Below are 144,179 nucleotides of genomic sequence, written 5' to 3'. Positions count from 1 at the left end.
AATTATCTGGTAAACTAATTTCTTTCCATTTTCCTCTCCAGTCTCTCCTTCCCTCCGGGCCTGGACAATTATTCCACCTTATCATGGCCATGAGAAGACTCACCAACTTTTCTCCTTTTCGGGCCTCCTCTCCTTCGTGATGCTAATACTGTAGATAAATACTCCATTGCCAACATCATAACTTTTTTACATCTTTTGAATTCATCTGTTAAACGTTTTCCACACTCTGAAGGCTCCATCTCTCTTGTTCAATCCTCACCCGATGCAGGCAACAATGGATGATGCATGGAACATAATCTCCTCTTGTTCCATGAATACCAATACAATGGAATCTGCCTTCTCAGACACTGGTACATTGTCTCTATGTGTATAGCACATATTGTTCCTAACTATCCAGCCAACTGTTCTAGGGAATCTGTCTATAACAGTGACATGCTACATGTGTGGTGGACCTGTCCACGTGGTTTACTCTTTTTGTCCTGCATATATATATCAGGGCCCATACTATATTCAATACCACTACCAATAAGCCTTGCTGCATCATAAATCCTCTAACATTCCTTGAACTTAATACAAGCTGCTCACTTTTAATTTTCCAACAGCCAAAGAAACAATTCCTCATGCCTAGAAGAAACCATCTATTTCATTCTCAGAACTGCTTACTCGATTAGATGACTATCCTCTCTGATACACATCCAAAGTTTTTCAAGATTTGGGGCCCATGGATATCCTATGGTCATCCGTGTTGTCAGCCTTTCGCTGGGTTAACTAAATAAGGCAGTAGCACATCTACCTCCCCCCTGTCCTGCCTCCTTTTTACCTCTACTGCTTTCTTTTCATTTCCTCTATGTCTTTTACTTTCTTACATTATTATTATTGATTCTAGTTTGTACTACCTATTCTAGCAATACATTTAGATACGTACCTGATACCTTTATGAGATAACGAGATTGTCTAATTAAGGTGGCCATACACATTAGATAGAAGTTGGTTGATAGTTTAACACCAGTTGAACAAACAAACATTGGTTGAACATTCACTTAATGATATGGCCATACACACTTTAGTCCATATTGGACTTGATGGATTAAAGATCTTTTTGGGAATGTTCTTTCAAGGAAAGATCTTTCGTTCATGAACGTTCTTTAATTAAACGAAAGATGTTTTATTTGCCGGCCAAACAGACAAACATTTGTTTTAGTTGAACGAATCATCATCCATTTTTAAATTGACTTTAGACTAATGCATATGGCCACCTTTATACTTGGGGTGCTGATATTGTTTGAGCTTTAATTTTGTCTATTTGATAAAACTCAATAAAATTTATGAAAGCAAATACAGAGTTAAGAAGGAAGGGACGCTAACTGGTTCACTTGTTCATCAGTGTTTTGATGCCGTGGAAAGTACTGGACATTACACCACTGGGACATCAGGATCTAAGCGTTGAACTATTGGGTCACAAAACACTGGACATTTCATTAAGGGCTCACATAGTACTGGACATTTCACTACTGATAAGTGTAGTGTCAAAAGAGTTCCATTTGTTTAACATGATTGACACATATACCCAGTCCCTAGTGACTGGGCTCTGAACCAATAGATGCACCTTTTGGTCACATTTAAGAAAACTCGGATCCAACTGGATGACCAGTAGAATCATAGAGGGACCGGCATACGCAGGACAGTTCTGGCACTGCATATCTTGGGCAAAATAATGGGTTTGAATGTATGGGTCTCCAGAAATTCAGGTGTTCTCTTTAATATGACTTCAGTGTTACATGACCCCAAGTGAGTTAAGAAAATACCATGATACCAGGGTTTGTTTATCAAATTCCATCTCGTAAGTTATAACATTCGTACAATTTCTTTTATTCAATGAATGCAGTAAAGTAGGTTCCTTCAATTATTCCAAGAATGTGACCCATTGAAACGTCATTGAAAACTCTGTGCATACGTTTGTACACCACCAATTCTGCCAAGACAATCTGCAGTTGTCAAAATGTACACAGTCAAGTCACATTATTTTGACCACCAGCTAATATCCAGAGTGCAACCCCTATGCGCAGCACAAACAGCAGCTAGATGAACTTGGCGTGAACCAATAAGGTCCTGGTAGGGTGTCACAGGTTTCTGGAGCCATGCTGACTGCAGTGCACCCCACAGACAGTGGTGAACCTACAGGGGGGGTCCAGCAGGTCTGGACTTCCCCTAGAACAACCAGCCAATATTTTTTTTTATCCCTCAGGCACGGCCCTGGATGTAATTGCAGCAGCAGTGAGGGGGCAGTAGGAGATGAGCGCTTCCATTGTGGAAGCGCTCATCTCCATATTCATCTGTATCGCCGTCCTCAGGACAGCGATACAGATGGCTGTGCTGCAGCAGGGCAGGGGAGGGAGCGGCGTCTCCCTTCCCTGTTCTTCTGATAGGCCGCAGCCTATCAGAGGCCGGCTTAAGAGGCGCAATTACATCATTATCATCGCGCCGCCTGAGCCGGGCAGCACACAGCAGGGACACAGGCTGGAAGAGTTTTTTGGAGGGGGGGGGGGGGAGCTGGCACTTATGGGGCTGGCATTCTGGGGGTATTTCTTACTGGCACATTATGGGGGGGCACCATGGGGGAGAGGAGCACTATGGGGCATTATTTGGGGGCACTATGGGGAAGTGGGGGTTCTAAAGGGGCCTTTTTATAGGCATATTATGGGGGGCATTATGGCATCTGGTGGCACAAAGGGGGCATTTTTTACTGGCACATTATGGGAAGCACTATAGGGGAGAGCGGCACTATGGGGCAGTGGAGCACTATTGGGGCATATGGTGGCACTTAGAAGGGGCATTTTTTACTGGCACATTATGGGGGGCACCATGGGGGAGAGGAGCACTATGGGGGCATCTGGGGGCTCAAAAGGGGCTTTTTTTTATTGACACATTATGGGGGCACTATAGGGGAGAACGGCACTATGGGGCATCTGGTGGCACTATAGGGGCATTATTTGGGGGCACTATGGGGAAGTGGGGGCTCTAAAGGGGCCTTTTTTTCTTATTGGCACATTATGGGGGGCATTATGGCATCTGGTGGCACTAAGGGGGCATTTTTTACTGGTACATTATGGGAGGCACTATGGGGGAGTGGAGCACTATTGGGGCATATGGTGGCACTTAGAAGGGGCATTTTTTACTGGCACATTATGCGTGAGAGGAGCTCTTTAGGGACATCTGCTGGGGGCACTAAGAAGAGCATTTTTTACTGGCATATTATGGGGGACACTATGGGGAAGGGGGAAAGGAGCACTATGAGGGCATTTACTGGGGCACTATATAGGGGTATTTTATACTGGCATACATTATGGAGACATTATCTCAACTGCGGCCACTAAGCGGGGGTATTTCATGAACTGTCATATTATAGGGAGAATTATTACTACTAGGAGGTATTATGTGGAGCTTTACTACTACTGGGGGGCTATGAGGAACATGATCACTAGTATGTGCACTATAGGGGCATTATTACTACTAAGTGTGCTCTGGCAGAGAATTATTTCTATTGGTGGGATTTTGGGGAGCACTGGTACTTTGGGGGGCACCCTGCCACAGTATCAGCTTAGCACAATTATTTTTGGGGGATATTATCTTTATACTATTAGTGTCTGGGCGCAGTTATTTTTTAGAGCACTGTGTGCCATTAATTGTTGAAGGGGGCACTATCTGTGTGGTAGCAGTATGTCCAGGCGGACTGTTTCTGCAGTATAGTATTGGGGGTGGCAGGAAAAGGTGTTCAGAAGATGTGAAGATGATAGAAATGTGGGAAACTAATGTCTGTTTGTTAATCTCTGCAGAGACGGGAGATGGCTGAAAAATCATCATGATGGTCTGGTCTGAATGGAGAAGATGGTCTGAATGGAGAAGATGAGGAAAGAGAACATCACTGGATGTAAGAGGTATGTGGCTCTATGTAGGAGAGGAGATGCTCCGGCTCCTCTCCCTGCCATCTGTAGAAGGAGGATTCAGAGCTGGGTGAGGACGGCCAAAGGGGGCAGCAGGCCACGGGGCGGGTGGCAGATGGTGGGGGGAACCACAAGCCCTGAGTAGGATCTGGGGAGGGAGGAGAGCGGAGGAGCTTCCTGGCTGTAGCCTGCTGTTTATTGTATGATGTGAAGCAGGCAGTGCAGCCAGGACAGACCTCCCCTCTCTGTATGATGTGTAGAGACAGGCCTCAACAATAGAATTTCAGCTATACAGTGTTTGTTGGGAGTGGCCTATTATATGTAGGAGGGGCTTTTAGTAATGGGCGGGGCACCACATTTTTCTATTCCTAGGGAGCTTTTAGAAATGGCCAAGTAAAAGAATCAGCGCAACACACTATGCTTTGAAAAATGGGCAGGCAAAATAATTGACACAGCGCACTCCACGTGACACATTTTTTTGCCTTTCAGACCCCCCCCTAGATAAAATTCCTGGGTGCTCCCCTGCCCACAGATACTGAAGGGTGTGTGGGGGAAGATCCATATAGCGAACATGACGATCAAGGTGGCCCCATAAATGCTCAATTGAGTTCAAGTCTGGGGAATTACAGGGCCAGGGTAGTACTTGGAAGTGTGGGTCATGCTCTTCCAAACAATGTTGGACATTTCTAGCCATGTGACATATTACAATGTCTTGCTGGGAGATCCCACCTGCCCCAGGAAACATAATCAGCATGTATGGGTGTACGTGATCTGGAAGGATGGATTCATACCCTAAATTGCCTTCCACATGGATGAGTGTGCCCTGAGAATGCCATGAAAACATTCCCCAGACCATAACACTGCTCCCATGCTTAGGTCCACTATAAGTATAATACACCATTAATTTTTTGTCAGTTCCACATTGCAGGTAATGGTCTTTCCACTCTTGGTCCTCGCCAATCTTGCTGGAAGAAGAACTGCTGGCTGACCCTTCCTCCTTGCTGGCATTTGAAACAAACAGCCACTGCAGGAGAATGGTATTGGGAGAGCCAAACCTAACAGATATGGAGGGGGAAAAGACAGAACCCTCACTGGCAGGATGTTATGTTGGGCCGTGATTTCCCCTTGTTCTGGGAGTTGTGGGGAAATGGAGACACTTCTGCAGTAAGTGACGAAACTCCTGCAGAACCTGTACCTGTCCCTTTAAATGATGGTGTAAGGGAAATGACCATTGAAAACAATGGTGCAGATAAGGTGCAGAATGAATATAGGAAGTTAACTGAAATGCATAATGAAAATGTGGAGTTATGTGAAATATATGATAATGATGACAAAGATGTAAGAGTCAGCCCCTAGAATAACTGTTCTTTGCACAGAGATCTACAATATGGTGCTACATAGACTGTAATGACTTATTTCAGCCACTAGAGGCCACTGTGGATCTGACAAAGAGGAAGCTGAACTTACACAAGAGGTAGGAGGAGGCAGAAGTTCCCGGGGTTGGAGTCCTGGCTAGAGGCGGGAGTGACCTGACAGCTGTGAGAGGATGGCTGCCATGTTAGGAGCCAAGTAAAGGCTAGTGATGGGACATGGAGCCTGACTGATGGAGTCCGAAGAAGCTTGCTGTGCTGGAGACAGGCCAAGATAGACTCTGAACTGCTGAAGTTGTAACCCAGAGAAAGAGACTGCACTGTGTGTTACAGAGGAGTGGGACCCTGTGTCAGAGACCAGTACAAGCCGGATCTTTCCTGCCAGAGCTGAAGAAGATCTGCATCTGCTGTAACCAGAGAGAGAAATACAGACAATCAAGCGACTGGACCTGGAGCCAGACTGCATCTTATGGGATCAAGGAGAATCTGCAGAACTGTGAGTGGCACCGGTGCTTATCTGTGATAGGTTATAGAGTCAGGGACTTAGTCAACTTAGTCAGTGCGCTGTAGAAGCGTCTCCTGGGTAGCAGGGCTAGATAGGAGTATATTAGCGGAGTGTAGCCTGGACTCTGATGTGTATACTGTGGAATGCATTTATTCTAACTCATGTTCATGTAATCTGTGTAAACCTGTTTATACTGTTAATCCGATTTTCCGGCAGTTACATCTGGTTCTTTAATAAAGCCGGTTTTTGCTTCAGTCTCCTTGTCCGCTGTACTGTACTTGAATCCTGCTTTGTGGTCTCTCCCTCCTCTGACCGCTACAATGACACCCTCTTTCCTTTGCAGGCTGTGATCGGGGAAGAAGCTCCCCCTGCTGGTAAAGATGTATGTGATTTAGAAATGCTGCTTGATGTTGAGAGCACACAGCTGAGGGAATACACTGTGGGAAATGAGCAGCAAAGTGTAGCCGTGCTAAAGGGTGTACCACACGTACCAGGTGTGGATAAGCAGTCTCCACAGTGTTCAATGGTTAGTGATCTCGGGTGCAGGGTTAATAAAGGTGTTGTGACATACAACGTGAACCTAATTAAGTGGGGAGAAGTCAGCATAGTGTCCGAGAACTATACCCAGGCAGTGGAAGATTACCTGGCATGCCTGACCATCCATAAGGAGCATGTAGAAGAGCATGACCGACTGCTGGCAGAGACTCACTACCAGCTGGGCCTGGCATATCAGTACAGCTGCAAACATGAGAATGCTTTCTCTCTCTCCACACACACCCTAGATACACTAGAGAAGGGACTAGCTTTCCTCTCAGAGCAACTGGAGAAGGTGTCAGAGGAGTCAAAGGAGGTGACCCAGAAAGAGATGAATGATTTAAAGGGTATACTGGCTGATATCAAGGAGAATATTAAAGGCTCCAAAGAAGCACAGAAAACTGCAGTAGACACCGAAAAAGTGCTTAAAGAGACCCTGGGTGGAACTCCCTCAGGATTTCCAAAAGAGAACAATGGTATTTCTACATTTGCTGCTGCAGCAGAGAAGAGCAGGGACTGCATTGTACGGGGAACCAACTGTGTATCAGACATCTCTCATCTAGTACGGAAGAAGGTAAATGGGAAAAAGGAAAAGTTTCTGCTGAACAAGTTGATGGGGCTAATATGGATGCAGAAGCCAAGAGACTCATGGCAGTGAGTAGCCAGGACCTGGTCATGAAAGACATCCGCTCCGTCGTCGACATTTTCCAGGAAGCCAGCAGCCTTCGGAGGAAGAAATACGGGGAGACCGACGACCATTATGCAAATGCTGTCTACTACTATGGGATGGCTCTCCTGGAGCTTGCACGAATGGAGAACAACGTCCTGGTTGACCCTCTTGAAGGAATGCCAGAAGAGGAAGAGTCTGATAAGGACCCCAATATCCCCATTGCCTTCAACCTCGATGAGAAAGAAAAGGAGGAATTTATAGTGTAGGTATATGATGCCATGTCCAAGAAGGATGAGAAGGCTATCAAAGAGAAAGGAGACTCCAAAGAGACAAAGGCTGAAGAAGCTAAGGCCGATGTGTTGGAGTGGGAGAAATCCTCAGACGCTGCAGAATTCAAAAAAGGGACTGAAGGAGAGTCTGCTGAAGTGGGAAAAGCCACTGAAGAAGCAAAGGACTCTGAAACTGCCTGTGGCAGGCGCAGCACTATGAAGTGCCTTTTGCGCTGTGGCATTAGAAGAGTTTTGATATCTCTGACTTTGAGTCTAGCCAGACTGTCTATTACTCTGTAATTCCTCTAGCTCCGGAAACAGTAGGTTTAAAGAGCACACCAAATGCTTTAAATAACTTATTTAATAACTTCAACTTTTCTTCATATATAACACTGCCGCCCCCAGTAGCAGATAGTCCATGTACAAAACACGTGTTGAAAAGATATCACAAAATGGCGGTATGCATAAGATGGTGGTTCAGCTGTTCAATCTTCTCATTTAACATAAAATGGTGGATATATTTCTCTCTTGAGTATCTGTACTATCACTTTAAATTATTTAAGCACTTTATGATCTCTCTGAGAGGTATATCTGAGGTCTAACTAATAGTTCTGCTTGCTAAACTTGGTTTGCAGTTTGCAGTATGCAATTGCTTATGATCTGGTATGAGCAGTTCACAGTTTGTATGCAATTTGTATGGAATCTGGTTTGTATGCTTGCAATTTGTAGCTTGCAATTTGTATTTGCTGGAACTGTAAGTAAACACACATATAACTGGTTTAGTATACAGTTCTAATCACTATGCTAACAGTAGGAACGTTTTATAACTGTTTTAAATACCTATTTTGGCCTCCCGGCTTTCATAAAAACACATCTGTCAGTGGAGTGAATGTCTCTTCAGCTCCTGTCTCTGGGGAATAATGATTCTAGCAGCTCCTGCTAGGGTAATTCCCAGACAGGCTGTGTGTTCGGCTGGCTGTGATTGGTGAAAACTCTTGCTGTGTGAGAAGCTGGCTGTGATTGGTCTAGACTTCTGCCCAGCAACAACAGATTAACACTATGCTTTCTGTTGTTTCTGCTGTGTCACTGAGCTTACCTTACATAAAAAGAATTCATCTTAAAGGCATATTATCTTTTCTGCTTCTGTGAACACAATATATAACAGCTATATGATACCCAAAACATGAAGTCACAGTAAATAACTCTGCCTTTGTCTTTAACACATAAACATAGGGACTGTATTAAGGATATTGGCAGGTCTAGCTGTATACACATATAAGCTTTACTAGCAACCTAGGACAGGCCTTTGCTGGCCAGCTACACTGCCGCCAAACCTGAGGAAACCCCTGCTGAAAGAACGGTCAAAAAAGAAAGTGGAAACTAAATTGAGGTCCCTGCAACGGAAACTGCAAGACGCTAAGAAAGAAATGAACCAGATGCGTTTAACCACCTCCCGACCGCATAACGCACGGATGCGTCCGGGAGGTGGTTGATTTACTCCTCCTGGACGCATCCGTGCGTCATCTCGCGAGACGCGAGATTTCAGTCACAGCCGGCCCGCGCATGCGCATCGCGGGCCGGCAAAAGTTCAAGGAGCATTTCGTCAGCAACCTGCCAGCCAATGATCGCGGCTGGCAGGTTGCTGATTTTTAAAAAAACCAATGACAAGCCAGATAGCAGATCATATTTGTAAATATGATCTGTTATATGGCTGCCCTGCTCCTCTGCTGGTCCTTTTGAACCCCAATTAACCCTTTGATCACCCCTTTGATCGCCCCTGTCAATCACTAGTGAAAGGAAAAAAGTGATCAGTGCAAACTGTCACTTTTTTTTTCCACTGGTATTGACCGTTAGGTTTTAGGTATAGTTTAGGCCCCTTGGTTAGGTAGTTTAGGGATCAGTTAGCGCCCAGCCCACCGCACCGCAGTCCGTTATTCGCTGATTAGCGTATCGCTAATCAGCATTTGTACTTTTATAGTATCTGGAAGTGATCAAAACTGATCACGGTCAGATCTATAATTGTAGTAGTGTCACTTTAGTTCGCCCTCCACCCAAAACGCAGTGTTTGCCCGATCAGGCCTGGTCGGTCGCCCACACGTGCGTTCACCCACGCCCGCCCCATCGCAGTGACAATTATTATTTTTTTTTTATCACTGCACATTCACTTTACACGCGCTGCGGCGATAAAAAAAATCAGTTTTGATATTTTTTATCAACCGCAGCGGCCTCCGGTACTTCGCTAGCCTCCCATTTGTAAGACAGGCTTGCTTTTTTTTCTAGGGTAGTCTCAGGGAATACCCCTAAATTTAGTTGCCCAAATGTCAAACAGGGGGTATTCTTCTGAAGAGGCCTACAGGCTTCTGACCCAGTCGGATGAGGAATGGGAACCCTCATCTGATGAATCTATCGGGTCAGAATACGAACCTGTAGAAAGCAGTGGCTCTCTGACACAAAGTTCGGACGAGGAGGCTGAGGTCCCTGATAGCACCAGGCGTACCCGGCCCCGTGTCGCTAGACCACAGGTTGCGCAGGATCCGCTTCAAGAGCAGCAGAGTGGGGCTGGTGCTGTCAGATTACGTGGTGAGGCATACACCAGCAGCGCAGCCCTTCCTGGACCTAGTACCAGCACTGCCATAGAACATGGTGAAGTAGCGAGCACCAGAAGGGCAGTTGAAGCTGGTACGGTGGCACGTGCAGTAGTGACCCCGTCGCAGCCACCGCAAAGACGTGCCCGTAGAGCCCCTAGAATCCCTGAGGTGCTGGCAAACCCTGATTGGCAGTCCCCAACTTCAGCCGCACCTGTAGTTCCCCCTTTCACCGCCCAGTCTGGAGTTCGGGTTGAGACAGCTCAGATCGGTTCGGCCCTGGGATTTTTTGAGCTGTTCTTGACTGCGGAGCTCTTAGACTTAGTTGTGGCAGAAACAAATCGGTATGCCACACAATTTATAACCGCTAACCCGGGAAGCTTTTATGCCCAGCCTTTCCGGTGGAAACCAGTCCAAGTTTCCGAAATTACATTTTTTTTGGGCCTTCTCCTCAACATGGGTCTAACTAAAAAGCATGAATTGCGGTCATATTGGTCCACGAACCCAATTCATCACATGCCCATGTTCTCTGCTGCTATGTCCAGGACACGATTTGAGACCATCCTGCGTTTCCTGCACTTTAGCGACAACACCGCCTCCCGTCCCAGAGGCCACCCTGCTTTTGACCGGCTCCACAAAATTCGGCCCCTCATAGACCATTTCAACCTGAAATTTGCAGATGTGTATACCCCAGAGCAAAACATCTGCGTAGACGAGTCCCTGATACATGTTACCGGGCGCCTTGGCTTCAAACAATACATCCCAAGCAAGCACGCCCGGTATGGGGTCAAATTGTATAAGCTCTGTGAAAGGGCCACAGGCTATACCCACAAATTTCATGTCTATGAGGGAAAAGATCAGACCCTGGAGCCGGTCGGTTGCCCTGACTACCTGGGGAGCAGTGGGAAGATAGTCTGGGACTTGGTGTCACCCTTATTCGGCAAGGGGTGCCATCTTTATGTGGACAATTTCTACACAAGTGTGGCCCTCTTTAGGCATTTGTTTCTAGAACGGATTGGCGCCTGTGGTACCGCGCAAACTAGTCGCGCTGGCTTCCCCCAATGGCTCGTTACCACCCGTCTTGCAAGGGGGCAGAGGGCCGCACTGTGTAACGAAGAACTGCTCGCGGTGAAATGGAGAGACAAGCGTGACGTTTACATGCTCTCCTCCATTTATACAGACACGACAATACAAATTGAGCGAGCAACCCGTGTCATTGAAAAGCCCCTCTCAGTCCACGACTATAACCTTCACATGGGAGGGGTGGACTTCAATGACCAGATGTTGTCTCCGTATTTAGTTTCCCGCAGAACCAGACGCTGGTATAAGAAGGTGTCTGTATATTTAATTCAATTGGCTCTGTATAATAGTTTTGTTCTCTACAGTAAGGGTGGGAGAACACGATCCTTCCTCAAATTTCAGGAAGAGATCATCGAGAACCTCCTGTACCCAGGAGGTTCCGTGGCCCCATCCACCAGTGTAGTTAGCCGTCTACACGAGCGGCATTTCCCCAATGTCGTTGCTGGTACCTAAACCCAACCGTCACCTCGAAAAAGATGTTGTGTCTGTAGCAGGAGTGGAATAAGGCGTGACATCCGCTATTTCTGTCCTGACTGTCCTGACCACCCTGCCCTATGCTTAGGGGAGTGTTTCCGGAAGTACCACACACAGGTACACCTAGCATAGGGATCATCTCACCAGGACAGGCACACAGGGCTATTAGGGCCCATTCACTCACAGCTGCTGCAAACATCTCCTTTCACCTGGGACAAAGTGCATAACGCACTTCGCCACATCTTTGGGCGATTTGCGCTTTGCACATTGACCCATGGGGAAGGAGAGGTTTGTTCTATAAGGGTAAAAAAAAAAAAAAAAAAAAAAGTTAAAGTTTATATGTTCTGTTCCAAAGATAATAAAATTATTGCGTTGCGGCCTGGTTTTTTCTTTCTTTTTTTTACCTTCCAGGTGGACCAACCGATCGACTAGCTGCAGCACTGATGTGCATTCTGACAGAAGCATTGCGCTGCTGTCAGATTACACGCATGTCGGTGTATGCGGCGCTGCAAGACGAGATTTCTACTCTGCAGTAACAGATACGTTTGCCAAGGCATATGAGCTGAGGAGGAGGGCGGCGTTCCTATGCTTTGGCAAACACTTTGTATATAAAAAAAAAAAAATTCCCGGCAATGATTTATTCATCCACATCGATTGATGTGAATGGAGAAATCTGGTTTGCCAGGGCATACGAGCTAAGTGGGTATGGATGTTGGGCGGAGCTCCTATGTCCTGGCAGACGCCTTTCCCCTCATTTTTTTTTTTGGCAGAGATTTTTTCATCCACATTGATCGATGCGAATGAAGAAATCTGTGCCGTTCATTTTTTTTCTTTCAGCCCAGAGGCTGAACGGAAAAAAAAATCTCATTACCTGTATGCTCAATATAAGGAGAATAGCAGAAACTCCTAATGCTGGCCATACATGTAATGATTGCGGAGACCCTCAAATGCCAGGGCAGTACAAACACCACACAACTGACCCCATTTTAGAAAGAGGACACCCCAAGGTATTTGCTGAGGGGCATATTGAGTCCATGAAAGATTTAAATTTTTGTCCCAAGTTAGCGGAAAGTGAGACTTTGTGAGAAAAAAAATATCAATTTCCGCTAACTTATGCCAAAAAAAAATAAAATTCTATGAACTCGCCAGGCCCCTCATTGAATACCTTGGGGTGTCTTCTTTCCAAAGTGGGGTCACATGTGGGGTATTTATACTGCCCTGGCTTTTTAGGGGCCCTAATGTGTGAGAAGAAGTCTGGGATCCAAATGTCTAAAAATGCCCTCCTAAAAGGAATTTGGGCACCTTTGCGCATCTAGGCTGCAAAAAAGTGTCACACATCTGGTATCGCCGTACTCAGGAGAAGCTGGGGAATGTGTTTTGGGGTGTCATTTTACATATACCCATGCTGGGTGAGATAAATATCTTGGTCAAATGCCAACTTTGTATAAAAAAAAATTGGAAAAGTTGTCTTTTGCCAAGATATTTCTCTCACCCAGCATGGTTATATGTAAAATGACACCCCAAAACACATTCCCCAACTTCTCCTGAGTACCGCGATACCAGATGTGTGACACTTTTTTGCAGCCTAGCTGGGCAAAGGGACCCACATTCCAAAGTGCACCTTTCGGATTTCACCGGTCATTTTTTACAGATTTTGATTGCAAAGTACTTCTCACACATTTGGGCCCCTAAATTGCCAGGGCAGTATAACTACGCCACAAGTGACCCCATTTTGGAAAGAAGACACCACAAGGTATTCCGTGAGGGGCATGGTGAGTTCCTAGAATTTTTTCTTTTTTCTCGCAAGTTAGTGGAATATGAGACTTTGTAAGGAAAAAAGAAAAAAAGAATCATAATTTTCCGCTAACTTGTGACAAAAAATAAAAAATTCTAGGAACTCGCCGTGCCCCTCACGGAATACCTTGGGGTGTCTTCTTTCCAAAATGGGGTCACTTGTGGCGTAGTTATACTGCCCTGGCAATTTAGGGGCCCAAATGTGTGAGAAGTACTTTGCAATCAAAATATGTAAAAAATGACCGGTGAAATCCGAAAGGTGCACTTTGGAATATGTGCCCCTTTGCCCACCTAGGCTGCAAAAAAGTGTCACACATCTGGTATCGCCGTACTCAGGAGAAGTTGGGGAATGTGTTTTGGGGTGTCATTTTACATATAACCATGCTGGGTGAGAGAAATATCTTGGCAAAAGACAACTTTTCAATTTTTTTTATACAAAGTTGGCATTTGACCAAGATATTTATCTCACCCAGCATGGGTATATGTAAAATGACACCCCAAAACACATTCCCCAACTTCTCCTGAGTACGGCGATACCAGATGTGTGACACTTTTTTGCAGCCAAGGTGGGCAAAGGGGCACATATTCCAAAGTGCACCTTTCGGATTTTGCAGGCCATTTTTTACACATTTTGATTGCAAAGTACTTCTTACACATTTGGGCCCCTAAATTGCCAGGGCAGTATAACTACACCACAAGTGACCCCATTTTGGAAAGAAGACACCCCAAGGTATTCCGTGAGAGGCACGGCGAGTTCCTAGAATATTTTATTTTTTGTCGCAACTTAGTGGAATATGAGACTTTGTAAGAAAAAAATAATAATAATAAATCATCATTTTCCGCTAACTTGTGACAAAAAATAAAAAGTTCTATGAACTCACTATGCCCATCAGCGAATACCTTAGGGTGTCTACTTTCCGAAATGGCGTCATTTGTGGGGGTTTTCTACTGTCTGGGCATTGTAGAACCTCAGGAAACATGACAGGTGCTCAGAAAGTCAGAGCTGCTTCAAAAAGCGGAAATTCATATTTTTGTACCATAGTGTGTAAACGCTATAACTTTTACCCAAACCATTTTTTTTTTTTTGCTCAAACATTTTTTTTTAATCAAAGACATGTAGAACAATAAATTTAGCGAAAAATTTATATATGGATGTCGTTTTTTTGGCAAAATTTTACAGCTGAAAGTGAAAAATGTCATTTTTTTGCAGAAAAATCGTTACATTTTGATTAATAACAAAAAAGTAAAAATGTCAGCAGCAATGAAATACCACCAAATGAAAGCTCTATTAGTGAGAAGAAAAGGAGGTAAAATTCATTTGGGTGGTAAGTTGCATGACCGAGCGATAAACGGTGAAAGTAGTGTAGTGCAGAAGTGTAATAAGTGGCCTGGTCATTAAGGGGGTTTTAGCTAGCGGGGTTGAAGTGGTTAAAAGGAGTGAATGGCGACAAGCATACTCTGCAGAAGGAGCTCTACAAAGCAAAGGAGGAAGTGTCTGGACATGATCATGACTGGGAACAACTATGTGAACCGTTCAGTCAAGAGGTGCAGCAGGCCAAGAAAGGGCATGAGCATGTGCGTGAGCCAGAGAATCCAAAGAGAGAGCCTATTGGTAGTATACAAACATCTTCTGAAAGGAGTTCCAGAAGCCAAGATCAAAACTCTAAGAGTAAAGAAAAAAGAGAGACGCTATCTGTTGATAAAATAAAGAAACAAAGCGAGCATGAACACCAGAGGCAAAGAGAGAGACAAAGAGAGCACGATAAAAGAGTGCGAGAGCGCATCATCGACTCTCGTGAAAGAGTAGAACAAGAGTGTCTGGCCGTTAGATGGGCACTGGAGTCCTTTAGATATTATCTACTGGGTAGAAAATCTGTGTTGGTGACAAACCAAGCTTTGCTGGCCTGGGTGTGGCAGAATAAAGGGAAAAGAGTGACACCGGCCACATCTTCCAGAGGACATGGTGCAATGTGGAAAAATGCTCAGACCTCAGGTCTGAAGAAGGGGGGGGGGGGGGGGGGCCCCCCATATGTGGTAATGTGTACAGTGCTGGAAGGTGTGTATATTCCACCCAGATACCACAGCTGGGTGAGATAACTAAAATCCAGAAAGCTGCAGTGGTTTCAGCAAACATTTTGTTCTGGGCTGGATTTTATTTGGACTGGTAGATAGGTTTGGCAGTGGCATCTGCCAGTCCATACCTTTCCAGTACATGTATTGCCTTTAGCTGAGGAGATCGCAGGTGAGGCCTGCTGTTGTAATCATGGAGGGATAAATCAACCCTCAGTGTATGAGTCTGGGGAGAGGAAGTGAACCCTACAGAGAGGGAAGCCTGGGAGGCTTCTGTGGTCACAGCCAGGTGGGCTGCTAGACTGTGCGGCTTAGAGAAGCCGGATCTCTCACCTGGACTTATGTTTGGCAAGCTGACCTGTTGGAGCCTGAGACTCTGTGTGTAAGCTGTGCTTAGAGGTTAGTCAGGGAGAATAACTTTGTTTTAGGTAAAGCCCAGACGGGCAGGTGTTTATTTTCTTTTGTCTATGTTTTGGCGGTGCTGGAACCTCACCTCACCCAGTGAGTTATAACTGGGAAGGAATAATCTGTATTTGCTGTGGTGCCAAGAAAAATAAAGCGCAGTTTGGACATTAAATCTGTTGTCTGAGAACGGATCTGTCATCACCGCCCTGCTTGAGAGAGCGATCCCTTACACCAGGCATCCTCAAACTGCGGCCCTCCAGCTGTTGCAAAACTACAGCTCCCAACATGCTCAAACAGCCTACAGGTATCAGCCTACAGCAAGGCATTGTGGGAGTTGTAGTTTTACAACAGCTGGGGTGCCGCATTTTGAGGATGCCTGCCTTACACTATCCATCGACCCCAATAGTGCCTCAAATTTCGATATACAATTGCGTTTGAGATATAAGCCTAATAATCGTGTTCATTCTAGATATAAAATCAAGTACAGTAGAAGATACTGGTTGTGTCCAATGAGCAGCAATTGTCTTCCTCGCTTGATACAGCACTTTCCTACAGTGGTATTTGCATCTAAATGCTCTAGATATCATATTTTCCCAATACGACTGTAGAGATGAGCAGCTCCACATCATATGCTAAAGACCTACGTTGTCCTCCCCACATTTAGGACACTTAGAGTCTCCCCTAACATCTATTTTACATAGGAACACTGGGGTTCTGTACACCCGGTGAACCAAATACAGTTGTGATATCCTAGCCACAGGGGTGCACCACCAATGAGGCCAGGTGCTCAGGCAGCACCAGGTAAGGGCAAGAGAGGGGCAGCAGAAGGGCCATAGGCAATGAGTGCTTTCATTGTGTCAAAGGGGTTAGGTTACAAATTTGGTATTGGGGAGGCCCGTGTCAGTTTTCGCCTCAGGCAGCAGAAAGGCTAGGTGCACCTAGCCACTTCACTGAGCAATAACCCCATCCCAGTCCGCATCAGTGAGAGTACCTACATCTGCCTCGCATTTATTACGAACATGCAATATATAGCCCTTCAGGAATTCCATAGTCTCGAAATGAGACCCCTCATTACCCCTAGATCTGAGACTGACATGCATTCGGAGTTGGCTCTTTGTGTGGTCAATGCATGTCTTAATTGCAGGTATTTATAGAAATGATGCATTGGGATAGATGCATTGGGAGGCCAAATTCCTCTTGCAGTTGCTGAAACGATTTGAGAATCGCACCCAAACATAAGGCTACTTTCACACGAAGGGCAGCCTTCTCCGGCAGGCTGTTCACCTGCCGGATCCATGCTGCCACTAGTGCACATGTGCCGCCGGAGGCCTGCTCCGGGTCTATTGACTATAATGGGGGCGGACCGGAGTTCCGGGGGCAGCACGGCAAACATGCTGAGAGGAGGCCGGAATAAAACTATGACATGTAAATATTTCTAATATCACTAAATATTTCCGGTAGAGCTGGCTTTCTCCACAACGGGGCATACTTAGTAAGTTCTTGACATTTTACTATCTACTTGGCCTAATAATACTTTAACCATAAGATGTAGCAGTTGCACCGTATTACTCCCCCGCCCCCACTTCCATCGCTGCTATAGGAGGTCTCATAACCATGGCCCATTGTGCCAGTTTTCTGATTGTCCCCCAGCCATCCACCTCTCCCCATTGTTTAAGATGTTGCAGTTTAAGATGTTGCAGTTGAGCCACCATGAAGTACAAAAAGGGGTTTGGTATAACCAGACCCCCAGATACTTTATCCCTTGGCAGGGTTTTTAGTCTAATTCTATTAGTCCTCTTTTTCCATAGTAAGGATCTAAACAGTCTATTGACCTTAAAAAAAGAGTCTACCTGGGATCCACACTGGTGAGTTATACAAGATGTATAATAATTAAGGCATTAAAACAATTTTAATTACATTACCGCGTCCAATTATTGACAGAGGGAGCTTATACCAGGAATCTACCTTACAGGCAAACTTATATAGCAAAGGAGTAGGGGCGGATTGGCCATAGACCTTACAGGGAAATATACCGGTGGGCCGATGCCCAGGGGGCCACCCAAGCCCTCCCCTCTGCCACTGGCAGACCGCACATGCCCTCCTGAATTCATCTGCTGTAGTCTGCATCTCACCTCCTAAGACCCCTGCTCCATATCTAAATCAGAGACAACTGGAGAGGGACGATACAACAAATGTCAGATATTGATGGCCACCAGAAAGGGACAGCTTTTGGGGCAATTTATTGTGCTGCACTGTAGTATATGGTTCTGACTGGACAGTATTTTGTCCCTCCTTCTGTCAACTTGGAACACGCTTGTGACGGCTGAGGATGGGAAAACCCTCAGCCGTGCGATGCCATGAGATGTTAGTCGCTGCTTGGCCAGGACAACAGAATAAGGGAGCAGGTCACCTCCTAACGCATCCCTAATCCGACCCTGACTCCTAGCTGCATGAGCCGACCTTGAAGGTAGGAGGGCTCATGCTCAGGAACCTCGGATCCCTACTCACCCTCCGCCGATCCCTTAACTAGGAGCTGGGTAGACCACCTGTTCCTCCTGGATGCGGAGAAGCAGGAGTCTAAACTGGCCGAGCTGCAATGGGATATAAACATAAAACAGACTATGGATATGGCAGGAGAGTGAAAGACTTCCACCTCTACCTGCCACAGACACACTGACTGGATCCCTGGTCACAAGTGCTGAATTCCACACACAGACATAAAAGGACACAGCAGACATAGACACATAGGAACCCAGAACCATAGCTGCAAAAATAACAGACACCACATAGACATAAACTTAACATCACATAACAACATTTATGACCACAAGGGTGGCCCTCACTGGCAGATAGTATTAGAGACCAGGAGGGTGCCTCCAGCTTTCTACAAGGCTGGAGTACCCCTCAGCTTCTGAATCACAACAGAAGCTATGTAGGCCCAAGTAGCCACACCCACACAGACACACCCAGTGTTCACACACACACACACAGAAGGGATTTAACCCTTCCTACACCAGGCATGGGAAAATAGCAACTTAAATGGGAATACACACACAATAAACCCCATGCACACCAGAACGGAAAGTGCACACATATAAACACACGTTGCAGGTGCAACCGCATGCACTTGACAGCAAGCTGCCTAACCACAGCTCAGGCTGCTATACTGCCAATACATAATGTTGCCAGCGGCAACCACAGGTGAGGCAACATACTTCGGCCCTCACCTGTGATTGACAACAAGAACAAGACCGCAGGCAACTGCCTGCGGTTGAAGGAGTCACGACCATAACCATGGTCGTGACAACGCTACTGCATGGGACCACTTTTAGTTTTTTTTTTCCAGGGCCACTTTAAGTTCCCAGTCCGCCCCTGCAAAGGAGTAAGGTTAGCTGAGCAGTAATCTGTGATTCACCAAGACACTTCTATACCCAAAAATTTAAATGAGTCTACCATCGGCAAATTAGTATGACTTAAATCCACCCCATGTGCTAGGCGGTCCAATCGGAGTATACTTAGGATCCTTTATTGTAGCATACTTGTAAAATCCAGGTATGACATCAAATAGTACACAAATAATGCACCATCTGATATGTTTCGGGTGAAAACACACCCTTAGTCATAGTAAGCTATTATAATACTTCCCCCTATGTACAAGAAATAAACTAGTATAATGCTGCCCCTATGTACAAGAATATAACTACTATAATACCCCCCAATGTACAGGAGTATAACTACTATAATACTGCCTCCTATGTACAAGAATATAACTACTATAATACCCCCCAATGTACAGGAATATAACTACTATAATACTGCCTCCTATGTACAAGAATATAACTACTATAATACTGCCTCTATGTACACGAATATAACTACTATAATACTGCCTCCTGTCTATAAGACTAACTACAACAATACTTCCCCCTACGTAGAAGAATACAACTACTAGAATACTGCTCCTAGGTATAACAATATATCTACTACAATTCTGCCCCTATGTACAAGAATATAACTACTATAATACTGCTTCCTATGTACAAGAATATAACTACTATAATACTGCTTCCTATGTACTGCCAATATTTACAGTGGGGATTTAGTGGGGGCTGGGGTTAGCGAGGAAAATAGGGAGAAGACTAGGCATAACTATACATTTATGAAAAATAGAACTGCTGGTAACAAGAACTTGTTACATACAAAAATTAACCAAGGTAACCAAAACATCCTGGATAATCACTTTACAGGTAATAGTAATTTAAAATGTATTTTCACAAATGCCAGAAGTCTAGCTAGCAAAATGGAGGAGCTGGAGGCTATGGTACTAGATTAGACTAGGTACTGAGACATGGTTGGAACATATATACAGTATATATATATATATATATATTATCGGGTCAATAGAAAAGGTGATGGACTTAGAGTTGAGCGGACACCTGGATGTTCGGGTTCGAGAAGTTCGGCCGAACTTCCCGAAAATGTTCGGGTTCGGGATCCGAACCCGATCCGAACTTCGTCCCGAACCCGAACCCCATTGAAGTCAATGGGGACCCGAACTTTTCAGCACTAAAAAGGCTGTAAAACAGCCCAGGAAAGGGCTAGAAGGCTGCAAAAGGCAGCAACATGTAGGTAAATCCCCTGCAAACAAATTTGGATAGGGAAATGAATTAAAATAAAAATTAAATAAATAAAAATTAACCAAAATCAATTGGACAGAGGTCCCATAGCAGAGAATCTGGCTTCACGTCACCCACCACTGGAATAGTCCATTCTCAGATATTTAGGCCCAGCACCCAGGCAGAGGAGAGAGGTCCCGTAACAGACAATCTGGCTTCATGTCAGCAGAGAATTAGTCTGCATGTCATAGCAGAGAATCAGGCTTCACGTCAGCCACCACTGCAACAGTCCATTGTCATAAATTTAGGCCCAGCACCCAGGCAGAGGAGAGAGGTCCCGTAACAGACAATCTGGCTTCATGTCAGCAGAGAATCAGTCTTCATGTCATAGCAGAGAATCAGTCTTCATGTCATAGCAGAGAATCAGGCTTCACGTCACCCACCACTGTAAGAGTCCATTTTCATAAATTTAGGCCCAGCACCCAGGCAGAGGAGAGAGGTCCCGTAACAGACAATCTGGCTTCATGTCAGCAGAGAATTAGTCTGCATGTCATAGCAGAGAATCAGGCTTCACGTCAGCCACCACTGCAACAGTCCATTGGCATATATTTAGGCCCAGCACACAAGCAGAGGAGAGAGGTCCCGTAACAGAGGATCTGGCTTCATGTCAGCAGAGAATCAGTCTGCATGTCATAGCAGAAAATCAGGCTTCACGTCAGCCACCACTGCAACAGTCCATTGTCAGATATTTAGGCCCAGCACCCAGGCAGAGAAGAGAGGTCCCGTAACAGAGGATCTGGCTTCATGTCAGCAGAGAATCAGTCTGCATGTCATAGCAGAAAATCAGGCTTCACGTCACCCAGCACTGTAAGAGTCCATTTTCATAAATTTAGGCCCAGCACCCAGGCAGAGGAGAGAGGTCCCGTAACAGACAATCTGGCTTCATGTCAGCAGAGAATCAGTCTGCATGTCATAGCAGAAAATCAGGCTTCACGTCAGCCACCACTGCAACAGTCCATTGGCATATATTTAGGCCCAGCACACAGGCAGAGGAGAGAGGTCCCGTAACAGAGGATCTGGCTTCATGTCAGCAGAGAATCAGTCTTCATATCATAGCAGAGAATCAGGCTTCACGTCACCCATCACTGTAACAGTCCATTTTCATAAATTTAGGCCCAGCACCCAGGCAGAGGAGAGAGGTCCCGTAACAGACAATCTGGCTTCATGTCAGCAGAGAATTAGTCTGCATGTCATAGCAGAGAATGAGGCTTCACGTCAGCCACCACTGCAACAGTCCATTGGCATATATTTAGGCCCAGCACCCAGGCAGAGGAGAGAGGTCCCGTAACAGAGGATCTGGCTTCATGTCAGCAGAGAATTAGTCTGCATGTCATAGCAGAGAATCAGGCTTCACGTCAGCCACCACTGCAACAGTCCATTGTCATAAATTTAGGCCCAGCACCCAGGCAGAGGAGAGAGGTCCCGTAACAGACAATCTGGCTTCATGTCAGCAGAGAATCAGTCTTCATATCATAGCAGAGAATCAGGCTTCACGTCACCCACCACTGTAAGAGTCCATTGTCATAAATTTAGGCCCAGCACCCAGGCAGAGGAGAGAGGTCCCGTAACAGACAATCTGGCTTCATGTCAGCAGAGAATTAGTCTGCATGTCATAGCAGAGAATGAGGCTTCACGTCAGCCACCACTGCAACAGTCCATTGGCATATATTTAGGCCCAGCACACAGGCAGAGGAGAAAGGTCCCGTAACAGACAATCTGGCTTCATGTCAGCAGAGAATCAGTCTGCATGTCATAGCAGAAAATCAGGCTTCACGTCACCCAGCACTGTAAGAGTCCATTTTCATAAATTTAGGCCCAGCACCCAGGCAGAGGAGAGAGGTCCCGTAACAGACAATCTGGCTTCATGTCAGCAGAGAATCAGTCTGCATGTCATAGCAGAAAATCAGGCTTCACGTGGGCCACCACTGCAACAGTCCATTGGCATAAATTTAGTCCCAGCACACAGGCAGAGGAGAGAGGTCCCGTAACAGAGGATCTGGCTTCATGTCAGCAGAGAATCAGTCTGCATGTCATAGCAGAAAATCAGGCTTCACGTCAGCCACCACTGCAACAGTCCATTGTCATAAATTTAGGCCCAGCACCCAGGCAGAGGAGAGAGGTCCCGTAACAGACAATCTGGCTTCATGTCAGCAGAGAATTAGTCTGCATGTCATAGCAGAGAATCAGGCTTCACGTCAGCCACCACTGCAACAGTCCATTTTCATAAATTTAGGCCCAGCACCCAGGCAGAGGAGAGAGGTCCCGTAACAGACAATCTGGCTTCATGTCAGCAGAGAATCAGTCTTCATATCATAGCAGAGAATCAGGCTTCACGTCACCCACCACTGTAACAGTCCATTTTCTTGCAATTTTCGGTTTTTAATTTTAAGCAGATTTTTGGTGTTGTACAATATTCCAGGGCGTGTAAGGCTGTGGTCAAGCAATGCACAAAGTCACGTAATTCGTCTACAAGAGGATGGAGGATAAGGAGGTTTGTTTGTGGGAAGGTACGATAGATATTTGCTCACTACAACATAATCACATATTGAACCAGTGTGTAAGGAGGGCGGATGTGAGGTCACAGTTCTTTGGACAGGCTTTTGGTATGGTTATCATAGCTTATTGTATCCTTACTGCATGTGAGAGAAGCCATATACAACAGCCCAACTGTTCATAAAATAAATATATATAACTGGCCTGATTGGTTATTATAGTCAAGATCTGCACTTTCCCAGTACCGCGGCACAGTCACAAGACAACAAAATGTAGGAAAAATGGACATGATGATGCTGCTGCTGTGCCCCAGTCTGAATAACCATAAGAGGTCTTCAAGAAGGGGAAAAAGCTATACTCCCCCACTGCTGCCATTCAAACACTGCTGTGGGCACCAGCTAAGCCAATCACTGGCCATAGTAGTTACCCACCTCGGTCAGTGATTTGCTATATGGTCCTTTCCTGGCATTTCTAGCACATCAAACCAAGACGTTGAGGGCAGCAGGGAATGGCAGCAATCAGGATAAGTAACGGCAAGTTCTTTTTAACCCTAAGTGGGTTATAAATAACGTCATGGAAAAACGCTTTAAGCCCATTGTTGCAGTGGTCGTATGGTAAGCCCTGGGATAACAGAAAACCCTGAAGGGGTCGCCGAGCCATACTCTGAGATGTAACAAGGTCCAGACACTATCATGCACGGGTCCCAATTAATGGGATCCGTGCATGATCCTTGTGCCTCACTACATCAGAGAGAATGCCTGGACAACCCCCTCAAAGTAAAGCTCAATTTTACTGATACGAATTCACATAGTGGCAGTTATGATTTCCTGCTGAGTTTTACTACATCTCCCAGCATGCACTTCACCGAGTGCTGCAGTTAGCTGCCAAACCTTTAGAAGGAGATGCCAATGAGAAGTTCTACCCAAGTGCTTTTTTTGTTTGAACGCAAGACTCAAGTGTATGATTTTTCTCACCTTTCCGTAGGATCAGAGAGGATATTGTGTTGCATGTATGTAACCTATTTCTCCCTGCATTATTTTGTTCAATTTAAAGCCATGAAAAGACAAAAAAATAAAAACACAAACACAATTCTAATGACACCGGTTACTGCAGTTCTGGGCCTCAGATTACTGGATCTTGGTGACAGCTTCATAGATAGACTGGGCCACGTAGTCCAGGTTCTTCGTTGTCAGCCCACACATGTTGATGCGTCCACTTGCCATCAGATAAATATGCTTTTCTTTTATGAGGTATTCAACTTGCTTTGGATTGAGGCCAGTAAAGCTGAACATTCCTATCTGCTCCACAATATGTTTCCAAGTTCCAGGTGTATTAAGAGCCTCCAATCTGGATTTTAGTTCTGCTCGCATTAAGAGGACCCGATCGGCCATAGTCTTCACATTGTCTCTCCATTCATCAAAAAGTTCAGGGGTGGTCAGAGTGGTGGCAACAATGCGAGCGCCTTGTGACGGAGGATTTGACCAGGTTGTACGCGCAATCTTTTCCATCTGAGAGAGGACACGGGCAACATTATCACTGTCTTTACCTACAACGGTCAAGTTACCAACTCTCTCATTGTATAAACCAAAGTTCTTAGAGAAAGACTGAGCGCAGAACAGCTCAAAGCCCTGAGCCACAAAGTATCGCACAGCCCAGGCGTCCTTGTCCAGGTTTCCAGAGGCAAATCCTTGATAGGCCGAGTCGAAGAATGGGAAGAGGAAGCGTCTCTTCATGACATCAGCAATCTGCTTCCACTCATCTTGTTTGGGGTCTGTTCCAGTGGGATTGTGTGCGCAGGCGTGCAGAACAAAGATGGAGTGCTCCGGAGCATTCTCTAAGTCTTCCAGGAGTCCCTTGAGGTCAAGCCCTCGGTTAGCAGCATCCCAGTAACGGTAACTTCGGATATCTTTAAAGCCGGCATCAAGAAATACAGCGTTGTGGTTCTCCCAGGAAGGAGCTGAAATGTAGATGGGGGTTGCGGTATTATTGTTTCCATTGTACCAGCGCCTTAAAAACTCTGCTCCGATGCGTAGTGCGCCGGTACCACCCAGAGACTGGACACCACCTACCCGATCCTCCTTAAAAGCTGGACTGTCATCACCCAGGGCAATCCTTGAGGAGCTGGCGCGGAACTCTGGCAGCCCGAGGATCGGCAGGAACTCGTGATTTAAGGTGTTGTCGCTGGCTATCTTCTGTTCCACCTTCTTGACCACTGGCAGGACCCAGGGCTGGGAGTCATCGGTCCGATAGGCTCCCACTCCCAGGTTGACCTTGCGAGGGTCACAGTCAGCGCGAAAGTCCGCTGTAAGCTTAAACACGAGCACCGGGGGAGCCTGAGGGACGGACGCGAAGATGGAAGAAGAGGAAGCAGCCATAGCAACCACGGTATCCAGTCACCTGGGCAGCACACACTGGAGCGCTCACCTTCACCTTCACCGGCTTATCGTAACAGTCCATTTTCATAAATTTAGGCCCAGCACCCAGGCAGAGGAGAGAGGTCCCGTAACAGACAATCTGGCTTCATGTCAGCAGAGAAGCAGTCTTCATGTCATAGCAGAGAATCAGTCTTCATATCATAGCAGAGAATCAGGCTTCACGTCACCCACCACTGTAAGAGTCCATTTTCATAAATTTAGGCCCAGCACCCAGGCAGAGGAGAGAGGTCCCGTAACAGACAATCTGGCTTCATGTCAGCAGAGAATCAGTCTTCATGTCATAGCAGAGAATCAGTCTTCATGTCATAGCAGAGAATCAGGCTTCACGTCACCCACCACTGTAAGAGTCCATTTTCATAAATTTAGGCCCAGCACCCAGGCAGAGGAGAGAGGTCCCGTAACAGACAATTTGGCTTCATGTCAGCAGAGAATCAGTCTTCATATCATAGCAGAGAATCAGGCTTCACGTCACCCACCACTGTAAGAGTCCATTTTCATAAATTTAGGCCCAGCACCCAGGCAGAGGAGAGAGGTCCCGTAACAGACAATCTGGCTTCATGTCAGCAGAGAATTAGTCTGCATGTCATAGCAGAGAATCAGGCTTCACGTCAGCCACCACTGCAACAGTCCATTGGCATATATTTAGGCCCAGCACACAGGCAGAGGAGAGAGGTCCCGTAACAGAGGATCTGGCTTCATGTCAGCAGAGAATCAGTCTGCATGTCATAGCAGAAAATCAGGCTTCACGTCAGCCACCACTGCAACAGTCCATTGTCAGATATTTAGGCCCAGCACCCAGGCAGAGGAGAGAGGTCCCGTAACAGAGGATCTGGCTTCATGTCAGCAGAGAATTAGTCTGCATGTCATAGCAGAGAATCAGGCTTCACGTCACCCAACATTGGAACAGTCCATTGGCATATATTTAGGCCCCGGCACCCAGACAGAGGAGAGGTTCATTCAACTTTGGGTAGCCTCGCAATATAATGGTAAAATGAAAATAAAAATAGGATTGAATGAGGAAGTGCCCTGGAGTCCAATAATATATGGTTAAGGGGGGGTAGTTAATGTCTAATCTGGACAAGGGACGGACAGGTCCTGTGGGATCCATGCCTGGTTCATTTTTATGAACGTCAGCTTGTCCACATTGGCTGTAGACAGACGGCTGCGTTTGTCTGTAATGACGCCCCCTGCCGTGCTGAATACACGTTCAGACAAAACGCTGGCCGCCGGGCAGGCCAGCACCTCCAAGGCATAAAAGGCTAGCTCTGGCCACGTGGACAATTTAGAGACCCAGAAGTTGAATGGGGCCGAACCATCAGTCAGTACGTGGAGGGGTGTGCACACGTACTGTTCCACCATGTTAGTGAAATGTTGCCTCCTGCTAACACGTTGCGTATCAGGTGGTGGTGCAGTTAGCTGTGGCGTGTTGACAAAAGTTTTCCACATCTCTGCCATGCTAACCCTGCCCTCAGAGGAGCTGGCCGTGACACAGCTGCCTTGGCGACCTCTTGCTCCTCCTCTGCCTTGGCCTTGGGCTTCCACTTGTTCCCCTGTGACATTTGGGAATGCTCTCAGTAGTGCGCCTACCAACGTGCGCTTGTACTCGCGCATCTTCCTATCACGCTCCAGTGCAGGAAGTAAGGTGGGCACATTGTCTTTGTAGCGTGGATCCAGCAGGGTGGCAACCCAGTAGTCCGCACAGGTTAAAATGTGGGCAACTCTGCTGTCGTTGCGTAGGCACTGCAGCATGTAGTCGCTCATGTGTGCCAGGCTGCCCAGGGGTAAGGACAAGCTGTCCTCTGTGGGAGGCGTATCGTCATCGTCCTGCCTTTCCCCCCAGCCACGCACCAGTGATGGACCCGAGCTGCGTTGGGTGCCACCCCGCTGTGACCATGCTTCATCCTCATCCTCCTCCACCTCCTCCTCATCCTCGTCCTCCAGTAGTGGGCCCTGGCTGGCCACATTTGTACCTGGCCTCTGCTGTTGCCAAAAACCTCCCTCTGAGTCACTTCGAAGAGACTGGCCTGAAAGTGCTAAAAATGACCCCTCTTCCTCCTCCTCCTCCTCCTGGGCCACCTCCTCTTCCATCATCGCCCTAAGTGTTTTCTCAAGGAGACATAGAAGTGGTATTGTAACGCTGATAACGGCGTCATCGCCACTGGCCATGTTGGTGGAGTACTTGAAACAGCGCAACAGGGCACACAGGTCTCGCATGGAGGCCCAGTCATTGGTGGTGAAGTGGTGCTGTTCTGTAGTGCGACTGACCCGTGCGTGCTGCAGCTGAAACTCCACTATGGCCTGCTGCTGCTCGCACCGTCTGTCCAGCATGTGCAAGGTGGAGTTCCACCTGGTGGGCACGTCGCATATGAGGCGGTGAGCGGGAAGGCCGAAGTTACGCTGTAGCGCAGACAGGCGAGCAGCAGCAGGATGTGAACGCCGGAAGCGCGAACAGACGGCCCGCACTTTATGCAGCAGCTCTGACATGTCGGGGTAGTTGTGAATGAACTTCTGCACCACCAAATTCAGCACATGCGCCAAGCAAGGGATGTGCGTCAAATTGGCTAGTCCCAGAGCTGCAACGAGATTTCGCCCATTATCACACACCACCAGGCCGGGCTTGAGGCTCACCGGCAGCAACCACTCGTCGGTCTGTTGTTCTATACCCCGCCACAACTCCTGTGCGGTGTGGGGCCTGTCCCCCAAACATATGAGTTTTAGAATGGCCTGCTGACGTTTACCCCGGGCTGTGCTGAAGTTGGTGGTGAAGGTGTGTGGCTGACTGGATGAGCAGGTGGAAGAAGAGGAGGAGGAAGCCGAGAAGGAGGAGGTGGCAACAGGAGGCAAAGAATGTTGCCCTGCGATCCTTGGCGGCGGAAGGACGTGCGCTAAACAGCTCTCCGCCTGGGGCCCAGCTGCCACTACATTTACCCAGTGTGCAGTTAGGGAGATATAGCGTCCCTGGTCGTGCTTACTGGTCCACGTATCTGTGGTTAGGTGGACCTTACTACAGATGGCGTTGTGCAGTGCACAGTTGATTTTATCGGATACTTGGTTGTGCAGGGAAGGCACGGCTCTCTTGGAGAAGTAGTGGCGGCTGGGAACAACATACTGTGGGACAGCAAGCGACATGAGCTGTTTGAAGCTGTCTGTGTCCACCAGCCTAAATGACAGCATTTCATAGGCCAGTAGTTTAGAAATGCTGGCATTCAGGGCCAGGGATCGAGGGTGGCTAGGTGGGAATTTACGCTTTCTCTCAAATGTTTGTGAGATGGAGAGCTGAACGCTGCCGTGTGACATGGTTGAGACGCTTGGTGACGGAGGTGGTGGTGGTGTTGGTGGTACATCCCCTGTTTGCTGGGCGGCAGGTGCCAACGTTCCTCCAGAGGCGGAGGAAGAGGCCGAGGCGGCAGCAGCAGAAGAGGCCGAGGCGGCAGCAGCAGAAGAGGTAGCAGGGGGAGCCTGAGTGACTTCCTTGGTTTTAAGGTGTTTACTCCACTGCAGTTCATGCTTTGCATGCAGGTGCCTGGTCATGCAGGTTGTGCTCAGGTTCAGAACGTTAATGCCTCGCTTCAGGCTCTGATGGCACAGCGTGCAAACCACTCGGGTCTTGTCGTCAGCACATTGTTTGAAGAAGTGCCATGCCAGGGAACTCCTTGAAGCTGCCTTTGGGGTGCTCGGTCCCAGATGGCGGCGGTCAGTAGCAGGCGGAGTCTCTTGGCGGCGGGTGTTCTGCTTTTGCCCACTGCTCCCTCTTTTGCTACGCTGTTGGCTCGGTCTCACCACTGCCTCTTCCTCCGAACTCTGAAAGTCAGTGGCACGACCTTCATTCCATGTGGGGTCTAGGACCTCATCGTCCCCTGCATCGTCTTCCACCCAGTCTTGATCCCTGACCTCCTGTTCAGTCTTCACACTGCAGAAAGACGCAGCAGTTGGCACCTGTGTTTCGTCATCATCACAGACATGCTGAGGTGGTATTCCCATGTCCTCATCATCAGGAAACATAAGTGGTTGTGCGTCAGTGCAGTCTATGTCTTCCACCGCTGGGGAAGGGCTAGGTGGATGCCCTTGGGAAACCCTGCCAGCAGAGTCTTCAAACAGCATAAGAGACTGCTGCATAACTTGAGGCTCAGACAGTTTCCCTGATATGCATGGGGGTGATGTGACAGACTGATGGGGTTGGTTTTCAGGCGCCATCTGTGCGCTTTCTGCAGAAGACTGGGTGGGAGATAATGTGAACGTGCTGGATCCACTGTCGGCCACCCAATTGACTAATGCCTGTACCTGCTCAGGCCTTACCATCCTTAGAACGGCATTGGGCCCCACCATATATCGCTGTAAATTCTGGCGGCTACTGGGACCTGAGGTAGTTGGTACACTAGGACGTGTGGATGTGGCAGAACGGCCACGTCCTCTCCCAGCACCAGAGGGTCCACTAACACCACCACGACCATGTCCACGTCCGCGTCCCTTACTAGATGTTTTCCTCATTGTTATGGTTCACCACAACAACAAAAATATTATTTGGCCCAATGTATTGTATTCAAATTCAGCTGAATATAAATTTGAGGCCTAGTATTTAGGTGCTGGGTGACCGGTATGGATTTACTGACAGAATTAGACTTGGAAATGCACAGTAGCGTGTGTGTGAAGTTATTCTGAATGACCCTATGTGCACCTTGAATATTATATACCCTTTTAGGGATAGATTTCAAATAGCTCTGATATAGCAGAAACCACTAAATTATGAAATTGCTAAATTTGGAATTGTATTTCAACCCAGAACAAAAAATGTGCTTTGACGGACACTAAATAACTTTCCCAGCCACAACAGTACAGCGGTAACGACAGATTTAGCGGGATATAAATTTGAGGCCTAGTATTTAGGCGCTGGGTGACCGGTATGGATTTACTAACAGAATTAGACTTGGAAATGCACAGTAGCGTGTGTGTGAAGTTATTCTGAATGACCCTATGTGCACCTTGAATATTATATACTCTTTTAGGGATAGATTTCAAATAGCTCTGATATAGCAGAAACCACTAAATTATGAAATTGCTAAATTGGGAATTGTATTTCAACCCAGAACAAAAAATGTGCTTTGACGGACACTAAATAACTTGCCCAGCCACAACAGTACAGCGGTAACGACAGATTTAGCGGGATATAAATTTGAGGCCTAGTATTTAGGCGCTGGGTGACCGGTATGGATTTACTGACAGAATTAGACTTGGAAATGCACAGTAGCGTGTGTGTGAAGTTATTCTGAATGACCCTATGTGCACCTTGAATATTATATACCCTTTTAGGGATAGATTTCAAATAGCTCTGATATAGCAGAAACCACTAAATTATGAAATTGCTAAATTGGGAATTGTATTTCAACCCTGAACAAAAAATGTGCTTTGACGGACACTAAATAACTTGCCCAGCCACAACAGTACAGCGGTAACGACAGATTTAGCGGGATATAAATTTGAGGCCTAGTATTTAGGCGCTGGGTGACCGGTATGGATTTACTGACAGAATTAGACTTGGAAATGCACAGTAGCGTGTGTGTGAAGTTATTCTGAATGACCCTATGTGCACCTTGAATATTATATACCCTTTTAGGGATAGATTTCAAATAGCTCTGATATAGCAGAAACCACTAAATTATGATATTGCTAAATTGGGAATTGTATTTCAACCCAGAACAAAAAATGTGCTTTGACGGACACTAAATAACTTGCCCAGCCACAACAGTACAGCGGTAACGACAGATTTAGCGGGATATAAATTTGAGGCCTAGTATTTAGGCGCTGGGTGACCGGTATGGATTTACTAACAGAATTAGACTTGGAAATGCACAGTAGCGTGTGTGTGAAGTTATTCTGAATGACCCTATGTGCACCTTGAATATTATATACCCTTTTAGGGATAGATTTCAAATAGCTCTGATATAGCAGAAACCACTAAATTATGAAATTGCTAAATTTGGAATTGTATTTCAACCCAGAACAAAAAATGTGCTTTGACGGACACTAAATAACTTGCCCAGCCACAACAGTACAGCGGTAACGACAGATTTAGCGGGATATAAATTTGAGGCCTAGTATTTAGGCGCTGGGTGACCGGTATGGATTTACTGACAGAATTAGACTTGGAAATGCACAGTAGCGTGTGTGTGAAGTTATTCTGAATGACCCTATGTGCACCTTGAATATTATATACCCTTTTAGGGATAGATTTCAAATAGCTCTGATATAGCAGAAACCACTAAATTATGAAATTGCTAAATTGGGAATTGTATTTCAACCCTGAACAAAAAATGTGCTTTGACGGACACTAAATAACTTGCCCAGCCACAACAGTACAGCGGTAACGACAGATTTAGCGGGATATAAATTTGAGGCCTAGTATTTAGGCGCTGGGTGACCGGTATGGATTTACTGACAGAATTAGACTTGGAAATGCACAGTAGCGTGTGTGTGAAGTTATTCTGAATGACCCTATGTGCACCTTGAATATTATATACCCTTTTAGGGATAGATTTCAAATAGCTCTGATATAGCAGAAACCACTAAATTATGATATTGCTAAATTGGGAATTGTATTTCAACCCAGAACAAAAAATGTGCTTTGACGGACACTAAATAACTTGCCCAGCCACAACAGTACAGCGGTAACGACAGATTTAGCGGGATATAAATTTGAGGCCTAGTATTTAGGCGCTGGGTGACCGGTATGGATTTACTAACAGAATTAGACTTGGAAATGCACAGTAGCGTGTGTGTGAAGTTATTCTGAATGACCCTATGTGCACCTTGAATATTATATACCCTTTTAGGGATAGATTTCAAATAGCTCTGATATAGCAGAAACCACTAAATTATGAAATTGCTAAATTGGGAATTGTATTTCAACCCAGAACAAAAAATGTGCTTTGACGGACACTAAATAACTTGCCCAGCCACAACAGTACAGCGGTAACGACAGATTTAGCGGGATATAAATTTGAGGCCTAGTATTTAGGCGCTGGGTGACCGGTATGGATTTATTAACAGAATTAGACTTGGAAATGCACAGTAGCGTGTGTGTGAAGTTATTCTGAATGACCCTATGTGCACCTTGAATATTATATACCCTTTTAGGGATAGATTTCAAATAGCTCTGATATAGCAGAAACCACTAAATTATGAAATTGCTAAATTGGGAATTGTATTTCAACCCTGAACAAAAAATGTGCTTTGACGGACACTAAATAACTTGCCCAGCCACAACAGTACAGCGGTAACGACAGATTTAGCGGGATATAAATTTGAGGCCTAGTATTTAGGCGCTGGGTGACCGGTATGGATTTACTGACAGAATTAGACTTGGAAATGCACAGTAGCGTGTGTGTGAAGTTATTCTGAATGACCCTATGTGCACCTTGAATATTATATACCCTTTTAGGGATAGATTTCAAATAGCTCTGATATAGCAGAAACCACTAAATTATGATATTGCTAAATTGGGAATTGTATTTCAACCCAGAACAAAAAATGTGCTTTGACGGACACTAAATAACTTGCCCAGCCACAACAGTACAGCGGTAACGACAGATTTAGCGGGATATAAATTTGAGGCCTAGTATTTAGGCGCTGGGTGACCGGTATGGATTTACTAACAGAATTAGACTTGGAAATGCACAGTAGCGTGTGTGTGAAGTTATTCTGAATGACCCTATGTGCACCTTGAATATTATATACCCTTTTAGGGATAGATTTCAAATAGCTCTGATATAGCAGAAACCACTAAATTATGAAATTGCTAAATTGGGAATTGTATTTCAACCCAGAACAAAAAATGTGCTTTGACGGACACTAAATAACTTGCCCAGCCACAACAGTACAGCGGTAACGACAGATTTAGCGGGATATAAATTTGAGGCCTAGTATTTAGGCGCTGGGTGACCGGTATGGATTTATTAACAGAATTAGACTTGGAAATGCACAGTAGCGTGTGTGTGAAGTTATTCTGAATGACCCTATGTGCACCTTGAATATTATATACCCTTTTAGGGATAGATTTCAAATAGCTCTGATATAGCAGAAACCACTAAATTATGAAATTGCTAAATTTGGAATTGTATTTCAACCCAGAACAAAAAATGTGCTTTGACGGACACTAAATAACTTGCCCAGCCACAACAGTACAGCGGTAACAACAGATTTAGCGGGATATAAATTTGAGGCCTAGTATTTAGGCGCTGGGTGACCGGTATGGATTTAGTGACAGAATTAGACTTGGAAATGCACAGTAGCGTGTGTGTGAAGTTATTCTGAATGACCCTATGTGCACCTTGAATATTATATACCCTTTTAGGGATAGATTTCAAATAGCTCTGATATAGCAGAAACCAGTATTAAGGCTGGTTACAGCCTGTATTTGTGGGCGGGGCTGCTGGCTATATCTTTCCACACGACCTCCCCCTGAGGACGGTTGCTTCATGCTGCTCTTTCTTGGTCCGGTCCGTCACTTCCCGTTCACGGCCACGTCACTTCCGGATAAGTCTCGGCGCTCTAGGCTTCCTCAGCTGGGGGCAGCGTTCGTCCGCCGCCCGGCCAGTCTTCCTCTCCCCCCCAGCTCCGGGGGAGCCTCCTCACTACAGGTGTGTTTTCTTGTCCGCAGTGGGGGTTCGGCGGGACCGGCACCCACGGCGCTTCAGGTGGGGCGGACCGGTCCGCTGGGCTCAGCCTGCGCCTCAGTTCCCTAGCAACCGGCTTGTTTGGGTTAGCAGAGCCCCAGATTCTGCCAGTATACAGCCACCATATAATGAAGATCATAGATACGCCTATAAATTCCCTGCTCTGCACCTGAGCAGCGTCTTTATGCTCCACAACGTGTGGCCCATTTACTTAGTAGACATGGTCCTGTAATTGTTGTGGCGAAATAAGTGACATACTACAGGCGACATCTTTTTAATAATTGAAAAAAAAAAAAAAGATAAAAACGATGTTATCTCATGTTGGTGCAGGAAGGCCTTGTCGCCCTACGCTCAGCTGAGGTGCAGTCTGGCCCACACACGGAGCTGCAGTATCTTGCAATAATACCAGTCTGCTTGAATGAATGGATGTATTTGTTTAGGGAACGTTTTCTGTGGATCATTAAGCGCTCTGATTGCCTTCTGTCTACCACGTTCTCTTTTTCTTCTTCTTCTTCCAATTTTAAATGCGTGATTAAATCCTATTTAAAAGACCGTATAACAGCGTCTGATTAACCAAGGTTCATATCTCTCTTGTTGAAAATTGCCTTTGATACACAATGTGGGTGGAGGCTGCAGTCCTATCGCGTCAACCGGAGGTACTGATGCCGCTTCTGCCAGCGTTCCCTTAACAACCCGTCTCGCTTAGAACAATTCAGCAGTGATGGCTTCAGGTATGGTTTTATGGTACACTACATGTGGGCAGCCACAGACATGGAGCTGTATGGCGAGATTTATCAGTGTGTGTATGCCAGTTGTACATTGTAGAGTATGATGTTCAGAATGATGTTCACTCCGGTGGGTGCTGCGGCCTCCTCAAAACTTAGAAGCTCCGCCCGCTTCATTATTGCAGCTCAGCTCCATTCATTTGAGTGAGACTGAGCTGCACTGTGGCCACGTGACCAATGATTGTAATGTCAGAGGTAGAGGCCTAAGTACCCACCGGGGTGACAGAGCCTCTTTAACAGCTGTTTGGTGTGGGTACAGGCTATGCACATGCCTGTGACACCTGTCGTGCCGCCCTCCTGTTCACGCATACATCTCACCGCAGGTCATTCCACCCTCCTGAGCACTTGGTTATAGCGCAGTGGTGTGATGCCGCGTTCCTGTGCACACGTGTGCGGCACCCCTATCTTGTGCCACCCTTCTGGGCACATTACACGGCTTAGCGGTGTTGTGCCACCCTCCATGCTCGGGTACCTGGCACAGCTGTCTCGTGCCGCCCTCCTGTGCACATACGTGTGGCACTGCCATGTTTTTCCGCCCTGCCGCGTGTATGGGGGAGGGCGCGACAACCCTTAAACGGGCCCTTTCTTTTCTCAGGTGCAGCGGCGGTTTTCCGGTTGTCTTATGTGCCATTTCGGGCTCAGGGCTGTCTTCATGAGCTTGTTGTCTTTATCTAGGTGCTGATAAATTTTTCCAAAATGAACAGGGCTGCAGTACCGTCTGATATCCAGTCTTCCGGTTCGGCCAAGTTGCTGCTCAGCCTCCCGAATTTCTTCAGGTATCACGCACACGTCATTTTGTCAGTTTTCCATGCTTCTTGTCTCACTCTCACACTTCACCTGTAGTCTCCCTGGATCACCCAGGCTCGTTCCGTCTCTGTCATCCTGGATCTCCCAGGTACACGCTGTCTCTGGTACACGTTGTCTCTGTCATCCTGGATCGCCCAGGCCCACGCTGCCTCTGTCATCCTGGATCGCCCAGGACCACGCTGCCTCTGTCATCCTGGATTGCCCAGGCCCACGCTGCCTCTGTCATCCTGGATCGCCCAGGCCCACGCTGCCTCTGTCATCCTGGGTCACCCAGGCCCACGCTGCCTCTGTCATCCTGGATCGCCCAGGCCCACGCTGCCTCTGTCATCCTGGATCGCCCAGGCCCACGCTGCCTCTGTCATCCTGGATCGCCCAGGCCCACGCTGCCTCTGTCATCCTGGATCGCCCAGGCCCACACTGCCTCTGTCATCCTGGATCACCCAGGCCCACGCTGCCTCTGTCATCCTGGATCGCCCAGGCCCACGCTGCCTCTGTCATCCTGGATCGCCCAGGCCCACGCTGCCTCTGTCATCCTTCCTTGCTCCCCGTCCACGGTCCTCCGTTCCCCCATCTTCCTTCTCTTCCTGTCTCTCCTAAAGCGGTGTCTATTAAAATAACAATAATAAAATCTAATTGGTACAAGTACTTCTTCAGTACACCGGACCTGGGGGCATCTACAACTGTATTAGGTATAATTGCATGTATTGTTTTCTATTTTCATTTATTTCACAGTGCATTTCAGCCGAGGAGCCATGGTTGGCATCAGTTGGCAGGCACGGGGCTTGCCGGCCTGTTTTTCCATTCCGGTGGGAGTGGGCTGGTCTTGCTTCTGCTAGGGGGAGAGTTCAGGTATGAAGACAGAGAGGGGAGGGAGCGCATGCCAGAGCTTCTATTCCTGGGAACAGAAAAAAAAAAAAAAGGGTAGCTAACTCCATGAAGGTTGTCTTAGTAGTGGGGTTTAGTTGCCGTGGTTTTTTCCGGTTTCCTAATGTACCATTTTGGGCACTCTTTTCTTAAAACAAACAGGGCTGCGGTACTGTCTGATATTCAGTCCTCCCGATCAGCCAAGTAGCCGCTCATCAGCTTCCTGAACTCTTCAGGTATCATGCATACCTCTTCTGTCTGTCTTCCCTGCTTCTTGACGCACTCTCACGTCATCCGAAGTCCCCTGGCGGGTCCGCCCAGGCTCGCTCTACCCCTGTCATCCAGGATCGCCCTGGCCAGTTCTGTCGTCCTGGGTCGCCCAGGCTCGCTCTGTCTCTGCCATCCTGGATCGCCCAGGCTCGCTCTGTCTCTGCCATCCTGGATCGCCCAGGCTCGCCCTGTCTCTGCCATCCTGGATCGCCCAGGCTCGCTCTGCTTCTGTCATCATGGTTCGCCCAGGCTTGCTCAGCTCCTGTCATCCTGGATCGCCCAGGCTCGCTCAGCTCTTGTCATCCTGGATCGCCCAGGCTCGCTCCGCCACTGTTATTCTGGATCGCCCAGGCTTGCTCTGTCTCTGCCATCCTGGATCGCCCAGGCTCGCTCTGCTCCTGTCATCCTGGATCGCCCAGGCTTGCTTTGCTCCTGTCATCCTGGCTCGCCCAGGCTCGCTCTGCTGCTCCTGTCATCCTGGCTCGCCCAGGCTCGCTCTGCTCCTGTCATCCTGGATCGCCCAGGCTCGCCCTGTCTGTCATTCGGCATCGCCCAAGCTCACTCTGCCTCTCTCATCCTGGATCGCCCAGGCCCACGTTGCCTCTCTCATCCTGGATCGCCCAGGCCCACGTTGCCTCTCTCATCCTGGATCGCCCATGCCCACGTTGCCTCGCTGATCCTGGATCGCCCAGGCCCACGTTGCCTCTCTCATCCTGGATCGCCCAGGCCCACGTTGCCTCTCTCATCCTGGATCGCGCAGGCCCACGTTGCCTCTCTCATCCTGGATCGCCCAGGCCCACGTTGCCTCTCTCATCCTGGATCACCCAAGCTTGCCCTTCCGCTGTCATCCTGGACCGTCACGTTACTAACTACCCAGTGCCTTCCCGGCTCGCTCAGGTCATTTAACAGCCCAGCTCCTGCCTGAATCACTCAGGCCCTTGTTACCTCCCGTGTCGGTCGGTTCAATTAACTATTTCCCTCCTACAGCGTGGGTAGTCTTTTGCCCACTTATTCAGGCCTACCCCGCACTGGCTCCGGGCACAGTTCAGCCAGATGGATCATGGAGGGTGATAGGCATCCCTCCCGACTCCACGCCAATGTACACCTTAGCCCCTGCCACAAGTATTAAGGCTGGTTACAGCCTGTATTTGTGGGCGGGGCTGCTGGCTATATCTTTCCACACGACCTCCCCCTGAGGACGGTCGCTTCATGCCCCACCCTCCCGACCCTTCTTTCTTTCATTCCACTCTCTTGGGTGGCCCACTTATTCAGGCCTACCCCGCACTGGCTCCGGGCACAGTTCAGCCAGATGGATCATGGAGGGTGATAGGCATCCCTCCCGACTCCACGCCAATGTACACCTCAGCCCCTGCCACAACTAAATTATGAAATTGCTAAATTGGGAATTGTATTTCAACCCTGAACAAAAAATGTGCTTTGATGGACACTAAATAACTTGCCCAGCCACAACAGTACAGCGGTAACGACAGATTTAGCGGGATATAAATTTGAGGCCTAGTATTTAGGCGCTGGGTGACCGGTATGGATTTATTGACAGAATTAGACTGGGATATGGCCAAAAAATAACCACACTATTGCTGGTTAAATGCACTTGGTGTGACAGCTTGACCAACCACACTACTGAGGGTTAAATGCACTTGGTGACGGGCGCAGCTTGCCCCTGATGTAGTATATGGCCAAAAAATGAACAGACTATTGCTGGTTAAATGCACTTGGTGTGACAGCTTGACCAACCACACTACTGAGGGTTAAATGCACTTGGTGACAGGCGCAGCTTGCCCCTGATGTAGTATATGGCCAAAAAATGAACAGACTATTGCTGGTTAAATGCACTTGGTGTGACAGCTTCACCCTGATGTAGGCTTTAGCCAAAAAACAACCACACCATTGAGGGTTAAATGCACTTGGTGACAGGCGCAGCTTGCCCCTGATGTAGTATATGGCCAAAAAATGAACAGACTATTGCTGGTTAAATGCACTTGGTGTCACAGCTTGACCAACCACACTACTGAGGGTTAAATGCACTTGGTGACGGGCGCAGCTTGCCCCTGATGTAGTATATGGCCAAAAAATTTACAGACTATTGCTGGTTAAATGCACTTGGTGTGACAGCTTGACCAACCACACTACTGAGGGTTAAATGCACTTGGTGACGGGCGCAGCTTGCCCCTGATGTAGTATATGGCCAAAAAATTAACAGACTATTGCTGGTTAAATGCACTTGGTGTGATAGCTTGACCAACCACACTACTGAGGGTTAAATGCACTTGGTGACGGGCGCAGCTTGCCCCTGATGTAGTATATGGCCAAAAAATTAACAGACTATTGCTGGTTAAATGCACTTGGTGTGACAGCTTCACCCTGATGTAGGCTTTAGCCAAAAAACAACCACATCATTGAGGGTTAAATGCACTTGGTGACAGGCGCAGCTTGCCCCTGATGTAGTATATGGCCAAAAAATGAACAGACTATTGCTGGTTAAATGCACTTGGTGTGACAGCTTGACCAACCACACTACTGAGGGTTAAATGCACTTGGTGACAGGCGCAGCTTGCCCCTGATGTAGTATATGGCCAAAAAATAAACAGACTATTGCTGGTTAAATGCACTTGGTGTGACAGCTTCACCCTGATGTAGGCTTTAGCCAAAAAACAACCACACCATTGAGGGTTAAATGCACTTGGTGACAGGCGCAGCTTGCCCCTGATGTAGTATATGGCCAAAAAATAAACATACTATTGCTGGTTAAATGCACTTGGTGTGACAGCTTCACCCTGATGTAGGCTTTAGCCAAAAAACAACCACACCATTGAGGGTTAAATGCACTTGGTCGCAGCTTGTGCTGGCGCACCACAAGACACAAAATGGCCGCCGATCACCCCAGAAAAAAGTGACTGACAAACGGTCTGGGCAGCCTAAAAACAGTGAGCAATTGAATTTCAGCAGCTCAATGATGCACAGCTGCAGATCGATCGATTAATCAAGTCCTTTGGAGGAGTTAATCTGCCTAATCTCGCCCTACTGTCGCAGCCGCAACCTCTCCCTACGCTAATCAGAGCAGAGTGACGGGCGGCGCTATGTGACTCCAGCTTAAATAGAGGCTGGGTCACATGGTGCTCTGGCCAATCACAGCCATGCCAATAGTAGGCATGGCTGTGACGGCCTCTTGGGGCAAGTAGTATGACGCTTGTTGATTGGCTGCTTTGCAGCCTTTCAAAAAGCGCCAAGAAAGCGTCACAAAAGCGCCAAGAAAGCGACGAACACCGAACCCGGACTTTTACGAAAATGTCCGGGTTCGGGTCCGTGTCACGGACACCCCAAAATTCGGTACGAACCCGAACTATACAGTTCGAGTTCGCTCATCCCTAGTGATGGTGTGTGCCTGTATGTGAGGAGTGATCTGCAGACAAGTGTGAAAGAGGCAATTGTGGGTGAGGATGTGGAAACCTTATGGGTGGAAGTTCAAAGGGATATAAACACTGAAAAAATAATACTTGGTGTAATCTATAGACCCCCTAACATCACAGAGGATATAGAAACGCAACTGTATAACCAAATAGAGCGGGCAGCACAGGCTGGTACAGTGGTCATAATGGGAGATTTTAACTTCCCAGACATTGATTGTGGTCATGGTCCTGTCTCAACCGCAAAGGGGAGAAAATTCCTCAACTTGCTGCAGGATCACTTTATGGGCCAGTTTGCAGACGCTCCCAATAGGGACGATGCTTTGTTGGATCTGGTAATTTCTAATGATGCAGAGCTTCTTGGTAATGTTCGAGAAACACTAGGTAATAGTGACCACTATATAAATATATTCCCCCTAAACTATAAAAAGCAAACTCTGTCGCCTGACACTGAATTTCAAAAAGGCAAATTTCCCTGGGTTGAGGGCAGCATTACAGGGCATAGACTGGGAGCAGCTACTGTCACATAATAATACTGAGGATAAATGGGAGAGCTTCAAATCCACATTGAGTAATTGCACTAAAAAATGCATCCCTTTAGGTAAGTATAAACGGCTAAAATTAAACCCCCCATGGCTTACAGCTACTGTAAAAAGAGCAATGGAAGACAAAAAGAGGGCATTTAAAAAGGGGTTAGCTGTAGCATTTGAAGATTACAAAGGGCTTAATAAAATCTGCAAAAAGAGATAAAATTAGCAAAGATACTAAACTAACAGCAGGTAGCAAAAGAAAGCAAAACAAATCCCAAAATGTTTTTTAAATATATAAATGCTAAAAAACCTAGGTTGTTGGGTATATAAAACAAATGCTTTATATATAAATAAAAAAAATGTAACGGAGTAAAAGAAAAATTAAGCAAATTATATTGACCCGCGAGATGGACATAAACATCTCAAAAAGAGTTCAATTGAGAACCTGATTATTTTGTGCAATCAGTAAAATAGGGTACAAGCGTCTATGCAAAAATATAAATGGTTTATTATACAATAGTTTAGAATACAATAAAAAATGTATCAACGTAAATTTCAATAATATACAATGATATGCAGTACCCAGAATTCGCCACTATATGGTGCCAACAAAACACTATTCAACCAACACAAGAATCATATGCAATATGGCTTTAAATTTGTGAGAGATATAAAATCAATGGATTATGCGCAAAAACTCAATCAAGAAAATGACAGATACGAGCCCTTGCTCTGCCCAAAATGATGACCAATCTCAGGTATGGGGTAGTATTGCAACAAAACTTATAAATTATTGGCTTGATATCAAACTAGGAAATATAAAGATTCCCAACAGAGAAGCTCTCTTGTCATCAATATCAGATCTTGTATTCAGTGATATGCATTTTCACTGAATGCTGTTGATACTGATGTAATACTAACACTATCCGTCCGCAATAAGCGGGGTTTGGCTAAGTGTCAAGCCAATTAATTTATCTCAACACTATATAAAACTAAAATATATGTTACCCAAGGGTCAAGTGGGCACTCAGTTCTCAAGAGTTTTTCTGATAATTCAATTTTTTCTCCAGAGATTTCCCTTTCTTTCTTTGTTTTTTTCCTCTTTCTGTCCGTTTTTTTTCTTTTGGTATCTGGTTTCTTAACCCAAAATGTAGCAGATGAGCACACCTTCCTAGTTTGCAACTTTCCAATCATTGTTGGATGGGCGTGTGCATTGATGAGGAATGTGATGTCAGAATACTACCCAGAATGCACTTTTGCTACTGGTGTAGTATTAACTGCTCATATCTAGGTGGCACTGTTGTATAAGCTATAAGCATCATACTATTAAGGGTTAACTCATGCATGCCTGATATTTTTAATACTACACACCTCTGACACCTGGAGGCCTTGTCTTAGAGCCGAGAGACAAACTTTGATACATGAATGTATACTTTGAGAAACATCTAGACAATTCTCACACTGTGGAATTCATGTCCAGATAAATACAATGAAGCCTCTAAATCTGTAGGTGCCTTGTATCTTCTAACTGTTTAAATATATAATAGATTGCTACAATAACACTAGCTCTTTGAACGGCGCAGTAATCTTCCCATGGACTTACTTCGGCCTACATGAAAATCCATACAAAATAGTGATCATAAATCAACATTGCTCTTAAAGGCAATGAATATCCATTATAACTAAAATAAGTAGCTATAACTGTTTACACTTATGAAAAAGCACAACAAGATCTGAGCAGGTAGGTCCCCTAAAAAATGGTAAAGGGGGGGGTAGTCACTGAAGATAAGGAAAAGGCAGAGTTCCTAAATAGTTTTTTTTAGCTCTGTATATACAAAAGAAGAGAAAGGAGCTGATATCTGTGGCGCCGGAGCTGTTAGTACATCCAATGATATACTCAATTGGCTAACTGTAGATATGGTCCAAGAGAAGTTAAATAGGGTAAATGTGAACAAACCTTTTGTGTGGATAAAAAATATGTTTATTTATTGAAATGAATAAAATATATCAAGATCTACACAATAGTGAGATGATCTGGCAATAAAATGTTCTGATGATGTCTTGCATGTCGTTATTTTAGCAGTATATAGAATGTATACTATAATGAGATAATCTGGCAATAAAATAATAAAATATTCTGATGATATCTTATATATCGTTATTCTAGCAGTCTATAGATAATAATAGTAGATAATAATAGCAGCATTACATAATTAGAGGATCTTTGTAAATACAGATAGTAGCATGAAAAACCCCAAAATAGCAATGGCGGCTATGTTCTAGCCTGCCAGATGTTTGGGCGATGTGCCGGAATTCTAGCAATAACTCACCTGGAGTGACAATGACAGTAGCAATATCTAGGTTGGTTGCATCAATGTTCCAAAGACACTGTTTTAATATCGGCACTGTTAGTAGTTGTAGCAGCAGAACTGATATTAAGGTGCAATGTGCTAATAGTAACAATGTTCCAGTGAAATGGTTGCAACACTGTCAGCACCGTTGGTAACAATAGCAGCAATAATGGTGATGAAGTGCAATGGAGTGTAAAGCGCAATAGGAATTTGACTTGATCTTCTATGCGCAGAAATATTGAAAATAAAGTCACAACAGTTCCTCCGTAGTTAATGAGGTATTGAACTTATTTATATGAAAGATGGTTTACTCATGGTTTGTCTGTCTCTGTGTGTGGCTTCCCACACAATTTTAGAGAACAGACTGACCTTTATCCCGTTGATTTTAGAACCTCCGCTCGCAGCTGTCCTCCAGACTCGGCGTCCCACGTGTTATGGCAGCGTCTCCGTGTTGCTTCGGATTCATCCGCTCATCCTTGGATTGGTGGTGGGTTCGCCTCTTCACTATGCTGCCGGTGTTCCACTTGTAGCGCACCGGGAATGGGGTCAGATGGCCATGAATGTGTTTTGTTTTTTTTCTTCTTCTTAGAGCGCTCCACCGATATTATTCTTAGTAATAGTATGCTTGTTCACCAGACATGTTTTACGCTCTGAAACATGTCTGGTGAACAAGCATACTATTACTAAGAATAATATCGGTGGAGCCCTCTAAGAAGAAAAAAAAACGCATGCCTGCCCACTTCTACTAATATTACTATATACAAATCTACTTGACAAGGGTGAGTCAACCTGGGCAAGAGCACCTATTTCCAAAAAAACAGTGGTGAGCCACCTTTTCTGCTTGCATTATCTAAATGTGAACAAAGCTCCCGGTCCAGATGGAGTACACCCAAGAGTGCTTAAAGAGCTCAGTTCAGTCATTGCTGTGCCCCTGTTTATAATTTATAAGGATTCTCTAGGGACTGGTACAGCGCCAAGTGATTGGAGCAAGGCAAACATGGTGCCCATATTCAAAAAAGGATCAAGGTCCTTCACGGGTAATTATAGACCAGTTAGTTTAACTTCTGTTGTGGGGAAAATGTTTGAAGGACTCTTAAGGGACTATATAAAGGAGTATGTGACTATAAATAATATCATAAGTGATAACCAGCATGGATAGAAGTTGTCAGACTAAGGCTACTTTCACACTAGCGTTCGATCGGATCCGTTCTGAACGGATCCGATCATAATAATGCAGACGGAGGCTCCGTTCAGAACGGATCCGTCTGCATTATTTTGGCATATAAAAGCTAAGTGTGAAAATAGCCTCGGACGGATCCGTCCAGACTTTCAATGTAAAGTCAATGGGGGACGGATCCGCTTGAAGATTAAGCCATATTGTGGCATCTTCAAACGGATCCGTCCCCATTGACTTACATTGTAAGTCTGGACGGATCCGCACGCCTCCGCACGGCCAGGCGGACACCCGAACGCTGCAAGCAGCGTTCAGCTGTCCGCCTGTCCGTGCGGAGGCGAGCGGAGCGGAGGCTGAACGCCGCCAGACTGATGCAGTCTGAGCGGATCCGCATCCATTCAGACTGCATCAGGGCTGGACGGAAGCGTTCGGGTCCGCTCGTGAGCCCCTTCAAACGGAGCTCACGAGCGGACCGACGAACGCTAGTGTGAAAGTAGCCTTACTCGATTTGTTTTTATGAGGAGGTGAGTAGTAGCCTGGACAGAGGGGCGGCTGTGGATGTAGTGTTTCTGGATTTTGCTAAGGCTTTTGATACTGTCCCTCATAGACGCTTAATAGATAAAGTAAGGTCTATAGGCTTGGAAAGTATAGTCTGTAATTGGATTGAAAACTGTCTGAAGGACCGTGTCCAGAGAGTTACGGTCAATGATCCCTATTCAGAATGGTCCCAGGTTATAAGTGGTGTACCCCAAGGTTCAGTGCTGGGTCCTCTATTATTTAATTTATTTAATAATGATATTGAGAATGGGATTAATAGCACCATATCTATTTTTGCAGATGACACCAAGCTATGTAGAACTGTACAGTCTATGGAAGATGTCCACACACTACAAGCTGACTTGAACACTCTGAGTGATTGGGCATCAACTTGGCAAATGAGGTTCAATGTGGACAAATGTAAAGTTATGCAACTTGGTAGTAATAATCTCTGTGCTTCATATGTCCTAGGTGATGTAACACTGGGGGAGTCACTTATAGAGAAGGATTTGGGTGTCCTTGTGGATGGTAGATTAAATTACAGCACACAATGTCAATCAGCTGCTTCTAAGGCCACCAGGATATTGTCATGCATTAAATGAGGCATGGACTCGCGGGGCAGGGATGTAATTCTACCACTTTACAAAGCGCTGGTGCGGCCTAATCTGGAATATGCAGTTCAGTTCTGGGCAGGAGTACATAGAAAGGACGCTCTGCAGCTGGAAAAAGTACAGAGGAGAGCGACTAAACTGATAAGGGGCATGGGGGGTCTTAGTTATGAAGAAAGATTAAAATAATTGAATGTATTTATTCTTAAGAGACGTCTAGGGGGGGGGGGGACGGACATAATTAACCTATACAAGTATTATAGGCCATACAAATAGTATGGCCCATATAGTAGTATGGGCCATACAAAAAATATGGTGAAAAACTGTTCCATGTAAAATGTGCTCAAAAGACAAGGGGGCACTGCCTCCGACTGAAGAAGAAAAAGTTCAGTCTCCAGAAGAGTCAAAGCTTCTTTACTGTGAGAACTGTGAATCTGTGGAATAGACTTCTCCAGGCCGTGGTCACAGCAGGAACAGTGGACAGTTTCAAAAAGGGTTTAGACAAATTCTTAAAAGTAAAAAACATTAAAGGGAACCTGTCACTGGGATTTTGTGTATAGAGCTGAGGACATGGGTTGCTAGATGGCCGCTAGCACATCCGCAATACCCAGTCCCCATAGCTCTGTGTGCTTTTATTGTGTAAAAAAAATGATTTGATACATATGCAAATTAACCTGAGATGAGTCCTGTACGTGAGATGAGTCAGGGACAGGACTCATCTCAGATTAATTTGCATATGTATCAAATCGGTTTTTTTACACAATAAAAGCCCACAAAGCTATGGGGACTGGGTATTGCGGATGTGCTAGCGGTGATCTAGCAACCCATGTCCTCTGCTCTATACACAAAATCCCGGTGACAGGTTCCCTTTAATGCTTATGAAAACGTGTAGAAATCTGAGTCTCACTTCCTTCTGGGATTCGCGTCCCCACCTATCCCTTGGTTGAACTTGATGGACGTATGTCTTTTTTCAACCTTATTAACTATGTAACTATAAATACTATAATGCTGCTTCCTATGTACAAGAGTATAACTTCTATAATACTGCATCCTATGTATAACATATAATTACTATAATACTCCCTCTATGTACACAAATATAGCTGCTATAATACTGCCTTTATGTACAAGAATATAACTACTAAAACCCTGCCTTCTATGTACAAGAATATAACTGCTATTATACTGTCACCTATGTATAAGTATATAACTACTATATTACTGCTCTCTATGCACAAGAATATAAATACTATAATACTGCCTTCTGCGTATAACCATATAACTACTATAATTCTGCCTCTATGTACAAGAATATAACTACTATAATACCTCCTCTATATACAATATATATATATATATATATATATATATATAGTATAAGTACTATAATACTGCTCCTATGTATAAAAATATAACTATTATAATACTGCCTCCTATCTACAATAATATAACTACTATAATACTGTCTACTATGTACAAGAATATAACTACTATAATACTGTGTACAATAATGCAACTACAATAACACTACCTGTGTCGTGACATGTAAACCAGGAGTCTGGCATGACAGGAATTTCTGGCTGTATAGCAGCTGTCAGTTGTGTTGCGGTCTGGCACTACGATTCTGATTTTACAGGTGATATTTAGCTTTGATTCTCCTGGAGAACATGAAGCATCAGTTTCACAAAATAACCTTCTTACTTTATTTATGAGAATTATTTTATATGCGGTGACAGGTTTCTCCATAAACAGGAAATTACCAAATGCCCAGCACCCCTCCTTTCATCTCGATTATAGTCGTGTCTCTAATTCCCAATATTCCCTACACTCAGTATAATGTATACTGTAAGGAGAATTTGTTCAGGGCAGCCTGACTGTACCCCGACGTCTAATCAGGGGAAGACAGGGATTAGGCAGATTCCCATTTGCTTCTTATCACAGGGTCTAAAGATGTGCCAGAGTACTGGATGACAAATCTGACATCCCTTTAAGGGTGGGTTCACATCTGCGTTCTCCATTATGGCTTTCCGTTATAAAATGGTTCTAATGGAATATAACGGAATCCATAAGACTGCGCCAAATACTTAACGGCGCAAGATTTTCTTAGTAGACACGGGCGACGGGAGGAGAGCAGCGCTGCCCTGGCCCTGTCAATCAAGAAGGGCGTGAAAAGAGGTGGGCAAATGGAGCCTTTATTGTTTTTCTCAATAAAGGCTTTAGGCACAGAGATGGCACTAATATAGTTATGTTCAGCTGACATTAGCACATCGCTAATGTCAGCCAGCTTAAAGGGAACCTGTCACCGGGATTTTGTGTACAGAACTGAGGACATGGTTGCTAGATGGCCGCTAGCACATCTGCAATACCCAGTCCCCATAGCTCTGTGTGCTTTTATTGTGTAAAAAAACACGATTTGATACATATGCAAATTAACCTGAGATGAGTCCTGTCCCTGACTCATCTCACGTACAGGACTCATCTCAGGTTAATTTGCATATGTATCAAATCGGTTTTTTGACACAATAAAAGCACACAGAGCTATGGGGACTGGTTATTGCGGATGTGCTAGCGGCCATCTAGCAACCCATGTCCTCGGCTCTATACACAAAATCCCAGTGACAGGTTCCCCCCATTTTTCAGGTGACAGAAACCCTTTAAAGCATTTGCAATAGTACATTTTTCCCACTGTTTGCCTAAAGCTTCCACTAGGTGGCACTCACTGCTTACGAATGTTTGCAGCTTCCACAGACCTATAAATTCATGTGCCTTTAGCTCCCTCTATTGGTGGTTGCAGTTATTCAGGATTTCAACTCTGTGGCCAGCAGCAGGTGATATTGATCTTGGAAGGGGGTGGGGCTCATCCTGAGTTGAAAATGAAGGGGATAAACAATGTATTATATCATCCCAGTCCCTGCAGATTACTGCTGAGCTGCAGTCTCTGGTAACTCCTGGAGAGTAGATTATTGACTTATTGGAGGACCCTTCCCCATTTCTGTGTCTTGGGATCTGTGGTCATTAGACAGAGCAGGGCCCCAGCTCAGCATCTTATGTGACTTCCCAGATGATATCGCAGTTTATATCAGAGATATGTGGTCACCGTGAATCAGCATCTTAGCGGGATTGTAGCTATAGGGGGTGCAGAGGTTGCAGTCACACCGGATGTGATGGTGGGTGGAGGCCCTATTAATGTTCTTGCAGTGGGGCACAGAAGCTTTTGGTTACTCCTCTGGCACCAAAAGGTTGAGCACAGCTCCACACTGGGAGGCCTACAGCAATGTCCCATTTTAATAACTTGCCATATCTTCAATTCAGTCAATTCTTATTTATATCTGTTTCTGGGAAAGCTGGTTGACAAGCAACATGGCTGCCACTATAGCTCCCACCAGGCTTAAAGGGGTTGTCTCATCTCAGACAATTGGGGCATATCGTTAGGATATGCCCCCAATGTCTTATAGGTGTGGGTCCCACCAGCTCTCGGCTATTTTCGGTGGCCCCATAGAAATTAATGGAGGGTGGTTGCGCATGCTCAGTGCATCCTACACCACTTTCGGTGGGTCTTTTCTCAATATAGGTGGTGCAGGTATCAGACAATGGGGGCATATCCTAGCGATATGCCCCCATTGTCTGAGATGAGACAACCCCTTTAAACACTAATTTTTCCCATATTGGATGCCGCAGGTAGGTAATCTGTCACTATCTAACCAGATCTGTTTGTGATTTCAGAGCCTGGGAAAGCTGGGTGACAATCCTTGTGGACACAGTAGCGATACTAGTTGTCACTTCCCAAAAACAAAGTTAAAGTTAAAAGTTGGTAACTTTGAGATCTGTCTCAGGAACCCTCTCTCCCATACTGCCAAGACCTAAATGGTCACTGCAGATGAGCTACATGAAACCAGTACTATCAATGTAATATTACTAGAATTACCAGCAGTTGCCACCAGAGGGCAGCAACAGTTTGCATAGAGCAGCAGAATGTGTTCAAAGAAGAGGAGGAGGTACAGTGGGGCAAAAAAGTATTTAGTCAGCCACCAATTGTGCAAATTCTCCCATGAGAGACGCCTTTAATTTTCATCATAGGTATACCTCAACTATGAGAGACATAATGAGAAAAAAAAAATCCAGAAAATCACATTGTCAGATTTTTTTAAAGAATTTATTTGCAAATTATGGTGAAAAATAAGTATTTGGTCAATAACAAAAGTTCATCTCAATACTTTGTTATATACTGTTTGTTGGCAATGACAGAGGTCAAACTTTTTCTGTAAGTCTTCACAAGGTTTTCACACACTGTTGCTGGTATTTTGGCCCATTCCTCCATGTAAATCTCCTCTAGAGCAGTGATGTTTTGGGGCTGTCGCTTGGCAACATAGACTTACAACTCCCTCAAAAGGTTTTCTATGGGGTTGAGATCTGGAGACTGGCTAGGCCACTCCAGGACCTTGAAATACTTCTTACGAAGCCACTCCTTCATTGCCCGGGCGATGTGTTTGGGATCATTGTCATGCTGAAAGACCCAGCCACGTTTCATCTTCAATGCCCTTCTTCTTCAAGGAGGTTTTCATTCAAAATCTCACGATACATGACTCCATTCATTCTTTCCTTTACACGGATCAGTCGTCCTGGTCCCTTTGCAGAAATACAGCCCCAAAGCATGATGTTTCCACCCCCATGCTTCACAGTAGGTATGGTGTTCTTTGGATGCAACTCAACATTCTTTCTCCTCCAAACACGACGAGTTGAGTTTTTACCAAAAAGTTCTACTTTAGTTTCATCTGACCATGTGACATTCTCCCAATCCTCTTCTGGATCATCCAAATGCTCTCTAGCGAACTTCAGACGGGCCCGGAAATGTACTGGCTTAAGCAGGTGGACACGTCTGGCACTGCAGGATTTGAGTCCCTGGCAGCGTAGTGTGTTACTGATGGTAGCCTTTATTACTTTGGACATAGGTCCCAGCTCTCTGCAGGTCATTCACTAGGTCCCCCTGTGTGGTTCTGGGATTTTTACTCACTGTTCTTGTGATAATTTTGACCCCACAGGGTGAGATCTTGCGTGGAGCCCCAGATTGAGGGAGATCATCAGTGGTCTTGTATGTCTTCCATTTTCTAGAAATTGCTCCCACAGTTGATTTCTTCACACCAAGCTGCTTGCCTATTACAGATTCAGTCTTCCCAGCCTGGTGCAGGTCTACAATTTTGTTTCTGGTGTCTTTCAACAGCTCTTTGGTCTTGGCCATAGTGGAGTTTGGAGTGTGACTGTTTGAGGTTGAGGACAGGAGTCTTTTATACTGATAACAGGTTCAAATAGGTGCCATTAACACAGGTAATGAGTGGAGGACAGAGGAGGCTTTTAAAGAAGAAGTTACAGGGCTGTGCGAGCCAGAAATATTACTTGTTTGTAGGTGACCAAATACTTATTTTACCGAGGAATTTACCAATTACCGTATTTTTCGCCGTATAAGACGCACCGGCGTATAAGACGCACCTAGGTTTTTGGGGAGGAAAATAAGAAAAAAAATATTTTGAACCAAAAGGTGCGCTTTTGAACTAATTGTGGTCTGTGGGTGACGCACTTTTATGGAGGATCTGTGGATGACACACTGTTATGGGGGATCTGTTGTTATGGGGGATCTGTGGGTGACGCACTGTTCTGGGGGATCTGTGGGTGACGCACTGTTCTGGGGGATCTGTGGGTGACGCACTGTTCTGGGGGATCTGTGGGTGACGCACTGTTATGGGGGATCTGTGAGTGACGCACTGTTATGGGGGATCTGTGGGTGACACTTATGGGGGATCCTCTCTGGATGGCACTGTTATGAGGATCTGTGTATGACAGTTATGGGGGGGATCTGTGGATGACACATATATAGCATCTTATGCTATGTGTCATCCACAGATCCCCTCCATAAGTGTGGGGGTCGCATTTGCTTTTATAATGGGGGTGGGGGTCGCATCTGCATTTATAATGACAGCGGGGCCCGTGCAGTGACTGTATTCTACTACACGGGCCCCGCTTACTGTATAATCATATCCCTAATAGTTAATTGTTGTGTGCATGTAAAAGCATAATGAGCAATAATGATGAGCGCTGTCTATTACTTACAATTAGAAGCGCTCGCCATTCGGAGCAGAGAGGAGGAAGGAGGCAGGCCGGGAGGACGGGCGCTGGCAGTGTGAGTCATCCGTCATGCGCCCACGCCGCCTGCTTCATTCATAAAGTGGGCGGCGCAGGCGCGTGACGTATGACTCACGTTGCCAGCGCCCGTCCACCCGGCCTGCCTCCTCCCTCCTCTCTGCTCCGAACGGCGAGCGCTTCTAATTGTAAGTAATAGACAGCGCTCATCATTATCGCTCATTATGCTTTTACATGCATACAACAATTAACTATTAGGGATATGATTATACAGTAAGCGGGGCCCGTGTAGTAGAATACAGTCACTGCACGGGCCCCGCTGTCATTATAAATGCAGATGCCGCCCCCAGCCCCTCCTCCCTCACAGCCGATACACCCGCCGCACGGCATCGCGGCGGGTGTATCATTGAAAACTAGGCAAAATCGGCTACATTCGCCGTATAAGACGCACTGCTATTTCCCCCCCACTTTTGGGGGGGGGGGGGGGAGTGCGTCTTATACGGTGAAAATACGGTGATTCATTAGAAATCCTACTATGTGATTTCCTGTATTCTTTCCCCCCATTCTTTCTCTCATAGTTGAGGTATACCTATGATGAAAATTACAGGCCTGTCTCATCTTTGTAAGTGGGAGAACTTGCACAATTGGTGGCTGACTAAATACTTATTTGCCCCACTGTAAGTGGGTAATGTAATGTATATTTTATTTAGTCAAAATGGTACACCCGCTTGGCACTATTTGAGGTTAGTATGGCGCTTGTGTGCACCTTTTGGCTCTGTGGGCATAATATATTGTAAAATAAGTATGGCCTCCTGTGGGAATTGTATGATCAGTATGGTACGGTTTGCTTCTGTGGGCATAATATGCATTGTATTATGCTGTGAGTGCAGTATGGTGATCTGTGGGCACTGTCTGGATTTGTAGGCACAATATAGCACTATGGGAATTGTTTGGCTCTATGCGGGCACCATCGTTTCCCACTGTAGGGACCTTTTAGGATCATATATTATAGGCTTTAAATTATCATCTTTCTGCCAGGGATTTGTGTACATTTTGCAGATTTTTCTGCGTGCGACTTTGAAATCCAAGGCACCTAAAAAAAAAAACAATGAGCATATCAATTCTTGTAGTGGTTTCTATTAAATTATACTGAATGGGGCTAAATCAGAGTATGGATCCAAGTCATACACAGTTGCTAATCTGCAGCGGAAATTTGAAAGTAGGGCTCCGATTTCTGCCACAGATTCCACTGCAAATACATGTTGGATTTTTTTCCCACGTGTATTGCCACCGTGTGATCATACCATTAAGATGGAATTTTCAAATTAATCATATTAAATGTTAATACTTAAAAAATTACAGGATGAGCCTGTCACATGATTCTCTCCGCCTGACACCATGACACGGCTGTTCCCTTTTACCCTCCTCACCATCCTCTTGTGTCACAGCTGTCACATGATTGGTGACTACAAGCGTGATAAACCACCAAGCGATGAGGGTATGTTTACTGTAGAGGAAACGTACATACTGAAATCTTCCTACTTCATTTTTATGGACTGCATGGGGCCCAGTAGTCACACATTAGGAATATGGTTGGTGCTGCTTTGTGTTTTTGGACTGTAGCATCCATCCATCTCATATCCATTTTCCACCTATTAATATAAAAAGGAAAGGCATCCTAACAGCTTCCTTAGTGCTCTCTGGATGTAGGTTGCTTGCCCTCTTTACAAATGCCTAAATCTCAAATGTTGAGGATCAAATGTGACCCCCAAGAATAATAAAGGGGTTACATTCATTCATTATTGGAGGTCGCTTGCCAGGAACCTTCAGTGTCCTCTTATCTTAAAGTGGATGGGGGTTCAGTGTTGATTGTCTATCCTCAGGTCATGTACAGGTCCTTCTCAAAAAATTAGCATATTGTGATAAAGTTCATTATTTTCTGTAATGTACTGATAAACATTAGACTTTCATATATTTTAGATTCATTACACACCAACTGAAGTAGTTCAAGCCTTTTATTGTTTTAATATTGATGATTTTGGCATACAGCTCATGAAAACCCCAAATTCCTATCTCAAAAAATTAGCATATCATGAAAAGGTTCTCTAAACGAGCTATTAACCTAATCATCTGAATCAACTAATTAACTCTAAACACCTGCAAAAGATTCCTGAGGCTTTTAAAAACTCCCAGCCTAGTTCATTACTCAAAACCGCAATCATGGGTAAGACTGCCGACCTGACTGCTGTCCAGAAGGCCATCATTGACACCTCAAGCAAGAGGGTAAGACACAGAAAGACATGTCTGAAGGAATAGGCTGTTCCCAGAGTGCTGTATCAAGGCCCCTCAGTGGGAAGTCTGTGGGAAGGAAAAAGTGTGGCAGAAAACGCTGCACAACGAGAAGAGGTGACCGGACCCTGAGGAAGATTGTGGAAAAGGACTGATTCCAGACCTTGGGGGACCTGAGGAAGCAGTGGACTGAGTCTGGAGTAGAAACATCCAGAGCCACCGTGTACAGGCGTGTGCAGGAAATGGGCTACAGGTGCCGCATTCCCCAGGTCAAGCCACTTTTAAACCAGAAACAGCGGCAGAAGCGCCTGACCTGGGCTACAGAGAAGCAGCACTGGACTGTTGCTCAGTGGTCCAAAGTACTTTTTTCGGATGAAAGCAAATTTTGCATGTCATTCGGAAATCAAGGTGCCAGAGTCTGGAGGAAGACTGGGGAGAGGGAAATGCCAAAATGCCTGAAGTCCAGTGTCAAGTACCCACAGTCAGTGATGGTCTGGGGTGCCATGTCAGCTGCTGGTGTTGGTCCACTGTGTTTTATCAAGGGCAGGGTCAATGCAGCTAGCTATCAGGAGATTTTGGAGCACTTCATGCTTCCATCTGCTGAAAAGCTTTATGGAGATGAAGATTTCATTTTTCAGCACGACCTGGCACCTGCTCACAGTGCCAAAACCACTGGTAAATGGTTTACTGACCATGGTATTACTGTGCTCGATTGGCCTGCCAACTCTCCTGACCTGAACCCCATAGAGAATCTGTGGGATATTGGGAAGAGAAAGTTGAGAGACGCAAGACACAACACTCTGGATGAGCTTAAGGCCGCTATCGAAGCATCCTGGGCCTCCATAACACCTCAGCAGTGCCACAGGCTGATTGCCTCCATGCCACGCCGCATTGAAGCAGTCATTTCTGCAAAAGGATTCCCGACCAAGTATTGAGTGCATAACTGAACATAATTATTTGAAGGTTGACTTTTTTTGTATTAAAAACACTTTTCTTATATTGGTCGGATGAAATATGCTTAGATAGGAAATTTGGGTTTTCATGAGCTGTATGCCAAAATCATCAATATTAAAACAATAAAAGGCTTGAACTACTTCAGTTGGTGTGTAATGAATCTAAAATATATGAAAGTCTAATGTTTATCAGTACATTACAGAAAATAATGAACTTTATCACAATATGCTAATTTTTTGAGAAGGACCTGTATATCTGACTGGTGAGTGTCCGACTCCCGGCATCCCCTCGATCAGCTGTTTGAAGAGGCCGCTGTGCTCGAGTGAGGCTGTAGCATCTTCAAACAGCTGATCGATGGTGGTCTCGGGAGTTGGATCCTCACCAATCAGATATTACTGACCTATCCTAAAGCTAGGTCATCAATATTAAACGCCTGGAAAATCCCTTTAAATGCTGCTTGGGTGCTTATAATGTGGGGTATGTTCTCACAAGGAGTTTCATTACATAATTTGTACGAGAAGGCATCCCACCAATCATCTGAGACACATCCAGAGTCTACAAGGATATTTTCCAACACCCCAGATTTTTGTGCCACTGTTAAAACCACCCTATTTTAGATACACTCTGGTGTTCCAGATCAATGTACCCCCCCCCCCCAGGGGTTAATATCCACGCGTGGCTGAGAGACTGAACACTGACACAGAAGTTGGTCAAAGCAATCTCTAACTTTAATTACATGGGGGTAAGCGTATATACATCTTCAGAAGAGGGCAGTCCTCACTGAGGCTAAAACATTGTTTCATTGGTCAAAAAGGAAGAAGAGATAAGAGAGAGGAGATAGCACCCTGGCTTCTGCGCACTGGGTCCTACTTTGGAATGTGAACTAATGTAAACATCTGGTTACCATCGCCATTTTGTAATGGAGTTTATTCTAACAAGAATACTGCCTACGTCATATGTGACACTTCAAAGAGGTGCTTCTCTATAGGCAGTGAATAATATATACATATCATCAAGCCATATGATTGGCTTACGCATTCCACCACACTCTGGGACACCTGTAGAAAGATGAGAAATCAGACACTTCCCACAGCACAGCTCTTTGCCCCCTCTGGGGGTGGGTGGGCACTTAGAAAAAGTTAACTCATTACAATCCTAGATATACAAAATATAGAATAAAATTCACACATCTTTAACACCACCGTCTTGCATAATGGGCCTCAAAAGTGGCAGGGCTTATGTAAATGCTCTCCAAAGTTGGCACTTCTAAAGGTGTGGTCACATGTGGATGATAAATGTAGAGAAAGTATTAAGGACAGATACGACTTCTCATCTTTTGAATCCACTTCTGGCTTTGGTTTCAAATACTGCAGAAAAAAACCCCAACATGTGGCCGTAACCTGAGCATATCAGGGACAAGGCAACAATGCAACCCGAGGATCATTAGGGCCTAAATTCTAATAAATTAGATGGGAAATTAGAGTACTACTTTATGCTAGCAAGTGGCAGGGGTGTCATAGGTTGCATCCCCACCAATCAGGCATCATACAACTGCACGGATGCCATACGACAGGTGGAGCTGTAAGGGTGGTGGCTATGTTAGTTGTCACCCTGTTTTCCTAGAAATGTAGTTGAGCAATATTGTTAAGAATGTATAAAAGAAAAGGACAACTGAAGGACATGGATTTAGTGGGCTTCTCAGTAGGATATGTCAACAATGTCGAAGTGTCCTTTCACACAACCATATGGCCGCCGTGATTATGTTGCGGACCGCAAATAGGAGGTCACAAAACATGGGCACTGGCTGTGTGAACTTCATATTGTGGTGCAGACCCATTGACTTGAGGAGTCTGTGATCTGCAAGATATGGCAAAAAATAGAAAATGTCCCATCTTTTGTAGTGCAGAGACACGGACCTGGAAGCCCATAGAAGGGCTTCCGAGTGTTTCCGTAGCTTCTAATCCGTGCCTCCGCACTGCAAAAGTCAGGACATGGATCTTTTGCCGTATCTTGAGGATCGTGGACCCATTCAAGTCAATGGGTCTGCACCGCAATATAAAGTTCACACGGCCGGTGCCCATGTTTTGCGACCCACTATTTGCGGTCCGCAACACGGGCACAGCTGCCATATGTTCGTGTGAATAGGCACTTCAACAACGATGACATATCATCCTGAGAATCCCACTTAATCCATGTCCTTGAGTTGTCCTCTTTTGGTACATTCTTAGCAATATTGCTCAACTACATTTCTAGGAAAACAGAGTGACAACCAACATAGCCGCCACCATTACAGCTCCACCTCAGGTTGCCCCCCGGACTGGCATCAGCACCAGGCAAACCTAAAAAGATCACAGAACCATTGGGTTTATTGGGTGCAAGATGATCTAGCAAAACGTTATACTTATCAGGAAGAGGTTGGGTAGACAGGGAACCCATATACCACGTTCTCACCAAAGGGCCCAATGGATTTTAGGAATGCCAGGTGACAGAGCCATAAGCAACTTAATAAGAATCTGCATGCAGGGGTGTAACCATGGGACCCCATAACAAAACTTAGAACAGGTCACCATTCCACCACAACCACTTTCAGCAACATTTGCAGAAAAGCTTATGATTGGTCTCCGTAATTCACAGGGCTAAGGCGCACATTGATATTATAGTACAGAGATAATGCACATAGTGATGTCACAGTACAGTGATGTTACAACACTGCAATTATGCAAACAGTGACGTCACATGCAAGTAAAATGCACATATGATATCACAGTGCAGGAATAATCTAGTGATGTCATAGCACAAAAAAACTTATAAAAGTATAATGATGCACAGAAGGAATGCAAACAGTAAGTAACCATAGTAAAGTTTATAATGGGTCATATTCAATTTTCCATGGTATCATTAAAATTAGGGATCGACCGACATTGATTTTTTTTTAGGGCCGATACCGATAATTTGTGAACTTTCAGGCCGATAGCCGATAATTTATACCGATATTCTGGGAATTTTCATTTTTGAAAAAAAAAAAAAATCCTACACAAATCTGCTGAAAATTAATGTTTATTGTTAATGTGTAGTTTTTTTTTTTTTGTAAATCTTTCTTTTTAATTTATACTTAATATTTTGGTGTTTTATTTTTATTTTTTTTACTTTTTATTTTTTACTAACTTTTAGTCCCCTTAGGCACTGCGCCACCAATGAAGATAAATCTCTCATTTATTCATATACAGGAGGCGGGAGCTGGCTGCAGTATCACATCGCCGGCTCCCGACCTCTAAGAGCGGTAGCTGCGATCTGCGCTAGTTAACCCCTCTGGTGCCGCGGAGCGCAGCTATTGCTCATAGAGGTCGGGAGCCGGCTATGTGATTCTGCGGCCAGCTCCCGCCTCCTGTATATGAATAAATTAGAGATTTCTCTTCACTGGTGGCGCAGTGGCCACAGACCCTCCCCTTCTCTTGTCCCCTGTCCTTTCATTGGCGGCAGCGGCAGCAGCAGCACAGGGGGAGGAGACACTGCTTCCTTCTCCCCTGTGCTGCTAAGGGGAACACGGAGAGCGCTGACAGCAGCGCGATCTGTGTTCCCCATACGCTATCGGAATATCGGCAAAATAGATGCCGATACCGATAGCGGTCAAAATCCTGAATATCGGCCGATAATATCGGTAAAACCGATAATTGGTCGATCCCTAATTAAAATGTATGGGGCCCCCTTAGTTGTTGGTAGTTATGCCTGTGCATACATAGCCAAAAAACACATTTAGTTACATAAATGTTGGCTGAAAATAATAAATATACATTCCTTGTGGTGCACACTGTGTGATCAGAGCTTCACGTGTGCATTGGATTTATTGACCGCAGATTACGTGTTTCCATTACATGACCCCATTAATGTGTAAGTAGGTCATGAACACCTAGGATGGACAATTATCCAGCAAGAAGAACCATGCGGAGATGAGAAGTTACAGCGGAACCATTAATGAATATTGACATCTGATGTAAATATATGCTTCCAATATGGGCTGCTCAACACAGATGCGACCCCAAAGAAAGATCTGTACCACCCCCTCCCCCATCACGTGGCATTTAAAGTAGTGCTGTCTTCTTATGTGGTAGGGGAGCCCTTACAGGGGTTCTATAGTCTGCATTCACCACTTATGTATGGGACATCTGTGGTGGTGGCGGGAATTATATGAAAAGGGTGCTATGCCCTGATGGCATATTGCAGGTTGTGCCCAAGATTGCTGACTACTCTTACCCAAACCTTGGATCCAGGGAATGCCGCTTAGGCATTGATGAGCTGCACCTGCCTCCTGTCTGCGATGTCCTCTCAGAGTGTGGTCCCATTAGCACAGTCCACCGTTCTCAGAGTCCACTTTCAATTTAATTTAGAAACAAGGAGCACAGTTCAACTTGGCAGTAACTTTTATATTTAGGTCGTAGGGGAACCAGTGCTAGTACAATGCTGAACTTGTTTGGGTTAAACAATGCTCTGGAAAAATACTCCAACCCTGGCTCCCTTGCAGTAGTATTTCACAAGCCTCGTGGCTCTCTCTCAATCTTGGGATGATTGCTTGGAGGGCTCCTAGCTCCAGGTCTCACCACTAGCTCACTATCCTCACAAAGGAGCAACCGGCTCATCTCCTCAGGCTTTAGTCACTCTCTTTGGCCTCTCACAGCCCACTGTATACCTATCAACTCCTGAACTCCACAAACCCACTGGGACCGTCCAATTATGGGCAACGCTTACATAATCCCTACCCATTTTCGGTCTACGATAGTCTCTACAAATTCAGAGATGTTGGCAACTATGTCTGTTGGTGTGCTCCTCCTGGCTTTCTTGCAGGTCTCATTCTAAGGGTCCATTCACACGTCCTGTTTTTTTTCATCCTGAAAAACGGTCCGTTTTTTGCGGATCCGTTGTTCCTGAAAATGTTTCCGTATGTCATCCGTTTTTTGCGGATCCGCAAAAAACGGGAACATGTATACATTTCAATAATCAAATAAAGTTGTTTGGATTTCTTTGGAAAAAAATTTAAAAAAAAAAAAAAAAAAAAAAAAAAAAAAATTTGTTATGTGTTTCCAGGAACGGAATCCGCAAAAAACGGATGACATACGGAATGACATCCGAATGTCATGCGTTTTTTGCGGATCCATTGACTTTGTATTGTACCAGGATCCGATTTCTCAGGACAAGAATAGGACATGTTTTATATTTAAACGGACATGCGGAACGGAACAAAACAAATTTTTTCCAGGACCCATTGAAAATGAATGGGTCCAGATCTGGTCCTGATCTGTTCCTGAAAAAACGGAACAGATCAGGAAAGAAAAAACGGACGTGTGAATGGACCCTTAGGCCACTTTCACATGGTCAGTATTTTTCATCGGTATTTGTAAGCCAAGACCAAGACTGGAACCTACAGTGAAAAAGTATCATAGAAAGATTTGCACCTCTTCCATGGTCTGGACCCAATACTGATCATATGCCAGAGGCATAAAAAAATCTCAGGGCAAAATATAGTATAAGGGCTCATGCCCACTAGCGTAGGCGCTCAGTGCCCGTGCTGCGGACTGAAAATAGCGGTCCACAATGCACGGGCACTGACTGTGGAGCAGCCTCATTCGGATTGCGGACCCTTCACTTGAATGGGGTCCGTGATCTGCATCCGATGGTCCGCACTGCAAAAAAGTAGTGCATGCACTATTTTTTTGTGGTGCAGAGGCACGGCCAGAAACACCACGGAAGCACTCCGTAGTGCTTCTGTGGGGTTCCGATCCGTGCTTCAGAACCGCATCTCTGGATTTGCGGATCCATTGAAGTGAATGGGTCCGCATCCGTGATGCGGGATGCACACGGCCGGTGCCCTGTGTATTGTGGATCCGCCATATGCGGGGCAACGGCTGTGGGAACCTGCCGGCGTCTCTTTCTCCTATGCTGTAGCGCTGGCCAATCGCAGCGCTCAGCTCATAGCCTGGCTATGAGATGAGCGCTGCGATTGGCCAGCGCTACAGCATAGGAGAAAGAGACCGTGGCAGGTTCCCCTGGGTGGAGCCTAAGTAGGAACATACCGGAGGCTATAACCGGAGAACGGAGCGGCGCCCGGGGATAACAGTAAGTGCAGGGGGATCCCCGGGCGCCGCTCTACACGTCGGTATAGTCAGTTTAAATACTTTTTCCTGGTGGAAGGTCCTCTTTAAGGCCAGATCCGGATCAATGCCTTTCAATGGGCATTCATTCCGGATCCGGCCTTGCGGCAAGTCTTCAGGATTTTTGGCCGGAGCAAAAAGCGCAGCATGCTGTTGTATTTTCTCCCGCTTTTCTCTTCCGGAACTGAAGACATCCTGATGCATCCTGAACGGATTTCACTCCATTCAGAATGCATTAGGATAAAACTGATCAGGATTCTTCCGGCATAGAGCCCCGACGACGGAACTCTATGCCGGAAGAAAAGAACGCAGGTGTGAAAGAGCCCTAAGTGATTGCTGAGAACCAGCATCATAATCATTACAGACTTGGCCTGGAAAAGAGTCACGGCCACCTGAGAAGAGTCATGGTTATTCATGAATTCCTGCTCTCTCTGCCCACCTGCTGATGACTGACAGTCTTCTACCTAGTTTTCTCCCCTTCTTCCTAGGAGAGAACTGCCAATCATCAGCAGATGGGCGAGAGAGCAGGAGATTATGAATAACCAGGCCTCTTCTCAGGTAGATTTGACTCTTGTCAAGGCCCGGCCTGCAATGATTATGATGCTGGTTCTCGGCAACCACTTACTTTTAGCTCATGAGCGACACACCGCTGAAATCAGCATTTCTGTCACAAATTTATGCTGCCCTCAGTGACGTCAGTATAACATTGATGACAGGTTCCCTTTAATAAATATGACGCTCATTCTGAACAGCATATTTCTCAATGTATTTACACAAGACAACCGACAAAAATACATTGATCCGTCTCCCCCCATACTGCTCTAAATCACTGCTTCTTTTCACAATATATAGTACAAAACTGGATGTCTACAACATCCACTAGGGCAGTGATGGTGAACCTTTTAGAGATCGAGTGCCCAAACTACAACCCAAAACCCACTTATTTATCACAAAGTGCCAACACGGCAATTTAACTTAAATACTACAGTCCAATATAGTATATCTTCCATGTACTTTATCATTTATTATAATAGCCTGCCTACATTCAATGTGTCACCTGTGCCGTTCACAGTGCGCCCTGCACTGATGAATGGCAGGAAAAATCGAAGGCATTTTGGTACACCATTGGCTTTTTCCAGAGTGCGGGTGCCCACAGAGAGGGCTCTGAGTGCCGCCTCTGGCACCCGTGCCATAGGTTTGCCACCACTGCACTAGGGGGTGCTAAGTGCATACAGTTACTGTAATAATCTCTTTGCACCAAGCTCCCCCTAGTGGCAGCTTCATGAAAATACTTTCCTTTCATGCTGCAAAGAGAGGCAGTTCAGTGCCAGCCTTCTCTTGACCCTGGGCCCTGTAGCAGTCAGGCGGTGTGCCTCCAATGAAGGTAAGCCACCGCCAAATACTGACCTTACTGTCACACATAAGCTTACTGCACAAATACTTTACAAAGCCACCAAACAACCACAGTTATATGGACACACCTCAAACCCTATCTACAGATGCTGCATTGTCCACTATTAAGACAGCCCAGGGCACAACATAATGGCCCCTTCTGACTGGCACTGCTCTTCCTTGGTCAACAACAAATAGGAATGGAGGCACAACTAAAGCAGTGGTGTGCCAGCTTCTACTGCAGTGCTGCAAAGGGTGTCCAGACTCGGTGGGTACATGGCAGCAACACTACACTACAGTATTAAAGGGCTTGTCCCATGAAAAATAATCTACATTTTTCAAACCAGCTCCGGGATCTGAATACTTTTGTATTGCATGTAATAAAAAATTTAGCATAGCCACTGAGTTATATAATGAAATCTATCTCTATAGCGCCACCTGCTGTTTGTCCTTTTTCTAAATTCTCTGTCCAGCTTACTGAGGTTTATCTACATGTTCAGTTCCATTCTTCAACTGCCACCGACTGCAGCAGAAAGGACACACCCCTTTAGAAAGTGCACGCCCTCTAAGCTGCCAGCTTGAAATAAATGTAGCAGAGCAATTGCAGCAATTAATGTGGAGATATCTGGATCAGAGATAGTCATGTAATATGTGATGTCTGATCTTAATTTTTTACAGAATCACATTAAAGGGGTTTTCTGAGTATTTAATATCCTCTGGATAGGCCATCAATATATGATTGGTGGCGTTTCAGCTTTGCCTAGGCCAAGTGATGACACATACATGTGTCACATGGCCTAGGTGCAGCTCAGCCCCATAGAAGTAAATGAGGTTCACCGCGATACCAAACACAGCTGCTTGGTAAGCTGCGAGAAGAGCGAGGCGCTCACAGGAGCACTGGGGCCTTATCAAACAGCTGATAGGCGGGGGTCCTGGGTGTCAGACCCCCACCGATCAGATACCGATGACTTGTCGTGAGGATAAGTCATAAGTTGGAAAACCCTACTACATAGTGATACACAGTGATTCACACCGCAACATATAACACCAAGGCACCCTGCAGATGAACGTGTGCACCCCCGTGGTCGTGCTGCGGGCCGCAATGCACGAACACAGTCCGTGGGGCAGCCACAGCGGATTGCGGACCCATTCACTTTAATGGGTCCGCTTTTCGGCCGTTCCGGAAAAAGATAGGACATGTTCTATCTTTTTGTGGAACTGAAGTACGGGACGAAACCCCACGGAAACACTCCGTAGTGCTTCCGTAGGGTTCCGTTCCGTACTTCCGTTCCGCACCATTCCGCATCTCCGGATTTGCAGACCCATTCAAGTGAATGGGTCCGCATCTGGGATGCGGAATGCCCACGGAACGGCACCCGTGTTTTGCGGATCCGCAAATACGGTCCACAATACGGCAACGGGAAGCACACGTTCGTGTGCAGGGGGCCTAAGGCCTCTTTCACTCAGGCATCCCGGATTTGTCCCGGAAGAGTCGCGTGTTGAGTTACGGGAAACCTGCGGCGAGTGCGCACACAATTTCAGTCAGTTTTGACTGCGTGCGTGGTTCAGTTTTTTCAGTGCGAGTGCAATGCATTTTGCATGCTCGTGATAAAAAAACTGAATGTGGTACCAAGACCCGAACCCGGACTTCTTCACTGAAGTTCGGGGTTTGGGTTAGGTCTTCTGTTCATTTTATTATTTTCCCTTATAGCATTGTTATAAGGGAAAATAATAGCATTCTTAATACAGAATGCTTACTAAAATGTGCCTTGAGGGGTTAAAAAAATAAATAAAAATTAACTCACCTCATCCACTTGATCGCGCAGCCGGCATTGTCTTCTTTCAAGACCTTTGATGACGTCACCGCGTTCACCACGTGGTGAGCGATATTACATCATCAAAGGTCCTTTTGCCCCCCATAATGTGCCAGTATAAAATGCCCCTATATAGTGCCCCCATAATGTGCCAGTACAAAATGCCCCTATATAGTGTCCCCAGTAGATGCCCCCATAATGTGCCAGTATAAAATGCCCGTATATAGTGCCCCCATAATGTGCCAGTACAAAATGCCCCTATATAGTGTCCCCAGTAGATGCCCCCCATAATGTCCCCCATAAAGTGCCAGTACAAATGCCCCGGATTGACATGATTACTGAATCATGGGAAATCCCGATATTGGCAGAGATACAATGGCAGATGGGATGCAGTCAAGGGGCCGCACCCAGGATGAGGTATTCAGCTCACACACAGTCCTGCCCACCTTGAGGGTGAACTTGTCTGCAGCGCACATGCCACATTCCCCACCTGACCTCAGCCACATAACACACAAAAAGTCCCTTTAAACCACAGCATCAGCTGATTGGCTGTAGAGATCCTATGCAATCATCTTTCCGAGCAATGATTGGATGAGACGCTCCGCTCCGCCCCCTGTCAATCTTCTCCGGCTTCTCATTGGTTATTCATTCCCATATCCGCGCCTCTAGCGGTCCTCACTTTGAGAGTTGATTGGATAACCCTCTTAACGCCCCGCCTTCTGTGAAGCTGAACTGGTCGCTGATTGGCTATCGCTCCAGCGTGTTGCAGGAAGCTCCCGGCTGATCCGCTATGGGAGACGGAAGTGTCGCCTGACTGGGGGTCTCTGTCACTGGCAGGGTGTCACTGAACGAGGGGCTGAGTGCGATGAGAGTAGCGGCGGCGGCTCCGGATGGATGATGGCCGCAGTTAAGAGCCACAGTCGGGCTGGGAAGAGAGAAGAGGAGAACGGGGGTCTGGACCGCTCCCTCCAGCAAATGATCTCAGCCATAGTGGACGAAAGGAACCGCCTCAATATTCGCCAGGAAATCAGCGGCCTGGGTGAGTGGATGCTGTACTGGGGGGGAGCAGTCTGGATTCGGGGGGTCAGTATGGGAATGTCCAGTAATGGAGGCCATTGTGGTGGGCTAGGTGACCATAGAACTGACCATACACCCCCCTCACTACCAATCACCATAATAGTGTCCGTGTCCCCGCTACAAAGCTGCTCCATAATATCAATTCAAATAAATCTTCATTTTTATTTTTTTTGTCTTTGTATCCGACAAGGCGATCGCTGTTCTGACATTGCGCCATTTACAAGACCAGTGCGCTGTCCAGAAAAATACTTTTCCCCAGCCACGAACTACAAATGTCAGCAGTGGCAGGCCATCTGACCAAAAATTCTTATGTACTTATTTACTTTTTTGTTTCCCAATGACTTTAAACTGAACATTTTTAGTTTAAAAAAAAAAAAGTTATAAAAAAATAAACTAAAATCTCTAGGGGCTGACGCTATTGTCTATGGGAAACCGTTCTACATAGTGATAATCTGTACCTACCTATGTCACCGATAGGAGGAGGGCGCTCTGTACCCGCCTGACGTTGGGTTGCTATTTGGGGGTCTCTGTTTTGGAGCCCTCTATGGCTCGGGGTCATGATAATGAGTGTGACAGTCCGGCCGCTGGTGGGACTTAATGGATCCACGTCTTATTATTTTATTATAATAGTGGGCATTGTTTTATTAGTATTTTGCTGTGTATAATATATGAAAGTAAATGGTGATTTTATGTTATTTACCATATTATTATTGCTCTAAGTTTACAGCTGTAATATATATATATATATATATATATATATATATATATATATATATATCAAATTTTTTTTTATATAAGATTTATATACTTAAAATATTAGTGTATAATTTTTTTTTAGGTTTATTGTCATTCTACATTATGTGCCTTCACTATAGTCTTCTATATTTATTCTATGCTGATTTGTGGGTTTTTGCTTTGTTTTATATATAATCCTGGGGGTTCTCCTAGAAGGAGAAGATGTAAGTCCTACCTCTGACTGTTTTATTCCTTTCTGATGGTTTCCTATCTGTGAACAAAGGCCTTCTGATCATATCATCAGTGAGCCGTCTGACTCCAATCTGTCACTTCTCCCTGGGAGTGTCATAGACCCACCCTACCCTGCCCTCCCTCATCTATAACGTGATATTATTATGCCTCTTGTCTGATTTATGAATGGGTTTTTCTGCTGTGTGATGTCATCTTTAATAAATGGGGGGGGGGGGGGGGAGACGCTCCGCCAGGTTGAACCTTTTGGGCTTGTTGTGTCATTTAAGGGACCCTAAAGTCAGTCTATTCTTGTGTCATTTGCTTAATCCAATCCATTTCAGACTGACTGTTGTCTTCTTCAATGGGATGGAGGGAGACAGTCCAGAACCCAAGATCGACATCCATAGATGTGACTGATATCAGCAGCTTGTCTTTATTAGAAGGTGTAGTGTCCCTTTAAGAGCTGTGTTCCCCTGAGCTCTAGACAGAAAAGAAGTGGAGAGAAGCCATCAATGATATCACATCGGATATGTATGAGGAGAGTCTTTGTCTGTGGTGAGGAAAGGGATATTAAAATGATTTCACTTAAAGGGCCACTATCCCTGAAGTCAGCAGCTTCAGAATAATGCGGGCAGGAGGACGAGCTGCTGATGTCCGTCCTGGAAGTTCTCAGCACAGGACATAGGTGAGGAGCATGGAGGTAGTGGTTGTTCCAGGACTTCCTGTCAGTCTTCTGATAGAATTGAGCACTAGCTTGTGTATAACTGCCCAAGTCCAGGTTAGCCGGGGCTCCACCATGACTTCTGCTTGTGGTAAGTTCACGGGTTCCTGCAATCTTGGGGTTGACTTTCTGCTAGAAAATCCAGTCGTGATGGAAACCTTTCAGTTGTGACTTTTTCTTCTTCTCCGTATTGAGGTGGATCCTCACTGAAGGAAGCGGCTGCCCTTGAGATCGGTTGATCTCTTCAGGTTCAGCTCTTGAACCTCCAACGATCAGCTGATACGATTGGGTGCAGTTCGGCCAGCCACAAGGCCATTTCGGTGGAAGTGTAGCATTAGGCCATGTCCGTATTTCAGTACCTTCCATGTGGAATCCACATTTTTTTCACTCCCATCAAAAGAAATGACTATTCTCTCCAGCAGCGCAGACCAGAATAGAACATGTTCCATAATTTGCGGAATGGTCACACAGATCCGCAGAAATCCAATGTGCGCATGGCCCCATAGAAATTAATGGTTCAGTGCACTGTCTGCAGAAAATGCAGATGGCACATTGTTCAAAAATATGGTTCGGCATTACATAGTGCCCAGTGGGTGACCATGTAATACCTGGCTGGGCTGAAGGGGCAGAATTTGACCTTGTGAATTAGCGTTTTAAATTTAACAGGTCCTTGCCAAGCTAGTGCTATATTTACCATTGAATGACCCCCTCAGTGGGGTGGTTAAGAGAGAGAGTCTATGTTTGGCTTATTAGCAGAGATCACCCGACATTTGACAGACGTTGGCGTCGCCACGTCCACTGTTAATCCCTGGCTGCTCAGTCTCTAAATCTGATTTGCTGATCCGTCAACTTTTCTAAACTTTTTATCCACTTTGTTGTCATTAGTTATACTACTTAAAGGGGATGTCCATCTGAAGATGTTAAAGTGGCTCAAACTTTTATTAGAGGCTGGAATGTGACACCAAACTGTAAATGGTTTGAGCTGTGCTGAGCCCCCTCCCACCTTGGGTGTGTAAAGCATTGGTTGGTAGGGTAAGAAAAAATGGCCTCTTTTCCTTTTGCACCCTTAAGACGCTGGTGAGTGATGTCACCATTTGTATCCGCGTGGTCTATTCACTTCCATTTTTCTATTACAGACATCAGCACAGTGTAGCGAGTGTCCCTATAATGGCGATGTGGGGAAGAAGGACCAGACTCCTTGCATCACTCTTGTAATAACGATTCTGGAGCATCTATTCTTATTACCCTTCATTGTGCCGTTCCTTTATTATTCCTGCTAGAAGCCATGAATGAATTACTAGCAGTTTACAATAAAGGTCCAGGTGGGTGTTACCTGTTGGGGCGTGTTCTTGCACAGTCTGACACTGGCAGCACTGATTGGATAGTGTCATACTGTACAGGGACACACTCCCAACTGGTAACACTCACATGGACCTTCCCAGCAAACAGCTAGTAATTTATTCATAACTTCTAGCAGGAATAATAAAGGAATGGCACACCATAGAGTCATAAGAATAGATGCTCCAGAATTGTTCTTACATGGGGAATACAAGCATTTCCTAAACCAGACATGTCAGGAGATCTACTACCATGATCCTACTGTATTTGGTGGAGCATTGTAGCATAATGCCACATATTTGTGGGGAGCTGACCCTATAAAGGGGTTATCCCACCCCCTTACAATGCCCGGGCACCTCATATAGGTTATACTTATCTCACAGGTGACGCTAAGGAGGGCTTCTCCCTGTCGTGGCCTACTATTGGCTGCCCCCCACCCCCGTTGCCGGATGTTTTGATCTACATGACTAGGAGCGGGGTAAGTATAACCTATATGAAGGTCCCAGACATTAGTGGGGTCATTCTAGGGGTTTGATATCCCTTTTTTTTTTTTACGTTTTGTAATTAAACGTTATTGTTAGACGTTGCCTGGTGTACAGATTTGCATATCCTTGTTTTGTATCTCGGTTAATCTCAGTTCCTCATGCCATCTGAGCTGGGTAATCTTCCTCCTTCCACCAGTGATTAGCAGGTTAATCACCAAACAACTCTTAGGCAGCCCTCACCCATACTTCAGTAGTGTTAGGTACTTTCCTGTCGTCCATGTTTGGTCACCTTGGCCACTGCAGAGCTCGCTTATTGTAGTGACTGGATGTCACCGCCGGACACCATTTTCCATATACAGTTATACGACGTAGAAAGTCAGAATCGCATTTTAAATATGTTGCATTAAAGGGTTATCCTGGTAAATATAATGATGACTTATCCTCAGGATAGGTCGTCGTTATCACATTGCTCCCCCCTCGTCTCCAGTGCACAGCTCCCAATTCCCAAGCTAGATGGTCAACCCATGTATCTAATGGAGAACATCCTTTAGGTTGGCCAGAGAAAATCCAACCAAGGTTGTGTCAGAGGTTGGTTGTAATGGACATCTACAAACATGACTTCCTTGTGTAGCCATACATTTGAGGTACAGGTGCCATCCACTGTGGAGTCCTCTTCTGCAGCCACCTCCCCTATGAAGGTCTCCGCCCCATGTGTTCTCAGTTCCCTGGAGGGTTAATGTGGTGTCGCACGCCAGTGTGTAATCAGCCGGGAGTCACCCGTATCGCACTTACCCAGCATGTTTACTTTGTATTATCTCCAGTCCACTGTGCAATGATGGAGAATTGTCTCACACCCTGGTTACATAAGTCACTCATTGCTTTAGAAAGTTCCATTGAGCGATCTCTAAACATGAGGTGAGGGAGGGGTGGACTGTAGACCGTAAGAGCTGACACTGGACAAGTCCCAGCAGCCTCAGCGGTGATGATTGATTGTCCATACAATGGTTCATGGTATAATCCATGGTTGTAATGGTGTAAGCTTTCATCTGAGGGCTCACTATTATGGATTTCTGGCTTACTGATCTGATCTTTGCCTGCTGAAGGTCTGATACAAAACTCTAAATCCCCTGCATAGACATAAGGTGGGCTGATAACATTATGTCTGCCAACAGTCACCACTAGGGGGAGCTTAGGAGGTTTCTGAAAATTGCATTATTGAGTTCAGTGCATATATCTCATGAGCTCCCCCTAGTGCTGGTTGCAGGTAGTCTAAATTTTATCTTTTACCTTATTTATTTATTATACACACTTATATAGCGCTACTAATTCCGCAGCGCTTTACAGACATTATCATCCAACTGTCCCCAATGGGGCTCACACTCCCTATTAGTATGTCTTTGGAGTGTGGGAGGAAACCGGAGCACCCGGAGGAAACCCACGCAAACACGGGGAACATACAAACTCCATGCAGATGTTGCCCTTGGTCGGATTCGAACCTAGGACCCCAGCGCTGCAAGGCACCAGTGCTAACCACTGAGCCACCGTGCTGCCCACCTTGGTGGTTTTCAACCTTTACAGTCCAAGTACCCCCACGGAAGCAATCTGTTTATAGATGTTGACATGGTAAAGCTATGCTTATGCTGTTGTCGGAGGCTCCTACATTGGCAGTTCTATAAGATTTCACGTAAGAATAGTGCATCCTATTCTTACCGTTAAAATGATGGACAACCATGACAGAATCCAGTGGACCCCATTATAACTTAATTGGTCAAGTGACAGATCCGGTCCTGCATCACAACGTCCAAAACATGGCGGGTGCAGTGCACAGTGCAAGATTTGTTCTTTTGATCTGTTTCTCTCCACCCATTTATATAGGGGATGCCCCTAACGTCTGAATTTCAGTTACAAAAGTGCATATGGCCCCTTCAGCAGACCTCAGAAATAATATATACCACACACCAGACCTCCTAATAAAGAGATAGGGGGTCATTTACTAAAACCGGCTTTTTGCATTTTAAATTGGGTGAATCTACAGCAGGCTGTGCCCCTGGCTGGAATAGTTTTTTGACTGCGTATATGACTTCTTCCACGCATAAATTGTTAGTAAGTTTACCAGGGCGAGCGTTCCGGCGCGGCCCCCATCCAACCAGCCTTGCGACTAAATATTGTCACATGGCCGGTCAAAAAAGGTACTTCTTAAATGATCCCTTAATAAATGACCCCCATAGACCTCAGACCCCAGCCTTGTACACATATCTCTGGATAGAACTTCTATACAGACCCAAACCAGCCCCCCATTGTGTATACAGCCGCTACATATGGGCATGCCCTGTTGCCCACCTGTAGGTGTGATGGTCTGAAGTAATGCTGGATTGTGCCATCGCTGCCCTTGGTAGTAGGGAAAATTTATAAGGCTACATGCACACGACCGTATGTGTTTTGCGGTCCGCATGGCATCATTTTTTTTTTTTTTTTTTTGTGGATCCATTGTATTAATGCCTATTCTTGTCCGCAAACTAGAAAAAAAAATAGGACATGCACTATTTTTTTTGCGGAGCAAAGGTACGGACATACTGATGCGGACAGCACACGTTTTTTGCGGACCCATTGAAATGAATGGGTTCGCATCCTATCCGCAAAAAAAAAAATGGATCGGATACGGAAACAAAATACGTTCGTGTGCATGAGGCCTAAGGAAAAGGAATTTTACTTTGCCAGTAAATGGCGTGCCACGACTTAGAGCTCATGCGGGGCGAGTTCTGTAGACCGCAAAAGGCACGTACCGAAATCCCACGGAAGCACTCTTGCAGATACAGAGAGCACACAGCCGGTGCCCGTATATTGTGACCTGCTGTTTGCGTGCCGGACATGTTCTTGTACATGAGCCCTTACGACGCTTGGGGCCAGAACCTCCACCGTTATCTTGAGGGGGGGCTTCTGAATCCAGAAATGAAGATGGAACAGCTGTCTTCTGACAGGCACTCTGTTTGTGGAGTAGCCGCTGTCACCTGTGTGATCGCCAGGCACGTGGTGTGAGACAGGGGAGACATCGCGAGTCTCAGGTTTTCCACACTTTTCTTAAGAAGCTGAGAGGAATCTAGAGGATATGTGAGAACCATTCCAGGAATTTGTTTTCCTTCAGCACAGATTACGATTTCCATCCTCACAATGTTTGTGGAGGAAAACTTCTGGCGCGTGTTTTCATTGCTAAGAATAGACGCTTCCGCAGACACCACTTGATGGACAACGCATTCTAGCTTCCCTATTCTCCTTTAAGCTGATTTCACACTAGAGCGTGGCCATTAACACTTTCCAAACACTCAGATTTACTAATCCTAGAGACAGTCTTCCTAGACTGTGGTCTCCTGCACACGACCTTATCTGTTTTTGTGGTCTGCAAATAACGGATCCGCGAACACGATTTCCGCTGAGTGCTTATTTTTTAATTTTTATTTTTATTTTTTTGCTTCTGCAGAAATGTCCTATCCTTTTCCACAAAACAGACAAGAATTAAACATGTTCTGTCTTTTTTGCCACGGAACGGACTTACGGGTGCGGACAGGAAACTAGTGTGCTGTCCGCATCTTTTCCGGCCCCATTGAGATGAATGCGTCTGCGGATCAGATGCAGACCAAAACTACAGCCGTGTATATGAGCCCTAAATGTCGCCCCCCTGCCCTACAAAGTCACACCCTTTTCCTGGTAAGCCACACCCCCATGACAAACTGGGTGCAGGAGATTTCTCAAGAACTAGATGCACCAAATTGGCGCCTTCACAGGTGGCAGACCAATCTTAAGACCAACCCCCTGTCGAAACGTCGCTGTGATTATGCTGCTTGAATAAATCAATAGAATTTTTCTTCACCCTATTGGCAAGTGCTGCTGATTTTATTTTTTACATTAGATTTTGTGGCAGAACATTCCATAATTGAAAATCCGTTCCATTCATTTGAATTGGGCAGCAAGCACATAAATTTCCGCAAGCTCCGTTAAGGTGAATGGAACTGAAGTCGCTGAATTTTCTGCCACGTGTGAAGGCGCCCTAAGGCCTCATGCACACAACCGTTGTGTGTTTTGCGGTCTGCAAAACACGGATGGCGTGCTTGTGCATTCCACAGTTTGCGGCACGGACAGTCTTTAATATAACTGCCTATTGTGCGGACAAGAATAGGACAGGTTATTTTTTTTTTGCGGACTATAGAACGGAGCGACGGATGCGGACAGCAGTCCGTATCTTTTGCGGCTCCGTTGAAGTGAATGGGTCCGCATCCGAGCCGCCAAAACTGCGGCTCGGATGCGGACCAAAACAACGGTCGTGTGCATGAGGCCTAAATGTAATACATTTTGTCACAGTTTACTATGGGCCATAGTGTCTAAATAATACCTCCAGACACTGCGCACATAATGCTGCCATACAGTGCTCCACAAATAATCGTCCGGAGGGTCCTTTTCGCCGGCCTAATATTCTTGAGCTGGAGAAATCCCAGTAGTCCAGTACCCAGTGAATGCGTCTTTAAAACTGATCCCTGGGATATCGGATTATATTGCACTCGGTTACTGTTAATACTGTCTGTAAATGAAAGTGAGGGGAAGACGACGCACAGCACACCTGTTCACTATTCTGCTTGCGGAGAACGTTTCATTTGTTGCCTTTTATGGGGATGAGTCATAAAGCGAGATTGAATTGTTGTAAAAAAAAAAAAAAAAAACATCTGCTGCAAAATGAACAGGGAGCTCACATTTAATAATGCAGCGGTATTTGGCGTGACGAAAGCCGGCATTTCTGCCAGAAATCCGTCACATCCCATTATAGACAATGGGGATCCGGCGGCTTGTGGCGGTATCAGGCTGTGCTCGACAAGGTAACTCCGGTAGCCTGTTCCTCTGCCGAACATATAATTGGAGTTCACTAGCGCATATGTCAAACTACCCTTATCAGTTTGATAAGAATTTAGCTGTAATGTCTATGAGCTGTCAGGAATTCTGAGATAAGGGCTATACCTCTAGCTGTCAGAACAGCAACATGACGGGACTCAATGTGAGGTCCCATGCACAAGTGGTGCTGCCATGCCTGTGTTGCGGACCGCAAACTGTGGGTCCTCAAGACAGGGCACCAACTGTGTGCTGAAATAGTTAAGAGTAAAAATCAATCATCCAAAAAATGCTTGCAGCCTGATGCTGCACTGTAAAGCATGGTGCAAAACTGAGCATTTGCACCCTTTCCATCTGTATTCATGTAGTCCTGCTACTCCATGTGTCATTCAGGGTCTGTAGAAAGCTGAGCTGCATTGTAACCGTCTTGGGATGTGGGATCAGTAAATAAGACATGACTGGCACCTATTACTCATGCATCAGCCCTGACCTGAAAATCCCCCATGTTTGTGAGGGAAGTTGGATTACGTTCTGGGATAAGATTACTGTTGTCTGACGTAGATGGTAGAAAAATCTTTGTAATATCAGACAGAGCGCTGGTATCGACCCGGCAGGAGGCGGTGAACAGCTGTGACTCCTAGAATAAGGAACCATTAACCAAAAAAAGTTTAAAAAAATTATGTTAATATGATATATTATGTGCCCCTCCCCAAAGAGCGACTTGAGTGCTGTATAATACACTCTGGCCGTAATACTCAGTTCACGTTAGCAGAAGTATGTTTGATGGCGCAGTCTGCATGTGCTGTTTTTGCCTTTAAAGTCCCTGAAATGGACCCCATTATACGTTAGTGACTTGGCATAGCATGGCAGTGTGAGCAGATCCTAAAGCTGGACATAGACATTGGCCTCTGTTCACATCATGTTTTTGCTATACGTTTAGGATTTTCTTTTTTTTTCTTTCCTCATGTCAAACATACACAGATAGCTTTTAAACTGCTCTGTAAGGCCACTATGCTATGAGTGATGGCAATAAGGTCAACCCAATCCTGCCCAGGGTGTACAATAACTGTAAGGCTAGGTTCAGATGTGCGTATTCATAATAAGAAACATGCTCGATAGGTGCGCGGTATTTTCCAGCCAGAACACCCTGCTCCTGTGAAGTGAAGATTTATGATGTTGTGAATCCCAGCCTCACCGCCATGCCGATCGACTGAACTGTTATCACATAATGCAGTGACTACAGTTCAGTAGATCGGAGGTGAGACCATATAATCCTGTGAGCTCACTTCACAGGAGAAGCGTTCAGGTCCGGAAAGCCTCTAACACACGGAGCTTGTTTCCCAGATGAATATGCTTGTCTGAAATTACCTTAAAGGGGTTGTCCATAATTTTGATATTGATGGCCTGTCCTCAGGTGTGGACAGAGCTGGTAACTGCAGTGCTGTAGTTACCAGCTCCATCTATTACATAATGGACAGAGCTGTGTAGTCCGAGCACCAGAGCTACAAGATAACTGCTAATCGGTGGAGGTTTGGGGTGTTGAAAACCCGCCAATCTGATATCGACGGTGGGGCCATCAAGATCAGAATCTTAGACAACCCCTTTAAAGATGTTTCTGGGGAAATACATTTCTAATGGCGACAGAAATAAATTGCCCTCACTGATCTCCCCCGCTGCTGGTTTGGGCCCCTCTGCTGTGACTTACCTCAGTCAATGATTGGCAGATTGGCATTTCCTGCCGTTTCTGGCGTGTTGAGCCAGGACCCGGAAGTGATGAGCAGTGGAGACAGGGCCAGTGTCAGAACAGCAGGGGATCGGTGAGGGGCGAGTATAGTTTTATTTATTTACTTATTTTTACTTTAAACCCTTTTGTGGCCCATTTTTTATATATATATATATATATATATATATATATATATATATATTTTTATTTTTTTTTTTTCACTTGGAAAACCCTTTTAGGGTCTTTCTTGGGCATTAGTATAAAAAAATTGCCTATGCTGTGGCCACACGGACGATTTTTTTATATGATAGTAGGTCTGCATGTCCACAGAGTACAATGCTGACAACTGCCAGAGACTATGGTCTTCGTTAGTCTCCAGGTACGGTACTTGTTCCACGAGGCATGGACTAGAATAGTGCATCACATCTATGGATCAGTGTGCCGCAGTTGTACACATAGACAGCACACAGATGTAAGCTCAGTGTTCAGTGTTTGGTGCGTTTAAGAACGATCTGTGTACAGCACTACAGAAGATGTCGGTGATATGACAGTGACCATCTATAGATGGAGATCCCACTCTTATGGGATCAACCATAGCTGAGCTGGTATCGCCAGAAGAGGGCCAAGAACCCTGTGAAGGTACTTTTCCCGTAACCTGGTGTAGTAGACTAAAGCCTTAGTCTACAAGGCACAGAGGCAATAATATAGTGTGCCGCCATACAGGTCTTCGGGTGCATCCATTGCTGTTCTTCTGGGGGAGAATAAACCCGTACAAATAATATTAGATGGAGCATGCCCTATTAATACTTCAGGTTTCATGAGGCCTTAGGGCTCATACATGTCATTAGTTCACAGAACCGTGTTGTATTGATCTGTAATATGACTCTCTTAGACAGTTGCAGTACCTATGCCAGGACAGTCGATTGGCATTCCAAAATGGCGGCATATCCATCCGATACTCAGAATTAATTGTAAATGACCGATTGTTTGCCAGTATTTACTTGCTGTGTATAAACGATTCCTAGAAACACATGGGTGCTGTCTTCCAGAAATAGTGCCACTCTTGTCCATGGTTGCGTGTGGTACTGCAGCATTTAAAGGTTTTGGACTGAGCACCAAAACCACCCACACACCTGCTGAAGAGGAGTAGAAGAAAGCCTCTATGTTTTTCTAATCTTATACACCCCCTTTGCTTGGAGTTTATTATCCCCCTGCCCTTGCTATACTGTCATGCCCTGACCTCCTGCCGAGCCTGGGCTTCTATACAGCAGGCGATGTGAGCAGCACAGGGGAGGAGCTTAGACAGGAAGAGAACAGCCTGATCCTGTGACATCATCAGAGCTGAGACTGGAGGTGGATTTCAGACTACAGTGCATTGTGGGAGCTGTGCTCTTATGCAGTAGAGCTAGGAAGCAGGGACGTAGAAGGTAAGCTGCAGCCATGTGTGTGATCAGACCAGCACTAGGACCTTGTGATGCTCTTGCTGCAGCCGGAGCTTTCTTAGCCATCCCCTTGCAGTTATGCTGTGCTCATGTTGATCTGGAGCATTCCAAACGAGTGCTCTGTGGGTGTTCCCTGTGCAAAATACAGGTAGCAAGCTTCATCTCTTGCTGCCCCCAGCCCCCCCTCCTTTTGCAGATGTCGGCTCCCAGCCCCCTCCCTCTTGCTGATCCCAGCTCATAACTTTCAGACCTCCTCCTGCTGTCGTCACTGCAGCCAGCCTCTATAGTCGTGTCCTCACACACAGCAGTCACATGAGACGCAGGACACGTGCAGCTGCACAGACATGTTGGATAATTATCAACAAACTAGTGGGGGAGATTTATCCAAACTGGTGTAATGGCTGTAAAACTGGCTTGGTTGCTCATAGCAACCAATCAGATTCCACCTTTCATCTTCCAACAGAGCTCAGAAAAATGAAAGGCAGCATCTGATTGGTTGCTATGGGCAACTAAGGCAATTTTCCTTTACACCAGTTTGGCTAAATCTCCCCAAGGTGTATGGGGGGTAGTCTGACTATCCCCTCATATTTGTCGTCTGGAGAAACAAGGCGTGCCTGATTTTGAACATGCCTGTTCATGTTACGATAAGCAGACTGAAGTATTTGGTAGCCACTTACCCTCCATCCCTATCACAATGCTCAAGGTCCCGTTCACACCGCCGATTTTGATGCTGGCTTGGATTATGTGCCTGCGCCTGCCTCCCATTGTTTTCAGGACACGCTGCCATTTGGCGTGACTGTGCCAAGAAAAGACATGTCTTTGGTGCGCTGTCCAGACGGGCGCCACTAGAAGCTGCGGTATTTGTCCGGCCAATTCTCAACATATGCCGGGTTGCGGCTGGATCACAGCCGGTCCCCATTGTAGTTAATGGGGCCAGACGGCATTCATGGTATTTCGGCAGTGCTGGATCCAGAGAGATCCGTCAGGCTGTGCTCCATCTTCCGAGCGTAAGTGTCACACTAAATTGTCAGCAGCAGGAGGGCTACCTGACGTACAAAAGATACAATTATTTTTGCCACCCATGTTTTGTTCAAAATGTGCCTTTTTGACATGTTTCTCATCATGTAAAGTTTAGTAAAAGATGCCATAGCCTCCTACCGCAAAAAAAAGATTTACCTCAATTGGTGTATATTATGGTGCAACCTTTTCATAGCAGGTATCTATGTACTTTTCTGGCTGGCACACATGCAAAAAATGTTATTGAGGCATGCACTTCATATTAAAGGGGTCATCCACAATCAGAAAATATGGCTGCCATCTTCCAAAAAAACAGCACCACACTCCTACCCACTGGTTGTGTGTGGTATTGCAGCTCGGCACTACAGGTGTGGGATTGTTTCTTGGAGAAAGCAGCCATGTTTTTTCAAGATCAACCCTTTAAGATTGGCATCTGAAATGTTAGTCTCTTATAAATTTCACCCAATATCTGTTGTCCAGTTATGTTGGCAATGCAGACTGTATGCCTGGATTAATAGGGTTGATCTTGCTGAGAGATGCTCTTTAGGGTAAAGCATTTGGCAACCCCTCCTCCTCACCTACCCCACCCCCTTTGCCTTCAGCATGAACACAACACCAGGGTGATATTACAAGTGTAACTATTCCACATTCCATGCTCCAGCAAAGGTGAACATGTCCCCTGTGTAATGCAGAAGGGTGGACGTGCTGGTGAGGAGATTGGAGATTTGGCTATGTCTTATTATTTTGCTATAGCTCATTCCAATGCCGAATTCACAACTACACTCACTGTTACAATCTTTCTAGGATGCCCTCTTGTATAGTTCAAAGCTGTACCTCCTCTTCAAAAACCAAAGACCCGGCACCAGTTCTTCATGCTTTCCCACCAGAAGTTGAGAATGTGAGGACATGGCTCCTACAGACAAAGCAAGACTTTGAAAACATGGAGGAATTCATAAAAAAAATTGTAGAAGCACCACGGGGAAGTTACCGTATGTGTTCTCTTCACTTTGGCAAAGAGTGCTATGAAATTAGAGGGCGCTCTTTTTTTCTTAAAAAGGGAGCAGTACCTACCATATTCCCTAAAAGAAAAGCCTCTGAAGACGAGGCTGAAGAGGGACCACTCAAGCCTCTTAAAAGACTAAAAAGAGGTGTGAATGTCACTTTAACAGAAGCTAGACTGGCCGCCATGGATCATAGTTATGCCGGAACAACACAGACTCCAGTGCCTGATACGTCCTCTGGTAACCAAGTATTTGGTATCTGCACTACAATCAATGAACCCACCATGGAAGTGGAAATGATGCCAGATTCTCCAACCAATGTTCCACTGGAAGACACCTTACCTAGACTTGCAAGAAGGAAAAAAATCAGGCTACCGCGACCCACAAAGTCTTTGTGCAGAGTGACAGATAATTACTCCCGCCAGGTGCACCGCAGTACAAATACCGATCCTTATTTTGGAAAATCGCACAAAAAGAATTCGGCTAATCTACGTCCTAAACATTTTTCCATTGGCATTCAATGTAATTTATCAAATTTTCCTACACTACAGGATGATGTGACACAAAGCCAGACAGGGCCTCCTATCGATACAGTAGCTTTGTCGAATAGAATTCGGAAGATGGTGTTACATCGGGGGAGAGTTTATGTTGCATTGAGTTGACGACTATATGGGGTGATTACTTTTCATGTGTATCCTATATTAAATGAGAATTAGACTACTTTCAGATTCTGAGTCCTCCACCACTTGCCGGTCATCATCCAACAAACCGGTAGCAAAATTAACTTTCAAGACGTTATAATCAGTAATAACTTTTATGTAAGTGGAGATGATCTTAATCTGGCAGCTGTTTAGATGGAGACATGTCCACCCTTTCCCCTTCAAGAGCCAATATCGAAGATTACTTCTTCTGAATGTGGGTGTAGTAGGAACTACTTTTTCCCACTTAAGTATTGGAAAATGGAGGAAAAGATGGGGACCTGTGGATCAAGTGATAGTTTGTCTGACATGGTTGGTTCAACAAATTCTAACCTTAGAAGTCAGGCTTGAAGAATGGGGATATCATTTATTTTCAATGTTGCTAATATGTTAGCGGAAAGATTCAATAACCTGGTGACATCAAATGATCATCTGCAAGACTTAAAAGGTGGCTATGTGAAATCCTAAAAGCACACAATAAACTGAAGGAAATGGTTACACCTCAGAATTCAAGAAGCCATGCTGATGTATCATAATACTAACCTAATACAGCATTCTACATGCCATGAGCCCTTCATTGATGGTTCACTAGACAAGAAGGTCACTAGACTTCTGGCCACAAGGTGGAAGTTCTTCTTTTGGTAGGACCAGATTCAGCTTCAAGTTTGTCAACATACAGATTTACTTCCTGAACTAAAATCTAATCTTTTTCAAACCCTTTTTTTTATTTTTTATTAGATAGTGTTTAGAAGAAGATGTAATTATTACCAAATTCCAGGAGTAGGATAAGAATATAGGAGGTTTGTTGATCTTGCTTGTTAATAAAGACTTTTTGACTATTACCCTTCTCTGTGATGTCATGTTTACTGTTGTGTGTTGGTCAAATGAGTTTCCACAGTAGACATTTTTATAGAGTGGAACTTTATAAAGGCATTGAAAATAGCTACGTATAGTGTAAAAATATACATACTTAGCATAACTGTTAAGGCGCAGCTGCACTGCGCTGACTAGCAGACAGTTATTGGGAAGGAACTGTGCCTATCCAATAATTGCCTGCCTTACAAATTCATTGTCTCTGGGCAGCAGAGTGCCCTTTACCCAGCACCATCCTCTGCCCAGAAATGATTGAGTTGTCCTAACCAAAGATCATTTCACCTGAGGAACAAGCACTTTGCTGGATCTGTGGCACCTTTTGAGCGTTTCCCCCCCCCCCCCCTGATAATCTGCCTCATAATTGGGCATCGTAAATGTGCCTTAAAGGGGTATTCCGGTTACCATAAATAGATCTCATGTTTTAGACTAATTCTTCAATAATTACCTAATATAATGTAAACTTCACATATTTATCATTCAGTAGTAATAAAAGTAGTTTCTTCCTCTGCTATCCACTGTGTTTCCTCATAAGTTACCATCTCATCGACCTGTAGTTCTGAGCTTTTGTTAGGTCGAGCATGCTCAGTGTGTTACTATCAGTTCTCTAGCTAAGGCTACTTTCACACTAGCGTTTTTACTGGATCCGGCAGGGTTCAGTAAAAACGCTTCCGTTACTGATAATACAGCCATCTGCATCCGTTATGAACGGATCCGGTTGTATTATCTTTAACATACCCAAGACAGATCTGTCATGAACTCCATTGAAAGTCAATGGGGGACGGATCTGTTATCTATTGTGGCAGATCAGTCTTGCTCCACATCCCATGAAGGAAAGCAAACCGCAGCATGCTGCGGTTTGCTCTCCGGTATGGGAACATAACTGAACAGAACGGAATGCATTTTGGAGCATTCCATTCTGTTCAGTTACATTTTGTCCCCATTGACAATGAATAGGGACAAAACGGAAGCGTTTTTTCCGGTATTGAGACCCTATGACGGATCTCAGTACCGGATTAATGTAAACGCTAGTGTGAAAGTAGCCTTAAATGTCAGTGTGCTGGTGATTACTGAGTAGAGGGGGCGTGACCAGACTGTACAGGTCCTTCTAAAAAAATTAGCATATTGTGATAAAGTTCATTATTTTCTGTAATGTACTGATAAACATTAGACTTTCATATATTTTAGATTCATTACACACCAACTGAAGTAGTTCAAGCCTTTTATTGTTTTAATATTGATGATTTTGGCATACAGCTCATGAAAACCCAAAATTCCTATCTAAAAAAATTAGCATATCATGAAAAGGTTCTCTAAACGAGCTATTAACCTAATCATCTGAATCAACTAATTAACTCTAAACACCTCCAAAAGATTCCTGAGGCTTTTAAAAACTCCCAGCCTGGTTCATTACTCCAAACCGCAATCATGGGTAAGACTGCCGACCTGACTGCTGTCCAGAAGGCCATCATTGACACCCTCAAGCAAGAGGGTAAGACACAGAAAGAAATTTCTGAACGAATAGGCTGTTCCCAGAGTGCTGTATCAAGGCACCTCAGTGGGAAGTCTGTGGGAAGGAAAAAGTGTGGCAGAAAACGCTGCACAACGAGAAGAGGTGACCGGACCCTGAGGAAGATTGTGGAGAAGGACCGATTCCAGACCTTGGACCTGCGGAAGCAGTGGACTGAGTCTGGAGTAGAAACATCCAGAGCCACCGTGTACAGGCGTGTGCAGGAAATGGGCCACAGGTGCCGCATTCCCCAGGTCAAGCCACTTTTGAACCAGAAACAGCGGCAGAAGCGCCTGACCTGGGCTACAGAGAAGCAGCACTGGACTGTTGCATGTCATTCGGAGATCAAGGTGCCAGAATCTGGAGGAAGACTGGGGAGAGGGAAATGCCTGAAGTCCAGTGTCAAGTCCCCACAGTCAGTGATGGTCTGGGGTGCCATGTCAGCTGCTGGTGTTGGTCCACTGTGTTTTATCAAGGGCAGGGTCAATGCAGCTAGCTATCAGGAGATTTTGGAGCACTTCATGCTTCCATCTGCTGAAAAGCTTTATGGAGATGAAGATTTCATTTTTCAGCACGACCTGGCACCTGCTCACAGTGCCAAAACCACTGGTAAATGGTTTACTGACCATGGTATTACTGTGCTCAATTGGCCTGCCAACTCTCCTGACCTGAACCCCATAGAGAATCTGTGGGATATTGGGAAGAGAAAGTTGAGAGACGCAAGACCCAACACTCTGGATGAGCTTAAGGCCGCTATCGAAGCATCCTGGGCCTCCATAACACCTCAGCAGTGCCACAGGCTGATTGCCTCCATGCCACGCCGCATTGAAGCAGTCATTTCTGCAAAAGGATTCCCGACCAAGTATTGAGTGCATAACTGAGCATAATTATTTGAAGGTTGACTTTTTTTTGTATTAAAAACACTTTTCTTTTATTGGTCGGATGAAATATGCAAATTTTTTTTAGATAGGAATTTGGGGTTTTCATGAGCTGTATGCCAAAATCATCAATATTAAAACAATAAAAGGCTTGAGCTACTTCAGTTGGTGTGTAATGAATCTAAAATATTTGAAAGTCTAATGTTTATCAGTACATTACAGAAAATAATGAACTTTATCACAATATGCTAATTTTTTTAGAAGGACCTGTATATCAGGCAGCCAATCAGTAAACAGCAACACTCATGAACCAGCAGAAACTCACAGCAGGAAAGCTAGGGATTGTGGGTATTGTAGTTTTGTGAGAGAAGATCAGGCGCCATGATACTCTGTGTGCTGCAGGCTCACACGGGAGCTAGACAAATGGATTGCAAAGTAAATTGAAACTATGGTTATATGTATCGGTGTGGGTTCTGGTTGGGTCAGAGCTTGCAACCTTAAAGGGACACGGACCGGCCGAATAAGCATAATTAGCTGTATATATGCATGCACAGGTCTTCTATTGTGTAAAAAAAAAACCATATAAGTCTAACCCCTGTCCACCTTATGAATACTGTAAAATTATGTTTTATAACCTGATAGAATTGCTCGTCTTTCTGCCCAAGGGGCGGCGTTTCAGCTTTACTTCTGCCCAGGCATCCTCCCCCAACCGCCGTTCTGAAGCGCCGCCCAGCTCATCAATATTCACCTTGCTGGGCGGCTTCTGCTGTCCCCGACGTTCCAAGATCCGGCACATGCGTCCGGCACCGTCACTGGCCGGGATCACATCGCGCCTGCGTCCCTTCTGCTTTGAGGCCGCTTCAGCCTCTGCGTTCTTTGCCGGGCACTTTTCTCAGCAGCGCAGAAGCCGCCCAGCAAAGTGAATATTGATGAGCTGGGCGGCGCTTCAGAACGGCGGTTGGGGGAGGCTGCCTGGGTAGAAGCAGGGGTCGAGTGGAGGGGGAACGCATGGGAACGGCGTTCCTGCACTTTTTTCATGGCAGGAACGCCGTTCCCTTTCAGCCTCAAGCCAGGAGAACACGGCTGAATCAGATTCACAGGGGGAGACGGAGCGCACTGTGCAGGGCAGGTTAAGGGAGGAGGGGCGGCTTCAGTTGAGAGGAAGCTGTCTGTGCGGTGCTGCTGCCTGCGACTCCTCTCATGGTGCCCCGCCCCCTAATGACATCATCTCCTTCACTATGAGATCATTTAGAATGTCTTTTAGAAAAGTTTGTCCTGGGATTCGAACTCACAACCTCTACACATCAGAGGAAGGCATTTACCCTCACAGCCATGAAAGCCGTCTAGGTAAATGCTTAAAAAAAAAAAAAATATAAGACTTCTAATTATACCTAGTGTACTGATATCTAGTGTACAACCATACACATGACAGCTGCCCACTGTGTATGGATGTAGCAGGGCTGGGTGTGTTGGGGCAGCTGTCATGTGTATGGTTGTACACTAGGTATCAGTACACTAGGTATAAGTAGAAGTCTTAGTTTTTTTTTTTTTAAGCAACTACCTCAACAGCTTTTATGGCTGTGAGGGTAAATGCCTTGCCTGTAATGTGTAGAGGTCATGAGTTCAAATCCCAGGACAAACTTTTCTAAAAGTGTTTTTTTTTTTTTATAAGACTTCTACTGATACCTAGTTTACTGATACCAAGTGTACAACCATACACATGACAGCTGCCCACTGTGTATGGATGTAGCAGAGCTGGGTGTGTTGGGGCAGCTGTCATGTGTATGGTTGTACACTAGGTATCAGTACACTAGGTATAAGTAGAAGTCTTAATTTTTTTTTTTTAAGCAACTACCTCAACAGCTTTTATGGCTGTGAGGGTAAATGCCTTGCCTGTAATGTGTAGAGGTCATGAGTTCGAATCCCAGGACAAACTAAAAGTGTTTTTTTTTCTTTTTCTGATACTTCTACTGATACCTTGTGTACTGATACCTAGTGTACAACCATACACATGACAGCTGCCCCAACACACCCAGCTCTGCTACATCCATACACAGTGGGCAAAGTTACCTACAGTAGAAGTCTTATATATATTTTTTTTTAATTAGCAAGCTAGACAGCTTTCATAGCTGTGAGGGCATATGCCTTGCTTCTGCTGTGTAGAGGTCATGAGATCGAATCCCAGGACAAACTTTTCTAAAAGTGCTATTTTTTTAATTTATTTTTTAGTCCGCAGCGATACAAATTACAGCATGCTAGATTTTCTGTGCTTTTTTATTTTTTGGAGGGGGGGGGGGGGGGTTGCAGTGGATCTTGGGTGAGTTCCCACACTTTTTTTCCCAGGACTTGACCCCTGGGTAGAAGTAAAGCTTAAACGCCGCCCCTTGGGCAGAAAGACGAGCAATTCTATCAGGTTATAAAACATCATTTTACAGTATTCATAAGGTGGACAGTGGTTAGACTTATATGTTTTTATTACACAATAGAAGACCTGTGCATACATATATACAGCTAATTATGCTTATTCGGCCGGTCAGTGTCCCTTTAAAGAGGAAATTTCATGGGTCCAGACATTATGAAATAAGTAGCAGGTTATGTAGGGCATAAAGCAGGGATCTAATAGCGCTTACTATTAAACCCTGGCATCTCCTCCTCCCTGTTCCGATGCTACTAATTAGCATACGAGGTGGGAGAATTTGACAGGGGCACAGCGGGTGAACGGAGCGGCGCCCAGGAAAAATAGTAACCGCTCTTAGATCCCTGCCTTATGCCCTACATAACCTGCTGCTTATTTCATAATGTCTGGACCAATGAAAGGTCCTCTTTAAGGTTGCAAGCTGTGACCCAACAAGAACCCATACCTATACATATAACCAGAGTCTCCTCCTTCCTGTTCCGATGCTACTAATTAGCATACCAGGCAGGAGAATTTAACAGGGGCACAGAGGGTGAACGGAGCGGCGCCCAGGAAAAATAGTATGTGCTATTAGATCCCTGCTTTATGCCCTACATAACCTGCTACTTATTTTATTATGTCTGGACCCATGAAGGGTCATCTTTAATGCAGTTTAAAAAAAATTAAGTTACTTTACCGGAATACCCCTTCGCAGAGGCTGAATACCCCTTCTCTTTTTTTTTTTTTTTTTTATATTATACCTTAGGATAGGTCATCAATATTAGATTGGCGGGGGCTGACTCTAGGAACCCCATCCGATCAGTTATTTGAAGAGAACGCAGCGCTCATACGAGCACTGCTGTCTCTTCATTGTTTACCCGCTCACCGTTGCAACCTCACAGGACGGCTCCTTCATGTTCACGTCAGTAAGGAAGGAGATGTCCCATTGAAGTGAATGGGGATGGCTGAGCTGTAATTACATCTGCTCACCACTGCGGTTGCGACGGCAAGCAAGTAAACAGTGAGGAGAAGGCTGCACTCATACGAGTGCTGCTTTTTTTTTTTTTTTTTTTTAAACGGTTAAGTGGTGGGGGTCCTGGGTGTCAGCCTCCCCCCCCACTGATCTGATATTGATGATCTGTCCAGAGGATAGGTCATTAGTATAAAAATAGTAGACAACCTTTTTAAGTCATCAACACCCAACTCTCTAAACAAAGCTGGATATACACATTGATATCTTACGGCACCTTTTTGATTTTAGCAGGATCGGCTGATGATTTTATTGGAACCCTGCTAGCAGATGTTGGGTAGAAGGTTCAGGCACGTGGGCATACGTATGTGCTGTTCATTGTTCCCATTGGCAATACGCTCTGCTAAAGGAAAGGAGCCTAGTGGCAGCTTATCCCATTATATCCATTTGAAATGGACATGTATTGAGTCAAATTAAATATATATATATATATGTGTGTGTGTGTGTGTGTGTGTGTGTGTATATATATATATATATATATATATATATATATATATATATATATATATATATAACGTCCAGCTTGACATGAACTTTGGGTTGAAGATGTAGATTATTTTAATGCTGTAGTTAGAACAGCGGCTTCCAGATACTGCAGACAGTAATTATCTATTAGGATCAAATCCAGTATCTTTCAGATCTTTAGGCTACTTTCACACTAGCGTTCGGGGCTCCGCTTGTGAGAGACTTCAAACGGAACTCAGTCTCTCACAAGCGGCCCCGAACGGAGTGGATGCGGATCCACTTAGAATGCATCAGTCTGGCATCGTTCAGCCTCCGCTCCGCTCAGCAGGCGGACACCTGAACGCAGCTTGCAGCGTTCGGGTGTCCGCCTGGCCGTGCGGAGGCAAACGGATCTGTCCAGACTTACAATGTAAGTCAATGGGGACGGATCCGTTTGAAGTTGACACAATATGACTCAATTTTCAAACGGATCCGTCCCCCATTGACTTTCAATGTAAGTCAAAACGGATCCGTTTGCATTATCATGAACAAAAGCGGATCTGGTAATGCAAACGGATCCGTTCTGAACGTATCTAAGCGTTTGCATTACAGGTGCGGATCCGTCTGTGCAGATACCAGACGGATCCGCACCTAAACGCAGGTTTGAAAGTAGCAGATGTTGAACATGGAGTCTGTGTGAAAGGCAGCATTGTGGACTTCTTCTGGAGTCCAGGAGGCGGTCCTATCAGTGATTGACAGCTATCTCAGTATACACAGTCATAGAGGGGAGGCTGTCAATCACTGATAGGACCGCCTCCTGGACGCCAAAGTTCAGAATGAGCAGAAATGTAACTAAATTAAATACATGTTATACTGAATCTTTTCTGGACAAATTCTATATCTGCTCCGCTCCTCCTGCTGTCATCGGCTCGGTCACCATGTTCAACATGGCAGGTTTCCTTTAACACCACTTCTTCAAGCACAGGAAGGAGTGCCACCATACAGTAATCTGATGAGGAAGCTTTAGGAGCATTATTGTGGAGAAATGCTGAAATTAATTAATGCAGTATATAAAAAAATGCACTTAAAAATAGGTTATCAAATAAAGAACATTTTCCACACAGCTCTGAGGGCTATCTTGATCAAGAAAGTTTTGAGGAGCACAGTCCAATGATGTAAAGTTAGTTTTATTCTTCCCAGATGGTGGAGAAAATGATGTCAGGAAATCCGAAGCTCCTGTGATGTGTGGCCGTCACACCAGAAGGTGGCCCTGAGGGCCCTGACTATGACTCTGTGGGGTACAGAAATATCTGATTGCACGATGAGGCTCTGCTTTGGGATGTGCATCCTGTGATTAATTTTCGGGAAGTTGTCCAAGTTTTCTGCATGTATAAATAGCTTGATTGCCTTTTGAAGTATAATTATGGATGTTCTGTATAAAAGTACATACCATTGGATCGTGACAGCATTGCCTGCGAACTGGGCCTGTTTTCAAAAAACCTCTGGGAGTATTTAACACTGAGAATACAAACTCAACCCAAACCTGGAGACTAAGTCCCTCACTGTGAAGGGGCAATAATCTCACCTGGAAAAGGAGACATGTAGTAATCAATAGGTTAAGGCCTCATGCACACAACCGTTTTTCGGGTCCGCATCCGAGCCGCAGTTTTCACTTCAATGGGGCCGCAAAAGATGCGGACAGCAAAAAATATAGCATGTCCTATACTTGTCCGTTTTGCGGACAAGAATAGGCATGTCTACAATGGGCCGCCCGTTCTGTTCCGCAAATTGCAGACCGCAAAAAACTGCACGGTCGTGTGCATGTAGCCTAAGAGAGAGGCTTTTTTACAACTGCACTATCCCATGATCTGTCTATGGTTGAGGAGCAGTGGAGTATAATAGAGCTTTGGTGTTACTGGGATGTGAATGTAATGTCTTTATGAAAGAGTTCTGGATAACGCAACACTTTTTTTTTTTTTTTTTTTTTTAAATCTTTTTATGCATCACGATGACCTCCACTATTATGGGACAATTATGGCACTCAATTTCGTAGACCAGGGATGCCCAACCTGTGGCCGTCCAGCTGTTGCAAACTCCCAGTATGCCTGGACAGCTTACAGCTATTAGGACATGCTGGGAGTTGTAGTTTTGCAACAGCTGGAGGGCAGCAGGTTGAGTATCCCTGTCCTAGACCACCTTAGGCTACTTTCACATTAGCATTTTTTGCCGATCCGTCATGGATCTGCAAAAACGCTTCCGTTACCATAATACAACCGCATGGATCCGGTTGTATTATGTCTTCTATAGCCATGACTGAGCCGTCATGAACACCATTAAAAGTCAATGGGGGACGGATCTGTTTTCTATTGTGTCAGAGAAAACCGATCCGTCCCCATTGACTTACATTGTGTGCCAGGACTGATCAGTCTTGCTCCGCACCACATCGCGGACAGAAAAACGCTGCAGGCAGCGTTTTTGGTGTCCACCTCCAGAGCGGAATGGTGATTAAACGGAGGCAAACTGATGAATTCTGAGCGGATCCTTTTCCATTCAGAATGCATTAGTGCAAAACTGATCCGTTTTGGACCACTTTTGAGAGCCCATGACTGGTCTCAGAAACGGAAACCAAAACGCTAGTGTGAAGGTAGCCTTAGCCACTCTTCCGGTTACAACGTCTTCATCTTCCCATGTTCTATATTACAAGTGTGGCAATTATTTATTGAATATTTTCAGCTTAAAAAAAATATATAAAAGCCCTTGAGTTGTCGGCTTCTGCTGAAGAGTCTTATATGGGAACTGCCCAAAATTGATTAGAACTATTACAAAAGCTAAACATGTTTCAAAGATGTAGAATGTCTAGGGTTGGGTTTATTGCTTTAAGCAGTAGGTCTCTGAGGTGAAAATAGGATGCTGCCTGCCCATTGGTTAGCACTCAAGAGTTGTCACCTACCTCCCCACAGTAGCTCTACTAGCACAGGATGACTGTTCTCAGGAGGTGATGAGTTATTTGGATTCAGGACCCAGGCTTTGGCTATGAAAAAATGAGTACGGTATTTTGTTCCCATGGCCAGGAGACATATGCCCATCCAGGAGACATATGCCCATCCAGGAGACATATGCCCATCCAGGAGACATATGCCCATCCAGGAGACATATGCCCATCCAGGAGACATATGCCCATCCAGGAGACATATGCCCATCCAGGAGACATATGCCCATCCAGGAGACATATGCCCATCCAGGAGACATATGCCCATCCAGGAGACATATGCCCATCCAGGAGACATATTTCAGATATCACTGGTGGTAAATAATGGGTCCACTTTATTGTAAGGATGGGCATATCGCATAGCAGGCCTAATGGTGTATTTCTCAGTTCCTAGTGATCCAGTAAAGCATCCAGTCCCTTATTAACCAGTTGTGTATTGTTTACACCCAGCTGGACAGTTGTTAGGGGGGAAAGATAGGTCCTCCTTCCCTTCCTCTACCTATTGTATTTGGGTTGCCTGCTTGATCTTGCATGACCTCGACCCCCTTGCTCCTGCTGGAGGACAACAATGTCGCCAGAAGATGTAATGACGCATCATGGAAATCTGTGTTCAGAAAACCCCTTTAAGATGGGGACTTCTCAAACACGGTTCTAATATCTGCAGAGCCCTGAATATGTTTGGTCAGGTCTAATTACAACCGCTATGGTTTCCTGTTGTCCTTGCGTGATGAATTAATAATCGGAGTGGTGTGTGCACCAGAGGAGAAATCTAGGACAAGGCTGCAGTGAAATGGCTATTAATACCAAGAGAGAACCATATATGCGGTTTTGCCTTAGTCATATAGTATTTATTCCTATTACCCTGCATAACGGCAGCAAAAATATTGATTCTTATATTAACATTTAAAAGCATAATAAATAGTAAATTTACATTTATGCAAAAACATTTAATAATAATTGGCAGTCAGTAGATTTTCGAAGAGGTAACCTGTATGCTCTACTTTTTTGCAAACCTTATGATTATTTTGTGTCTGTCTTTTCAGGCTGCTTTAAAGATGACCGCATTGTATTTTGGACCTGGATGTATTCCACCTATTTTATGGAAAAATGGGCTCCTCGGCAGGATGATATGCTGTTTTATGTCCGACGTAAACTTTCTTACGTGAACACAGATGGCAGTGAAGGAAAAAAGGTGACTAGCAGAGGCGTACCCCGCAGGGTAAATGTTCACGTCCCCTTTCCCTAAATCTTTCATATGTTATATGATTATAAATATAACGGTCTGCTTTTGCAAAAACTTGTATCCCCATAAGGCCTCTTGCACACGACCATGTGCTGGCCGTGCCCGTGCTGCGGATCGCAAATTGCGTCCGTTCCGCAAAAAGATAGAACAAGTTCTATTGTTTTGCGCAACAGAAGCACAGAACGGAACCCCATGGAAGCACTCCTTAGTGCTTCCGTGGGGTTCCCTTCCGTTCCGTTCCACACTGCATCACCGGATTTGTGGACCCATTCAAGTGAATGGGTGCGCATCTGTGATGTGGAATGCACGCGGCCGGTGCCCTGTGTATTGCAGACCGCCGTATGTGGTCCGCAATATGGCAACGGGAGCACTACGGTCGTGTGCAAGAGGCCTAACAGTTATGGAGTGTATTTTCTTATAACTGACAGCTGTCTCTTGTTCCATTCACTTGACTGCAATTGCACTGCGCCTCCGCTACAAGAGAGGCACCAAGCAGTGTAATCTTAATGAGGAAGTACTTGTACGAGTGCCACCACCTCTTAAAACAGTTGGTCGGTGAGAGTGCCGGGAGTTGTACCCTCAACGATCAGATATTGATGACCTGTCCTGAGGATAGGTCATTAATATGTACTGGCTGCACAACCCCTTTAAAGTGTAACTGCCATTCTATTTTTAATTACTGAAATTGTACATTTCTATTAGACGAATGGCTCTAAAGTGGCCCATTCTCAGCCTTAGCAATGCTCCTCTGTCTTCTGTTTACATAACAGTGGAGACTTGCTAACATTGTGTTATGTAAACAGAAGACAGAGGAGCGTTGCTAAGGCTCAAAATGGGCCACTTTAGAGCAATTTTTCTAATAGAAATGTATGATTCCAGTAATTAAAGTATATTACAAAAATGGTGAGTATCACTACCTGTACACATTACTAAAATAAAAATAGAAAAGAAGTTACACTTTAAGGTTTCAACCCAACTCTTCCATTCTCCTTTAATGGTGAATTTGCCAAGTTGTGTATTAGTACATTCCCTTGCTCACGCATCTCTTTCAAACTAGGCAGGGTTGCTATTCAGTACTCTAGGAAAGCTGGGTGATAGCCCTCATCCGTACTGTAATTGTGCACCAGCTTTGTCGTTAAACTATACATTTTGACTACTATACAAAGTTTGAGGACTAAACGTTGGGCTGTATTACTGACCGATGTTCAGGCAGTTTGAGTGCCGTGGGTGATAACGCATCCATCGGCACTTGTTTGGACCGATCTGAATACACAGGACATTGCAAAGTGAATTTGGGAGGAACCATTTCTACCGGAGCTGTTTTTCCCTCATTAAGTTCTGTTGATAATCTGCAGCACATCCTGATTACATAGGAAGATGTGCTGCCAGTAATCGGGCAGTGGTCCAACCAATCACTAGGACAGGGGATGGACATGCGTGCGCACTGCTGCGCTGCTGGAGAGAGAGTGCATGTACTCTGCTACGTCCGCCAGTCCTACAAAGCTGCTCCATTCAAACGGGGAAATACGGCACCTATTCTCATGACCGTTTAAGTCCCCAACAGTCGGACTGCCACCAATGAGACACTTATCCGCTGTTGACAGGAAAGGGGGTGTGTTGTAATCAGATAAGCCCTTTACATTTTTAATAGTTTTATTATCATTGAATTATGATTCTGCAAAATAAACTGAAAAAAATGAATATCATATAAGATCGTCTGAAACACTTTCACTGTGGTTATCTGTGTATTCTGCCGCACGCTGGGATCTTCGTGTCCTGTCAGTGGAGGGGCGGTGAGATACTGTAACCGGTTGTGACAGATTTAGGTGAGGGATTACTGTGTTTATTGTGGCTATTTAGGCGTTAAGAGGTTTATTCCAAATTGCTTTGTTTTCACACTACCTGAAGTTGATTGAGGAAATATCTTATGACAAAGCCTCCCCTGCTACTCTGGATGTTGCGGTCTGTTTGCACATAGTACTGAGGGCTTCTTCATGTGTTCTGAGGTAAACAGTGAGCCATGTTAGTGTTTCACATACCATTACAAGTCGGCATGTGGCATTTCGGAAATTTCAGCTGGCGTGGCCAACCCCTGTCACAGTACATTCAAGATTAAACTGGGTGGGCTGCAGGGACAAACTGGGAACTTAAAGTGGCCCTAGAAAAAAACAATCAATAAAAAAGAAAAAAATTGGCCACATGTTGGTCCAAATTGAAAGAACGTGGGGCCAACAAAGTAGGCGGGGCCAGTGCAGCACAAAATACCGCCCCAGCAGAACCATATACCCCAGTGCAACACAAAATACCGCCCCAGCAGAACCATATACCCCAGTGCAACACAAAATACCGCCCCAGCAGAACCATATACCCAAGTGCAGCACAAAATACCGCCCCAGCAGAACTAAATACCCCAGTGCAGCACAAAATATTGCTACCTCCACTGCAGTAGTCGCCATCCTGAAGATGGCCATACAGTTGAATTCAAGAAGGGGAACTGAGGCCAGGACCATAAATACCTGATACTCCTAGCATTAATTAATGCTGAGAGCATCCAGTCGTTAGCCATCCCCACGGCCACTGGGTACATAACAGCCCACTGAGCTTTGGCTACTATTGAGAGCAGTCGTCGTCTGAGAGCTGCATTGTTTCTTGATAATTTAGATGCCTGCACAAATAACAAGATCACCCAAGGAATGAGCGTTTCGCTCGTTCATCGGGTGGTCGGTGGTACCTTTTCACGGGCAGATTGTCGGGAACGAGCGCTCGCAGGAATCTCTCGCTGTCCTTTTACACAGGACAAGCGAGCAGCAGATTGTTGGGAAGGAAGCGTTCGTTCCCGACAATCGTTTGCTCGTCAGCAGAGGACAGCACTGCATTTACATGCAGCGATCTCCTTCACAGTATGCGGACTAGAGATCGCTAATGCGATCGCTCTTCCCCACACAGACTCGTTGATCGTTTTTGTGAGCACGTTTCGCTTGTTCATTGGGTGATTGGCGGTACATTTACACTGCCAGATAATTGTTAATGAGCATTCCTATGAACGCTAGTTAGTGATTATCTTTGGGATTCTCAGCCCATGCAAAGGGACTTGCCTACAGAGGCATAAAGGTCCCTCTATACAGGCCAGTTTTGCAGGCGATTGTCGGGAAGGAAACGTTTACACGCTTGTTTGCAGACAGCAGTTGCTATTTACACATCTGCTGCTGGCACACAACGATTTTGCTGACCGCATGAATGATGTGATTACCCAATGAACGAGCGAAAACACTCGTTTCTCAGGTAATCAGTGGCACCTTAATACCGCCAGATAATTGCTAACTAGCGTTTCTATGAACTCTTGTTAGCAATCGTCTGGCCGAGAATCTGCTTGTGTAAAGGGTCCTTAAAGGAGAGACTAGACACGCAGATGAAGCAGGCGATTGTCGGGAAGGAAGCGTTCCTTCCCAGCAATTGCCTGCTCGTTAGTGGAGGAGACCGCTGCTATTACATACAGCAATCTCCTCAACAGTATGGGAAGGAGCGATGGCTAATGCCACCGCTCGTCCCCATACTGAATCATTGTTTGCCGGCAGCAGATCGTGATTACACAGCAAGATCTGCCGCCAGCAAACAATGATTTTTAAACCGGCTGAAAGATTCCGACTGCCTGATGATGGAGCGTTTGCTCGTCAGGTAATCAGTGCCAGTATTACACTGCCAGATCATCGCTAACGAGGGTTCCTACGAATGCTTGGTAGTGATGATCTGCTCGATTATCTGTGCATCTAATATAAGCCTAACACTTCATATGACAGGGAGTGGCTATGAGGGAAAAATATCAGAGCTGTACCTCCTGTGTGAATGGCGCTGTTTAGTGCGGCATCTGGTGATGGACTTTCCCAATTGTGCCGGTGCTTTGCTCCAGCATAAGTGCTGCCTGTATTCACTGATGTACCGATGCTTGTAGTACTGTAGTAGCTTTCATTTTTGAAGCTATACTCACTGTAGTGTAATATGACTCTTTCTAGTGCCTCTTTGACAACGCAGGAGCGGGTCACACCACGACTACTTCTTGCAGCCCAGTCATTGTGCACACAGATGGCCTGTTAACCAATGAGAGAGCAGGTGCTCATGACTTTATGGGCTCTAACTGGGTATTGAAATGGGGGGTCTGTTCACTGGGGAGGAGACTTTCCTTTAAAAACTAGAACTGATAGAAGGAAAACCTTACCTTTTTTATAAGCTACTTCTATCGTCCTGCTGTACCCCCAACGATGCCAAGATTGAAATAAAAAAATGGAACTAATATAAAACATAAAATATGCAAAACAGTGAAGCAGGTGGCCTGATTTAGTCACGTGGCATTCCGGGAAGTTGGGCGGCCATGTGGCAAATAGCTTAGAACTGATGCCTTGCAGCGCAGTGCAAAGAACTGGATCTGTACCAAAGAGCCATCTGCGTAAATTTTTTTTTTTTTTAAGGTGCCTTTTAGGGTCTCAGATTTCCCTTCACTAGTTTTGAGATAAAAAAAAAATATATATATAAATTGAGTAGATGAAAAAGATGCAGTCAGAGCTGATTTCTATTAGGGCTCATGCAGACACCCGTTGCCGCCAGGGGCGGATTGGCCATAGACCTTACAGGGAAATTTCCAGGTGGGCCGATGCCCAGGGGGCCACCGAAGCCTCAGGATGTAATAAAGTTGAATACAGCAGGGGAGGCATTATTTTGTGCTGCACTGTGGAATTTGGTTCTGCTGGGGTGGTATTTTGTGCTGTACTATGGTATTGCTGTCCGTAAGAATAGAAAGTTCTATATTTTTGCAGGGCAATGGAACGGACATACAGATGCGGACAGCGCACGTGTGTGTGTTCCACATCTTTTGGGGCCCTATTGAAGTGAATGGGTCCGCATCCAACCTGGGAAAAAATGCAGATCGGATGCGGACAAAAAATACTTTTGTGTGCATAAGCCCTTATAGTGTGTGTAGGTGTTTTAGATGTCCAGTTGGGTGGGATTTCACGTGACTGAATAATGGCGCTGTGTAATTGCCAATGCTGTGACATCCAGGGACTGGATTGTAGATTTAAATAGCCATACTACACAAAAGATATTAATCTTCAGATATCGGTGGTATCTACTGATAATCTAGAGGTCATACACATTAGAGGAAAGTCGGCCAAACCTGCAGATTTCACTGGAAACTGACGAATGTATAAAGGGGGTTCTCTGGGATTTTCAGATCGATGAGCTATCCTCAGAGTAGCTCATCAACATGAGATTGGCAGGGGTTCAACACCCACACCCCAGCTGATCAGCTACTTGAAGAAGCTGCAGCGCTCACAGGAGCTCTAGTGAGTGCCTCGGCCCCTTCCCAGCTCCCCAATGCATAGCCGCTGTACTTGGCATCGCGGCTTAGCCCCATTCACTTGATTAGGATAAGCTGTGCCTCAGCCATGTGACCAATGAATGTGATATCACGTGGTCTAGGGGGAGGCCTAAGCGCTCAGAGTGCCATGGCCTCTTCATACAGCTGATTGGTGGGGTTGCCGGGAGTCAGATCCCCGCTAATTTCATGCTGATGATAGGCCATCAATAACAAAATCCTGGGAAACCCCTTTAAGGTATATGGGGCTGGCCCTTCCCTTCCCCGTTAGTGTAGATTGGGCATGTTGTATTCCAACATGCCTGATCTTTTTGTCTACAGTGGAAGTAAGCTGCTGCCAAATAAGTCTAGCACTCAGCCAAGCCAGGTGTGCATGGGTATGGGGGAGTCGGGAAGAATAGTTATTAGGCTGGGTTCAAATCTACGTTGTGAAATCCGTCACTCTGATCCAGTCACAAGATCTGGCATATATGTGAAATCCGTCACTCTGATCCGGTCACAAGATCTGGCATATATGTGAAATCCGTCACTCTGATCCAGTCACAAGATCTGGCATATATGTGAAATCCGTCACTCTGATCCAGTCACAAGATCTGGCATATATGTGAAATCCGTCACTCTGATCCAGTCACAAGATCTGGCATATATGTGAAATCCGTCACTCTGATCCGGTCACAAGATCTGGCATATATGTGAAATCCGTCACTCTGATCCAGTCACAAGATCTGGCATATATGTGAAATCCGTCACTCTGATCCAGTCACAAGATCTGGGGGGCGGAGCCAGCAAGCGATGGTGTAGGACGTCTTCACCAGAGCTCCTCACCACTAGCCCAGCTTTTCAGCATTTAACCAGTAGATAAAGACCCCAAGATGGGGAAAACCCTCAGAGACAAAGATGGAGCTTCGGGGATCTCCTCAAAGACAAAGAAGACTCAGGGAGACCTGAACAAATTCCTTAATAGGAGATCTTCGTCTCACCCGGAGAGTGGCAAGATGGCGCGCGAGGCGCGAAACAACTCAGAGCGGGAGGGCGCGGAGTCGGATGCTGACAGCTCCGACACTGAAGCATACAATAGAGGTGAGCAAGACTCTCTTCCCCTGACCCGAAGCTTTCTCCAGCAGTCGCTGGCTCAGGCCCTTACGCCCGTGATGAGAGAGCTGTCGGACATCAAAGCCGAATTCCAGCAACTGGGCCTCAGGGTAGAGGCCCTGGAGGATAACCAAGACCTCCTTGTCCGCCACGGCACGGGTGTACAACACCACCTATCAGCCATGTCCAAGATGGTTAATACGGCATACCTGAACCTGGAAGACCAGGAGAACAGGGGACGTAGAAAGAATGTCCGCCTGAGGGGAATACCCGAATCGGTGTCGGCGGAAGACCTGACTGACACCGTACGCCGCTTGTTTTCCACTTTAGTAGGAGAAGAACAGGCCGCCGCCATTATTATTGAAAGGGCTCATAGAGCTCTCCGGCCCAAACCAGCGACTGGGGAGCCGCCTAGGGACGTGGTGTGTGCCCTTATGAACTTTCTGGACACCGCAGCCGTTTTGCGTGCTGCCAGAGAGAAGGAAGACATCTTGATTGATGGCCACAAAGTCCTTCTGTTTCAAGATTTAGCTGCAAGTACGCTGGCCAAAAGAAGAAACTTGCGCCCATTAACCACGCTGCTTAGGAACAAGAAACTGCCGATCCGCTGGTTGTTCCCTTTTGGCCTTAGCACTGCGATAGGAGGGAAGCAGTTCACTATCAGGTTTCCAGAGGACTTACCACCTGTATGGGAGGCCTTGGGATCAGAAGCCCTGGACATTCCGTCATGGCTTCCCTGTAATCCGGTGATGGATCTACCACGCTTGCCGCAGGCGGATGGCTGGCAGCTTTCACAGAAGAAGAGGTCTCCGAAGAAAAGGATCCCCTGATCTGATCCTCTCAAAGATTACTGAGGACTCTCCGGATCGGGACTTGTGACATCCCGACCACGGTGATTGAGGCAGACGCCATGTGTCTGTCTTTCAGGTTTCATGCGCTGTTTTGCTCTTTACCGCTCCCATGTGCAGGTTATACCTGTCTTGATACTATTTATGCCTCCTTCATTACTACCCTTTCCCGCCTTTTTCCCGCATCTTTCCATCCCTCCATTTGTCATTTCATTCTGTCGCTGCTCTGTCTCTACCAAGAGAATCGCAAGTGTGTATTGCGAGGTGCCCTAGAGGGTTTCTCTCTGTTTAGATGTTCTTCTCCATAATACTTATCTACCGTCAATAGCAAGGTTGCTGGGTCTAGTGAGTGAGACCTGGCCTTCGGGTGCTTTTACACTGATCCTCCACACAGGGTTCTGTAACCCATCGGGTAGATACTACCCTTTCATCACAATGTCTTTTGTTCAATCCATTAGTGCTGTTTATACTATGTTCCTTTATGTTGTTGCCCTATGTCAACCCTTACCTGATCCCCTAGCATACTTGCGCAGACTAACAAGACATTACCATGTCTGACTTGAAAGTTATATCTTGTAATGTGAATGGTATGAACACTCCGCAGAAAAGGAGCCAGATCTACCAATTGCTTAGGAAGGAGGGGGCTGACGTGGTACTTATACAGGAGACCCACTTTAAGCATTTGCACATACCTAAAACTATGAGCAAATGCTTCCCTGAATGGTACCATGCCTCCTACTCCTCCGCGGCAAGAGGGGTCTCAATAGCGTTGGGTCAGAACTTTCCTTTCACACTGATGTCTAAACTGACTGATCCTGCTGGGCGATACCTATTTTTGAAAGGTAAAGTAGCAAATGTCACGTACACTCTGGTGAACCTGTATGCACCGAACAGCAAACAGATCTCCTGGCTGATTAGTACTCTGGAGGTTCTCAAAACCTTTAAAGAAGGTTATCTCATTATAGGGGGTGACCTTAACCTCACGCTTGATCCCTCCAGAGACTCGACTTCTAAAAATAGGCCGCACTCCAAGGGGCAGATGAGGAGACTCCTCCTCTCCTTCAGGGACTTAGGGATCTCGGATGCTTGGCGTCTTCTGCACCCTGAGGACAATGATTATACCTTCCACTCGCAGTCGCATGATACCTATCAACGTTTGGATTATATACTTATATCTAATCATCTGCTGCCCTCGGTTACTGAGGCTTGCATTGGAAATATTGTAATTTCGGATCATGCGCCTGTGAGTGTGAGGATTAAGTTTCATGGTCTGCCTCCGAGGTCCTGGGTCTGGAGACTAAACGAGACGCTTTTGGAGGAGGAACCCCTCAGGCAGGATGTGGAGAAATGCCTAATTAATTATTTCAAAGAAAATACTGGAGGCCTTTCCAGTGGGACATCACTGTGGGAGGCGCATAAGGTTGTGGTCAGGGGAGAGCTCATCAGTTTGGGCTCCAGAGCCAAGAGAAATAGACAGAAACAGCTAGACTCCCTCCTTCAGCAGATTTCCACGCTTGAAATCCTCCACAAGAGATCGAAATCAGATGAAGTCCTAGGGTCACTCAAGAAACTGAGACTTGAGGTAGTTGATCTGTTAAACGTGCGTTCCGCGAGGGCGATTAAGGTACTGCGCTTTAAACAGTACTTACATGGAAACAGAGGCTCCAAGTTGGTCTCCAGTCTCCTTAAGGGCCAGAGGAACAAGTCTTTCATCCAGGCTATTAAATCTCCCTCAGGCTCTCGATTTATTGATACACCAGCAATAGCCCGGGAATTCTGTTCCTTTTACTCATCCCTGTATAACCTCCCTGTCCCCCTCTCTAGCCAGCAGCTTGATGATCGTACACTGGAGTTCCTTGATTCCATTGCTATCCCCAAACTGCCGGCGGAAGATAGGCATAAGCTACTCCTGCCATTCACAGTGGAGGAAGTAGGTAAGGTCCTTGCCTCTATTCCTTCTGGCAAGAGTCCGGGGCCGGATGGGTTCCCAATATCCTATTATAAAAAGTTTAAGGATATACTTCTCCCTCATTTCACTGATGTCTGTAACCTTCTTCTCACTGGTGGCTCCTTGACTCCACAGGCCCAGGAAGCACATATCACGATTATTCACAAAGATGGTAAAGATAAAGAGATTTGTGGTAGCTACAGACCGATCTCGCTGCTAAACACTGATCTAAAGTGGTGGGCCAAACTGCTAAACAGTAGAATTTCGGAGTTGCTTCCTGGGCTTATTGGAGAAGAACAGGCAGGCTTCGTAGCAGGCAGAGAAGGCAGACATAATATTAGCAGAGTAATCCATATGATCACCCACGCCATTAAAACTAGTACCCCCCTTGTATTATTAGGAACGGACGCTGAGAAGGCATTCGATAGGGTTAGTTGGAACTTCATGGGGAAAGTCTTGAGTGCCTTCGGTTTCCCAGCAGACTTCATAAAAGCCATTTTTACTTTATATTCTGCTCCGTCAGCGAGAGTTTTGGTCAACGGTACCCTATCGAATGCCTTCCAAATCAGAAATGGTACCCGTCAGGGTTGTCCGCTATCCCCCACCCTATTTATCCTTGCTCTTGAGACGCTTTTACTTAAATTTCGCCAATCTCCCAAGATTAATGGGGTAAAATTAGGAGGTTACAATCACAGAATGGCTGCCTTTGCGGATGATTTGTTGCTTTGGATGACGAACCCTGAGACGGCTTTACCAGAGATCATGCAGATTTTTGAGACTTTTGGGGAGGTTTCAAATTTTAAAATTAACTTTGATAAGTCGGAGGCCTTGGGTATATCACTGCCACCAGCCCTGCGTACCAGAGTTAAGGCTCTCTCACCATTTAAATGGCCCGTGCAGGCAATTAAATATTTAGGGGTTATGATCCCGATGGAACCCAAACTCTTATTCAGCCTTAATTATCCCCCATTACTCTCCAAGGTCACTTCCATTCTCTCAAACAGTCATTCGCCTTTCCTCTCCTGGTTGGGTAGAAAGAATGTTTTAACCACATACATTCTGCCACTGATTATGTATACATTGAGAGCTCTTCCCATATCAATCCCAGGCACTTTTATCAACAAATTGCAGGCTGTCATGAGCAAATACCTTTGGGATAAGGGTCGTCCTAGAGTTTCCCTTCGACTCCTTTCGCGTAGGAAAAAGCAAGGAGGAATATCCCTCCCGGATATAACAACCTACATCCAGGCTATTAGCCTAGAGAGGTGGGTCAGGTTAGCCAGACAGGAGACCCACTGTATGTACATAGACCTGGAGTTAGCCCTATTAGGTAGGGCAGTATTTCGCAGCCTGTGGATTCCTGGGAAGACAGGGATGAGGGCTAGAGTTGACAGTGAGCTCACCAAAGGTTTGATTAATGTTTGCCATGGGTCTGGGGAGCTCTCCTCTGGCCACACCAGGATTTCTCCTTTGGCACCCTTGCCGGTGGTCCCCATAGTGATGCATCCACAGATTCAATTTCCTTCGGGCATTTGGCTCTCATTATCTCGCTGTAGGGTAGGGGATCTAAAGAGGGTCCAGACGTCTCCTGGCTTTTATCCAGCCTTGTCAGGTGATGATATACCTGGACAAGACTTCATCCAGAGGAATGACTTCGAGTCTATTTGCAAACAGTTTCTGGCCTCTGATTTCGCTCCACGACACGATCCGACTTGGCTGGAGAATTTTATTCTCCTGCCGAAGTTGCCCGCTAAGTGTGTTACCCTCATTTATAGGCATATTCTGGATGCAAGGGACGCTAATGCGCCACCGTGGGTAGTGGAATGGGAAAGAGAACTCCGCCTTGTAGTGAATGATGCTGACAGAAAATGGATCCAAAAATGCTCACATGGTTTCTCCAAATGTATAAAGATACAAGAGAATTCTGTTAAAATAGCGTTAAGGTGGTACAGAACCCCGGAGTACCTTTTTAAAATCAAGCTCCTCCCCACTGATCTTTGCTGGAGATGCAAGGCTGATACTGGTTCCCTCTCACACATCTGGTGGTCCTGTCCGATTGTACGTGCTTTCTGGGATGATGTTGAAAGGGTCATAAATATGATATGTGCCACGAATCTAAAGCTCACAGTGCAGTTGGTGATGCTTTGGTTACCCACACCCTGTTTTCGCCCAAGTAAACATACCCTCATCACACATCTACTTATGGCGGCAAAGCTACTGATCCCAGTGAAATGGAGATCAGTTGACCCACCAACGTTAGAAATGTGGAGGGACAGGGTCCATCAGATGTGTCACATGGAAGAGCTGATAGGATGGACGTACCACTGTAGGGAGAATTTCCTGAAGCTCTGGCAGCCGTGGTTGGATTACAGGGCGAGCCTTCCTCAGTGATCTGACGAATGCTTCCAACAACTGCTGATGAGTTCTGCACTCCTCTACCTTTCCTTTGCCTTATACCCATCCTCTCCACTCCCGCTCCTCATCTTTTTGCTTTTTGCTTACTTACTTTTCGCCAGAAATGTACTCTGTTCATGTTTCACTCATACCATGTCTTAGTTGATGCAGACATTGCTGGTACTCTTGACACTAATCTTGACACTATCAAGCGAACTATGATTGGGTAATAGGTTGGCACAATGTTGGGTTTGTTAACTGTATGTCCTTGTTTCATATATGATCATTCACCCAAGGGCTTTTTAGCTCTAGCCGAGTGGTTATCATATCCTAGCATGTATTGTCAGGCACTGCCTTTGAAGATTTTTACTTTGCTGTAATGTGATATGTAACACTCTACGTGTATGCGTGTACTTAACTGATGATCTTTGTTTGTTCAATAAAAAGAGATTTCAAACAGTCACAAGATCTGGCATATATGTGAAATCCGTCACTCTGATCCAGTCACAAGATCTGGCATATATGTGAAATCCGTCACTCTGATCCAGTCACTATAGCCAGCATATATGCTGGCTTTCGGCCGAACAAAAAAACTACTACATGCAGCATATATGCCAGAAAATGGCCAGATCCCATTAGTCAATGGGGATACAGCGGTGCATGGTGGTATCTGCCTATGCCGGACACGGAAGTCCACAGCGCATATGTGAACGCTGCCTTAGTCAACAGCTGTCGAAGGTATGGGGGCAGCCTTGAGGACTCCTTTAGAAGAAAATGGATTGGATTATTCATTACATTAACCCTCTAACTTCCCAAAAGAGTTTTTTAATACATTTATCAAATATGTGTCTCATGTAAATACCCACTGTATTAGGACTTGTGTGTAGTCCTTATGAAGTCTTCTTCATTTTTATGAACTATGTATGTGTATTGTTTTATCCGCTTTTGTTTTTGTCATCGTACTTTGGTACATTTTGAAGTTTAACAAGCAGAGCGAAGCAAAATTAAACCTCGGGAGGGTGATTAAAACGCTCTCTGGGGGGGGCGCTGTCGACGCTATACAAACTGAATGTGGACAAAAAATTGTACTAACGATCAGCCCATCTAAAGGGTCCTTTAAACGAGAGCCGATCGACTTGTTACATTTCAGTCAGTGCTTGTTCTCGACTGAAATATGCACATCGTAAAGTATCCCTATTTTTCCAGGATTATGCCCATTTTTACCTAGCCCCTGAAGCATGTGGTACATGTTGGAAAAACGTATATTCGCCTGCTCACCACCGCTCTGTTCCTGGACCCTGGCTTCGTTCAGTGATCTTCCAGTTCTTGGTCGCTGCTGCAGCTAATAACTGGCCTCAGCGGTGGTGTGTCTTCAAGCGGCACATTGCTGCTTGGTCACTTGGGGACACCCCACTTCTGAAGCCAGTCATTGGCTGCAGAGGCGCATTTCACCATGTCCATACGCTGGCTTGAAGTAAACAGACTGGAAGAACCCTGCAGTAAGTCAGGGCCCTTTAATGGAATGGCGGGGAGTAGGTGAGTATTAGTTTTGCAACAAGTAGCACATGCTCTAGGGGCTAGGTAAAAAGGTACATAATCCTGGAGAACCCCTTTAAGGCTCCTATACACAATATTATAGGTTTAGAGACATTATCTGTGCCTGGTCCGAAAAGGGTGTGAGTTACTGTGAGGGGGTGTGGTTTTGAGGGAAACGGGCGTGACCTTTTTGTAGCTACAATTCTGGTGTAAGTAAGCCAACCAAAACTTTGTATACAGCAGGGGTGCACAACCTGCGGCCCTCGATACCATTCTATGCGGCCCCCAACCATCTGGTAACAGACATGTATGTTTATGTCTTGTGGCTGCCCACATGTATCTTTCATGTATTCTATCATTAGATGGGAGTACTAGAAGTGTAACTAGACATTTTTGGTATATACTGTATGTTCAATATGCCAGGTACAATATTTCAGTTGTTAATACCACTTTAAATTTTATTTTTGGCCCTTGGAATTGGTTCAGTCTGACAATGTGGCCCCAAGACAGAAAAGGTTGTGCACCCCTGGTATAGAGTCAAGGGCCTTTTACATGGGCCGACACAGCAGGCAATTATCAGGCGTGATCCGTTCATTCCCGATAATTGCCTGCTCTTCAGAGGAGTGGAGAGCTGCATTTACATGCAGCAATCATCACGTATATGAGGACGAGCAATTGCTACTGCTTGTCCCCACAGATTCATTGTTTCTGGGCGGCAGATCGCTGTTTACGTGGGACAATCTGTCAAGCTGCCAAAAAACGAAGCTGTTACCTGTTGAATACAGAATTGTCTCTCCCTGCACTACCTTTATCATCCAGCCTCAGCCGCTGTGATAAATCTGGTGCAGGTCTAGACACCAGTTTAGGCTACTTCCACATCAGCGTTGCGCCATCTGGTTTTGAGATCCGGCACAGGGTCTTAAAACCGCAGCACAACGCTTCATTTTACCCCCATTCATTGTCAACGGGGACAAAACTGAACAATCTGGAAAGGAGTGCACCAGAATGCATTCTGTTCCAGTTTGTTTCATCCTATGCAGGACACAAAATGTTATTGTGTGCGGCATGGGAAACTGAACAAGCCGAACACGAAAAAAAAAACTGGATTCGGTGCCCATTTACTTACAATGGTTTTAGTGCTGGATCTGGTTTCTTCATTTTCGATATAATACAACCGGATCCGTTCTGAACGGATGCAGCTGTTTGTATCAGAAGCGTGTTGCTGTGGTTTTGAGGGGATCTCAAAACCGGACAGCACAGGGGTTCTCAAAACCGGACAGCACAACGCTGATGTGAAAGTAGTCTTACACCATCTTGAGGATGAGTAAATCTGCCCTATTGTGTGGCCAGACCCACTAAATAGGAGATAAAGGTCTTTGCCTGTGTAAACCAATCCCTCAGACATACTGTAATGACTGTATCTGTGATCTGTTTGTGTTATCAAGTGGTTTTATTGAATTCCTAATTGGCTTAATTACATTTCAGCAGCAAAAGCCCAGCAGCCAAAGCTCTGTGTAGTGACAATTCTCAGCAGCATTTTTTTTTTTTTTTAAAGAGAACCTGTCACCATGAAAATGCAGCGTAATCTGCCGTCAGTATGTTATAGAGCAGGAGGAGCTGAGCAGTAAAGCAGTAAGTTTCAGTAAAACTTTTTTTTCATTCATTTAAATTCCTGCTCATTCTGGAATTTGTAGTCCAGGAGGCGGTCCTATCAGTGATTGACAGCTATCTGTGTATACATAGTCATAGAGGTAAGGCTGTCAATCACTGATAGGACCGACTCCTTGACTCCAAAGCCCAGAATGAGCAGAGATTTAAATGAATGAAATACAAGTTTTACTGAATCTTTTTTCCCCTCAAAACTCTATATCAATCTGCTCAGCTCCTCCTGCTCTATAACTTGCTGCCTGCAGATTACACAGCATTTTTATGTTGACAGGTTCCTTTTAACTTGCAATTTTTTACTTTTTCTAGTTTTCTACTAGTATCAGGTGATGGCATAGATTATCAAGTATTCTGGATTATCAAACCGTTTTTACCATCGGCTACAATAACAGTTTTATGTGTTGGTCAATGGGTCACGAGATCCAAAAGGGACTTTTTGGAGTTCGAAGCTTAGTCTCAAAGGCTTAAAAAAGTCTTAGTTGCCAAGACAGTTTAGGACACTCAGCCATCAGATCTCCCTGCTGACTCTCTCATGCACTCGGCTCAGCTAGGCGTTTGTGTTTTTCAATGGGAATAGGGGAGTAAACATCTGTCCATCCAATCTGACCTGTTATCCTGTAAGTTGATCCAGAGGAAGGCAAAAAAAACAACTTTGAGGTAGAAGCCAATTTTCCCCACTTAAGGGGGGAAATAAATTCCTTACCGACTCGAATCAGGCAATCAGAATAACTCCCTGGATCAACAACCTATCTCTCTAGTAGCTATAGCCTGTAATATTACACTCCTTTTTTTTCCTAACGTGAATAACCCTAATTTTGATAATCTTTCAGGGTACTGTAGCCCCCCATTCCAGTTATTACTTTAGTTGCCCTCCTCTGAACCCTCTCCAGCTCTGCTATGTCTGCCTTGTTTACAGGAGACCAGAACTGTACACAGTACTCCATGTGTGGTCTGACTAGTGATTTGTAAAGTGGCAGGACTATGTTCTCATCACAGGCATCTATGCCCCTTTTGATGCAACCCATTATCTTATTGGCCTTGGCAGCAGTTGCCTGAAACTGGTTTCTACAGCTTAGTTTGCTGTTCACTAAAATTCCTAGGTCCTTTTCCATGTCCGTGTTACCCAGTGTTTTACCATTTAGTATGTACGGGTGACTTGCGTTATTCCTTCCCATGTGCATAACCTTTCATTTGTCAGTGTTAAACCTCATTCACCACTTCTCTGCCCAAGCCTCCAATCTATCCAGATCCCTCTGTAGTAGTATACTGTCCTCTTCCGTGTGAATTACTTTACACAGTTTAGTGTCTCCTGCAAAAATTTATATTTTACTGTGCAAGCCTTCAACAAGATCATTAATAAATATATGGAAAAGAATAGGGCCCAATACTGACCCCATGGTATCCCACTAGTGACAGTGACCCAATCTGAGTATGTACCATTAATAACCACCCTCTGTTTTCTATCACTGAGCCAGTTACTTACCCACATACAGACATTTTCTCCCAGTCCAAGCATTCTCATTTTATATACTAAACTTGTATGCGGTACAGTGTCAAGTGCTTTGGAGAAGTCCAGATATACGACATCCATTGATTCGCCGCTGTCAAGTCTAGAACTTGCCTCCTCATAGAAACTGATTAAATTAGTTTGACATGACCGATCCCTCATGAAGCCATGCTGTTATGGCATTATTTGATTATTTTCATTGAGGTACTGCAAGAGTTTACCCACGACAGTTGTTAAACTTGCTGGGCTATAGTTTCTGGGCTCTGTTTTTGGACCCTTTTTGAATATTGGCACCGCATTGGCCATGCGCCAATCCTGTGGAACACTCCATGTCATTATAGAGTCCTTAAATATCAGAAATAAGGATCTGGCTATGACATTACTTAATTCTCTTTAGGATACAGGGGTGTATGCCGTCTATTTTAATCTTTTTAAGATGCCCCTGTACTTATTTCTGGGTCAGACAGGGCACTTTTAATGGGGAATTTACTTTTACATTCTGCATTTCATATGAAAAATTATTTTACAGTGGAGAAAAAAATATTTAATAGCTTTGCTTTCTCCTCGTCGCTCTCTGCAACTCCCCCCTCGTTACTCTGTAAAGGGCCAACACCTTCAGATTTATACTTTTTACCATTTATATAATTGAAGAACATTTTAGGGTTAGTTTTTGCTCTCTTTGGTAATTATTTCTCGGTCTATTCAATTTTTTTTTTCCCTTAGTTTTTCAATGCTTCCTCGCCACCCTCCTGTTTTAGTGATTTTAAATGCTTTCTTTTTGTCATTTATTGCTTTCTTTACAGTTCTATTTATCCACATTGTTTGTTTTCTTTCTTGTTCCTTAACCTGTTATTCCCTTAAGGTATGTACCTCTCACAATTCGATTTTAGGATGCTTTTAAAAATATCCCATTTTGTGGCTGTATTTTTATTTTTGAGGACTTTGTCCCAGTTAGTTAGGCCTATGGCCTCTCTTAGTTGGCTAAATTTTGCTTTTTTGAAGTTTGGTATTTTTTTTCCTCCCTGAAGAAACACTCTTTTGAATGACAATTGGAAGGTTATTACTTTATGGTCACTATTTCCCAGGTGTCCCCCAACCTGCACGTCTGTTGTTCTGTCAGGCCTATTGGTTAATACTAAGTCAAGTATGGCTTTTCTTCTAGTCGGGTCCTGAACCAGTTGGGAAAGGTAATTGTCTTTGGTTATTGCCAAGAACCTGTTTTCTTTATAAGATATATATATATACAGGTTTCAGTTTCCCAGTCTATATCTGGGTAGTTGAAGTCCCCCATAATAACTACCTCATTATGATCTGCCGCCTCGTCTATCTTCTGGCCTCATAGTCATTGTTAGTGGACCATATTGTTTGGTGGTTGTGCATTTTCCTCTAAGTTCACCATAAGATTCTGCTTCTTTCAGCAGGTGGATGTTGAAGTCTATCGTAAGGATTCTAAGAAGCTCCCTGGCCTTGGGGATCCAGACATAGACTGGGAGGAGAGTGTCTACTTGAACCTTATTTTGCAGAAGGTAAGCAATTATCCATTACTTATTTGAGAACCCACTTACACACATTATATGAAACTCGGTCATCCTGGCCTGTAACAGTTAACGAAGTTTCACTTCCCTCACTCTTCAAAGAATCCTCCCCTAACCCTTGACTGGCACATACTGTTCCTCATGTTTAGGTTACCGGCAGTTTTTGGTTCTTGACTTGCCCAGGACATCTCAATTTTCAGCTAGAATGTCTCTTTGGTTTAGAGGGAGGTTATTTGCTACTATCTTCAAATGATAGTAAATGGTATATTTGAAATCTGTAATCTGAAACTTTTTGAAGAACTAAAAGGACACAACCATCAGAAACGTTTAATTTTACTAGTTCATGGATTAGCTGAGACAGTGTTCAGTGGAACTACTTTCCCATCTTTTCACAGCACAACAGGTTTTCAGTCAGCATAGTCAAGATGGTTAGTTCTAGGTCCTGTTACTTCACACTGCTCTGTCAGCTGCCTCTGGTTTTCCCTTTGTTATTGACTTTGTGAAAACTGCTTATCTTGGCTTAGGCAGTACAGTTCATAAAGGCCCATTTACACAGGTCAATTATTGGGAATGAACCATTCAATTTGTAGTAGGTGAGAGTTGTATTTACATGCCGAAATCATGTCTTCTGGGCAGCAGATCGTTGTTACATTCACCCGATGAACGAGAGTTTGCTTATTCATTGGCTGATCAGCAGCATGGTTACACAGGGCAGTGATCAGGAATGACCATTTGCTCAAATGTTCATTCCCGATAATTAGCTCAATAACCTGCCTATGTAAAACGGCCTTGACGGGGTTGTGCAAGAGCCAAAATGACCCGCCCCTCCCATTTTGCTGGACCCGCAAAGGGAAGATGCTCCCTTCTCCTGCAGGCCTGCGGTTTCACATTGCCCCAACCAATCACATGCTGTGGCATTGTCTGACGGGGAGCCGGTGTCGGGGAAACAGGTAAGTCATCTTAGTTTTGCAGGTCCTGCAAAATGGGGAGGGGTTTCCTAAAAACCCTTCCCCTTCATTCTTGCACAGCCCCTTTAACCTTGAGTTTCACTGTAGTTTGTAAATGGAGATCCTGTACTGGTCTGTAACATAGTTTCTTGTGTTGCCATCTGGTGGCCAATGTAATAATTGTGACATTTCATAACTGATAAATATATATATATATTTAGATATAAAATCGCCATCTGGCTACCATTAGAGCTACATGCGGATATACATGTTAGGGATGAATATGCGATCATTGCTCTGTGTATAGTGGTAGAAATGACTGTTGCCTTTCTCCGCAGCTTGATTACATGGTGACTTGCGCAGTGTGTACCCGTTCTGAGGCTGGTGATATCCACATACATAAGAAGAAGTCCCAGGTGGGTGAGTGGTCTTTTGAGACACCGTCTGGACAATAAATATATTTAATAGAGTCCCTAATAGTTTATATCAGTACAGATGTAGCAGAACTGTGTTTGTCACTTGATATCAAGATGTTTTATGTGTGGGATCACATAGGAGTATAGGTAAAACACAAGCATATAGGGCCAGATTTATCATTAGCTTAAGTCAGAATAATGGAGTGAAAAAAGTCGCAAATTTTTGCGCAATCTCTTAAACTGCGCAAAAATTTGCGACTTTTTTCTGCTCTGCACTATGCTCGCCAGTTTTCTGAAAGTGGGCGTGTTTTCTTATGTAAATGAATCTCTAGACAGATTTACTATTGGGACTATTTAAAAAGTCGCAAAAAAGTCGCCATTTCACTCCAGTGAGGACCATGCTTATCTTATGAGACTTTTTAATAGAACATGCAACTTTTTCGTAAAGATGTGCGACTTTTGTAAAGCTGCTTACTGACGGATAAACTGCTACCGTCAAACCACATTTATTACAGTCTTAAAGGGCCGATCATAAATCTGACTTGGCTAAAACTGACTTTAGCCATATGTGAAAGTGGAGTGAGCTGTCGAGTAATGATAAATCTGGCCCATAGAGTGCAGCTTATTCCCAGTTGGCTCTGCTACATTGCAAACATCCAACTGGGACTTGTCTACAGCTCTGTAGACATGTAGTTGTGTTTTCTGTATCTTTATGTGCATATGATGTTCTTTCAGCAAGTATTTGCTTCTCCAAGCAAACACCCCATGGACAGCAAGGGGGAAGAGTCGAAGATCAGTTATCCCAATATCTTCTTCATGATTGACAACTTTGAGGAGGTAATGACGGCTATTCCCGAACACTGTCTATCTGTCTTTTACGCTGTATGACTATATTAACATGTTGTATTCTAGGTGTTCAGCGATATGACTGTAGGAGAAGGGGAGATGGTTTGTGTTGAGCTTGTGGCCAGTGACAAGACAAACACATTTCAGGGAGTCATATTCCAGGGGTCTATACGATACGAGGCTCTAAAGAAAGTTTATGACAACCGGGTAAGTATGAGATTTGGGTAATATAACCCTTGAAACTGTTACACTTTTAACTTTTGAGAACTGGGCTTCTAAATTCACTGCTGGCTTTCATAAATTTGAAAGGCTTGTCCAGAATTACAAAAAAGTGTGTGCTTTCTTCCAGCCTGTCCACAAGTCGTGTGTGGGATATAATATACAATATACTGAACGGTCTGCTGGACCAAAAATCCCTTTAGGGGTCTCTAACTAATGATACAATTATATCTTTATTTTGTTAATTTAAAATATACACACAATAAGGAAACTCATTATTAAAATTATCAGGGTTCAGTGAGATGTCAGATTTAGTTACTGTCTGCTGATGGTTGCTAGTAGCAACTCAGAGCTTGTCCAATACAGCCCTTATTTGATATATTTGTACCTATCAGGTGCATTGCTTTGGGCGTGCTAGGACCAGGAAACTTATAAGTGTGTAGTTTGCATCACTCTGGTTGACCAATATTGTCCCCCAATCTATTTATTTAAATTTTTTATTTATTTTGTATTGTTTATTTGTTATTTATTTATTTGGTGAATATTATAAGTCAATCTCAACCATATATTTCTCATGGAGCCCAATCACAAACACACACTTGCCTTGTCAGGGCATACATTGTATCTATATGTCTCTGCCTGGGAGATGTTCCAACTTTGGCAGCAATTTGCAATCCAATATCTTCCCAAGCACTAACACTCTGTAAGGGTACTTTTCCCCTCCCCTCCATGACGGCACCTTACTTGGAGATTATCCTCCTCCTCCAGCCAGGCAGGGACAGGAAGGTTCAAAAGGGCCTGCCTCCTCACTTATCTACAGTGTCTTCCTGTCCCTGCCAGGCGGAGGATAGGACTACGTTTGTGCTCCGGTCGGGAGCTTTCTCGCGGAGGGCGGGTGCATTGCGCCAGCCACGGTCTTACCTTGGGCAAGTAAGTCCGTTCCATGGATGCCTGCCGCGGTCCCCTTTTCAAAACTCGCCAGCGCGTAGTGGCAGGCCGCGGCAACCGGACACTCAGGGAGTACTTCCGGTTTCCAGGCTGCCCGCTGCCCGAGATTCTCGGCTCCGGCGGGTGACGTCATCTAGGGGCCTAATTGAGGTAGCCGGAGAGTTACCCGGCCGGATGACGTCGGAGGTCAGGGGGAGGACTTCCGGCCACACGTACATTCAAAATCTGGCGCCCTGGTCAAGTCGGATGTCGGCCTCTGACCAGACAGTTGCAAGCTTCCTGCAGCCTCAGACATCCGCACGTATGGATCAGGAGGAGGCTATGGACCAACCTGTAGCTGTGAGTGACATCCAGGTTGTGAGTATGGAATGCTGCTTGCACTATACTAAGTCTTTCTCATCTTTCCCCTTTTTTTGTATGGAAGAGTGACAAGGATAGCTCTGTAAGGCCTAAAATATCGCCGAAATCTAAAATTCCTAGATGTCGCGTATGTTCGGCCAAACTCCCCGATAACTATGCTAAAAAACTTTGTGAGAAATGCATTGATAGCATCGTTAGGGAAGAAGCCCCGTCCCTGAAACAGGAATTGCAGTGCCTGATTAAGCAGGAAATAAAAAACGCTTTCTCAGATTTTTCTGCAGCTGCTAACGTCCCATCTACTTCCAAACAGGGGCCTAGGAAAAGATCCCCCTTAAAAACCTCTTCATCTGCCTCTGATGTTTCTTCAGATAGCGAGGAGGATAGTTTTAATTCCGACTGATGAAGATTTTAAAAATTATCTATTTTCATCTGACGATATAAAGGATCTATTAAAAGCGGTTAGGGATACCATGGAAATTAAGGAAGAAAAAGTACATAAGTCCGCCCAGGATAAAATGTTTTCAGTATTAGAAACCAAGAAAAAAAGGGTATTCCCGGTACACAAAAATCTGCAGTCTCTTATCCTGAGGGAATGGAAAAATCCTGACAGGAAGGTTTTTCTGCCCCGAACAATTAGGAAAAGGCTTCCTTTTGACGAAGAAGAACTGTCCCCGTTCCTGACTTGTCCTAAAATTGACGTGTCACTCTCCAAATTAGCTAAGGGTTCCTCTTTACCATTTGAAGATACAGGATCACTGCGTGATCCTATGGACAAAAAAGTGGATGCTAGCCTTAAAAGAACATGGGATGCGGTCGCGGCTTTGTTTAAACCTAATATTGCGGCCACGTCCGTGGCTAGATCTCTAAAAAATTGGTTGGAACAACTAGAGATACTATTGAAGTCCAATACCCCATACGAAAATTTTGCAGACTCCTTCCCTCTTTTATTAAAAGCCGTAGATTTTCTGTCAGACACAACAGCGGATTCTGTCAGGCTGGCCGCAAGAGCTACGGCTCTAGCCAATAACTCTAGGAGGGCACTTTGGCTAAAAGCTTGGTCTGGTGACACAGGTTCCAAAGCGAAACTATGTAACATTCCATTTCATGGTAACCTTCTCTTTGGTCAGGATTTAGATAAAATCCTAGAGAAAGCGTCCGATTCTAAAAAGAATTTTCCAGAGGATAAAAAGAAGAGGAAAGCTCCCTTTTTTCGTCCCCAAAAAAAGGTGAGTTTTCAAAATAAAAGGAGTAAATCGGAAAACTGGAGATCAGGAAGACAGAAAGGGAAGGGATTTTTGTTCTCTCCCCGTTTCGAGGAACCTTCCAAAAAATGACGCCAGAGCCCCAGTGGGGGGAAGACTGGGGAAATTTGTGGATTGCTGGGAAAAATACTCTTGCAGCCACTGGTTACTGAATACTCTCAGCAAGGGGTACAGTATTCCCTTTGTAAGGAGGCCCCCCCCCCCCTATTTATTCAGACCCCAGTTCAGAGCTCGGAACATCTCCAGCTCGGCATGGAGCAAGAAATCGGACTTTTAGTTCAGATGAACGTCTTAGTTCCGGTACCTACGGACCAAGTCGGTCTGGGCTGTTATTCCAGGGTATTCTTGGTAAAAAAAACAAACGGGAAAATGCGTCTCATTATAAATATGAAAGCCCTGAACAGGTCCATAAAGCACGAAAAATTCAGGATGGAATCTATAAGAACCACGGTCAAAGTTCTACAGGAAGGGGCGTTTCTGGCATCCATAGATTTGAAAGATGCGTATTTTCACGTACCAATCCATCCAGGGTCTCAACCATTCCTGAGAATAGCGGTATGGGTCCAAGGGCAGTTAAAACATCTCCAGTTCCAAGCTCTACCTTTTGGGATAACGACTGCCCCCAGGCTTTTCACAAAAATTATGCTAGAGGCAATAACCCCTCTGAGAAAGGAAAAAATAATGATAATTCCATACCTGGACGATCTGTTGGTAGTGGGGGACTCCCGAAAAGACCTAGAGTCCAATCTATCCAGAATGATAGACAGACTGGAGGAACTGGGTTGGATTTTAAATCGGGAGAAGTCCCATTTAGTTCCCACGCAACAGATAGTTTTTCTGGGAATTCTCATAGACTCGGTGAGCCAAAAATGCTTCTTACCAGCAGAAAAGATCCCAAAAATCCAATCCCAAGTAAAACGGTTCAGGCAACAAAGATCCCACACCATAAGACAAACGATGGCCCTGATAGGAACCTTTTACAGCCTGTATCCCGGCAGTGAAGTGGGCGCAAATACATTCCCGTCCTCTTCAGACGTTTATGTTAAAAGTATGGAACCGGAAACAAGATTCCCTGGACAGTCTTATAATAATTCCGGATCACGTACGGTCCTCGCTAAAATGGTGGGAAGTAAACTTAAATTTACAGAGGGGAGTTCCATGGGTAGTGAGAGATCAGGTGATCCTCACCACGGATGCCAGCCTTTGGGGCTGGGGAGCACATCTTCAAACAAAATCAGCCCAAGGGGAGTGGTCACAGGCCCAGAAGAGATACTCATCAAATCACCGGGAACTTCTGGGTGTGTGGGAAGCTCTGAGTTACTTCTCAGAGGAGTTGGAAAGGTCCAACGTACAAGTAAGATCCGACAACAAGTCGGTAGTGGCATATATAAACCACCAGGGAGGAACAAAAAGCAAACAACTACAAGCCCTAGCCAACAAGATTTTCCTGTGGGCGGAGGAGAATCTCCTCTCCCTGTCAGCAGTTTTTCTAAAAGGGACGCAAAACATACAGGCGGATTTCCTCAGTCGCAGGAGATTAGATCCGGGGGAGTGGAGTTTAAAGGAGGAAATTTTCCAGACCTTAACACAAAGGTGGGGTCTTCCCCAAATAGACCTTTTTGCAAACAAAATAAATGCAAAATTACCAACCTATTTTTCCCTGGATCCATGGGATCCGAGGAGTGCAGGAACAGACGCGCTAGCTCTCCCTTGGAAATTCCAACTGGCATACTGTTTCCCACCTCTACCCCTGATTCCGAGGGTTCTCAGGAAAATAAAAGAAGAAAGGGCCGAGGTAATCCTGATTGTTCCCAACTGGCCGAGGAGATCCTGGTTTCCTCTCCTGGCAAAGATGTCCAGGGAGGATCCTTGGATTTTGCCCTGGTCAGAGGACCTCCTCTCTCAAGGGCCGGTTTTTCACCCAAAGACGCAAAGTCTGCACCTCTCTGCTTGGATCCTGAAAGGGCAGTATTAAAATCTAAGGGTTTATCGGACGGAGTAATTAATACCATGGTAGCCAGCAAAAAAGAGGTTACTAATAAAATTTACCGTAAAATCTGGAAGAGATATGTTTCCTGGTGTTCAGAAAATACCTCTAGCTCCAGGGGGTGTATTCTGTCTATTCTGGATTTCCTTCAAGAAGGTTTTAACAAAGGGCTAAAACCTAGTACTCTTAGAGTTCAAATTTCAGCATTAAGTACCTACTTAGATGAAAAAATAGCTCTTAATCCGTGGATTATTCGCTTCATGAAGGGAACCGTCAGACTCAGACCCCGGAATAGACCTCTAGTCGCTCCGTGGGATTTAAATTCTGTCCTCTCCGGTCTCACAAAACCCCCCTTTGAGCCCTTAGAGTCAGCAAATATCAGATATCTGACCCTTAAAACAGTTTTCCTAGTGGCCATTACTTCTGCACGTAGGGTTAACGAGATACAGGCCTTCTCGGTTAAAAAGCCCTTCATGACGATCAGGGACGACAGAATAATTCTAAGTTTCGACAATTCCTTTCTGCCTAAGGTTGTCTCGGAGTTCCACAGAATGGAGGAGGTGATTCTCCCTTCATTCTGTGAAAATCCCCGATCTAAAAAAGAAGAGGTTTTTCACACTTTGGATGTCAGAAGATGTGTTCTGAAGTATATATCAGAAACTAAACACTGGAGAAAATCCAATAACCTTTTTGTCCAATTCCTAGGGGGTAGGAAGGGATTAAAAGCGTCCAAAACTTCTATTACACGGTGGTTAAAATCGGCCATCTCAGAGGCCTACATAGCAATAGGAGAGCGACCCCCGGTAAATATCAAGGCTCATTCAACAAGGGCAGTATCGACTTCATGGGCGGAAGAAGCATCCGCTTCCTTGGAGCAGATCTGTAGGGCAGCAACCTGGTCGAATCCGCATACCTTTGTAAAACACTATAGGATAGATACTGACTCTAAAAGAGACCTATCCTACGGTAGGAAAGTTTTACAAGCTGTTGTCCCTCCCTAATTGACTAATCTGTTAGTTCTCCAAGTAAGGTGCCGTCATGGAGGGGAGGGGAAAAACTGAATTAGTCTTACCGGTAATTCCTTTTTCGCGAATCCTCCATGACGGCACCGCTTATATTCCCCCCCCCAAAAAAAAAAAAGGGACTAGTTATAAAGTTAATAATTAGTCTAGAGATATATGTATGAGGTTTAATACGTATGACAATGAATAGTTAATTAACTGGTGGAGGTCACGAATGAGTGTGTAAGTTTAGGGCCTGTCAAGTCCAGAAGACACTGAAGATAAGTGAGGAGGCGGGCCCTTTTGAACCTTCCTGTCCCTGCCTGGCTGGAGGAGGAGGATAATCTCCAAGTAAGGTGCCGTCATGGAGGATTCGCGAAAAAGGAATTACCGGTAAGACTAATTCAGTTTTCACACTTGCGGCAGGACGGATCCGACAGGCTGTTCACCATGTCGGATCTGTCCTGTGGCTATTTTGCCGTGCCACCGCTCCGTCCCCATTGACTTTTTAGTCCGGCGGCTTGCGCCGGAGCTCCGCCCCCGTCCCCATTATAGTCAATGGGGACGGAGCGGCAGTCCGGCGGCACAGCGAAATAGCCGCAGGACGGATCCGACATGGTGAACAGCCTGTCGGATCCGTCCTGCCGCAAGTGTGAAAGTACCCTAAGCTGATTAGCGCACCCACCTGCGTTACCAGTCTCCTACTGGCTCCTGCTAACTCTGTCCTCTATGAGGATTGATGTTGGCTCAATATGAGATATACTGATCGCTTTCCTCCATAGTGAACACTGCCTATGACCTGATCGTGCTGCTCCTAATGCTCCTAAATTCTCTCACTGACCGCTGTCTAAAACATGAAGCGATAGACTAATACACCCCTCCCGACATGTTTCGTGGGGTATAGGCGTGATTATGCAGCTCAACCCCATTCACCACAACAAAGCGACGCTACAGTAGCAGACACAACCTATGGACAAGTGTGGTGCTGTTTTTCTCATCCTATACAACTTATTTAAAGGGACTCTAAACCTAGAATGAAAAAATTAAAAAAAACAATCAAACGTAACATAATCTTCTTTTCTGTCTTTTATTTGCTCTTGTTTCATCAGATAACACAATAGAAATGCAGTGGAGTGCTCTCTCGGGCTGCAACCATGGCTTCTCTCCCTTCTGATGTTAGTGCATGTGAGCCAGGAAATTTAGGAGGAGGGGGCTGAGTTTAGGCTGAATACATTTTGTTTATACAGTGAGCGTGGTCGTTTTATTGGAAGGAATATGCTAGTTACTAATAATACAAAATAGATTTGGTAATGGCATCAGCCATAGTACCAGCTGTAGTGTATACATGGTACCAGCCATAGAACATATAGCTGAATAGCCAATCACAGTTACACAGTGATAATTTCTCTCTTCACTGCATCATTGTGCAGATTTGCCTTTCAGCAGCTTTAGAAAGTATGTTATGCTGGAGATCAGACTACATATATAGTATATACTTTTGGTTGTCCTGATACTATATTTATAGATAAGTGTATACAGAATGTATGTACGAAGCGTGGCCTCCATTACATCTCTGCAGAGGTTGCCGCCCAGCTTTCCCAGATTGATGAATTCCAAAGTTACCTCATTATGTGGTGATAAATCCCTTCATATGGCTAGAACAACTTGCCGTTCAGAGTCCTGGAAAAGATGGGTGACAACACTGTGCTGCTGCAGAGGTGATAACATTATGTTGCCCTGGTACCATATGATGAATGCACACAGTGTGTATTTTATAGAACCAATATTGCCCCCATCATTGCCAAAACAGACTGTTACCCAGCTTTCAAAAACCGTAGAAAGCCAGATCAGCCTATTTGCCAATTGATGAATCCCCAGTATTCTAGGATACCTAGCTGGATTTGCTAGCCAGGACCCTGGAAAAACTGAGTAAGCATCCCAGTGACAAATCCTCCATACTGTAGCATAGCTAGACAGATTTGTCATTCACGGTCCAGGGAAAGATGGGTAAGAAATGAATGACTGACTGCCTGTAAAGTGCTGCGGAATATGTTGGCGCTATATAATAATTTATATGGACCTGTAGTCTATCTAAGTAAGTCTTTATTACTCCCAAATCATGCCACGGCTAGGCAGAATTTACTTTCAGGTTCTTGTGAAAGCTGGATTACCACTATGTGGAGCTATAATAGAGCCTGCAGAATGCTAAATCTACAAAGATAAATCCCCCTCCATACTCCTAAATAGTGGCAGATTTGCCTTTCTGGGTCCTCAGAAGGCTGGTTTGCCACCATGTGGAACTGTGAAAAACTGCAGAACACTAAATTTACCAAGATAAAGCCCCCTCCTTGCTTCTAAATATTGCCATAGCTAGGCAGATTTGTCTTGCAGGGTCCTGGTAAAGGGTTCAGTGTCCTTTTTAAGACCCGAAGATCCCATTTGAAGGGGCTGTCCCAACCCCTTCTTAGAATGGAGGTAGCATGGGTAGCTCTTTGCTGTGGCTCATAAAGGACTGGAAGTCATTTGTCTACATTACAATGGTTATAAAAGTTCCTTCACATATTTTGGCTCAGGTCAGTGTGGCAGCAAAGATGGCTCAGAAGATGTCATTTGGCTTCTACAAATATAACAACATGGAGTTTGTACGGATGAAGGGACCACAGGGAAAAGGGCACGCGGAGATGGCCGTAAGCAGAGTTTCCACCGGAGACACATCTCCATACGGCACAGAGGAGGACTCCAACCCCGGGTCACCCCTGCATGAGCGGGTGAGTGTGACATTCTACACCACCATACCTCTCACAAGTCAGTTTCCCAGGGGGGTGATGTTGGTACAGGATTTAAAGTGGTGTTTCTAGAAAGCCTTAGGGCATTGCTAGCTGAATGTGGGTGTGACTAAATTTTCTCGCAGTTAGGTATTTAATTACTTTACAAGTAATACACCACAGAGACCTTCACTTTATTCAGTCGTATCAGAATGGTAGACCGGTAAGGTTGCAGTTTCTTAAAGTGGTTGTCTAGTTTTCTGATATTGATGACCTATCCTCGGAATAGATCATCAACAGCAAATTGGTGGGGGCCTGACTCCTGGCACCCCTGCCGATCAGTGCTCATGTAAGCTTTAAAACATCTCCTGGCTGGTATCTAAACATCTTGAGATCCAGCCATCAGTAACAAAAATGTATGAGATATGTCCTTGGCTACTGAAGTACCACCATGCAGGGATGTATGACATATGTCCTTGGGAGGGAAGGGCTTAAAGTGGTTGTTTTTTTTACAGCCAACTGTACTTTTGAAGAAAAACATACTCGCATGCTCCGCAATGCTTTGTTCTGGCAGCGATCCTTTCTTCACTTGTCTTCCGGTCCGCGTCTGTCAACTGCCTCATGGACAGGGTCGCATGTGGCACTGCTGCCAATGATCTCGGTGGTGACGTGTCTCCAAGCAGCATGTAACTGCTGGGTCAATTGCCACTTGGGAAAACGTCACTGCGAGGCCAAATATTGGCTGCAGCAGTGCATGTGACTTCATCTGTGTAGAAGTTGAAAGACTAGGACCTGAAGAACCATGAAGAGACCCTGGGGAGCAGATGAGTATGGATTTCTCCACAGGTACAACTGGCTGGAAGGCAAAACATTTTTTTAAAGGAAATGTGTCACCAAAAACATTATCCGCCAGTTAAAATCAGATAGTAGCACATATTCGTTTTTTCTAATCAGTTATTATTTTCCGATTTACAGATTTTTGAACATAATTATGGGGGCGGCCATCTTACCTGAGATGTTTCTACATGCTGTTAAGAAGCATTAAGAAATTTAGCTTTACGGCAGCCCCATGGGCCATAGACACAGTGGACAGCAGGGGAACCTATTGACTTCTATGGGAGAGTCTTTAGGCATGTCTGTGACCTGTGAAGGGGTCATTATACAAGGAAAGAATAGATAAGATGTGACCTATTGTGAATTGTGGCTCCTGTCTTATTTGTCATTCCAATCCTGCCTGTAATGATATCACCTCAGTGTATAGATAAGCAGGTAACTGCAATAAAGCGATCTGTACAGACCAATAAGTGGCGCTTATTAGGCTGAGTGGAGAAAACTGCAGGATTTTAAATTTAAAAAAAAATGTAAAAATGGCATTATCAAAAATGTGTTATAATATGTTACACATAAAAAGTTGATTTAAATAATGTCATTTTCTGATGACACATTTCCTTCAACAAACCTGGAAAACCCTGTTAAGACTTGGTCCTACTCATACAGTTCATCAGTGTTTTGTCAGAAACACCAGCATGGAGTCCAGAACCAGGGAAAACTTGGTGCTTCTAGTATCTGTAGCTCATTGTACACTGGGTAGACTGGTACACTATATAATTAAAGTGTCGCTGTGAGCAGAACTAGGTCAGGGCAGGTTTCAGCCTCTGAACATGAACAAGAATATTTCTATTCACTGGCTGCAAGCAGATACCTATGAAAATGGGAAGAAACTGATAGACCATATATTAGATATTTATTTAATCTGCATTTTGCTCTTCTTTCTAGTGATTTTATCCTATTTGATGTTATTTTTACTGATATTTCTGAATCCCCTGTCAGGTTACATCATTCAGCACTCCCCCAACTCCTGAACGAAACAACCGTCCTTCCTTCTTTTCTCCATCCCTGAAAAGGAAAGTACCAAGGAACCGAAATGCAGAGATGAAGAAATCACACTCTGCCAATGACAGCGAGGAATTCTTCCGGGACAGCGATGATGGGGGAGGTATGGGTGGAGTATGAGGGAAGAGGTATACTCTGTTAATTGGTCCATTAAGCCTGTAACACAGATTAAATGGCCTCTAGTCTTGATCCGTGGTGTGGATTTGAAATCTGAAGCATGTCAGTTTATGCTGCATGTATATCCACCACGGTTTTCACCCTGTAGTACATCAGATGAAATCCGTGGCTAATCTGCCACAGAGCCCAAATCTGCTATATGTGGCCGCACCCTTTTATCCACTGTCATTTCACTTCTGTGCACTCATGAACTGGCCACATGATGCGTGCTGAGATAGAGTCCTGGAGTCCTCTCCATTACATGCATGCGCTCAGGAGTCCTCTTTATGCATCACATGCTGGTTACGGGCACAGGTCTAATCGGTGTCATTATATATCTACATAGGGGTCAGAGCTCCAATTCTCCAGTTTCCCTTCACCGACTATAGTGTTAAAGGGGTTGTGGCAAGTTTATCCACAGGATAGGGCATAAGTGGCTGATCTCTGTGGGTCTCGAGAACTGTGGTTCAGTACCTCGGTTCTGATGGAGTGGAAGGTCGAGCACGCACCATGCTTCTCTATTTATTCTCTATTGGAGCACCAGAAATAGGCGAGCACTGTACATCAGTACTCCCTTAGAGAATAAATGAAGCGCCAATGTGCATACTGACCTGCCGCTCCAGGGGAACAGGACCTCCGATTCTGGGATTGGTGGGGGTGCCACCATTCTGACCCCCCCAGTGATCAGCTAGTTATCCCTTATCCTGTAGATGGGGAATAACATATTCTTAGCACAACCCCTTTGAAGTGATTACAATTTTTGCCTGTGGCTACCAGAAGCGGGAGCTAACACTATTCACATTTATACAATTTAAAGTAATAATGAATTAGTTTTTACTTAGCTCTCCCTGGTGGTGACTGTTTTGTGACTGTAGAAAGCAGAAGCGCTGTCACAGTGTACTGATGGACTTCCCTGATCAGTATCAACACCCTCCCTGGCATAGCCTGTTTTATGAGGAAGGTCGGATCCGTCAGACTCATACTAGTTCCCCATATCTATTTTTTTTATATGCTTGTTACTCTGCAGATATCAATGTCACCAACCTAAGGTCGCGCTCGCTTTCTGGGACTGGGAGATCTTTGGTGGGATCGTGGCTCAAACTGAACAGAACTGATGAGAACTTCTTACTCTATGCACACTTGACCTACGTCACTTTGCCACTGCAGCGCATCTTGTCAGGTGAGTCCGGGGTAAAACCAAGTGTTACACATCTGCCTACAAGAATGTAGTGAAATATATAGATAAGTAGGGATACAGGCTATGCTTTATGATATGTCTTGTTTACATTGGCAGCATGATGCCGTGTAGCACATGTAATCACATGATGTATCCCCATTGCAGCAAGCAATTGGCTCCGGCAGTGACAGTGCCACACGGCTCGAAAGGTGGTGTGTGGTATTGCAGCTCCGCCCCTATTTAATTAAATGGAACCAAGCTGAAGTACCAGACACAACTAATAGAGGTGTGGTGCATTTTTGGAAGAAAGCAGCCATGTTTTGGAAAATTCCTTCACACCAGTGATCCTGCCCTATAAATTGCACACTAATGGGCCACAAAAAGCAGATGCTGCGGGTAAAAGTCTGACATAAAGGACTATTACAGTACCAGATTTGTAATAGAGTGTCCTGGTGGTTTGCTTTTCTGTAAACCTGCCTGTACAAAATAATTCTGCCAAGTTTCTGATCCAGTTCTGATGACGAAAGCAGAATGGGGAAAAAAAGAGAAGTGAAAACGCTCAGTAACTTTTATTTGTTCTCCTTTAGATATTCTGGAAGTTCGACAGAAGCCAATCCTGATGTCATAGCAGATAAAGTTGGCACTGCCTTTGGGAAATTTTCACTGCCATAGTGCCTACCTGACCTGCAGTGGTTTCACGTGCAACACTACCACCTAGTGTCCACGTAGTGTCCATGCACCGAACAAAGACAAGCGAGGGAGAAGGCCGGTTCCTACTGTTGAGGCTGACAAACTTTACAGTAGGAAAAGAATAACAACAAAGAAATACCAGCCAGTCTAAAGTGCCTCTTTTTAACCCTTCATCCTTCCTTTGGTAGGCTCGCTTACGCCATCTAGTGGTCTGGTGGGACTTCAACAAAAGGGGCTGCGTTTAGAAACGTAACACGCTTTATAAACTATTTCTTATACCGACGTTTACTGTGGGTGGACAGTAGGCATGTCTGTGTACTTACGCCGTGTGGTCAAAGATTTCAATGAATGTCATGATTCAGTGGGCAATGGACTCGCTTGGTATTTTGATGTCTCCGTCCGCCCTCTTGTTCTACGACTGAGCGCGAACACAAGTGATGTTTGAAAATGTCTGCATCTGTTTCTTTTTTTTATGTTTTTATTTCATATTTTATATACATTTTTGTGTGTAAAGGGAAATATTGAGCAAAAGTACAAATTTAATACTGTAATTTTTTTTATTTTATTTTTTTGAATTAACAAAAAGTTCTATAAATGTATTAACGATGTGATTGTTGTACGTTGCAGAATACAGACAAGGTCCCTATTACTGGAAAATTAGGCTACTTTCATACTAGCGATTTAGTTTTCCGATATTGAGGTTCGTCATAGGGGCTCAATACCGGAAAAAAAACGCTTCCGTTTTGTACCCATTCATTGTCAATGGGGACTGAACTGAACAGAACGGAGCACTCCAAAATACATTCCATTCCGTTTTGTTGCGTTCCCATACCGGAGAGCAAACCGCAACATGTTGTAGTTTGCTTTTCGTCCTGAGACGCAGCGCAAGACGGATCCGGCATCAGTGATGGCCAGTTCGCAGTGTTCGCCGACGAACACATGCAATCTGCCATCTTTATTCCCAAGCCCTTCATCAGGCTGTTCTCGAAACTGCCTGCTCCCGGTGACCGCATGTGTTTCAGAGCGGCTCGCGGCGCAGGCACAGGTAAGGACTCTGCATCGCCGGGCTTGGGAATAAAGATGGCAGATTGCATGTGTTCGTCGGCGAACACTGCGAACTGGCCATCACTATCCGGCATGACCCCCAATGCAAGTCAATGGGGACAGATTCGTTTTCTCTGCCACAATAGAAAATGGATCCGTCCTCAATTGACGTTCAGTGGAGTTCATGACGGATCCGTCTTGTCAATGTTAAAGATAATACAACCAGATCCGTTCATAACGGATGCAGATGGTTGTATTACCAGTAACGGAAGTGTTTTTGCTGAACCCTGCTGGATCCAGTAAAAACGCTAGTGTGAAAGTGGCCTAAGTGTGCTTTTCCTGATGAAATCGAATAAAATGACTTATTTGTAGGCAAGGGCAGGATATAAGTGTTAGGCGTCTTTCACATGGGCGTCTTTCACACGGGCGTCTTCTATCTTCATTCAGCAGGACCTGCGCTGACGTCACCGCACTCACCACGTGGTGAGTGTGATGACGTCGCCGAAGGTCCTTTTCCAGCCAGGTCCTGCAAGAAGAAAGAAGACCAGCCTGGCTGCGCGATCAAGTAGATGAGGTGAGTTACATTTTTCTTTTTAACCCCAAATGGACCTTTTACTTAGCAGTCTGAATTAAAGAATGCTATTATTTTCCATTATAACCATATTATAATGGAAAATAATAAAGTAAATTGGGTCCCAGGTAACTCATCCCTCGTCTCCTTAGCAACCATGAGTGAAAATCGATTTTCACGCATCCCAAGTTCATGTCTATGGAGCCATGGTTGTGTGAAAAACTCAGAATATAGAACATGCTGCGATTTTTACGCAACGCACAAGTGATGCGTGAAAATGACCGCTCATCTGAACTGCCCCATTGAAGTGAATGGGTCCGGATTCAGTGCGGGTGCAATGTGTTCACCTCACGCATTGCACCCGCGGGATTCTCGCCCGTGTTAAAAGGGGCCATAGTGTTTGATGCCTTTCTTGCTGCTGGATCACCATGTTGGGATAGGTGGGGGGAGGGTAAGTTGGTGTGTGCACTCTGCATATGTAATTTGTAGGCCTCATGTACACAAATGTATCCGTATTGCCATCTGCAAATCATGAATCCATAAAATACGGATACTGTCCATGTGCATTCTGTAATTTTCTAGGATATGCCCCCAATATCTGATAGGTGCAGGTCCCACCTTGTTGTTTTTCTGGGACTGCCAAAAATAGACTAGCAGTGCAATCGTCTCTTTTTCGAAGTCCTACAGAAATTAATAGGGAGCACACCGTGCACGGCCACCGCTCCATTCACTTCTTTGGGGTTTACGGAAATAGCCAAGCCAGCCCTCTGCTATTTTCTGCAGTCTCATAGAAATAAATGGAGGGCAGTTGTGCATGAGCGGTCTTCTCTCCTTCACTTCTGGAGATAGGTGCGATATTCCCCCAGATGGGCCAACCTCTTTAATATCCTTCCCTGTCCAATGAGATTTGATTACACAGATTTTTTCAGTATGTCGGAAAATCATTGTGTAATATTGAACAATTCCAGTTGCTGGACGCGCACGCTGCAGCTATCGTCCCTCTCACAGCAGCTCCAACCCAACCCCTTCCTAGTTTCCCAACTTCAACACACCAGCATAAAGGGGAATTTTCAATATCACTAAATCAGTACCAAAACTGCTCCCTTGAGCTTTGGCAAGCAGAGGACGCTGTTTGCTCAGTTTGAATCAGTATTCAGTTCTTCCTTTAGAAACTAAAGGCTTCAGTTTGTTGTATCTGTACATAACAGCCAGATTGCAGCTACTATTTTGTAATTTGATGTTAAAAAAAAGTATTTCTGTTGTAGAATATTTTTCCTGGGACATCCCCTTTAAATCAAGTTTTTATGTTGAACTTATTTTTTTTTTGTAATTTCTTTGCTGATTTTTATTTTTACTTTTCTTAATTTGTTTGCCACCTTCTTTGGTAAAAGGGAGTCTATCAGCAGTTTTGACCATGACAGTGTTGACTGCTCTGTTTAGGATCAAACCAGGAGAGCACTGCAGCTGGCACTCAAAGCTCAGTGCTGAGAGCACTTCACCGTGAAACCCCTCCTCCTGGTAGCTTGCAGGAGCAGAATAAAAGTTAATGTTCTCACTACTCTTGGTAATAAAATCTTCACAAAATGTATGTTTGTCCGGCTCTCCCTCAGTCCCTACCTAGCGCCGTAAGTGGTTTAGCCTGGTCAATAGTGCTAACAGAGTCCCTTTTAAAATAATCCTGAAATGCTGCAGTTTTCACTCTGGCTACTAAGTCTCATAATAGGCTGATACTTTTTATTCTTTAGAGATCACCTTTCATCAGTGATTCCATCAGCACAGGCAGGATTATAATGACAGAGAACACCTATATATAGATATCTATTATTGCGAAAGGTGGAACCTGTGCTTCCACAACATACTTACCCCCTTCCCTGCACAATGACCTCTACACAGGTCACAGAGCATGCATAGAAAACTCTCCCATAGAAGTCAATGACCCTAGGTTGCAGGTGGCTGCTGTAAAGAATATCTATGAATGCCATTAGGCTACTTTAATACTAGCATTTTCTATTTTCCGGTATCAATACCGGATATAGGGTCTCAATACCAGAAAAAAACGCTTCAGTTTTGTCCCCATTGTCAATGGGGACAAAACGTAACTGAACAGAATGCTCCAAAATGCATTCCCTTCCATTCTCATATCGGAGAGCAAACCGCAGCATACTGCGGTTGGCTTTCTGTCCTGGGATGGGGAGCAAGACGGATCCGTCATGACCCACAATGCAAGTCAATGGGGACGGATCTGTTTTCTCTGACACAATAGAAAACGGATCTGTCCTCCATTGACTTTGTTTATGAATTCTTTATTTTTCAATAAGAAAGACAAAGTAACATGACATGTACAGAAATGGCCATGAAGAATTTTCATCCAATGTCGCACAATCAGAGTCGTAATGATCTACGGTAATCTTAAACAGACCTGGATTATTATTATTATAGCTATCTTTGATCATTTCCCTTTAAGAAGGGAGGTAATATGTGGGAGATAGATTGAGCTGATCTGGCTTTTCCCCCTAGGACTCTGTGTTGAGCTTATGGAGGGAAACAAAAATAAGAGGCCAGAAAGAGAGTATGAGTAAGACAAAGAATAAAGGAAGAAAAGGTCAAGATGGAGTAGGAATAGAAAAGGAAAAAGGGGGGGGGGGGGGGCAACCAGGGGTCACCCTTGCCAGAGATCTCCAAGGACTCCACAACTTCAGGAACTTATCATGAGTCCTGTTTATCCATCCAGTCATCTCTTCAAATCAACAAATTTGGTTAACCTTAGCTTTCCATTCTGGTATGGAGGGAGGATTTGTGTCTAGCCAATGTAGGGGAATTACCATTTTGGCTGCTGCCAGAAGGTGCGATACTAGATTCCGTTTGGATGGGGCATAATCAGGTGTGGGAAGGGCCAGGACCACCATCTCTAGCTTAAGCTTGAAATCTGGGGTTGTAAGTTTCTGGATTAATGCTTCCACTTCTCCCCCATTGACTTTAATTTGGAGTTCAGGACGGATCCGTCTTGGCAATGTTAAAGATAGTAAGACCAGATCAGTTCATAACGGATGCAGATGGTTGTATTATCAGTAACGGAAGCGTTTTTGCTGAACCCTGCCGGATCCAGCAAAAACGCTAGTGTGAAAGTGGCCTTAACAGCAGCTCTGGCAAGATGGCGGCCCGTAAATCATGTACAGAGAATAAAATAAAAAATAATAAAAAAATCGGCAATCAGATTTCAAAATAACAATATGTGTGTATCTTGTTTGAACTCAGGCATGCTCTACCTGCGGCCCTCCAGCTGTTGCAAAACTACAACTCCCATCATTCCCGGACAGCCTACAGCTATCAGCCTACAGAAGGGCATGGTGGGAGTTGTAGTTTTACAACAGCTGGCGGGCCACAGGTTGAGCATGCCTGTTTTAACTGATAAAACATCTAAGTGATGCATTCCCTTTTTAGCAGTTTACATATTATAAATAACTGAAGCAGCATGAAAAAACAAAAAAAAGAAGAATACGAGCCACAGTTACCAAAATGCCCCCACGCTTTGTTGGACCTAGTCAGCTTGGCATAATCTCGAAAAAGAGCAATAAGGATATCTGGAATAGATTCACTTCTGTTTCAGTAAATGCTTGTATTTCCATGAAATAGCATTTTTTGGAGAATCTTTTCTTAGAATTCTGCATTGTTTCTCTGCTATTCCACCCAAAAATGTATAAATAAATTGACAACTGAGTGTTACCTTTCCTTTTGTCATCGGGTTGTGTCACTACACGGTCCGACACTGTCCAATCAGTGCTTACTGTCGGACACAGCCCATTAACAAGAGGAATAGTAATAACCAGCTCACATTTCTAGTAGGGGTAACAGAGGAACAGCCCCATTGATCACAAACCATTGAAAAACTAACATAATGCATGTACTTGTCCTCATTATAACCTGTATTCAGTCATATATGTAGTTCACTGTGTGCATACGCCAGCCTTGTTAAGTTTACACTGCTGACACATTTCTGTGTGCGTTACCTTCCGAATTTTCACAGCGGAGGCAGCCACTTTGTTACAAATGTATTTGTTAAGAGCACATACATTTGGCGGTATTTTTGGTCCTTATATTAGCAATGTCATAAATGGATACCATCTGATGGATTGTACTGACGGTGGGTTACATAATTTATTATTCTCCAGAGCTGCACTCTCTATTCTGCTGGTGAAGTCACTGTATTTACCTTGCACTGATGTGAGATACATCCTGTATTATGCTCCAGAGCTGCATTCACTCTTCTGATGGTGAAACAGTTGTTTAGCTGAGCACCTATACAGTGTTTCATTTATCAGATTATTTTTAGAGACTGTTGTAAAGGTGACACTTCCCAGAATGTAAGTCACCATGCTGACAGCCAGCAAGGAATGCTGGGAGATTTCAGCTCTGAAGCCTGTACAATTATGAATGTAGCGCTGCACTGTAATAAATGCTTTATCTCAGGATACGTATAACATTTTTACAAAGCAGCTCAACTTTCTATGGAGATTAAAGGGTTGTAAGGGATTAGGAAACATGTCCGCTTTCTTGCAGAAACAATGTCGCACTTGTCCATGGACTGTGTTTGGTGTTGTAGATGATGTCCATTGACGTGTATGGAGCTGTGGTGCAGTACCGGACCCAGCCTACAGACGTGAGTGGCACTATATTTGGAAGTACACAGCCATGTTTTTCTCATCCCACACAACCCCTTTAATCCTATATATAAACCTTTTTCACAGCATTAGGGCTCATGCACACGACCGTATGTTTGGTCCACTTCTGTGCTGCAATTTTTGCAGATCGGATGCGGACCCATTCATTTCAGTGGGGTCGCAAAAGATGCGGACAACACATGTGCTGTCTGTTCCACAGCCCTATAAAAATATAGAACATCTCCTATTCTTGTCCGTTTTACAGACAAGGAAATTACATTTCTATTCAAGGGCAAAAGAAAATGGTGGGATGCACATGGCCAGGATCCGTATCACGCGGTTCAGTGCCATTTTCATATAACTGAGGAGAAGACATTATTGGGGTCATTTATCAAACTAGTGTAAAGTAGAAGTGGCTTAGTTGCCCATAGCAACCAATCAGATTCCTCCTTTCATTTTCCAAAGAAGCTGTCAAAAATGAAAGGTGGAATCTGATTGGTTGCCATGGGCCAGTTCTACTTTACACCAGTTTGATAAATGACCTGATATGTACCTTTGCTATTGGAAATAATAATTATCGGGGGCTGCAACTTTAAGAAGGTCCTGTACTTGCGCACACACATTGCTGGATCACCTCCATACAGATACGGTCCCCATGAGCTTTAGCTTGGAATATGCTGTAAATTGCAAAGTGGGCGTCCCACCTAAAACCGATGAAGAGATGTGTGCACAGAATGCTGGGAAATGTCATTTACAATGCACTGTAAGGACGCAGACATCCCATTATGTATACAATTTTCTTGCTTTGAATGTCTGTTGTATTTTTGCAGGAAAACTAGGTCGGCCATTGACATGTTTATGATATATGAAATCCTGTTCATGCGTGATGTTTTGTGTAGGAGAATCTGTCAAAAAAAATTTCTACATTTGTCCTTTACATGAGGTACAACTCCCAGCATGCTCTGATAGCCCGGAGCAGGAAAATCAAATTCCCTGCAGGTTTCTTCAACAAGAATACACTCGAAAAGCGAGGACTGCACAGCGTGTCGCTTTAAAATCGATAGCCGCAACTTTGGTGATTTTGTGGTCGATTAAAAAGTTTCAAAAGGTAATCGAACAATCAGACTGCGTTGGAAAATTTGTTGTAATGACTGCATGCAACTTTTTATCCCTCCATTGAAGTTGTGGTCATCATACAATTTAACTGCGACTCGCGGGCAACATGATGTAGCCATAGCCAGAAAGGAAAGATTTCCAAAAAATAGCTGCCTAAGCCAGAATCGGCCAATATCTTCAGGTTTTAAATTGGCATAACCTAAGGGTAGTCGAGTAAAAATCGCTAGTTGGCGTCAGATACACCAGAAGGTTTTCTTGCTCTTGGCCTATAGGAACATTTTGGGAGATTTACCGAAACTGGTACAAGGGAAAATTGGAGTTATTGCCTAAGCCTGTGGTAAAACTACAACTCCCACGATGCACACTTGCTTGGCTGTTGTCAGAACCCCATAGAGATGAATGGAGCATGCTGGGAGTCGAACTTTCACAGCTGGAGTGCCGGAGGTTAGCCATCACTGGCCTATGCCAACCAGGACCTCTTTCAAATGAGAGCTGGAATCTGGTTGGTATGGGCTAGTGCCTCAATTTCCCTTTGGCTTAATTTTGAAAAGTCTCTATTGTGTTTGACTATTTCAAGTGTAATTCTAAGTGCAGACTAGATCAGCCAAATGTTTTCTATGCTATTTCTATGTTCTGTCTGTCGTAGTGTGCAATTTTTACATATACTTTATATAAAACCATTAATGACTGGCATATCAGAATCTGGGCATCCTTGTGTGTGTATATATGGCCATACGTGTGTAAATGGGTGTTAGGAGCTGGGTCTGGACAGTAGAATTTAAAGGGGTATTCCAATCGAGAACGTTTATCACCTATCCATTTGCTGGGACTTCCCGTTGTTTACTAGAATGGAGTCCCCTCCCCCAATAGCAAGACCATGATGAGGCATTTGCATAACCGATACTACACACAAACCCCTCCTCACCAGGGGTGTACTTGTGGGAGGTACTAGGGTCCTATGTTTTTAGTGGATTGAAGACAAATATTATCGGCTGGAATATCCCTTTAAGGATTTGTTCACACGTGCCACTTTTAATGCATTTCTTAAGACCGAACAAGGAATAAAGAGAAGTAGTCTTTTCTATATGGTTCCCCTCTCCTTACTATCCACTGCTTCCTCTTGAGTCAAAAACTGCATAAAAAGGCAAGTGTGAATTGTCCTTGTATCAGCCAAACTGTTGTTGGCCTCAACCTGCCATACCAAGAAGTAATTTAATTGACATTAGGGATAAGAGGCAGTCAGGCACCGCTTATCTGTAGTAGAAGTACAGTCAGGTCCATAAATATTGGGACATCGACACAATTCTAACATTTTTGGCTCTATACACCACCACAATGGATTTTAAAGAGGACCTTTCACCTATTATTACACTATGAACTAAGTATACAGACATGTAGAGCGGCGCCCGGGGAACTCACTGCACTTACTATTATCCCCGGGTGCCGCTCCGTTCTCCCGCTATGCCCTCCGGTATCTCCGCTCACTAAGTTATAGTAGGCGGAGATTTCAGTCTCTAAGTTATGGTAGGCGGAGTCTGCCCTTGTTTTGCTCTAGCGCTGGCCAATCGCAGCGCAGAGCTTACAGCCTGGGAGGTTATTTTCTCCCAGGCTGTGAGCTCTGCAATGCGATTGGCCAACGCTACAGAAGAACAAGGGCAGACTCCGCCTACCATAACTTAGTGAACGGAGATACCGGAGGGCATAGCAGGAGAACGGAGCGGCGCCCGAGGATAATAGTAAGTGCAGTGAGATCCCTGGGCGCCGCTCTACATGTCTGTGTACTCAGTTCATAGTGTAATAATAGGTGAAAGGTCCTCTTTAAATGAAACGAACAAGATGTGCTTTAACTGCAGACTGTCAGCTTTAATTTGAGGGTATTTACATCCAAATCAGGTGAACGGTGTAGGAATTACAACAGTTTGCATATGTGCCTCCCACTTGTTACAGCCTGAAGCCTGGAACTCAGTCACCAGACGTTGGGTTTCATCCCTGGTGATGCTCTGCCAGGCCTCTACTGCAACTGTCTTCAGTTCCTGCTTGTTCTTGGGGCATTTTCCCTTCAGTTTTGTCTTCAGCAAGTGAAATGCATGCTCAATCGGATTCAGGTCAGGTGATTGACTTGGCCATTGCATAACATTCCACTTCTTTCCCTTAAAAAACTCTTTGGTTGCTTTTGCAGTATGCTTTGGGTCATTGTCCATCTGCACTGTGAAGCGCCATCCAATGAGTTCTGAAGCATTTGGCTGAATATGTGCGGATAATATTGCCTGAAACACTTCAGAATTCATCCTGCTGCTTTTGTCACCAGTCACGTCATCAATAAATACAAGAGAACCAGTTCCATTGGCAGCCATACATGCCCACGCCATGACACTACCGCCACCATGCTTCACTGATGAGGCGGTATGCTTAGAATCATGAGCAGTTCCTTTCCTTCTCCATACTCTTCTCTTTCCATCATTCTGGTACAAGTTGATCTTGGTCTCATCTGTCCATAGGATGTTGTTCCAGAACTGTGAATGCTTTTTTAGATGTCGTTTGGCAAACTCTAATCTGGCCTTCCTGTTTTTGAGGCTCACCAATGGTTTACATCTTGTGGTGAACCCTCTGTATTCACTCTGGTGAAGTCTTATCTTGATTGTTGACTTTGACACACATACACCTACCTCCTGGAGAGTGATTGATCTCGCCAACTGTTGTGAAGGGTGCTTTCTTCACCAGGGAAAGAATTCTTCGGTCATCCACCACAGTTGTTTTCCGTGGTCTTCCGGGTCTTTTGGTGTTGCTGTGCTCACTGATGCGTTCCTTCTCTTTAAGAATGTTCCAAACAGTTATTTTGGCCACGCCTAATGTTTTTTGCTATCTCTCTGATGGGTTTGTTGTGTTTTTTTTTCATCCTAATGATGGCTTGCTTCACTGATAGTGACAGCTCTTTGGATCTCCTCTTGAGAGTTGACAGCAACAGATTCCAAATGCAATAGCACACTTGAAATGAACTCTGGACCTTTTATCTGCTCATTGTAATTGGGATAATGAGGGTATAACACACACTTGGCCATGGAACAGCTGAGAAGCCAATTGTCCCATTACTTTTGGTCCCTTAACAAGTGGGAGGCACATATGCAAACTGTTGTCATTCCTAAATGTCAGAATTGTGTCGATGTCCCAATATTTATGGACCTGACTGTATAACGATTGGAAAAGATCCATCAACCCCCTATAATGTTTTGAAATGTATGTGTAATACTGTCCGTTCTCACACTTTATACAGACACCTGGTGCTTTTTATACTGATTATATTTGTATCCTGACTACATGTGCAGTTTAGCATCACTGAGAAGATCATGTATTAAAACTAAATGTGAAATTCTCCATAGTGACCATTCTGATCAAAAACTAAATTTTTTTATTTTTTTAAGGGAAGGTGGAAGTTCATTCACACAACAGTATGTGCGGTTCGCATCCAGACTTTTTTTACTTTTTTTTTTTTTTATCGGACGCAGACCTGTTCATTTCAATGGGGCAACAAAAGGTGCAGACAGCGCAATGTGTGCTGTCTGCATCCGTATATCCATTACGTTGCACCCACAAAATGGATATGGTCACGTGAAAACCCCCTAAGACTAGGTTCACAGGTGACTGAATAGCTGCTGATTTACAGTCAAGGATTTTCATGTGGCAAATCCACAGTATTGTACACCACCAGCAAAGTGGATGAGATTGTAAGTAATTTCATCCAGACGCTGCGTACAAAAATCGCAGTGTAATTTGACCTGCGGTATGTCAGTCTATGCTGTGGATCTCCCCAGCACATTTCACCCTTTGCAATGGTCTGCTGTTGTTTTCGCAAAAAAAAAAAAAAAAAAAAAACATGTAGTACATTTGGAAATGCAGCAAAAACTGCAGTACATTTTTCTACTGTTTTTCAATTATATATGGACTTAGGGTGGGTTCAGACCTGAGCGTTCGGGATGGAGCGCTCTTTATGCGCGTTTACAATCGCTGCTCCGGAACAAGCGAACGCCCATTGTCGCGCGTTCCCGGAAGTCTATGTACGGGAACGCACGACAAGACGCCCCAAAGAAGCTCCTGTACTTCTTGGGGCGTCGGGCGTTTTACAGCGCGATCGTACGCGCTGTAAAACGCTCAGGTGAGAACCATTCCCATAGGGAATCATTGGTTCTTGCCTGTTGAGCGTTTTACAGCGCGTAGGAACGCGCTGTAAAACGCTCAGGTCTGAACCCAGCCTTAGGCTACTTTCACACCTGTGTTAGGTGTGGATCCATCTGGTATCTGCACAGACGGATCAGCACCTATAATTCAAACGCTTGTATCCGTTCAGAACGGATCCGTTTGCATCACCAATGCATTTTGTTCATGATAATACAAACGTTTTGACTTACACTGAAAGTCAATGGGAGGCGGATCCGTTTTTAATTGCACCAAATTGTGTCAGTGAAAACGGATCCGTCCCCATTGACTTACATTGTAAGTCAGGACGGATCCGTTTGGCTCAGTTTCATCAGACGGACACCAAAACGCTGCAAGCAGCGTTTTGGTGTCTGCCTCCGGAGTGGAATGGAGGCTGAACGGAGTCAAACTGATGCATTCTGAACGGATCCTTATCCATTCAGAATGCATTGGGGGCAAAACTGATCCGTTTTGGGCCGCTTGTGAAAGCCCTGAAACGGATCTCACAAGCGGACCCAGAAACGTCAGTGTGAAAGTAGCCTTAGTTGTTAACGGGATTTTTTTCACTGTCATGCGAATGTCATCTTAGACTGATACACAGTAATTTTTTTTCTTGGCCATTTTGCATGTAAAAGGCGTTAGGTGCATATAAAGCCGTTACAAATGTTAAAATTTTAGTGGGGTCTGTCTGGCCGTCCGTAAAAAAATAGGACTAAGGCTATTTTCACACTTGCAGCAGTGTGATTCGGCGGGCAGTTCCGTCGTCGGAACAGCCCGCCGGATCTGCCGATCTGCATGTGACTAAAAGCTTTTGTGAAGCGGATCCGTCTCACAAATGCATTGCAAGAATGGATCCGTCTCTCCTCTTGTCATGCGTCTTGTATCTTTTTTCACATTTTTACCGGTCTGCGCATGCATGTATTTTGAATGCCGGATCCGGCATTAATACATTGCTATGGGGAAAAATGCCGGATCCGGCCTTCCGGCAAGTCTTCTTTTTTTTTATTTTTATTTTTTATTCTGTTTATTTGAAGCAGATTCACAAAGAAAAAAACTAAGCAAGGATCATGTACCCACATATTACACAGTACACACACTTCCCCCATGCGTCCTGGAAAAGGAGCCGGAGAGTTAGATACAGCATCAAAGGGGAAATAAACCCCTGTGCATACGAATCTGACTGCATTTTTCCAGTTAAAAGTGAAATAAATAAATAAAACAAGAACCAAAGGGGAGAGAGGGAGAGAGGGAGGCAGGGCTACACTGCCATGGGGCCCACGGTATTACTTAGAGATGCCAAGAAGTGTACTGAAAGGGTCTGACCAATTCCCCAATCTCAACCGGACTGAAGTGTGCCATTTGTTGATAAATTTGGTGGCTGAAACTTCCTTGTGCCTTGACGCCTCTATCCTCTCAAAGCCCAACAACACTTTTAACTCTGAGACCACAGCTGAGATATCTGGCATGGGCCATCTCTGAAGCAAAACTCTTTTGGCCGCCAATAGAACAGCGTGTAAAATGATTAGGATCTGAGTGTGAGTGCCAGGCTTACCCCCTTCCAGACGTATGTAATGGAAGACCAGGGCCTGGGGTTCCATAGGGAGCTCCAGCAACCAGTGCGTCTTAACGTAGTCAATCACAGTGGCCCAAAATTTGACCACCTCAGGACGGACATGCCATGCCAGAAATCCGTAGCGACCATTTTACAGTTTGGACAATGGGTGATGCGATCCGGGAACTGAGGCGAGGCTGGAAAATTGAAACCATAAATGGCACGATGCATCATTCTAAAAAACGTTTCACGCCAAGTCTCATTGATCACACACTGGCGGACCTTGCACCAACCTTCCAGGATCTTTTCCCCAATCTCATCATCCATGGTGATACTCTCCCACTTCTTAAAAAGGGTGGAGACCTTGGCCTTCGTGAAATTCCCTGAGAGAGCCCTATACAAAAAAGGGAAACTGTTTGAGGAGAGAAACGTCGAAGGAATTCGTACCCGCCTCCTTTGACAGATCCCGCAACCTGTGTGAACAGAAACCCATAATCTGCATTATTAGCAGGAAATGGGAGTCCGGCAGGGCATATTTTTCCTTCAGTTCTGTCGGGGTCAGCCATCGCCTCTCCCCTTGGTGCATCAGATGTTCCGCCCTTGTCAGCCCTCGAGAGACCCACAGCTCATTAGGTCCAGAGCCAGTTCCCAAAGGGAACCCAGGATGACCCCACAACGGCATCCTTTTAGAAATTGCATGAGGCAAACCTACTGTCTTTCTGATCGCCTTCCAGGCTGCAATCGTATCTCTCAGTAAAAGCGAGGATTTAATATCCTTGGGTAACGAAGCCAGGTTAGAATGAAGGCAAGATACTAGATTCCAAGGAGCAACTAGGTTTTGTTCCAATTCCCTGTTTGAGAAATGATCAGTATTGTGCACCCAATCAGATATGTGACGCAAAAGATAGGATAGATTGTAACCCTGTATATTCGTGAATTTCACTCCTCCCTCGGGTTTCCATAGCATAAGCTTCGAAAGAGAGATACGAGGGCGCCTACCGGACCACAAAAACGTAGTAAGCGCTTTATTCAGAGCAGCGACATCAGAATGTTTCAGTAGGATTGGAAGTGTTTGAAGGGGGTAGAGCAACTTAGAGAAGCTCATCATTTTGATAAGCTGACAACTACCTAGTAGAGACAAGGGGAGTGACCCCGGGAGCTTGCCAATTTTAACCCCTAGGTAAGTGATACATTTCTTAACCGCCGTCAAAGAGAAACCCAGATTCGTCCAGAACTGCGGGGGATTAGTGGCGTGCAACTCCAGTATCTCACTTTTGGACGAATTTATTTTATAGCCCGAAAAGGACCCAAAAAGACTGAAGAACTCCATTAGGGGACCTAGATGCCATCGAGGAGTGTCCATAAAAATTAGGTCATCGGCATACAAAGCCAGTTTGACCTCTTTCTTGCCCACAGTGATACCCGAGTACAAGTCAGAGTCCTTTAAGAATCTAGCTAGGGGCTCAATGGCTAGGTCAAAGAGGAGGGGGGAGAGTGGACACCCCTGTCTAGTTCCCCTCTGGAGGGGGGAAAACCGGGGATAAAAAACGTCCTGTGTGGATGCGCGCCGCTGGGTTGGAATAGAGACCCTTTAGGAAAGTACGGATATCCCCAAATATCTTGAATCTATCCAGCACCACCCCCAGCCAGTCCCATTGCAGTGAATCAAAAGCTTTTTCCGCGTCCAAATCCAACAAAATGGGGGTCCTGGCCGACTGGGGGCGGCGCCGGACCCAATCCAAGGTCGCCAACACCTTCCTGATATTGGCCACCCCTGATCGTCCCTTAATAAAACCAACTTGTGAAGGACCTATCAGAGCGGGCATGAGGAGGCCCAGTCTGTCAGCCAGTATTTTGGCCAAGATCTTGTGATCCTGGTTAATGAGCGAGATTGGGCGATACAAGCCAGGATCCTGTGGGTCTTTATTGGGCTTTAATATCAATTTAATGTAGGCAACATTCACATGGGCGGGGAAACTACCCGTGTGCAAAAGGTGATTAAAATATTCCACCAGCGTGGGGGCCAGATTGTCTTGTATCATTTTATAAAATTCCCCCGAGAATCCGTCAGGGCCTGGCGCCTTTCCACGCAAAGAGCGTATTATATGCAGTACTTCCTCAGCAGTGATTTCCGCATTTAAGGACCCCCGTTGTTCCTCAGTCAGGGATGGCAATTTGACACCCGATATGAAACGCTCACCTTTCCCAGGTTCCCCTGGAGTGTCACTGTAGAGACGCTCATAGTATTTCCCCAGCAATTCATTAATCTTCTTAGGATTTGTTTGGACCACTCCACCCTCCCCTTTCATAGCCGTGATGACTGTAGGAGCCCTCCTGCCCGTGCTTAATTCACCTGAACAGATCCGTCTGGAATTCTGACCTGTGCATGGCCTCTCGTTTATCCACCCACAATTCAAAGGTGTTCCTAGCTGCAATCCAGGCCTCCTTGTGCTGAGTGGAAGCCACCTGGAGAAACTGAGTGTATGCCTGCCTAAGAGCTGAGCTAGCCGCCTGATATTGTTTTGTGCCCACCTTGCGTAAATTACTGACATAACTGAGAATTCCGCCCCTCAGGACCGCTTTAGCAGTCTCCCAGTGGGTCGAAACATCTGATGCACCTCGAGGATTGTCCCCCTGAAATTCCCACCACCAACCTTGAAGTATATCCTTAAAGTTGTCATCCTTGGCCAGAAAAGAAGGAAAACGCCACAGAAAATCAGTGCCTCTAGGGTAGGTATCCTGTAGGGAAATGGAAATAGGTGAGTGATCAGAAATAATCAGGTCATGAATTTCAACGGATACCACTCTATGAGACAAATGTAAAGACAGAAAGAGGTAATCAATACGGGACCATACATTGTGCGCGTGCGAAAAATGTGTGTACTCCCTATCATCAGGATGTAGAGAGCGCCAGGTATCATAAAATCCCGTAGAGGCCAAAGGGGTGGTATAACTTTGTCAGAAAGCCGCTGCGTACCAACCATCCCTTCAAATCTCTTCCGGTCTTCCAGAACAGATGCGACTGAGTTGAAATCCCCCCCCCCACAATTCTATTATGAGTTCCATCCATGTGTAGTCTGTTCTCTAATAGAGCGTAAAAAGCCGCATTAGCATCATTCGGAGCATAGACATTGTGAATGCTATAGGATGTCCCCTCAATTTCCACCAATAGCCTATGCCATCTACCCTCATTGTCATGAGATTCTGATAGTACTTTCCCTGAGATATTCCTATGGAGCAGTGTGAGAACTCCTGCTTTGCGTTCCCTGGCTGAGGATCCGTATACAGAACCTACCCAAAATTTTTGCAAACGAAAGAAATCTTTATCCTCCAAGTGCGTCTCTTGCAGGAGAACCACGTCAGGTTGGAGACGCTTCAAGTGGCGCAAAATTTTAGACTGCTTTTGTGGGGAGCGTAAACCCTTGACATTCCAGGAGATGATTCGCATTTCAGCTCTGATATTCACGGATCCCCGGACAGAGAAAGCGAAAGGAGAAGGGAGGGAAAGAGGAGGGAAGGAGAGAGAACAAGAAACAAAAAACAATATAAGCACGACCAAAGAACACTGCCTAGATATAAGACAGTAGGCAATAACACGCTAGGCAGAATACAACTAGATAGTGTCAGTCGTCCCTAAACCTAGTTTCAGACTCTCCTTTTTTCCGCCATGGCAGAACTCCCGTATACCTGTCCGAAGCAATAGCCAACTGTACGGCTGAACAATGAAGGGCCCTAACATGAAATATAGAGCAAAACCACATAAATCCCTGAACTGGGGGCGGCTGAGCAGCTCCAACTTAACTACCCCCCCAGGATTGAGTCCCACCAACAAGTGATTAAGGCTTATCAACGTCCTCTTCTGGAGTGTCTTTCTGAGCCGATCCGCGAAAGGTCGTTCCCTCGGCGAACAGTAGGTTCCGGAGGGCCCTTCGGAGTGGGCCGCTGAGGAGAGAGGGCGGTGTCATGTGGTTTTGAATCTAGAATCTTGTCTAAGGCCTCCTCAGCCTCAGAGGGGGACCTAAAGGTAACAGTCCCTCCATGTGCTCGATGGATCTTCAGAACCGTCGGGAAAAGTAACTGAAATCAAATGCCCCTTTGGTAGAGTGCGGTACAATAAGGACTGAAAGCCTTGCACTTCTTCGCCACCTCAGCCGAGAAGTCCTCAAAAAGTAAAATCCTATGACTCCTGATGGTTATCTGATGCCGTCTCTTGCGAAAGCTGCAGAGCAGGGCCACCTTGTCATTAAAGTCCAGCAATTTAAAGATGACCTGACGAGGTCATCCATCCCCACCGCGGGGAGAGTCCATTTTAGAGTCAAGTGTGGCGCCCCTGTCCGGGCCAATCCTGTGGGCGCGTTCCACCCGACAGAAAAAGTTGAGACCCAGGGCCTCAGGCAATTCCCTCTCACATAAATCCAGGAGGTCTGGTTGTTTAATGGACTCAGGCAGCCCCACCACCCTCAGGTTGTTGCGGCGTGACCTATTTTCAAGATCATCCACCTTAAAACGCAGGTACTCCAGGGCATGCTGCTGTGATTTTATAACAGAGTCAGAGTCCCCCACTTGCTGCTGTAGAGTATGCAGCTCTTTCTCCAAGGCCCCCTCCTGTATGCTGGTCTGATTCACTTCCTCCCTTAAGGAGTTAAAAGAGGCCAATATCGTCGTCTCCAGTGTCTTCTGGATGTCAGGCATTATGCGCATTGCCACCTCTATGGCCAGCTGTTTGTAGTCCAGTGGGGCCGAGCTGCCCGGGGGGGACCGGAATGATTTTACTCACTGTTTCAGGTGATACCGGTTTTATTTTCTCACTCGTGGCATCCCACGTATAGTGAAAATCTTTGTAGGCTGCGGTGCGATGTGATTTAACTTGCTGCGATAATGGTGAGCAAACTTTCGGGATCCTCGGTGGTCGTATGTCGCTGTGCTGTTCTGGAGATCACCTGGTAACAAATATCTTCAGTGCGGTTTGGTTCAAGTCCGCAAGATTAGTTTACACCAGGGAAATGATCTCAACAAAGAACAGCAGGTATCCAGCTTTTCTTTGTAACAAAGCGTAATATCACTGATCCCTTTCTTGAAGCGCTTTATATCCTCCGGTCCTGTGCTTTTGTCTCATGGGATTAATTACCATACGCGTTTCGGAGTGAACTACAACTCCTTCTTCAGTGGAGAAGGAGTTGTAGTTCACTCCGAAACGCGTATGGTAATGAGTGAGTAAAATCATTCCGGTTCATGTCTGCAAATAGGCAGCGACATTATAGCGGCATTTATAAGTAAAATACTGGGCACTCTTCAAATATATGTACCTCACAATTTATTAAATGACATAGCATGGGCAGACAATTCATAAAACACACTTATTATTACATATATAAAAAAACTGTATAAAATCTGGGTAGGTTGTGAAAAATAAAGAGCCTTAATATATAATAGCCTCCAAACGATGTAAGTGGGAAAGACTTAATGTGGATGTCCGTTCAGCTTTAGTTGGAATGCAGTCTATATTGCAGGTATATAGAACCCACAGTAGATGTATCCTCCAAGCAACAAGACGATAGTACAGCTGGTGAATTACAGTGATTAACTCATGCGGCGTCCCGCTGTTACTCACTGTTAGATTGCAGTGCAAGGTTCCGCTGTTATACCGATGCCTTTAGGGATTGTATTTCTGATCGGTGTTTAATTCGATCCTTTCCCCTCCTGTCTTTCAAGCTCCGCTCAGTATATATGAGCTCCGGCGCTTGTTGTATTTGCCGGTTCCCTTTGCAGAGCTGGATTGTAAGTTCAGATGAGCATCATGCGCCCCTTTAGTACATCTGTATCAAAGCGCCTCAGGTCTCCGGTTTAGACAGAAATGGCTTGGGGTATAAGAAATCCTTTTAGTTGGCAAAAACGATGTCCATAGGGGGATTCTTTGCACCAAACGCGTTTCGGAGTCCTTTGTCACCCCTTCCTCAGTGGTCAACCCCTGGTGGTTAAAACCCCTTCAGCCACTTACCTTTCTCCAGCACCGGCACTGGGAACTCTTCTCCCCGATCCTTCTCTCAGCTGCGAATGCGCATGCGCACGCATTCAAAACTATGTTCCGCGTCTTCCCACTGTAATTTTCACCGTGAGAATCGCGGACGCACCTCTAGCGGCTGTCAGGGAGACAGCTACAAAAGCTTGATTAAGGCCTCATGCACACGACCGTTGTGTGCATCCGTGTCCGTTGTGCCGTTTTCCGTGATTTTCTGCGGACTCATTGACTTTCAATGGGTCCGTTGAAAACTTGGCAAATGCACCGTTGTTCATCCGCGTCCGTGATCCGTGTTTCCTGTCCATCCCAAAAATATGACCTGTCCTATTTTTTTGACGGACAACGGTTCACGGACCCATTCAAGTCAATGGGTCCGTGAAAAAACACGGATGCACACAAGATTGACATCCGCGTTTGTGATCCGTGGCCGTAGGCTACTTTCATACAGACTGATCCGAAGATCCGTCTGCATAAAAGCTTTTTCAGAGCTGAGTTTTCACTTCGTGAAAACTCAGATCCGACAGTATATTCTAACACAGAGGCGTTCCCATAGTGATGGGGACGCGTCAAGTTAGAATATGCTACGAACTGTGTACATGTCTGCCCCCTGCTGCCTCGCAGCACCCGATCTCTTACAGGGGGCTGTGATCCGCACAATTAACCCCTCAGGTGCAGCACCTGAAGGATTAATTAAGCGTATCATAGCCCCCTGTAAGAGATCAGGGGCTGCCAGGCAGCAGGGGGCAGACCCCCCTCCCTCCCCAGTTTTAAATTCATTGGTGGCCAGTGCGGACCCCCCCCCCCTCCCTCCCTCTACTGTATTAATTTCATTGGTGGCCAGTGCGGCCCCCTCCCTCCCTCTATTGTATTAATTTCATTGGTGGCCAGTGTGCGGCCCCCCCTCCCTCTATTGTATTAATTTCATTGGTGGCCAGTGTGCTGCCTCCGCCCCTCCCCCCCGATCATTGGTGGCAGCGGAAAGTTCCGATCGGAGTCCTAGTTTAATCGCTGGGGCTCCGATCGGTAACCATGGCAACCAGGCCGCTACTGCAGTCATGGTTGCCATGGTTACTTAGCAATATTAGAAGCATAATACTTACCTGCTGCGCTGTCTGTGACCGGCCGGACGCTCCTCCTACTGGTAACTGACAGATCATTAAGCAATGCGCCGCACAGACCTGTCACTTACCAGTAGGAGGAGCGCCCGGCCGGTCACAGACAGCGCAGCAGGTAAGTATGATGCTTCTAATATTGCTAAGTAACCATGGCAACCAGGACTGCAGTAGCGGCTTGGTTGCCATGGTTACTGATCGGAGCCCCAGCGATTAAACTGGGACTCTGATCGGAACTTTCCGCTGCCACCAATGATGGGGGGGAGAGGCGAGGCGCACTGGCCACCAATGAAATTAATACAATAGAGGGAGGGAGGGGGTGGGGGGGCCGGGGGTAGCCACACACTGTGCCACCAATGAAATTAATACAATAGAGGGAGGGGGGGCCGGGGGGGGCCGCACACTGGCCGCATACTGGCCACCAATGAAATGAATACAATAGAGGGAGGGAGGGGGGGGCGTCCGCACTGGCCAATAAAATAATTAAAACTGGGGAGGGAGGGGGGGGTCTGCCCCCTGCTGCCTGGCAGCCCCTGATTTCTTACAGGGGGCTATGATCAGCACAATTTAAGGGGTTAATTGTGCGGATCACAGCCCCCTGTAAGAGATCGG

General features: G+C 45.2%; 2 protein-coding genes across 3 annotated transcripts; one reads left to right on the top strand and one right to left on the bottom strand.

Annotated features, from left to right (window-relative positions):
• Positions 1–23,247: 23,247 nt before the first annotated feature.
• LOC122926469 (aspartate aminotransferase, cytoplasmic-like) lies at positions 23,248–25,302 on the bottom strand. The gene has a single exon (XM_044277855.1). The coding sequence runs from the start codon at positions 25,239–25,241 to the stop codon at positions 23,994–23,996; it is 1,248 nt and encodes a 415-aa protein (XP_044133790.1). The 5' UTR covers positions 25,242–25,302; the 3' UTR covers positions 23,248–23,993.
• A 39,517-nt stretch (positions 25,303–64,819) lies between these two features.
• Positions 64,820–124,083, top strand: KIAA0930 (KIAA0930 ortholog). 2 transcript variants are annotated; one of them, XM_044281100.1, is made up of 10 exons: positions 64,820–65,084; positions 90,545–90,693; positions 108,521–108,628; positions 109,923–110,000; positions 110,736–110,837; positions 110,913–111,053; positions 119,197–119,391; positions 121,219–121,384; positions 122,465–122,617; positions 123,202–124,083. In XM_044281100.1, exons 1-10 carry the CDS (start codon positions 64,940–64,942, stop codon positions 123,240–123,242), a joined length of 1,278 nt encoding a protein of 425 aa, XP_044137035.1. In that variant the 5' UTR covers positions 64,820–64,939; the 3' UTR covers positions 123,243–124,083. The 2 variants fall into 2 exon arrangements, with proteins under 2 accessions (XP_044137035.1, XP_044137034.1); XM_044281099.1 differs by having other exon boundaries at positions 90,545–90,720.
• The last annotated feature ends 20,096 nt before the right edge of the window (positions 124,084–144,179 follow it).

Source organism: Bufo gargarizans, chromosome 2, assembly GCF_014858855.1.
Source record: "Bufo gargarizans isolate SCDJY-AF-19 chromosome 2, ASM1485885v1, whole genome shotgun sequence".
Taxonomy (NCBI): domain Eukaryota; kingdom Metazoa; phylum Chordata; class Amphibia; order Anura; family Bufonidae; genus Bufo; species Bufo gargarizans.
This window is presented reverse-complemented; position numbering and strand designations above follow the sequence as displayed.

What these genes read in the sequence shown, in the direction of transcription:
- LOC122926469 (XM_044277855.1), bottom strand. Translation starts at nt 25,241, where the DNA reads ATGGCTGCTTCCTCTTCTTCCATCTTCGCGTCCGTCCCTCAGGCTCCC.
- KIAA0930 (XM_044281099.1), top strand. Translation starts at nt 64,940, where the DNA reads ATGATGGCCGCAGTTAAGAGCCACAGTCGGGCTGGGAAGAGAGAAGAG. An exon ending in GCAGAGGCGTACCCCGCAGG is followed by an intron (nt 90,721 to 108,520) that starts GTAAATGTTCAC and finishes TGCTTCTTTCAG; the next exon opens with CAGGTGGATGTTGAAGTCTA. An exon ending in ACTGCAGCGCATCTTGTCAG is followed by an intron (nt 122,618 to 123,201) that starts GTGAGTCCGGGG and finishes GTTCTCCTTTAG; the next exon opens with ATATTCTGGAAGTTCGACAG.